Source organism: Cibotium barometz, chromosome 38, assembly GCF_041138505.1.
Source record: "Cibotium barometz isolate CiBa-2024 chromosome 38, ASM4113850v1, whole genome shotgun sequence".
NCBI classification, from domain to species: Eukaryota; Viridiplantae; Streptophyta; class Polypodiopsida; order Cyatheales; family Cibotiaceae; genus Cibotium; species Cibotium barometz.
In genome coordinates this window covers 49,583,055-49,727,233 of record NC_141083.1, presented here as the reverse complement: position 1 = coordinate 49,727,233, position 144,179 = coordinate 49,583,055, and the positions used below count along the sequence as shown (strand labels likewise).

Genomic DNA, 144,179 nt, shown 5'->3' with positions numbered 1-144,179 from the left:
GCCTTAAAAGAGGCCTTCAAAGTTGGATACTCCCGTCAAGGAACACGATGGAGTCCCATTGAGTAATTACACAATGTCAAACAAAAGGATGGCAAAACCATCCGGGACTACATTAATAGAGTGAGGTATCTCCACTCCCGTTGTAGTGCCAGAGACAATTTCTCTGACGAAAGGCTGATTCGGGGAGATTTCTTGAAGGCCTATATAATATACCCTTATATAATTCTTGAAGGCCTATATAATATACCCTTATATAATATATAATATACCCTTATATAATTCTTTGTATGCCCTAGCCCATATGTCTTTTGAGAAATGTTGTAGAACTACTATGGAATTTGAGGACAACTTCAAGGGAACATGTTCCTGAGAACTTCACAAGGGAACATCAAAGGCCTCCTTCAAAACAACCAGCACCATATCTGACAAAAAAGGCAAGGATTCCACCTCGGGACAACAAGTCTGGCAGCTGCATTAATGCAGCAAATGACCCAACACTAGAGAACTAGCCAAGGTCGAGATCGAGTTGGTCAACCCCATCTCTAACCCAAGAGGGTGCTATTGTGGTGCCCAATTTGTTGAGCTAACCATACTAGCACATAGAGTGTCAACATCTGCAACCTCGTCCAACCCTCTACTACACACACTGCCAAAGATGGGGCAGTCATGAAATTAAAAATTTCTATCACAACAAAGAACTACTCAAGCCCGAGCCCTACCTCAAGCCCTGCTAGCAAACCCCAAGAAACTGCTAGCAAGCCCTGCTAGCAAACCCCAAGAAACTGCTAGCCCTGCCAACACCTACGCTTCATATTGCACCAAAACCAGGCCAAGAAGTACCCCAAAGAGGAATCCTTAGGGTATCAAATATGCCTTTACCACCCCCTATACTTCCACCTCAACCCCCATTACCTCAGGTCAACCCTGTTTGTTGGCTAACCTTGACAAAAATTTTCAAAGAAGGGGATGAGGGGGAAGTTGTTGAAATACACACTTTCAAGCCTCTTGAACCAAACAGTCCACCCTCCCAGATTTTAAGCCACTATATGTGATGGAGGGCAACCAGATGTACCATGTATACTTAGCCACCCCAACTCCATGAGGACACAAGACATAAACACTGTGGCTAAATTACTACCCATGCAATGTTACCATTGCGTAGGACCTCATCAGGTAGTTGAGTGTCCGATCAAAAAAGGGATGGCAAGTACCTCCGTAAGTGCTTTCACACTAGCCCCTCTATGCATTGGGTGCGAAATTGATCACATGTATAAGGACTGTCTGCTTCTGCTGCTGAGAGTAGGCATAGCAAGAAAATCTCATAAAGCTAATCCCAAAACCAACATTAACTTGTTGAGTGTAAGAGACAGCTTCATCCACATGGTCCTCTCAATGCAGTGACTACAGAACAAACAAAAGGCCGCATATCATGCTACAATGGAGGCATTGACCTTGCAAAACCAAGGACACGCAAAAGTTTTATCTCAAAATAATGTCCCAAAACAAACGCATGTGACTAGGTGCTTTGTGAAAGAACGCATGTGACTAGGTGCCTGCAAAAGAAGACCACAAAAATTACAAAAGGGGATAGCCGGGTAGTCATTAAAAGTGGTTCGGAAGATGGCACAACCACCCATGGTCAACCTCTTCATCTGAAGAGGAACAACTACTACCTTAATCCACACATGCCAAGGAGCCAATTGACCCTAACCAACTTCCCATAAAATTAGCCATATACCCTAATCCCATTGAGGAAAAGGAGAGGCTAATGGCAGCCCAAGAGTTGGTCTGGGACTACCAAGCCTAGCTAGAGGATGAGCCTCTAATGTCTTACCTCAATCCATGCCCCTTAGTTTCCAACATGTAGCCTATCGAGGAGGCTCAGGTGTATAATAGAGAGTTCCAAGAACAAGCGTGTCCTAAAAGGCTAACACAACCACCTTAAAAGAACAGACACAGAAGTCTAGATCCCAATAATGTTGAGATTCAAGCTCGATGTCAGTGTGTGCCAGCTGTGCTATGTGCTGGCATGTTAGGTAGCAGCATGTGTGAGACATAAATGACTGCGTCCAGCTGGTCATAGTGTGTAGACATTAGCTAGGGTTAGATGTGTGTGGACACAACTAATAGTGTGTCTTGTGTATTATGGATTGGGGCTTTATGCATTGTGTGAGAAGGGAGATAGTTTCCCTCTATGGTTAGGGTTTGCTCCTATGTGTGTGTCTCCTCTCCTTCTACCTGTTTTTCAACATGGTATCAGAGCCTGGTGCTCTCTATTAGGGTTTATGAGTGAGTGAGAGAAGAGGGAGAAGAAGCTCTGAAGCTTGCCCCATTGATGCTGTGAAGCTTGGAGCACACCGATTTCTATCAGATCTGAGAGCTTGGCCTACCAGATAAGGTATTCTAAACATCCTTGAGTGGATTGCAGGTGATTCAAGCAGAAACAAAGCAAATTAGGGTTGCCCAAAGCAAAGGAAAATTCTTCTTTTTTAGAAGCTTTCCATTGGAGCTTGGAAGCGGTGATGTATGGTGAAATAGATGCAAATCTGGCAAAGAAACATGTATGTGATAAGGATTAATGTATTGGCAACTCATGTACAAGCCCCACAACTGATTTTGGAGCAAATATTGATTGAAAATCACTGGTTTTGAAGCTCTCACAAAACAGAGAAATAGAGGTCAACTTTTGATGAAATTAGAGCAAGTTTTTGGCAAAAATCATACCATTGATGGGTTGTACACTTGCATAGGAGTGTTGGGCATCTAAATACAACATCAATTATCATTTTAATCAACTCAAATTCCCTCTACAGTAGGCGGCGCAGCCTGGTATGCAGAAACAGAGCATTTTTTTATAGTTTTACTGAGTGGAGGCCACAAATCAACTCTTGTGCTTGGTAAATTCCAAAATTGGCTTAGCAAATTTGTGATTCATACTACTGAGGAGGTGGCTACATGATTTGTTGGAGCAATTATGCCTTATGGAGCTTGAAATGAGCTGATTAAACAGAGGTGAGTACAATGAAACAGAGGTGAGTACAATGAAACAGAGTGTGATCGACTAATTACTCTCTGGTCTTAAACAATTGGTCTAATTTCTTTTACATGCAGTTAGTGGACATCATTGCTAAGCTAATGAATTCTTGGTCTCTCAATTTGGACAAATATTGAAGAAATTAGAGCCATTTTACTACTAGTTTTTCTCAAAACAGAGAAAGGGGTTTGATAAAATTGGTATGTACACACCTTAGTTGGTGTTGATATTCAACATTGAGCTTGTTTAGGTGTCAATGCAAGTTACCCACACTTGATTGAACCACTACATTGCAATTTGGAGCCTTGGAAAGTGCATCAAAGCAGGGTATCTTGGATTGTATAAACCAGTTCATTTTGGATGCATACAGTTTGATTTTCTACATCAAAATTGAAGTTTGTTGACTACTTTGGAGTATCTGGAACACTCATTAGAGTGTGATTGAGCTGAGGAAGGCTCGTTTACAGATTTGGAAGTGTGCAAAAGGTGCATTTGCATTGAGCAAATATGTCAGATAATCCAGTACAAATTGTGGGTGAAAAGCTGGATAGGAAGAACTTCCACGCATGGAAGTACATGATAAAAAGTTTTCTGAAGGGAAAAGGTTTTTGGAATCTCATTACAGGTGCGGAGCTAGAGTTGGAACTACCCCGACAACCTACACAGCAACAACAGGTTATAGCTCATAAGCAATGGTCAGAAAGAGCATACAAAGTGTTGCATTATCTGTCTATATGTATTTCGGATGCTATACTCATACACATACATGATGCTGAGAATCCCAAGGATGCATGGAATACATTGGTAAAGTTGTTTGATACAGACACTAGTGCGCAACTCTCAATTGCGACAACAGATTCATAATGTGAAATGGAATAGAAGGAGCATCCATGATTATGTACAAGAGATAAAGAATTATGCAGATGCATTGGCAACAATCAATGCCCTGATGATGATTTGGTAGACATTACCTTGCGTGGTCTTGGCAAGGAGTATAAGTCTTTTGATACATCCATCTCAGTTCGGGGTATAGGTTTACCAGACTTTGATGAGTTGGTTTCACTCTTGCTTGTTGAGGAAATCAAACTCAGTGATTCTTTTCATGATGCATCTACTAGCCATGATGATAATGGCAGAAATCAGGCTTTCTACTCACAAGGAGGATTTAGAGGCAAGGGGAGATTTGCATCATGTGGCCGTGGTAATGGTCGTGGATGGCAGGATAGGTCACCACAACAGAATTTTCAACCTACATATGGTGCTAGAGGTGGTCATGGATATACACCTCAGAGAGACAGAGGTAATCCTCGTGGTAGAGGACGTTGGCAAGGCCAACAAACATCTATGCGAGATGTGGAATGCCATTACTATGGGAAATTCGGTCATATGGCACGTGATTGTTTTCGCAAACAAAATGATTTGAGAGGGGGTAGAGCACAACATGGTGGACATTATGCACAACATGGTGGTGGAAATTATGCATCAAGCAGTAATGATGGCAGTGCAAATCACTTGTTTGCCATGAAACATGTTGTGGGATCTATGATGACAAATGCTGAAAATGGACACTTGGTATATGGACTTTGGAGCATCAAACCATATGACTTGTCATGGTGAATGGTTTGAGTATATGAAGCCTATGGATGTGAAAGGCTATGTGAAAACAGGAGATGATACCCAACATGATATTACACATGTTGGAAGTGTACCATTGGTCATGCACAATGGTGAAACAAAATCTATGGCAGATGTATTGTATGTGCCTTCTATTACAAAAAGTTCTCAGTTGGTCAAATGGTGGAATAGGGATTACAGGTTCGTTTCAACAACGAGCATGGTTGCTTCATTGAGGATTTCAAAAATGGATGTAGAGTCATTGCCAAAGGAAAGAAAGAAGGCAGGTTGTTTAAGCTGGATGCTGGAATTCCTCAGTTGAAATCAGCCATGTTCTCTAAAAGCCAAAATGTGGTACAGGACATTAACATGTGGCATAAAAGGATTGGGCATGTGAATATACAAAGGTTAAAGAACATGCAGGCAAGAGGCATTGTTAGTGGGCTGCCTAGATTCAAGTATGATGGGAATATGCATGTTTGTGAAGCCTGTCAGTTTGGAAAGCAGGCGAGGTTGCGGTTTACTAGAGAAGGCAACATGAGTAGCAGGCCACTTGAGATAGTACATAGCGATGTATGGGGTCCTACACAAAACCCATCTATTAAAGGCAGTTTATATTATGTGACATTCATTGATGATTTCAGCAGAATGACATGGATTTACTTTCTCAGAGAGAAAAGTGAAGTGTTGGAAAAGTTTATGGATTTCAAAGCTTTTGCAGAGAAGCAAGATGTCTCTTGGATTAAATGTTTGAGGACAGATGGAGGTGGTGAATACACCTCACATGCTTTTGAGCATTTCTTGAGAAAGCATGGCATAAGAAGGTAGTTAACTTGCAGGTATACACCTCAACAAAATGGTGTTGCTGAGAGAAAGAATAGAGTCATTTGTGAAGTGGCCAGGGCGATGCTCAATGAAAAGAGCATGCCAGATTATTATTGGGCAGAAGCATGTGCCACTGCAATGTATATACTGAATAAGACACCCACTGCAATGTATATACTGAATAAGACACCCACAATAGCCATACATGGTGGAAGTACACTTGAGTTGCAGCTTACAGGTTTTAGGCCAGACATTGGACACCTCAAAATGTTTGGTTGCATAGCTTATGTACATGTGCTTAATGAGAGAAGGAGGAAGTGGGATCCTAAGGTAGAAAAGTGTGTGTTTATTGGTTATGCACAGGATCGCAAGGCTTACAAATGTTACAATCCACAAACTAGGCAAGTGGTTATCTCACGAGATGTGGTATTTGATGAACTTGCTAGTTGGTACAAAGCAAAGGATGAGGGTGTCATTGATTCTCTTGATGCTGATGTGCATGTGAACTTGCCACAAGCAAGTTCTAGTTCTCTCTGGGCCAGCAGAGGATGAGAGTAGCACTGTACGTCCATGGCAGGACGCTTGAGACATGAGAGTGTGAGCAGCACTGGGAGTAGTGCTGTGGATAAAGGAAAGAAGAAGGTTGAAGGAATTGGAATTACAGGTTATGAGTCATCAAGTTCAGAGAGTTTGGATGAGGAACTTGGCATACCCGTTTTACGCACACCTGGTGCAAGGGTAGATATGTGCCACCACATGCTAGAGTGACAGGTGTTCAGAGCGATCCGCATGCATTGCGGAGATCCCAAAGGGTCAGGTATCCAGTTGACAGGTTGACATATCGTGATCTCCGCATGCATTGCGGAGATCCCAAAGGGTCAGGTATCCAGTTGACAGGTTGACATATCGTGATTTTGCTATGCATTATGCATATATGACCTCTTTGGTGAAGCATGTGGAACCTACATGAAGCTATGGAAAGCATGTATGGGAGAAGGCAATGGATGTTGAGATGGACGCATTGGTTCATAATGACACATGGGATTTGGTTGAATTACCACAAGACAAAAATGTTATTGGTTGCAAATGGGTTTACAAAGTGAAATGCAAGTCAGATGGTTCCATTGAGCGACATAAAGCGAGATTGGTAGCTAAGGGTTATGCACAAACCCAAGGCTTGGACTATGACGAAACATTTAGTCTAGTGGCAAAGATGGGAACTGTGAGAGCAGTCATTGCTATGGCTGCAGCAAATGGTTGGAAAATGCATCAAATGGATGTGAAAAATGCATTTCTAAATGGTGATCTACAAGAAAAAGTTTATATGGCACAGCCAGAAGGTTATGTACACCCAAAGTATCCCACTCATGTATGCAGATTGAAGAAGGCATTATATGGCACAGCCAGAAGGTTATGTACACCCAAAGTATCCCACTCATGTATGCAGATTGAAGAAGGCATTATATGGTTTGAAGCAAGAACCTCATGCTTGGAGTGATAAGATGAGCCGATATCTTATCTCTCTTGGATTTCAAGTTTCTACAGCAGATTCTTCACTCTATGTGAAGAAAACAGATCATGGGATTGTCTTACTTGTCATCTATGTGGATGACTTGATTATCACAAGAGATCATGGTACAGATGTGATGCATGTCAAGAAAGCATTGAGTGGGCAGTTTGACATGAAAGACTTGGGTGAGTTGAGATACTTTCTTGGAATTGAAGTGATCAAAGACCATGTAGGTACATGGTTAGTGATCACTAACCATGTAGGTACATGGTTAGTGCAACGCCAATATGCATTGGATATGTTGACAAAATATGGGATGATAGGGTGTAAGCCTTGGGTACACCGTTGGAGCAGAATGTGAAGTTGCGGGCTGATTTTGGTGAGGAGTTGGATGATCCATCTATGTACAGAAAGAATCATGGTTGGTAGTCTCATTTACATGACTATCACACGCCCAGATTTGAGTTATGTTGTGGGACTAGTAAGCCAATTTATGCAGAGCCCCAGAAAACCTCATTTGGATGCAGTGAGACGCATTATGCGATATGTAAAGACCACTGCACATTATGGACTTCTTTATGAGCATGGTAAAGGCTTGGATATACATGGCTACACAGATGCTGATTGGGCAGGTAGCTCATATGATAGGAGGTCTACTAGTGGTTATGCCTTTACACTTGGAAGTGCCGTGGTGAGTTGGAGTAGCAAGAAGCAACCTACTATTGCTTTATCTAGTACAGAGGCTAAATACAGGGGTGCAGACCATTGCTACTTGTGAAGGAATATGGTTAAAGAATCTCTTGGCTGATTTGGGTGAGCCTATTGATGGCAAGGTTGTCATTCATTGTGACAACATGAGCAGTATACAGTTGGCCAAGAATCCAGTGTTTCATGCACGGACCAAACACATAGAGGTCCACTATCACTTTGTCAGAGAGAAGGTGCTGGATGGTCCAGTGGATCTACAGTATGTGAAGACTGAAGAGCAGGTGGTTGACATCTTTACCAAGCCACTTAGCAGGGAGAAGTTTGAGTACTTCCGTACTATGTTGGGAGTACGTGGGATGAGCTTGAGGGGGAGTGTTGAGAGCTTTGATATCCCAAGCTCATCTACATCTTCATCTATGGCAATACATCATGAGCTTGAGAGGGGCTATTGAGATTCAAGCTCGATATCAGTGTGTGCCAGCTGTGCTATGTGTTGGCATGTTAGGTAATAGCATGTGTGAGACATAAATGACCGCGTCCAGCTAGTCAGAGTGTGTAGACATTAGCTAGGGTTAGATGTGTGTGGACACAACTAATAGTGTGTCTTGTGTATTATGGATTGGGGCTTTATGCATTGTGTGAGAAGGGAGATGGCTTCCCTCTATGGTTAGGGTTTGCAACGCGGTCATTTATGTCTCACACATGCTATTACCTAACATGCCAACACATAGCACAGCTGGCACACACTGATAGTGTGTCTTGTGTATTATGGATTGGGGCTTTATGCATTGTGTGAGAAGGGAGATGGCTTCCCTCTATGGTTAGGGTTTGCAATATACATTAGGGTTTACTCCTTTGTGTGTGTCTCCTCTCCTTCTACCTATTTTTCAACAAATAACTTATATGGTCAAGAGCTTGAGGACAAGCAAAGGTGAACTTCCTCAAGGAACCGCACCTCCTCCTAGAGACATTGCAGGTCTCTCTTCCTTTCTCTCTTCTCAAATCCAAAGCCCCATTGGCACCTTACTTCAAGGTAGCCCAAGCTTATGGAAGGATCTAAAATATTGGAAGGAGGAATTCCTCGGAGCAAGGATGTAGGAATCCACAAAGCTAGATAGCTCTAATGAGACTAAGGATGATAAACCCATTGAACCCCACGGGATCACTGGCACCCCTACAGTTCAAGTCAACAAAATCAGACAATATTTTGAAGGTGATAAACTCAATGTTGCATTAACCATAACCTTCAATTTCCTTTAGGTCACTACCATCTTGGATGGAGGGGTAGGAGTAAGCATTGTCACCAAACAATGCTAGGAGAAATGGGGGGAACCATGGATGACATGACCTTGTTGGTGAAACGCGCTGATGGAACCACCGCTAGGACCATAGGTCTCTTGAAGGATTTAAATACCAAGATCCTTGGAACCACCTTCCACACCACACCTTCATGGTTATGAACTTTGGCTTAGCCAGTTTCATATGATTGCATCCTTGGATGACCCTTTATGAGAGGGAGACAAAAATGATCCATGACTAGGATACCAACACATCTATATTTGGAGAAAGGACCAAATAGTCAAGATCAACCTATGCACTTGGAAGTTCCATCCCATGAGCGGCCGACCCTTCACAGAGGACTTGGTAACAAGAACCCGGTCCACTATAGTCCAACTGTGCCAAACCTGCCCCATAAAACAATTGATGAGGAAAAGGATAGCGAGGAATGTGCACCCCTCCTAGAGCCGGAAGACTATGAGAATTGGATTCATATCCTTGCTACCTTGGACATACTTTCAAGGCACACAAGAACCCGGTTTGACAGTCGATGGGTAAGATATTACGTCTCTCTACATGTGCTTAGCACCTCATACTTGTTGGAAGTTGCCACTCATGAGCCCGAAAAGGCCAATAATGTAGAACCATTACGGGGAAAACACTCACATAGAACTCACAAACCCGATTGATTCCCCGGACAAGAATGCTATTTTTTTCCTACTGACTCAGACACCCATTGGCTTAAATACATAGGGGCAGTTGAATGCTATGTTTTTCCTACTGCTATGTTTTTCCTACTGACTCAGACACCCATTGGCTTAAATACATAGGGGCAGTTGAAGCACGTGAATACTTAAACCAAGTCTAGCAAAATGAGCTCACCAATAACTCCCTCCTCATCCACATGACCACCCCCAAACCAACAGAACCCATTGACCCCCAAACCCAAACCCCAAAATCTTTGCCACTCTACGTGCAAAGTACGTAATAAAAGAAGTTATGTAGAGAAAGAGGCCAAAAATTTGATAGAAGAGGAAAGCGCTAAAGTGGAGGAGACTAAACAAGCCCCCAAACACTTCAGAACCTTTAAGATGGCCGATCAATGTGTACAATATGTCTCGGCCCAAAGGACTCATAATGTAGAGTGGAGAGACGGAAAACTCTCTCTCTTGTAGTAAGAGGAGTACGATCCACACTAAGCTCACTCCAATGGGATTTGCATCCCTTTCGGAGCTAGGGATTCGACCCGTACCGGTGCACAAGAGCTTATCCACAAATGGAGAGAATGCTCATGGCTACCATCACTTGACACTAGACTAAGCATACACACAAGCTCAACTTGTCCTCATTCCTACACACCCATTCATTCACAAATACAAGCAAGAGGAATACAATCACTATGCACTCAAGCAAAGAGAAAGACCTCACTCCACTCCTATCTTCCTACAAGCATGCATACATTCAAGCATCAAGCTTCCATGAAAGCTTCAAATCAATCCATGTACTCAAAAATGAAATACTAAAAGCATGCATAAGAGTAAAATGATTAGAGAAGAGGATGAGAAAGACTCATGACATTGCTAATGATTCAATGAAGAGATTTACCTCATACAATGATGTAGATGGGGTGAGAGAAGAGTCTTCACCTCTATGGAGAAGAGGGAGAGTAGGTCTCTCAAAGGAGCTCTTGCATGAACTAAGCCCAAAGTGTGTCTAAGCTCTCAAATGAGCCACCTTTTATACAAAAATTCTAGGACTCCCATAAGTCCCCATGTGGGATTATTATCAAACCCTCTCCCACATTCATCTACAAAGTGGAACTCTTTACAAGAGCCCTAAGTATCGTTTTTGTTGCATCCTGGTATTGATCTTCATTTGCAAGCAACACTCCCCCCTTCCTATTTTGCGCACGTCCTCGAGCGCGGTAGTAGCAAGAGCTGCAACAAAAAACAATTGATACGAGTAAAGTCCTTTATTGATAAAAAGAAAAGAAAAGCAAAATCAGCAATAATAATTACACACGTGAGCATACAAGTGCAAGGCTGATTAAAGTTTTAATGAGTACTAAAAGAGGTGAGTAAAGACTGGTCAAAGTGAGACTTAAGTAGTAGATAGTGCTACGTAAAGGCAAGTGTGCTTTGTACACCGCCGGTTATGACCGTAGTCTCAATGTCCTACCAGTATGTAAGTTACTCCTAAGTGGCAACCCTACTCCTAAGTATGAGCAAAGGTGATTGGAGCTCTCTCTTGTTGTTTTTTTTTTTTTTTTTTTGATATGTGTGTAGAAGGTGATAAAGATTAAGGTTCTATCCCCATGAGACCCGAGCAATGGCCAAGAGACCTCCGCCAAGAGAATCTAAAGACCGCTAAGTATCTCAAGGGCGACAGACCCTTTTTCTTTCTTTTATGACCTAAGGAGTACCCCTTGAAGATGAGGGCATCGGTTTCGAGGGCCCATAGTGTACCCCCGAGTCCTACCAACATCTATCAAGGCGATAGATTCCTCAAAGGTCCTCTATTGAAGCTTCTAGACATCAGTGTTCACCCCATGGAAACCAAGGCATCGGCCCCAAGGTGCTGAGACATCCCCAGGTCCTACCAAGCACTTCGCATGGCGGTAGACACTTCATGTCGCAATTCACCTTGTATATATATTTTTGTAGGGTATATTTTCATAAATTTTTATTACTCGTAGCACCTAGCTCATATCTAAGAGATAACTACCACTAGGGATAACTAATATACCTTGAAGACATAAGTACTTGGCATACTCCCTTGGTATATATCCTACACTGTCCTTGGATAGACATATCTTTTACTAAGTCTTGTAAGACTCTAGAATTCACTCACCACATTTTAACTACTAATCAAAACTCAAACCAGCCAATATTGTGTACATGCAAACCATATATTCGAAAGATAAGAGCACATAAAGAAATAAAGATTAAGATTTGCATACACCTGTTGTAGTGCCCTGTTGATGTTGTTCGTTTGCCTTGAATAATTGCTGATTTTGTGCAGATTACTCCTCCTTGATCTTTGTAAGCGTAGCCTATCTCCCCCCTTCCTAGTTTGTGTGCACGATAGGTGGACTGTAGGGGCGTATCTGATGCTCTTCTTAAGCTGAGATCTCTGCACAAAGTTTTATTAACAAACAAAGAAAAAACAAAAGAATAAAATTTGTTAGTGGTGCCAATCACCGAATATAGCCGAGGGGAAAAAACCCAATGGGAGAAAAGTGCCCTGGCTTGTCGATCTTATTGTGGAGTCGATGTGCTTACCCTTGCGCTGGTAGTGGAGATCATCTCAAAAAGAACATAATCATTTAAAGGCGTAAGGCACCACACTATTCAAACATTGATCTACCAAAGAGCTTCATTTGTAGTGCTAATGCCTTATCTTTGGTTTTAGGTATGTCCTTCTTGGGTGCGAATTTTATCAATTGTTTTGGAATTTGAGCAAGATAAGAGGATTTAGGCATTGAAATGCTAGAATCTATGCTCAAATGAGACTCCTTTGGACTTAACTTATGTACACCAGTTGATGGTTGAATCATGTAACAAGGAGAAATAGGGGCAACAGTTGTTTCAATACATGTTTTAGGAAGATCAACACAAGTAGATTTGTAGGTGCTATCACAGCCACCTTTCCTTTCTTGGGGAATTTGTGTTGATTTCTTTTGCACCCACTGATATGGGCAATCAGGGGTGACTCTTGGAACCTTTCTGAAACACTCTTTTACCTTTTGCTCAGCATGGCATTTTGGAAGCCAAATTGCGGTTGCACCCTCATAATAACCTTGTGCTTTAAGAACCCGTTTTGGGATCCATCGAGTAACATTGCGAGATTTAGGTTTGGAAATGATGTGCTTCTTAAGAGGCTTAGCAACTGGAATAGATGGTACAAGTTTGTACGCATCTTTGGGTAGCCACATTGATGAATCCTTCTTGCCTGGCCTTCTTTGAGCAGCAACTAGAGTAGTTGGAACATGCCAGCCATGGCCCTCACTTGAGTACTCATCAATTATCCACATCATTTGTTTTGGAGCTTCAAGAGCAGATTTTGAATGTGTGTTGTGTAAGGTAGAAACACCACTCTTTTTACATGATAAAGGTCGTGTATTAGCAGAGACTTCCTCTACTTGCAGTGCTGTTGTGGATGCATTCCTATAGTACAAATCATCCAGAAGGGCACGTGGTTGTACCATTCTTATAGGAATAATATCATATCCATCTGAGTCACAAAATTGAATTGGCTTCGGTAAAGCACATGTCGATAATGTTGCAAGGACATGACTCCATTCTAATGGATCAATTAAATGCTCAGGGAAGGGTTGTGGAATGTATGCCTCGTCTGATACACTTCGATTACCCTTAAGTCTCTCAGTGTTGAAATCCCTACATGAGGCTCCACACATCCATAGATCTTCCCGCCCATCTGACAATGTAATTTTTGAGCCCTCAGATGAAGCAGAATCAAACTCATCTATTGGAGACCTTGTTACATCACGATATGAGTGATTCCTTAGGTTGACCCTTGTGATGACAGAATCATGTCTGAGGTACAAGTAGTTGTATCCCCAATCTTGAATCATTTGAAATTGTCGCATGAATGGTCTACCCAATATCACTTCATAGTTTGGATGCTTTCCAAAATCCACCACTGCAAAGGTATGCTCATATTCAATCCCACATGTGGTGACCAATATGTTCTCAAGCAGCCCAAGGGGATGTTCTAAGCTTCCATCTGCTAGCTGCAAGCGCATCCTTGTACTCCTAATAGCTGGTTTGCCCCATTTTTCCCAAATGGACCTTGTCACAATGCCCACTCCTGCGCCACTATCAAGTATTGTAGTTGAAGATACTTTTCGCACTTCTAATGGGAGGGTAGCATTTCCCTGATCGTCCTCACAAAATTTTCCAACTTTGTTGATAGGAACTGGCATTACATGCTTTGTTTCAGGGTGTATAGTACACTCATGGTGACCCTTTTGTAGCAATACCTGCTCTGACAAACATGTGGCAATATCATTCCACAACTCAGGTCGACTTTTTATCAAATCAAGCAAAGGTAAGGTACAAGCCACTGGTGCTGACAAAATAGCCTGCACCATACTCATATCCTTCTCCTTTGTCAACCTTTTATGCATGGAGGGTATCCTCAAGGTTTGAGAACAGTTCTCATATTCTCCCAGATAGGATGGTAAGGTTTTCATTGTATGCTTACTTCTAGGAGAAACAATTGTTTGACCTCCCTCCTGGATGCTTGGGCGTCCAAAGTTGTTTTCCGTGTCTCTGGTAAAATCCACCTCAGAGAATGGAGGCGAACTAACAGAAGACATGTTCTCATTTATTTTCTCATTTACAGCAGCCCATATGTCATTTGCCATGTCCTCATTAGCATCAATAATTTCATCATTGCATGGGAAGACAAGGCTAGGTGATGGTAGACTTTCTTCTTTCAATGGAGTGTCAATTGGTGCCGATCTTTCGCTTTGAGCTTGTGAAATGAACTCACTTTTCATTTCCCTACTTGATGACACTTCCGGTATAGTTTCTAATGTTGGCTTAAGAGAGGTTGGGCCCCGAGGAATAGGTGGTGGTGGTCCCTCAAGTATCGACTGAGCTTCCCTAATGAGTTGCTGGTGTACAGCTAGATTGATCTTCTCCTCACGAGGGTTTGGGTATTCTTGAAGCTTTTTGGGTAGCTCAGATAAGGCTGCAATGCGACTTCTATGAGCATCAATGATGGCCTCTAGAGTCTCATTCACTTTATCCACAAAAACAGAACCCCCAGAACTATCCTCAGTCGTACTAGCCTCATCTTGTTTAGCACTAGGCTCAGGTTGAGGTTGATGTTCCTCACGCACTTCCTGGGATGTAAAAGTTTTATCCCATATGTTTTGTTTAGAGGTCTCCTGAGAACTAGAAGTGGATGCACTTTTAGTTTGTTTGTTTCGGTTCTTCTTTCTCCTAGTGGTTTTTTTTCTATTGGACTGTAGGGTCTTGTCCACTAGATTTGTCTTTGCGTCCCTAGTTCGAGGTGTCTCATCAGTCTGTATTTCAGCGTTTCGTGTCTGTGATCGAGTCATGACTCTAAGTGGCACGACATCCTCATTCTCAGATGAAGGTGGTGATGGAATTGTGCCTACAAGGTTAAGTGAAACCTTCGGTTGAGAGGTGCCTTCCTCATGTGGTTTCAACAGACAATCCTTCGGGAAGTGTTCGACACAACACCCTAGACAATATCTTTCTATTGGTGGAAACTGTTGCACTGTTGTATTGGATCTAGATGCTTGCCTTGAGCGATGTGGACAATCACGAGCCCAATGGGGTTCTCCACACTCATAACAGGGGCCCATTGGTTTGGTCTCTACTTTCCTTGGCTGCCATTGACCTTAGGGGCCTGGAGTCCTAGATTGGTAGCCGCCTAGCAACATTAAAGAGTTTTGTTCCCCTGGTTGAGTCTCCACCAGTGCTTGGTTTGGGTATATGGGACTTTCAAAGATATTATCCTTGGATGAATATGATACATATTCTTCCTCCACATAGCCTGGGTTTACCAATTCTCTACACATATTTGAATTGTCATAGTCCACAACCCTTACAGGAGCAGTCCCTGGAGCAGGAGGTTGAGCACCAAGAACAGGTCGTGCTTGTTCTTGTGTCATCGGTGGCTTACGTTCAAAACTAGTATACTGTTGATACATTTGTGGAGCCACTCCACCCCTCGGCTGCTCACGTTCCTGTCTCATTCTCGCAATGCGAGTACAATCCTGGGTGGTATGAGTAAAGTTCCAAGCACAGGCTTGGCACCACTTCTTCGTGGGTTGGTTTGTGACTAGAGGAGAAAAGGTATTACAGTCCTCTGTTTTATGGTCACCGCCACATGCTCCACAAAGATGAGGACCTGTAGGAAGTACACTCCTCATTCTCTGCTGCTGTTGTTGTGGCTGCATGGGTGGACGATAGGTTTGTCCTAATCTCCTTAGCACTAGGTTGGCTATTTGGTCTGGATTTACTAGTGCGCTAGACCCTGAACTTTGGTCATCACCCCATTGATTTCTAGGTTTAACCTCAGGGCCAGAACCATCCTGGAATTTGAAGTTATCGGTGAAATCCATAGCATCATGGCAACACTCATTGAAACTTGTATGTTTCTTCGCATAGAGATGTGTATGCAGTGTTGAATTTTTGAGGCCTTTTAAGAAGAGAGAAATTAATCGACTTTGGGCGGGCTTCTCATCTTCTGGGCAACGATTAATGTACTGCTTCATTCTATTTACACAGTCTCTAACACTCTCATTCTCTCCTTGCTTGAAAGAGTAGATGTGTGCTACCGTGTCATGTTGAATTCCCATCAAAGAAAAAGCAGCAATGAATCTCTCTTCCAAAACTCGTAAAGAAGTTTTGTCAGAAGCTTCTAATGCCTGAAACCAAGCAAGGGCTTTTACTTCAAGAGTGAGTCCAAACCCTTCTATTTGAGTATGCTTATCAGCAACTTGCTCAGCTCGAACTGCTTGCCTAAAAGCTGCTACATGGTCGTATGGATCTCCCGACCCTTCATATTTCTTTACCAGTTTCTGAAGAGTTGATGGTCTTACTTGTCGTGAATACTCATCATAGGGCCTACGGCCTCTCACTCTCAGTGGAAATTGTTCCTCTCTTTGGAAAGATGGTCCACATGTTTCCAAAATTGGTGTGGGTACCCTATTACCAGCCTCACCAAACCCCTCTAAAGATCTTGTCACCCTCATTTCAGGAGGTGCACTTATAGGAAGCCGAGTTGGCTCTCTTCTCATCCGATTGTCATAGTGGGAAAGATGTTGTTGTGGTGGTGTGACCTGTGGTCGCACATTTGGTGTAGGACGATATCGTGGTGCTAGAGTTGGGCTACTAGCAGTGGTCCACCTAGATGTTGAGGGTCCCTCTCTAGTGAACTCTCGTAGGGGAGGAGCAACAGTTTCTCCAAGAAAGGCTGTCTCTCCTGGTTTGGCTGTATTTGTTGATAACACTTCCATAAATAATGGTTGTCCTTTCCACGTGAGTTCCCTAATCTCTTTCCAATCTAACGTTCGATATTCATTGGCCCATTTATCAACTATTCTGTTCATGTGTCCTGCACACTTCTCAACTACCACTACATAAGCTAGAGGAAGATCCAGCTCTGGCGATTTAGTTGTGGCATAGTATCCCTCTAACGAATCCTTATAGACCTCTTGAAGTTGGTCATCCTGTAAAACCTTTGTCACAGGAATTTGTCGTACAAACTCCCATTGGCTTTCAGCCCCCTGATCCATTTTACACTTGCCTTTCCTATCTTTGTCCAAATTTAGATCTACAAGAAGTAAATCATTTATGGATGGCTTTGAGGATTGGGCATTGGATGGTCCAGGCCTGTCCGGCTCGATGAGCCAGTCATCTCTAGACTCCTTTGCTCTGGAAAATTGTGAATAGTCTAACAACTCAGTTTTAGAGAGCTCCCCTAATTTGTCTACCTTTTCCGGATGGTAGGTGACTTCATAGCGTACACCATCTCCACCCATGTACATGTTACCCTGGTCATTGACTAGAGGTGCTCTATCAAGTTCTGAGAATATGTCGGCTATCTTAACAAGATACCGTTGTTGTGGATCCCTAAAGATCTCAGCTCCTTGAGCATTTGTGTAGACATATTGGAGTCTCACATTGAATGTTAACCCCATGGTATCAGCTTCAAATGGATTAAAGGATCGTGTGGGTGTCCTATTTTGGGCTACGGGATAACTATTTGTCGGCTCTAGATTGTCCATGGACAATGAACTAGTTGTTCTAGAGGAAAGGGTATCGGATTGGGATTCAGAAAGGGTTTCAGCAATATCTGCCAAATTGCCTACCGATTGGGTCCCACTTTCTTGCGTAGGTACTCGGGAAGGTGCCCTAGACTCTACAAGACGTCCCGACCGCAAGTGCATAAGGTCAAAATTTGTTTTGGTTTTTTTTTTTTTTTTTAATGTGTTTGGTTTTGTTTTAGTTTTGGTTTTTTGTGTTTTGTTTTTTTTTATAAAGCTCCTAAAAAAAATCAAAAATTTTCTTTTGTTTGTTTTTTCCTTCTTTTGTTGGTTTTTATTGTTTGTTTGTTTGTTTGTTTGTTTGTTTTTTTTTTTTTAAACTTAATAAATGTCGTGCCTAATTGTAAAAAATATAAATCTACTAATGATGCATGTAATTACAAAAATTCTAAAAAAATGCAAACTACTTAAATTATGCAAAATTTTAAATGATAAACAATGATTTCAAAATAAAAATTGTTTTTTTCTTCTTCTTTTTTTTTTCTTTTTCTTTTTTCTTTTTATTGGTTTTTGTTTTGTTTTTATTTTTGTCCCTTTTTTTTTAATATATATATATTACAAAAATTTAAAACAATGCAAATTACCCTAAATATGCTAAAAATTACAAAAATGAAAAAAAATAAAAAAATAAAAAATATGCACACACTATGGACTCCTAAAAACAAATAAAAAGAATTTTTTTATTTTAAATTTTTTTTTTAAATTTTCCACTATTCTTTTTTTTTTCTTTTTTTTTAAATTCTTTTTTTTTTTCTTTCTCTTTTCTTTTCTTTTTTAATCTCTTTTCTTTTTTTGTTTTTTTAATGCCTTTTTCTTTTTTTCTTTTTTTTTTAATTTAAAAATATAAAATAAACATAAAAAATTAATGAAAAATTTAAAAAAAAAAAAAGAAAAATTCACCTACCTTATCCGCACCGATCTGCTTGCCCGGATTCGTCTCGCCGGCGCCAGCTGCGTCGCTTGCCTTCACAGCTGCCAGCTACCGCCCTCAACTGCTGCAGGCGACATTACTCCACACAGCTCTCTCCACGCTTCACTCCGTCGCCTCGATTCGCAGCCACCATAGCCGCCCGTAGCCACCTTTGCCCGTGCCCAGCTACTGCCACGTGAATATATATATATATATATATATGTGTGTTATTGCCGCCTTCGCCTGCGCTCAGTGACGACTGCCCACGCTTCCTCAGCTCCAGCCGCCTTCTTGCCTCCACACGCGCTTCAGTTCGCTGCTGCTCCCGCCTACTCCACAGCGCCTCTCGCTAGCCACGCCCGCCTCTCAACTGTGCACACTCCTTGCAGCCCCGTCAGCTTCTTCCACCGGCGGTTCGATGCAGCCCACGCGAGATGCCGCCACTGCGAGCCCCAGCCTTCTACGCTTGTAGCTTTTCGATGCCACCTTCTTTCTTTCTTTTTTCCGTCCGGGCTCTAGTTTTCTTTCTTTGCGCCTCTTGCAACACAGCCCTGCCACCAGTATATAAAAATATATATTTATATATATATTTATATATATTTTTTTACAAAGCCGCCTCCCTGTGTCTTGCTTCCGTCAACGTCTGTTGCTTCCGTCAACGTCTTCTTACGCCTTCCAAAGCCTTAGCATATATATAAAACTATATATATATATATATATATATATATATATATATATATATAGTTTTCTTTGCTGCGCTTTTAACTCGCTTAGGCCAAAGTATAAAACGATTAAAACAATTAAAATCCGTCTCCTCCTCACTGCTTTCAGCCCGTTTACACACGATGCAATGTTTGAGCGGGCTTAATGCTTAGGAGTCTATGGGGCTTGCATAAACTATGGAAGAGCTTAGCAACGCCCCTCTTTTCTTTTTATTTTTTTTACTAATCACGTGTTAACGAAGAGCATGAAAGAATGAAATGACAAAAAACAATGAAGGTAAGCATAATGAACGGTACTTGAAAAAACATAAAAGCAATGAAACATATAAAAAAAACAATGCGGGAGAAACCTCAACCGCTCAATGGTTAACCTTATCCACTCACACCGGGATCACACACCCGCACTTAACCTAATCACTCAATGGTTTTGCAACCAAAAGAGGAAATAGTGGTGGTTTCCACACACTCTCAACCGGATTTGAGTCTTCTCCCCGGCAGCGGCGCCAATGGAGAGACGGAAAACTCTCTCTCTTGTAGCAAGAGGAGTACGATCCACACTAAGCTCAATCCAATGGGATTTGCATCCCTTTCGGAGCTAGGGATTCGACCCGTACCGGTGCACAAGAGCTTATCCACAAATGGAGAGAATGCTCATGGCTACCATCACTTGACACTAGACTAAGCATACACACAAGCTCAACTTGTCCTCATTCCTACACACCCCTTCATTCACAAATACAAGCAAGAGGAATACAATCACTATGCACTCAAGCAAAGAGAAAGACCTCACTCCACTCCTATCTTCCTACAAGCATGCATACATTCAAGCATCAAGCTTCCATGAAAGCTTCAAATCAATCCATGTACTCAAAAATGAAATACTAAAAGCATGCATAAGAGTAAAATGATTAGAGAAGAGGATGAGAAAGACTCATGACATTGCTAATGATTCAATGAAGAGATTTACCTCATACAATGATGTAGATGGGGTGAGAGAAGAGTCTTCACCTCTATGGAGAAGAGGGAGAGTAGGTCTCTCAAAGGAGCTCTTGCATGAACTAAGCCCAAAGTGTGTCTAAGCTCTCAAATGAGCCACCTTTTATACAAAAATTCTAGGACTCCCATAAGTCCCCATGTGGGATTATTATCAAACCCTCTCCCACATTCATCTACAAAGTGGAACTCTTTACAAGAGCCCTAAGTATCGTTTTTGTTGCATCCTGGTATTGATCTTCATTTGCAAGCAACATAGAGCCAAGGGACTCATATGATGGTCTAACCAAAGGGAAGGAAGTTAACTTGGTGGGCCCGAGCAAAGACCCGAGGCCAATTTATATTAGGGATGACCTCTCAGTCAAGGAAGAACAAAACTTGTCACTCTAAATTGTAGGATTACTTCACCTGGAAGTACACAGATATGAAGGGCATACCTCCGAAGCGGTCAAACATACCATTCCTATAGTTGATGGAGCAAGATTGGTCAAGCAAAGAGCTTACCCCATGAATCCAAGATGGTCCATGAAGAAATTTATCGACTCATAGACGCTAGATTCATCTATGAAATTGAGCACACGGAATGGGTCTCGCCCTAGTAATAGTGCCCAACAATAATGGAAGGTGTGAGTGTGCATGGACCTCAAAAAGGTTAATGCCACCACTATATGGGATCGCTATCCCTTATCCTTCATAGAGCATGTGCTCGAAAGAGTTGCAAGAAAGGAACTCTACAGCTTCTTGGATGGATTCTTTGGATGATACAATCAAGTATTGATCGATCCAAAATATCAACATAAAACAGCTTTTGCAACCAAGTGGGGAACTTATGCATACCATGTCTTGCCTTTTGGGCTCACCAATGCCCGCAGCACCTTCCAGCATCTGATGTGCACATCCTAAAAGGAGTATCTCTAGAAATTCCTTGAAGTCTTCATGGATGACCTTTGTGTCAATTCCACTTGAAGGTGCTAGAAAGATGTAGACTCTACCGTATTTCCTTGAACCCTCTCAAATGCCAATTCTGGGTTTGGCATGGAGTCATCCTGGGACACATTGTCTCCAAACAAGGAATCTCCACTGCTGATGACAGCAAGGTGCGGCTCATCCTTGAGCTTCCACCACCGACCAACTTTAAGGAAGTCCAGCACTTCATGGGACACGTTAGGTACTATCAGTGCTTCATTTTCATGTATGCTGATATAGCTCACTCCCTTTATGGACTCCTAATCCTCTTTGAGTGGACAAAGGAATGCTAACAAGCGTATAACACCCTAAAGAGAGCCTTGGTAAGTGCTCCCATTTTGAGGTCCCTCCCAACTAGGACATCATATTTCATGTCCACATTGATGCCTCTGCCTTTGCAATTGGGTGTGTGGGTCAACCCGCCGGTGAACATAAGATGGGTTTCCCTATCAGCTTTGCTAGTCGCCAAACTCAATGAGGTAGAACGAAATTATACCACCACTAAGAGGGAAGGATTAGCAATGGTCTACACAATCAAGAAGTTTCACCATTATCTTCTCTGGCAATTAAATTTATCTTCTTTGTAGACTATCAAGCTCTTCTCTATCTAGTAAACAAACCTTGCAGCATAGCTAGAAGGATCACTCGATGGTTGCTAATCTTACTTGAGTTCGACTTCACTATATCACATTGCGGAAGGACTCACAGCATGTCTTGGTAGACCATATGTCATGCATTCCCAATAATGGCAAGCCACCGATGACGATTTACCGGACGCTGCCTTGTTCCAACTTTTCTTAATTCCGAAATGGGGTGGTGAGGAGGTTGCACACTTCCCCGCCAATGGCCCACTAGTTGACCCACTCCTCAACAATGACAAGCACGGTGCCTCATCAAAAAGGCGGCCCCCTACCAATTGATTTTCAAGTAGGGAAAGGATAAAATTATAAGACATGTCTAAGAAGACAAATATGTCTTCCTTTTACAACAGGCTCACTTTTCCTGTGCTAGCAGATATCACTTCATGCAAAGTGCTCATAGTAGGGCTATGGTTTCCCACCTTGATGGCTAACAACGCAGCTGAATATGTCAAAGTGGTGCAACGAATACAAACAAGTGGCAATTCCATGCTTTCAAGGCAATATGCCCCTAAACCCTGTTGTGTCCTTGTTGCAACCATTTGAAAAATGCCCCATTTGAAAAATGGGGCATTGATTTCATAGGACCCATTAGTCCCATGGCTCAATACACTCAAGCAGCTCGAGGCCTCAAGCAAGTCAGGGATCCCATACAATTGTGGTACTTCCATCTGAAGACCCAATTACCAATTTATGAATTTTTATTTTGGATATCAATTTGTATGAATTTCATCATAGAATTACAATCTTTTACTGGTATTTCATAAATTTTTGACATTTCTTGCTTCTCGGTAGATCCACTTTAGCCAATTTGCTCTGATACCCCCAGCTGAAAGATCCCTGCCCCCTCTGCGCAATGAATTCGAGGGTACTAGTAGCAGAAGTAGTACTTCTTGGGTAGAGCCTCTCACTCGGGGCCTCGCCCACGGATATCCAAACAAGAGACTAATCCCTCGATTCTTCCAAAACCGAACCTGAAAAAAACTTCCCTCACCCAAAAAGCACGGACGATTCCTCCAGGATATTTTTATTCTAACGTAGTCAAGAGCCTTAACTAACCAAACTGATCCGACCGAACTAGTAAGTCACATGGTCAGATCAAGGAAGAGACTTGCACTTGGATCATAGAGACCAACGCTTTTTTCCTAACAGCTATATTTTCCATAGAACAAGACTATCCGGGATTTACTTCATCTCTATCGTACCATAACAAAATTGAGTCTCATTTTAGGGATCCATCAGTCAGCCTAACCCCATCCCCAATCCCATGGGTTAGCCAACTACCCAACCACTCTGTAGTGATAGGATCCATTTAGGAATTTGGTTATGTTTTGTCCCCGGTAGTACCAGGCAAAAGAGTTCCCAGGCCCCCTAGCCGACGCTTCATGCAAACTTCAAGATAGTCATACCACTTACACACCCAATATGAAATTGCCTATTTCGCAGATTCAGCTGTCTTTAAAACAATCTTTTAATGACACCATAGTATCACTGATCATAATCCTCCAAAATATCCGGTTGAATTCTAATTTCCAATCATAATCCTCCAAAATATCCGGTTGAATTCTAATTTCCAATCATAATCCTCCAAAATATCCGGTTGAATTCTAATTTCCAATCATAATCCTCCAAAATATCCGGTTGAAATTTTTGATCATTCTTTTATCGGTGTACCTATGGCATCATTGGCAACAACCAGACCGCTCACCACCTGTCCACTTAGGGGCCTTTTCAATAGTTCCTAGCTCATAGAACCCAAAAATATATTCACTTATAAAATCCAAATGGACTCTCCATTGAAGAGATCAGCAAGATCAACCGCCGATAGATCCATATAAAAGAGCTATAGACTCATCCGTTGAGGACCAGCAAAGTCAATCAACCAGATCCATGCCCAAGTTTAGAAAACAACTCTAACACCTTGTTCCATTTTCTTCCTCGACGCACGCATGGGTATCTTTGGCGACCCCGATCCCGAGCACCGTATGGTCAGCACCCTCTAGGATCCTACGCAGGTCACCTAGCGGTTCACTCATAGGCCGCTTCCTTGGTCCCTCATCCTCTGTACACCTGAAGCTCACCATTTAAATCGAATCGAGGCTGGTCATCAAGACCTCGGCCGACCTTGCTACGCGAGACGTTTTCCGTTGACTCTCCGTGAGCTGTTTGCAACTTTATCACTTTGGTCTCTGTGGCCTCATTTTCACAAGATGGTCAAAATTCTTTCCCAGTATTCTTGACATAAAACAGTCATTTAAAAATAGGTCATAAATACAATTTCTAATGAACTCTCATCTTTCCACATTGTTCCACATCATTTCTCGTTATTCCACATTCTTCTACATCAATTCACATTGCTTAATCCACATTCAATCATATGTATTCCCATCGTCCTTCATCCATTCTCATCCAATCACATTATATTACATCCCATCACATCTATCCTCATTACATCTCATCCATTCTCATCTACCCATATCCACATCACATCCATTCACATCACATCTCATCCATTCACAACTACCTTGATCCACATCACATCACATCCATTCACATCACATCCATTCACATCCACATCACATCCATTCACATCACATCTCATCCATTCACATCTATTTACATTACATCCATTCACATCACATTTCATCCATCCACATCACATCTCATCCATTCACATCTATTTACATTACATCCATTCACATCACATTTCATCCATCCACATCACATCTCATTCATTCACATCTATCTCGATTCACATTACATCACATCACATCCATTCTCATCACATCTCATCCATTCACATCTATCCCGATTCACATCACATTCATATTTCATCCATTCACATCTCATCCATTCACATCTATCCCGATTCACATCACATTCATATCTCATTCATTCACATCACATCACATCGCATTCATATCTCATTCATTCGCATCTATCCCGATTCACATCACATCACATCGCATTCACATCTCATTCATTCACATCTATCCTGATTCACATTACATCACATCACATCACATCTACATCACATTACATCACATCTATTTCACATCCATATCCACATCCATTTACATCACATCCACATCCACATCCACATTCATTTACATCACACCACATCTTATCACATCGTACTGAATTCCAAATATCATGGGAATTCCTCTTTTATCATTTAAATTTTCTCATGCATAAATTAAATTTATCTAAAATTCCTCTTCAAATTTAAATAAAAAATATCAATTAATTCAAATATGCCAAGAATTCCACTTTTACTATTTAAATGATTGAATTCCAAATGTCATGGAAATTCCTCTTTTATCATTTAAATTTTCTCATACATAAAATAAATTTATCTAAAATTTCTCTTTAAATAAAATATTCATTATTTTAATATACCAAAGTTTCTCTTTTTCTATTTAATTACATGGATCTCCATTATCATGGGAATTCCTCTTTTCTACATAAAAATAAAATTACCAAAATTACCTCTTGTCTCAATTATTTATTTAAGCATAAATACTAAAAATTAGTTTTTCACGAATGTGATGAAAATAATTCTTTTAGCATAGGATGACCAATCCTAGAATATGGTAGGACGTCCTCTTTTCACATTATGCATAAAAATGAGCTATGTATTAATTTCAAAAAGTTTTGCCATAGCTCCGCCTGCTATTACTGATAATTTTTAATATTTTTGGAAAGAATAAGACTTTGTAGTACAATTATGATAGAAGAACTATCATTAGACCTAAATTCAATTTATGGAATTAAATCATAAGTTTACTATAATTTTATTAGCATAAAAGCATAAGAAAGCCATTTTCTAACCTCTAGCTTAACTAGCATAGAGTTTGATTTTTGAATTGAGAATTTATCAAACAATGAGAAGCATCCATTTGAATAATAATTAGTCATAGGAATGACCATTCTTTTGGGAAGAGAGAGATATACATAAAAAGCATCCTAATTAACCATAACTATAAACTTTTTGTGATTAATCATTGGAATTCTTAGAGAAAGCTTAATTTGCATTGAAAAATAATTCATTTGAAACTTCTCAAGCTTGAGAAGTGAAATCGTTGAGAGTATTAAAGAAAACCATGAAATTACACCTTACCTCCTCTTGATTTTGCTTGCTTCTTTATCTTAGCAGGAAGCCCCCAACCAATTAATTGGTTTAGTGTGAGGAAAGCTCCAAGGATTTTCGAAGAGAGAGAGAAGCTCCAATCTCTCTAAAAGTAGAGGATTTTTAAGGGATAATAGAAAATATGCTTATTTTAATGTAATACTGGCATGGTCTTGCTCACAAATGAGAATATAATAGAATGAGGGTCTATTTACAGGTGAGGGAGGCCACTAACTGAGTCCAACTAAGTTCTAGAATTTTCTAGCTTCAGTTTGGCTGAATTTGGACAAGATTTGGACCAGTTTAGCTCCCATTTTGATCTAGTTTGATTCAGGAGAGAGGAGAGATAAAAATATCTTAATATTTTTGAATTAAAAACCCTCCCACACATGTAAAGAAGGTGCCTACCTCAAAGGTCTCCCCTTTCTTACCAAGGTGTCAAAATTTCATCATTCCTCTAAAATATCTCTTTTTCTAGTAATATCTCATAATTTTTAACTAATAAACCTTGTACTCAATCAACTCTTCATCTTATGTAAGCATTTACTCATTTTTGGGTATTTTCTTTTATTCATTGGATTTATCTCATCCCAACACTTGGATTAATCTTATTGGCCCATAGGAACCTTAATTGGACCATAATCCAAAATTTTTAAAAAATCTTGACCCTTAGACTAAGGTCTTTTAAATCATTTTTAATTTATTCCTAATGCACTTTGGAGAATTTATTTTGAACTTTTGTTTCAGGGGAAACCATTTTAGACACTAGGAGGATTTTTATATCCAAAGATATCTCAATTTTGGATTATCTCACTCTAGATATTTTCTCTCTCTAGGCCAAAACAGGGTAAAACAAGATCTTTCTTTTATTTCAGAGAGGGGAATAATTACAAGAAGAGAAGAGGAGGTTCTTACACCTTTACACCTCAAAAGCTAGAAGGAGGAATCTTACATCTAACGCCACTTAAAAAATGTGAGATATCCTCATCTCGCAGGTAGAGTATAATCTCTTTCATCTTCTTCTTCTTCAATCACTTTGAGCGTTATTGCCTTGGAAGTGGACGGCCAATTCGGGAACATCTCTCTTTGACTTTCCTTATTTTGAGGCGGAGGTCTTGCATTACTTTGGATTGAAATTGAGGGTTGGTTAGAGGGTCTACCTCTCTGGGATTTCCCTGATTTTGACGGAAAGGAACCTGATTACTCTAGAAGGAAGGAGCTGGAGTCTGGAATCTTGGTCCCTAATTTCCCCGCCCTGAAAACCTTGATCCAAAAGGAGTTGGGCAATCCATACTGCGATGTCCAAATCCTTGACAGTTATAGCATTTCACTTCCTTGTTCAAGGGTGGAACTACAAAGTTGAACTCCAGGAGGGGATTGAGTTCCGACAAAAGGACCTTTCTTCCGTTCTGGAACTTTCCATATCCTGAGCTTGACTTTGTTGTCTCTTAGGCAGTGGAAGGTTGGAATCACCTTCTAGAGCTAGAAATCTTTTGAAAGATGATGGTGCTCTGGCTTCGGCGAGACCTTGACATCCTTGGCGAAATCCTTCCCCATCCACACTGCTTCCGCCATGGAAACTAGCTTGGCATTCTTCACTAGGATATTCAAAGGTTCGTTCAGTCCCCGAATGAACCTGGCCACATCAGTTGTTCTTTGTCCACCAGCGGTGTGAGTATTTGAGGAGGAGAGCGAACGCTTGGTGATACACTTCAATAGTTCTGCTCCCCTGGGTTAACTCTAAGAATTCATTCATCTTGGTTTCCAAAACGTCGGGAGGACAAAATCTCTTCCTTAGGTAAATTTTGAGATCATTCCATGTCTGGGTGTTCCGATCCTCTAGATGGTTTGTCTCGTAGTGGTTTCTCCATGCCACTCTGGCTGTTTCTACTATCTTCAGCCTTGCAAGAGCCATTTTACTTTTCTCATTGTACCCGGTGATCGAAGTATTCTTTCATTGCTTTGATCCACTTCTCCACAGCTTCGTCCAAGTTTTCCCTTTCACCCTTGAAAGGGCCACGCTGCGATCTATGAAGAGTTTTACAAACATCCAAGTTGAGCTTCATGTGCATCATTAAGGACATAGCCCTGCAAGATTTTTTTGTAGCCTCATCACACGGAGGATGTTTTCATACTCAGCCCATTTGAGTTGTAAGAACTTTTCTTGAGCATTGCGTCCAGAGGCATTTTGTCAATGGCATGGGTGTGGACCTTGACTGTGGGCGGTTGACTGCTCTGCGGGCGGTTGACTGCGGGCGAGAGTTGCAAAGAATCCCATATGAGCTCTCGTGTAATGAGGAGTTGCTCTGTAGTGCCATCAACCTTGGTGATAGTTCCCCTTTTTGGTTCCCTTGTCGTCGTAGGTCAGAGTTATATGTCAATACTTCTTGAAAGTATTTGTGCCATTTTCCCCAAGCCGCCTTGTCTAGCTTTGCTTTGACTTCGGCCTCTTCCAGAATTTGGAGGCATTCTAGGCTGTGGTGATGTAGGGCTACCTTTCCGTGGGCCATGAGGGCTTCTTGGCTGATGATGGCCCCATGGAAGGCCTGGGCATCAGGGCCCAAAAAGTTCAACTTCAAGACCCGCACACTGGCCTCTTTTTCTAACTTGCTGGGGATCCAGTGGTGCTAGCTTCAGTTGCAGCTAGGGTCTCGAGAGCTTCTGACTCTCTGAGGCTGACATCTCTACATGAACAACACATCAGTCTTCTGACTGGTGGGGTTGATACCATCTTTTCTTCTCTTTTTCTTTTTTTCTTTTTTTTTGTTAATGGGTAATCAGTTAGTTGAATTGTGGAGTGTGTTAGTGTAGGAACAATCAGAGGGTGTGGTAATAGACAGGTGAAGACTGTGGGGCGTGAAAGTGCAGGGTTAGAGTGGTTTCGTGAACCTACAGGCCGTGAAGTTAGGTTCCGTGAAACAGTGAGGTTCTGTGAAGAACTGGTTAGGTTTCGTGAAACACTGATGTTTTGTGAAATAGTGAGGTTCCGTGAATCGTTGAGGTTTCATGAAATGGTTAGGTTTTGTGAAACACTAAGGTTCTGTGAAACAGTGAGGTTCCGTGAACTATTGAGGTTCTGTGAGCTCGTTAGGTTTTGTGAAACACTCATGTTCCATGAAACAGTGAGGCTCCATGAACCGTTGAGGTTTCATGAACCGGTTAGGTTTTGTGAAATGGTTAGGTTTCGTGAAACACTAAGGCTCCGTGAAACAGTGAGGTTTCGTGAACCAGTTAGGTTTTGTGAAACTCCAAGTTCCATGAAACTACAAGTTCACGAACCTAAGGTTCTGTGAAACCACAGGGTGATAATATCGTGAATCTTTAGGTGAAGGTGCCGTTTGTTATGAGGGTTTTCATTTCTGCTTTCGTTGTTAAGATGCATGTGAGGATACCATGAAGAAATGTTTTAGAATAATTATGATGTATTTACAATAAGCATTGCCGAGATAAGATTTGATCAATCATGAAGATCAAAAAATACAAGAAGAAAAAGAAAACAAAAAGAAAAAGGATCAAGCTCCCACCTCAAAAGGAGACAGTCGATTAAGCCCAAAATCCGAGATGGAAGATGCACAACGATCAGGAGCGAAAGCGACGCACAATCGAAAGTAAAGGTCACACGATGCAAAATGATGGAAGAGAAAAGAAATTTGATTTTATAATGCAACCCCGTTGGACAGGGCGGCTGCCTTAATGAAGAAAACCACGTGGTGTTGCTTGATTGGCCCTTGAGAAATGATCGTTTCATGGCGTGAATGTTTTTTAATTGGTTCACGGTGTGAATCTTTGTGAATCAATTCATGACATGAACCTTTTTGAATTGGTTCACGGTGTGAACCTTTTTGAATCATGAATGCATAAGATCGAGACCTTCTCATTTTTTTCTTCATGCTCAAGCAGTCAAACATGCACAAAATGAGTGAATGATACCCTGCTTACCTTGTACCCATTGTGCAACCATTGGACACCCTTATGTTTTACTACCATGAGAACCAAGGGGTCACTTGAGCACTTTTGGGCATTTGTTACAATAGTTTTAGCTCTATGTGGGAGTTTTTAATTGTTCCTTCCACCCAACTGAACAATGTTGTTACTGTGCCTTGTGGTGGAGGTCTTCTATCTGTGTCCCTTTTGTGAGCTTCTTTGTTTCTACCTTTAGGTTCCTTGTTCAGTTCTATAACAAGAGTGGCTACTATCATTGCTTTGGCAATTCCCAACCCATTTTGCTGAGTTATCTTTTTCCTCCACACAAAGGTTGGCGAGGTTCCTACTTGGGTTGGGAGTTGATGTTATATGATGCTTTTACTACTCTCTTTTTTATGACTTGAAATGCTTGTGGTGTTGGCCACTGAGAGGGGTTTGGGTACCCATGTTACCGTATTGCCTTGGTAGTATCCTTGTGCTCGCAATAAGTCTTTTCGGACCCTTTGCTTATGGAACCCTTACGGTCTATTGGGATGCTTGAAGTCCTGCCAACAATCTGTTTGTGTCAGCAAGGTCTGACTTTTAAATTTTTTGCAAATTCTTCTTGTGGTCCCCATATTATTCATGGTTTCCTTCTTGTGAGGTTGGTTTTTAAGTTGAATCTTGGGCACCCACTTCTATGTACCCTTAGATTTTGGGTATTCTTTGTGCGAGCTTTGTGGGACTAATGCTTGTTCTATTTTAAGAGGTGTTTCCAATGTATTCGGTGTTGTTTGTTCATCATTTGTGATCTGTTTGTCAAGCTCCATAAGGGTATGGACACGACCTTATCGCTCACACCTTAACAACTTTGTCCTCTTTTGCCATTGGATATTGCATTTACTGGCATAGATCCAAGATCGTCCTAGAATCATTTCCTCTTCCATGGAACCTGCAGGCATGACAAACACCTTCCCAACCAAGGAATTATTTCTGATAGAAATGTTAACATTTAAAAATCCCTCAACTTTCGTGGTTATCAAGTGAAGACTACGTACTTGCACATCAGTCTGGTCTATCTAATTTTACCCAGGTCTCATACGAGATCAAGTTATGACTTGACCCTGTATCTATTATTGCAATGCTCATTGCATGGCTTTTAGCTAGTAAGTCCCACCTTGAGTCGTGCTGGCTTAATGTTTAGTTCCTCTTCATCCAAAAGAGAGTCACGGAAGCCATGTTAACATGTATCAATCTCTTCTGTAAAGTAATTTTTTAGCTTTGGCCTCCCTGGCCTGGCCTTAGTGTCTTCTTGAGCTTGTTGGATTTTTTCCTTTGTAAGCTATTTCTGTTATTTTAAGAGATGTTCTTGCAAGAGAATATCTTGGGTCAATGGTCCAAAATATTTTTTTAATTTACTTCCATTAATGTAACCCTCTATCTATATGCCATCAATTGTCTCAATTCGTATACACCCCTAAGGCATGATCTCCGATACTCAGAATCGTCCCAGGCCTCGATATTTGAGTTTCTTTTTCCTGGTGCTTCCTACACCATACATGAAAACAAGGTCCCCCGTTTCCAATTCTTTTTATTTTATATTTTTGTCGAACCAATGTTTCCTGCGTAGTTTTCTGACCATGAGTCCATGTGATGCTATCAGCCTAGTCTTATCAAGCTTCTCTCTAATTCAATTAGCCTTTCAACTAATGCATTCTCTGTCAGACATTCTTGTACTGCAATCCTTAAGCTTGGGACTAGGTATTCCATGGGCATAACTGCTTCAACACCATGAGCGAGACAGAAAGGAGTGTTCCCCGCTACCTTATATGATGTTTGCCCATAGGGCTGCTGTCAGCTTATGTTCCCAATCTGTTTAACTTACTTCAAAGGTTTTTGTCAAGATAGTACACAAAATTTTGTTTGTACTCTTTGCTTGACCATTGGCTTGTGGATAATAAGGTGATGATTTCTGATGGACCACTAAGAATCCCGCAAGTAAATGATTAATCACCTCATTAATAAAATATGAGCCACAATCACTAACTAATTCTAATGGGCAGTCGAACCTTAAGATAATTTGCTCATATAAGAATTTTGTTGTTGTTCGTGCATCAGCTCCTTGAGGCTCTGGCTTCTGCCCATTTTGTGAAACAGTTTATGGCGGCCACGATCACATATCAAGCTTGGGGATGGATGTGTCGCTGGACTAATAGGTCCAATAAAATCTACTCCCCATTTCTCGACGAATAGTTGTCTTACAATAATAGGGGTGACTAGCATCTTGTCCTTTTGTTGTGGGATAGCAAAACGTTGACATTCTTCCCACCTTTTGACAAATTCTATGGTCTCTCCGAATAACGTAAGCCACCATAGTCCTGCTTGAAGCACTTTTTAAGTTGTGATCTCTCCAGCAAAATGCCCACCTGCTATCCTTGAATGAGCTTCGTCCAATATTGTGAGATGAACTCATCTTCTCTAACGCATCTTCTTATTAGCACATTATCTTTTCCTAGCTTGTATAGTTATCCCGCAATCAGTTTTGATAAGGTGCAACAAGCTTAATAAGCCACCACATTTTATCTTTGTTCAAAGGGAAACCTGAGTTAGATGTCCAACTTGAACAAACAAGTATCAGGGAGATCATCATCTCAACACCAGCTCTGGCTCCCCATTTGGAATTCTTGACATATGATCGGCTAACACATGCTGTGTTCCTTTTCTTACCGTGACTATAAAGTCGAATTCCAACAATAATAGCAACCATCGTGTGATTCTCCCTCTGGTGCAAGGTTTATTCATTAGGTATAATAAGACTTGCTGGTCCACGAAGAATACTAATTTGTTGGCCAAGATGTAATGTCAATATTTCTTGATGGCGTAAACCATGGCCAATCCTTCCCTCTCTGTGGTGGTGGTGTAGTTTACCTCTGCATCATTTAACTAACGACTACCGAAGCAGACTAGATAGTCCAATTTGAACTCACCAGGCTAGGCTAGTATGCAACCAATAGCAAAATTTGATGCATTAATATGTACGTGAAATATGAGATCCCAATTGGGAGGTTGTAGAATTGGCGTGCTAGCCAATGCTTGCTTCAATCGATCATATGCTTCCTGCTGGCATTCCTCAATCCATTCAAAAACAATGAGGAGCTTGTACAATGATCTAGCTATTTTAGCATAGAAAATTATGAAGCAGCGATAATAGCCCACATGGCCCATAAATCTTTGCACACCTTTGTAATTGGTGGGCGGTGGCAGCTCCAATATCATCTTGACCTTGCTATCATCCATGGATATACCATTCTTTGAGACAATGTGTCCCAATATCACACCATGTTTGACACAAAACTAACACTTTAAAGGGTTCAGGGATATACGATATGATCGACATCGCTCGAACACTTTCCTCAAGCAGGTCAGATGGTCTGCCCACCATCGAGAGTGTACACACAGATTGTCAATGAATACCTCCAACCACTTCTGTAAGTAGTCCTTGAAGGCTATGCACATCAACCCCGTTAAAATGTTGCTGGGACATTGGTGAGGCTGAAGGGCATAACCTTATATACAAATGTCCCCCACATTGTATTGAAAGCTATCTTATTCTGGTCCTCTGGTGCTATGGACACCTGATTATAACCGGAGAATCCATCCACTCTTTCCAAAACATGTTCCGTATAGGGTAGCGGATAATGGTCTTTCCTAGTAGCTGCGTTGACCTTTTTAAGATCGGCGCATACCCTAAGTTTTCCTTTCTTTTGCACTATTACGATTGGTGACAACTAATCCATATGTTCGATATCATAGATGAAATCTGCAGCACAATGAGCTTGTGTATTTCCTCCTTTACAATTGCCGCACACTTAGGATTCATATGGTATGGTTTCTACCTGGTTGGCCTCGACCCTTCCATGATTGGAATTATATGTTGTACCACCTTAGGTGGTTGTCCCTTCATCTCCTTGTAATTCCAGGCAAAACATTCCTTAAATTTCTTAAGGAGAGCGACGAGCTCATCTTCTTCAGCCGAAGTCAAGTCCTTAGCAATGTATACGGGTTGAGCTTCCTCCCCTGGTCCCGCATATCCACTTCCTTGACTTCTATCAGGCCATCACACGATGTGGACAGCCCATCCTCCTTAACCCTTGTTGCCGTCAGTCAGACCACTTTCCATTCATCAACAATACAGGTTTTTCAGTGGTCAAGTATTGAGAGCAGTGGTTTGTCCTCATTTTCACTTTTGGTTTTAGTCATGATCTTTCTAGCCTCACATTCTGCTTCTGCCAAGGCTTTATTGCGTTTTTGGCAACCCGCTTTTGTAAGCTTGGGTGTTTCTTGAAGGGTGACTTTTTCCTTGTGTCTTCCCTCCAGCGATATCTTACTCAACTCCTCACCCCAATCCTTAGAGAACTCATCATTTACCTTAGTGGCCTCTAACTTGGTTAGTGGCCTCCCTCACCTATAAATAGATCCTTAGTCTTTTAGAAAAAAATCTGTGAGCTATATATACCATGCCAGTATTACATTAAAATAATGATATTTTCTATTATCCCTTAAAAATCCTCTACTTTTGGAGAGATTGGAGCTTCTCTCTCTCCAACAATCCTTGGAGATTTCTTCTCAACATACTAAACCAATTGATTGGTTGGGGGCTTCCTTCTAAGATAAAGAAGCAAGCCAAATCAAGAGGTAAGAAATAATTTCATGGTTTTCATTAATATTCTCAAAAGATTTCACTTCTCAACCCCTCTCAAGCTTGAGAAGTTTCAAATTAATTGTTTTCAATGCAAATCAAGCTTTCTATAAAAATTCTAATGATTAATCACAAAAAAGTTAGTTTTTATACTTAATTAGGATGATTTTTATGTATATCGCTCTCTCCCCAAAAGAATAGTCATTCCTATGACTAATTCTTTAGCAAATGAATGCTTCTCATTGATAAATTCTTAATTCAAAATCAATCTCTAAGCTTGTTAAGCTAGAGGTTGAGAAAATGACTTTTTATGCTTTTATGCTAATAAAATTATGGTAAATTTATGATTTAATTCCATAAATTGTACTTAAGTCTAATGATAGTTATTCTATCATAATTGTGTTACACAGTCTTATTCTTTCTAGAGATATTGAAAATTATCAGTAATAGCAGCGAAGCTATGGCAAAATTTTTAGAAATTAATACATAGCTCATTTTTATGCATAATGTGAAAAGAGGACTTCCTACCATATTCTAGGATTAGACATCCCATGCTAAAAGAATAATTTTCATCAAATTCATGGGAAACTAATTTTTAGTATTTATGCATAAATAATTAATTAAAGAAAAGAGAAATTTTTGGTATTTTTATTTTTATGCAAAAAGAGAAATTCCCATGATAATGGAGATCCATGTAATTAAATGGAAAAAGAGAAATTATGGTGTATTAAAATAATAAATATTTAATTTAAAGAGAAATTTTAGATTTAAAAAAATTTATGCATGAGAAAATTTAAATGATAAAAGATGAATTCCCATGACAATTGGAATTCAATCATTTAAATGGCAAAAGTGGAATTCTTAGCATATTTGAAATAATGGATATTTTTACTAAAGAAAAGAGAAATTTTAGATAAATTTATTTTATGATAAAAGAGGAATTCCCATGACATTTGGAATTCAATCATTTAAATGCAAAATGAGGAATTTCCATGATATTTAAGATCCAAGAAATTAAATGGAAAAAGAGAAATTTTTAACATAATTCAAATTATGAGTATTTATCAAAAGTGAAATTTTGGGCATTTGGGTAGAATTGATTTTTGTAAATCCCATGAATCTTTTACTCAAAAGAAGAATATTGAATATATTTCACTTGAGAAATTTAAGAAAGAATATGAAAATATCCATCAAGAAAAAGTACCTTTAATTAGGCCAAGTAATTGGCAGAAATTTAGAAAAAGTCCCATGTGTATCGAAAGTAAAAAATATTACTAAATGTGAATAGATGTGAATACGATGTGAATACGATGAGAATACGATGTGATAAGATGTAAATGCAATGTGATAGAATGTGAGTGGATGTGATAAGATGTGAATGCAATGTGATAGGATGTGAATGCAATGTGATAGGATGTGAGTGGATGTGATAAGATGTGAATGTGATGTAAATGGATGTGGATGTGAAGAGATGTGGATGGGATGTGATGTAATGTAAATGGATGTGGATGTGGATGTGAAGAGATATGGATGGGATGTGAAGAGATATGGATGTGAAGAGATGTGGATGTGAAGAGATGTGGATGGGATGTGATGTGATGTAAATGGATGTGGATGTGAATGTAATGAGATGAGATTGAGATGTGATGATATGTGAAAGGAAGTGATGTGATGTAAATAGATGTGAATGGATGAGATGTGATGTGAATGGATGTGATATCATGTGAAATGGATGTGATGTGATGTGATGTGAATCGGGATATATGTGAATGGATGAGATGCAATATGAATGGATGTGATGTGATGTGATATGGATATAGATAGATGTGAATAGATGAGATGTGATGTGAATGGATGTGATGTGATGTGAAATGGATGTGATGTGATGTGATATGGATATGGATGAGATGTGATGTGATGTGAAATGGATGTTATGTGATGTGATGCGAATCGAGATAGATGTAAATGGATGAGATGCAATGTGAATGGATGTGATGTGATGTAATATGGATATAGATAGATGCGAATGGATGAGATGTGATGTGAATGGATGTGCTGTGATGTGATGTGATGTGAATCAGGATAGATGTGAATGGATGAGATGTGATGTGAAATGGATGTGATGTGATGTGATATGATGTGATGTGAATCGAGATAGATGTGAATGGATGAGATGCAATGTGAATGGATGTGATGTGATGTGATATGGATATGGGTAGATGTGAATGGATAAGATGCAATGTTAATGGATGTGATGTGATGTGATATGGATATGGGTAGATGTGAATGGCTGAGATGTGATGAGGATAGATGTGATGAGTTGTAATATGATGTGACTAGATGAGAATGGATGAAGAACAATGGGAATACATATGATTAGATGTGGATTAAGCAATGTGAATTGATATAGAAGAATGTGGAATAACGAGAAATGATGTGGAACAATGTGGAAAGATGAGAGTTCGTTAAAAACTGTATTTATGACTTGTTTTTAAATGACTATTTTATGTCAAGAATGCTGGGGAAGCATTTTGACCATCTTGTGAATGAGGTCGTGGAGACCTAAGTGATAGAGTTGCAACAGCTGACGGAGAGTCAACGGAGGATGTCTCGCATAGCAAGGTCGACCGAGGTCTTGACCAACCTCGGTTCAATTTAAATGGTGAGCTTCCGGTACGATGGATGAGGGACCAAGGAAGCGGTCTATGAGTAAAGTGCTAGGTGACCTGTGAAGGAGCCTAGAGGGTGCTGACCATATGGTGCTCGGGCTTTGGGGGGTCGCTGAAGATACCCACACGTGCGTCGAGGAAGAAAATGGAACAAGAAGTTAGAGTTGTTTTCTGAACTCGGACATGGATCTAGTTGATTGTCCTTGGTGGTTCTTTAACGGATGAGTCCATGGCTCTTTTATATGGATATGTTGGTTGATCTTGCTGATCTTCAACGAAGAGTCCATCTGGATTTTTATAAGTGAATATATTTTCGGGTACTATGAGCTAGGAACTATTGAAAATGTCCCCCCTGACTGAACAGGTGGTGAGCGTTCTGGTTGCCAATGATGCCATAGGTACACCGATGAAAGAATGATTGGAAATTAGAATTGAACCTGGAAATTTTGGAGAATTATGGTCAATGATACTATGGTTTCATTAAAAGATTGTTTTAAAGACAATTGAATCTGTGAAATAGGCAATTTCATATTAGGTGTGTAAGTGGTGTGACTATCTTGAAGTTTGCTTGAAGTTTGCTTGAAGTGCCAGCTAGGGGGCCTGGGAACTCTTTTCCCTGGTACCCGAGACAAAACATAACCAAATTCCTTAATAGATCCTATCACTATAGTGGTTGGGCGGTTGGCTGGTTGGGCGGTTGGCTAACCCATGGGACTGGATGGGGTTAGGCTGGACTGATGGATCCCTAAAATGAGACTCAACTCTGTTATGTTACGATAGATGAAATAAATCCTAGATAGTCCTTGTTCTATGGAAAAGAATCAACGACTGTGCCTCTTGATGACGAGGAAAAAACGTTGGTTTCTATGATCCAAGTGCAAGTCTCTTCCTTGATCTAACCATGTGACTTACTGGTTCGATCGGATCAGTTTGGTTAGTTAAGGCTCTTGACTACGTTAGAATAAAAATATCCTGGAGGAATCGCCTGTGCTTTCTAGACGAGGGAAGTTTTTTCGGGTTCAGTTTTGAAATAAACCAAGGGATTAGTCTCTTGTCCAGATATCCGTGGGCGAGGCCCCGAGTGAGAGGCTCTGCCCTGCGTAAGAAGTGTTACTTTCGCTGCTAACACCCCCGATTTTGTTACACGGAGGGGGCAAGGATCTTTCACTCTCTCTCTCTCAATCTCTCTCAAGACACAAGGAAGAGCTCTCTATAGCACAAAGGGGATTGTGTCTTTTTATTATGAGAAAATGCCTTACATACATTTGGCCCTTATTCACACTTGGGCACCCAAAACTTACTTAACTAGGCCTTATAATGTACAACTTTTATAGTGTCATTTCATGACACTTATTAATGTCCTCTATTGGAGGATCATGTTTGTTAATCCAAAATTTGATTAACAGCGTACCAACCATCCACCACAGTCGTAACACACGACCGTACCAACCATCCACCATGGTCGTCCCCTAGTAAAGACATGTATGTACCCTTCTCACCACCTGATGCCACGCCCATTCCATCTTGTTTGCCACAGTTGTACCACCCTAAAGCCATGCATGTACCTTTCTAGTTGCCACGTGTTGCTGGCTAGATAGCCGCAGCCGGTCAGTGCCATCGAATGTCAGAGCCAATGAGCTGGAGCTTTTTATTATAAGGCCGAGCGTGCCAAGGTTAGGTGGTGTTCACCCACCATGTGCCTTGTGTATGAGCATTGGGACATTCACGACTATGGATTTATGAACGCTGCAATGGATACCACTCCTTTTTGTTTTCTCTGTGTTTTCCTTTCTTTTGTTATTTCTCTATTAGGGTAAGAGGCCGCTAACACATTGGCGACCACGATGCTAGAAACCCCAACTGCAACACTTTGTTGGTGATGAACCTGGTGTGGAAGAACACACATAGCTGCAAGAAGAGAAGCCATCATTCTCATTTCCTCAATCGCAAAAAGGCTCATGATGCTGTGGGTATTAGCTGCCTAGCTTCCTTAGTGTGCGAGGAGGTCGTGCAAAGGCCACTACCCATTCAATGGGATAGTTTCTGTTGTATGTGGGAGACCTTCGCAAAGCAACAGGTGCAAATAGGCCCTCTATTCAGCTAGTGGGCGCATAAGGCAGATAGAGCGGAGGAGGATGTGAAAGCCTTTGAACCTATCAAAAAGACGTCGAGATGCTAGAAGGCGAAGCCCTCGATCTCTTCTCTTGAGCCATAATTCATACAAATTTTGACTCTCGTAGAGAACTTGTTCTGGGTTTCAGCAGTGCTTCCCTGCAAATATAGATGCGTTCAAGGCGGCCGTAGAGGTGACAGCAGCGGTGTCTTCGCAACCATGGTTCTTAGCTTAACTCTTTGATTGTGCTGCGGAAATGGATGTTGTGGGTGCGACGACCTCTACTCCCTGATCTCACACTCCATAGATGTGTGGCTGGCTATTCCACTACCGGGCGCACAAGGCCAGTGCGAGGCCAAATCAAAGATGATGTGAAAGCCCTTCACCTTCGGAGCTCGCAGCCAAACAAAACCAGCCAAACTTACTTTTGACTTCTGTATCTACCAACCCACGTCCGCATCCTGCTTCCGCCGTCGTGGGTGCGACGACCTCTACTCCCTAATCTTACACTCCATAGATGTGCGGCTGGCTATTCCGCTACTACTAGGCACACAAAGCCAGTGCGAGGCCGAATCAGAGATGATGTGAAAGCACTTCACCTCTAGAGCTCGCAGCCAAAACCAGCCAAACTTTCGACTTTCGCCCACATCCGCATTCCACTTCTGCCGCCCATTTAATAAATAGCGCACCCGCCACACCCGGATCGCGTTCTGCACTCAACCCAATTCCCCCTACATCTGCCACCCTGACCCTGGATTGCCGACTCTTCCTCCACCCTGGAACGCTGACTCCGCCAGCCACCCGCCACCTGGACTGCCATCTCCACACACATCACCCAAAATCAGATTCCGCAGGCCGTCCACCACCTGGAATCCAATACCGCCAACTCTGTCCCCCAGCTTGCCAACCTCGTTTCCACCCAGACCCACTGTCCGGCTTTCGCGCCCCACTCGGTTTGTTAGTTCCGCACGTCACTCGCCACCCTGCCTCCGCATCCACCAAGCTTATTCCACATCGAATTGCTCTGACTGCGACACCTCCGCTCGCTAATCCCAGAAGGTGGATAATACCTCACGTGCTGAACCCGAAAGCAGACCAGTCATCCGCGCATGATGACCCGGACGGCGCATAGGTCTTCCACCTGGAGACTCCGGAAGGCAACCCGGCATTTCGCTTCATTGACCCGAAGGTGGATCAGGCCGGAGCTTTGTAGGCATGATGTTTAGGGTGTTTTGGCCTGGACTGAACCTACACAAAGCATGGCAAAACCTAGCTGCGTGGCAAACACAAGGTAGGATTATAAGCGGAGATAGGTGTTGTCTATTGCATGGGTTGTGCCGTCCATGCAAGCGGCTATGATGCCCAACTTACTGCATATCAAGTGAGATGCGTTTGGTGCAGCTACTGACACTTTTTTGGGTTTTCTGTAAGACCTTCTTTTTCCTTATTTCTGTGATCCGACCAGTCTGCGAAAAGTGGCCATCCGACCTACTGATCTGAAGGAGGAGCAAAACTGGCTGCTCCTGATATCGGGCGCTCATCGTAATCCGCTCTCCGCATGGATTTGTCTGGGAGCCATCATGTCCGGTATTCAGAATGCAGCACCCACCCAGATGAGACTGACTAGAGGAGTCCATATGGGCTAAACTAGAAGCGAAGGTGGATAACCCAATTCAATCCGGATGCAAAGTATGTGTTGTTTCTGAACTGTAAAGTGGAATAGACTTGGAGATGAGCTATGCTGTTCCGCATGGATTGTCTAGGAGCCATCATGTCCGGTATTCAGAATGCAGCACCCATCGAGATGAGAGTGACTAGAGGAGTCCATATGGGCTAACCTAGAAGCCAAGGTGGACAAACCATTTCAATCCAATCTGGATGCAAAGTATGTGTTGTTTCCGAACTGTAAAGAGGAATAGACTTGGAGATGGGCTATGCCCTTACACATACTCCTCCCCCCAAATAGTCGGTGCCCTCTGATACCTCCACCGCACCAGATGGGATATTGTATATGCGGCATACAAATCCCTCCGCTACTACCAGCTCCTGTACCATATACAGCTGAGGGTCTCCCCATTCTTTACCAACAGTGTCATCTTCAAATGGAGGTAATACAGGCCACGGGGATCATGTAGTTTGGTGACTCCCACGTTGTCGTGACGTGGGCGGTGTCGCTGGGAAAGTGCGAGACTTCTGGCTGTAAGAGTAAGTGGTTGAACTTCAAGGGGCATCACCAGCAAAAGCTAGAACCATCATAGATTTAAGACTCAGCCATACATGGGTAGTCAAAGCAAACGGAAGCCTCATGATCCAAGCCAAAAACTGGCATTAACATAGCTTGATTCATAAAACTCAACACATCAAACCCCAGAAAAACATCTCAAAGGTATATACATCCAAGATTCACGGCCAGCATTAGCACCATAGTTCATATCAAAGACAAGGCTGACATCATCATAACATGTCATAAACATAGGACCTCAACTTTATGAACCATCACATCATATTCACAATACTGAGCCTTCAAGGCTTATGCATTCACTTTGCATTCCCTTAGCACTTCCACATCAACCTGGGACAACCCTGTATGCCTTAATTCACCTTTGTAAAAAAAATGTATGAAGAAGTTGACCAGCCTGTATGGAGTATCTTTCAAAAATCATGTATTTGATTCGACTTGCGTAGCTGAGTAGATTGAACCCCAAGATGCTTATTTTCTATCAACAAAAAGTTATTCTATATGTTCCAAAATAAAACCCTGCACACTTCATGGCACAGAAATTAAGTCCTCCATCTTCTCTGCAGCAGCAGCAGCAGGTCCCGAGACAGTCCTTCTCTTATCTGCAGCGCCTACGCCTTGCGCTATCAGCCCTTCAGCATCATTCTCTGTTGGCCCTTTGTACCCTTGGCGACTATCTGTAGCTGACTCTCAGAATCACCCGCCGCCAGCTTTGCCTTCACGCCTCTGAGCCGCCCCAGCTGCACCTCCTCTTACCAAGCGGCTCCATGCCTCTGCTCCCCAAGAATCACCAAGCGGCCGCCTTCCTCTTTTCTGCAGCTGCTGCGCCCCAGGCTTCCAACTCTGTCTCCTTCCTGAAGCTTGTTCATCATTTCCAAGTTCTCTCTTAGCTGCTGCGTAGAAGACTCTGACTGGCGTTTCAGCTCCTCTGAGGTTTTAGAGCAAACTCTCTCTCTTCTCTGCTAGCAGCCGCGCCCTCACCTCCAGACTCTGTCCTCGCTACCTGCAGCTCTCACAAACCCACACGTCGGCGCCAGCCCTCGCTTCCATGTCAAAGGCCTGCCCGTTGTTACACCAGCCCATCCTCTCACAACTGGCGCCCTCAGCTGCCTGTGTACAGCCTTTCTTTGGCACTGTTCTGCTGCTCTGCAGTGTTCCCTCCCACACACAAGGCGGCCTACAAGCTGACGGCTCAGAGCCCCCGCTGAATTCCCAGCCCAGCCAGACGATCCTCTTCCCAAGGCAGTCCCTTCCCAGTATCCTGGTTCAGCTCGCCAGCAGCACGAGCTTCTCTCCTGCAAACTGTCAGATCCAGTGCTGCAACTTTGAGAGCAAGTGCAACCAATACCTCTACGCCACCAGCGACTGCTATTGCCTCATGATTTCTGTCGTCGTCTCACGACTGACAGAATACACAGATCACCAAGCCTCTTGTCTAACACCGTCACTATGTGACAAGGTTAACTATACTAGTGGCTCAAGTGCGCCAGCCCAACGACACCATTGATATCCATGTGCTGCCAAGTTGGCACGAGCTCGTGCAGCCTTCACAACTGGTCGCGTCTCCCGCTGTCGAGGCGACCTTCTTCCACCAGGCAGCAACCCTCTACAATATAAACACAGTCACACTGGCCTCAGGAGCGGCATCCTCCACCAAAGAAAACTCCCCCCCATCACTCCCTCTGGTATCACCCACCTCTGTACATATTGCCTTCGACGCCATCCCACTGGCTTCTCTCCTCTGCGCCTCAGGCTGCCCACGCCTCCGAAACGGCCACACCTTCAACGTATCCGCCAGCTTTTCTAGAACATGCGTGGGCAGCCCATGAGAATTTCCACGTTTGCTATTACTATATTTGGCCATTGTGACTAAAATTCATAATTATTTAAAGGCTCCAAAAATATGCCACCATACTATGCCCCTCCTCATTTCAATTTCAAATTCACACGCCACGCCATGACCTTGTCATCAGGAACATCATCAGCTTTCCAAACAATGCTGCCAACTGTCATCATCCACATCATTAACATTATGAATTTCCAAATACGACCACAGTCGGTGCCATACTTGCATCCTGAATAAGCTCCAGATCTCCCATATTTACTCCGAAAAAAAAAACACACACCTCACATGCTTCCTAAAAAAAATCATCAAACCTGTACATCTGCCAGGGGCTTTCATGACAAAGCTTTATTTATCACACCATACATCCATATGTACACAAGCACTTAATCCCATGCATCTGAATTTGTATTTAATGGCCTCACATGCATGGTTTCACACCATAGACGTGCCGTGGCACGACATCCACCCCCTCTAAACCTGCACATCCTCTGGTATGTGCCACACAAGTCCTGGAATTCAGTGTCCATGCATTATTTGCACACCAACATTGGTATATGTACAAGCATCCAACTAGGCGTCTTAAACCCTGTCAAACCTGACCCAGTTGGTATCACCCTAGTAAACATGAAACAGTAGAAGAATATACATAGTGCCACTCACAAGGGGTTATCCTTTGTTGAAACATAGCATGACATCTTAACCTACCCCCCCTAGCCTCCTGCAAGATATTTATGTCTTAGCAATCACATCTGAATGGTTATGCTTTCCCACCTGGATCAAATACCAACCGCTTTTGGCATATGTGCCATATCCTTTGCTCATATGAAGCCCTATCTTCACTTAGATTCTTTGCATATGCATAATTATCCTCATCATTCAAAGTGGGGTGCTCTTCAAAATGATTTGCTTCAAAATTTTCCTCAGGCCATGTTTGAAGCCTTTGCACCACATATTGTATGGCCACACCAAATAACAACTGCATTAACAGCATGGAACACACACTTGGTAACATCCCATCCAAATCTACCTTGCCCGGATCCAGCTCACCCACTGACAAACATTCATTCTTCTCATCCAAAGACGGAAAAGCATGGTCTTCATTGGCTTCCTCTATGCTATTATATACCTCTTCTTTAGGCCGTTGCAAAGTATGCAAAGCATCCACACCATCAACACATACAAAGTCCAACAAGGCATCATCGAGAGTAGCCTTCAGATCTGAATCAATCTCATCACAATCATTTGGCTTACATAACACCTGCATATCCTCACTTGCAACTGACAGTTGACTAGCATCAAGCATAGAAGAACCCAAAGCTGATGGGAATCTATTATATATCATGAAATCATCCAATGCATCATCTAGGATAGCATCCAATTCAAGATCAATCGCATTGAAGCCATTATCATCTTGCAATCCCACATGTTGATTATCATGAACATTCATACCCCCATAGCTATATCCATTTGGTTGCTCATATGCAGCCTCATGAGGCTCTGTGACCACACTTTGCGTATCCTGCATGTTATCTCCCAGTATTTCTTGATACCTGTCTGCAGATGGGCTTAGAATTATGGGTCCCTCACCCGAGTACCCTTGAATCTGTATGTCATTGAACCCTGTATGATCCAAAAAGACAGATTCAATTTCCCTCTCCAAATCATCATCATAAACAGGCTTCCAAGCTCGAGATTGTTGCTCACAAATGTGGTGCAAGGTAACCCTGACACTGATGACATAGCATCACCCTGTTTATTATTGGAACACCCAGTTAGCATTCCAGGATAACCCAAATCCAAAGAACCTTGGCAACCAACTTCAGAAGCAACATGACTGTTGGAATCACCCATATCACTCACCCCCTCTAAATCAATCACACATACTTGTGGCCCATCTTGTAATATTTTATTTTCCTCGCATGCATATTCATGTACATCATCCTGCTTATAAGCATCATAACCAGATAAGAATGCAGTAATGATAGCATCTTCTTCTTGTCTTAGATCTTCAAACTCTGCAATCATGCTTTTAGCAAGAAGCATTGGTTCCTGCTGTTCTTCACACATATGATATGACACCTGAGGAATACCCTTCAAATGAGCACTTTCGTCATGAGAATCCTCAAAGTTTACACAGCTTACATGCTTCACAGCCCAAGAGGAAACTATTAGCGATGTCCTCTTCCTCGTGTACTGGCTCTTGAGCACCTGTCCTGAAGCTCTCTGAATCAAGTGTCTCCTCAAGCATAGGCATACACACATCATGTGGTATGATTATAGGACCCTGTATGTCTGCACCCTCAAACAAGGAAGACAGATTATACTTGCACAGTTCACCCATTGCATCTTTATGAGGCTGTAGCAAAGCATCGCTTTTGGCACTGTGAAGGCCTTGTTGCTCACTAATGGCTTTTTGTAGTCCCAATTTAGCATAAACAGCCTCCACAATCTCTGTATCAGCCTTGAATAGCAATTGATTATCCTCCATAAGACATGCATCTACAACCGCTTCTAAATTGATTATCCTCCATAAGACATGCATCTACAACCGCTTCTAAATTGGCTCGGATCGTTGCTGGAATACTATCACAGCTCACATTATACCTCATTTTATCACCCTTTTGCTTTTTCTTTTCCCAAGTAAGTTGCTCCTGCTTTAGGTTCATGGAACTCACATAAATAAGTGCATCTGCAAAATCACTCCATCGTTTGGAGTGATACTCTGCTAGTTCCAGCACTTCATCTTTTAAATCAGGACTTATAAGGTGTGCGAAAGATGCAATCATCATGTTTTCTGGAACCCCTTGATTCTTCATCTCTGTCTCGTAACACCTTAAATAGCTTTCTGGATCGTAACCATCAAATATATTGACCCTGTCATATACCAATTGCACCGCAATTTCCACCGCTTCCTGATTTCGCTTTTCTTCTTCAATCTTCCTGAACCGCTCTTCAAGCTCTTTCATCTCTGCATATAAATGCTCCATTTTGCTAGCCATCTCTATGTACTCTCACCCCAGCGGTTTCACGTCGGGTTCACCAAAAGCGTCGTGACGTGGGCGGTGTCGCTGGGAAAGTACGAGACTTCTGGCTGTAAGAGTAAGTGGTTGAACTTCAAGGGGCATCACCAGCAAAAGCTAGAACCATCATAGATTTAAGACTCAGCCATACATGGGTAGTCAAAGCAAACGGAAGCCTCATGATCCAAGCCAAAAACTGGCATTAACATAGCTTGATTCATAAAACTCAACACATCAAACCCCAGAAAAACATCTCAGAGGTATATACATCCAAGATTCAAGGCCAGCATTAGCACCATAGTTCATATCAAAGACAAGGCTGACATCATCATAACATGTCATAAACATAGGACCTCAACTTTATGAACCATCACATCATATTCACAATACTGAGCCTTCAAGGCTTATGCATTCACTTTGCATTCCCTCAGCACTTCCACATCAACCTGGGACAGCCCTGTATGCCTTAATTCACCTTTGTAAAAAAAATGTATGAAGAAGTTGACCAGCCTGTATGGAGTATCTTTCAAAAATCATGTATTTGATTCGACTTGCGCAGCTGAGTAGATTGAACCCCAAGATGCTTATTTTCTATCAACAAAAAGTTATTCTATATGTTCCAAAATAAAACCCTGCACACTTCATGGCACAGAAATTAAGTCCTCCGTCTTCTCTGCAGAAGCAGCAGCAGGTCCCGAGACAGTCCTTCTCTTATCTGCAGTGCCTACGCCTTGCGCTATCAGCCCTTCAGCATCATTCTCTGTCGGCCCTTTGTACCCTTGGCGACTATCTGTAGCTGACTCTCAGAATCACCCGCCGCCAGCTTTGCCTTCACGCCTCTGAGCCGCCCCAGCTGCACCTCCTCTTACCAAGCGGCTCCACGCCTCTGCTCCCTGAGAATCACCAAGCGGCCGCCTTCCTCTTTTCTGCAGCAGCTGCTGCGCCCCAGGCTTCCAACTCTGTCTCCTTCCTGAAGCTTGTTCATCATTTCCAAGTTCTCTCTTAGCTGCTACGTAGAAGACTCTGACTGGCGTTTCAGCTCCTCTGAGGTTTTAGAGCAAACTCTCTCTCTTCTCTGCTAGCAGCCAGCGCCCTCACCTCCAGAATCTGTCCTCGCTACCTGCAGCTCTCACAAACCCACACGTCGGCGCCAGCCCTCGCTTCCATGTCAAAGGCCTGCCCGTCTCGTTACACCAGCCCATCCTCTCACAACTGGCGCCCTCAGCTGCCTGTGTACAGCCTTTCTTTGGCATTGTTCTGCTGCTCTGCAGTGTTCCCTCCCACACACAAGGCGGCCTACAAGCTGACGGCTCAGAGCCCCCGCTGAATTCCCAGCCCAGCCAGACGATCCTCTTCCCAAGGCAGTCCCTTCCCAGTATCCTGGTTCAGCTCGCCAGCAGCACGAGCTTCTCTCCTGCAAACTGTTAGATCCAGTGCTGCAACTTTGAGAGCAAGTGCAACCAATACCTCTACGCCACCAGCGACTGCTATTGCCTCATGATTTCTGTCATCGTCTCACGACTGACATAATACATAGATCACCAAGCCTCTTGTCTAACACCGTCACTATGTGACAAGGTTAACTATACTAGTGGCTCAAGTGCGCCAGCCCAACGACACCATTGATATCCATGTGCTGCCAAGTTGGCACGAGCTCGTGCAGCCTTCACAACTGGTCGCATCTCCCACTGTCGAGGCGACCTTCTTCCACCAGGCAGCAACCCTCTACAATATAAACACAGTCACACTGGCCTCAGGAGCGGCATCCTCCACCAAAGAAAACTCCCCCCCATCACTCCCTCTGGTATCACCCACCTCTGTACATATTGCCTTCGACACCATCCCACTGGCTTCTCTCCTCTGCGCTCAGGCTGCCCACGCCTCCGAAACGGCCACACCTTCAACGTATCCGCCAGCTTTTCTAGAACATGCGTTGGCAGCCCATGAGAATTTCCACGTTTGCTATTACTATATTTGGCCATTGTGACTAAAATTCATAATTATTTAAAGGCTCCAAAAATATGCCACCATACTATGCCCCTCCTCATTTCAATTTCAAATTCACACGCCACGCCATGACCTTGTCATCAGGAACATCATCAGCTTTCCAAACAATGCTGCCAACTGTCATCATCCACATCATTAACATTATGAATTTCCAAATACGACCATAGTCGGTGCCATACTTGCATCCCGAATAAGCTCCAGATCTCCCATATTTACTCTGGAAAAAAAAACACACACCTCACATGCTTCCTTTAAAAAAATCATCAAACCTGTACATCTGCCACCAGGGGCTTTCATGACAAAGCTTTATTTATCACACCATACATCCATATGTACACAAGCACAATCCCATGCATCTGAATTTGTATTTAATGGCCTCACATGCATGGTTTCACACCATAGACGTGCCGTGGCACGACAACGTGGCCTTCCCCATGGAGTTCACCCCCCAAGAAGTCGTTGAAGCCAAGACCTTCTTCCACTCCAAAATCCCCAACACCTCCTGTGACAAAGACGATGACGACAATAATGACAATGGTAGAGGAACCCCAACCACCCACCCCCATCAACCCCCTCCTCCCATCCCATCTCACCCCAACACAAGCACCCAACCCCCCTTACCCCCACCCAACACCCCACACTTCCTCTCTTACCCTCACAATCCTCTACACCCCCTCACCTCCCCACTCCACCTCCATCACCAACTCCTCCCTCACCAACCACTCTCAATGTCCACTTAATCCTTCCCATACCTCTCAAAGACTTACCCTCAACATCTAAAAGGCATCCCCCTTTATTTACCGCAACCCTCACCACCCTTGCCCCATTATCTCTGCCACCCCTCCACCTTCATTCACAACCGCCCCTTGACATCCCTTCCCCCACTCCCTTGGAGGAAGGGGAAATCCCCCCACCCCCACCGCAAGAGCAAGAAGAGGTAGATCCACTGTTGAACCCCCTCAACTAGCCTGATCCATTAGATCGCACGGAGCTCAAGCTGGTAATAAACATCCTGCTCTCGATCGAGAACTCCAAGAAGGCCCTATTGCTAGGGTGACCAACCGCATGGACATCCATATCCTGCAGCCATACCTCGATGTCAAACATTGCAACTAGAAGCACGAGCACCCCCCTCATCAATGAGGAGGCTACCATAGGCCCCTCGCCTGTCCCGCTGCTCTCCCTATCATGTTTGAACTCATGGGCGAGCAGCCGGCCTAGCAACGTCCTTTCCTCCTCAAGCCATTCATCTGGGAACAAAACTGTAAAGTGCCGCACCAACTCCGCATTGATCAAGAATATATGCCCACGTTGGGCCTGGAACCTTTTTCATCACGAGCAAGCAAAGAACCCAAAGCTTCTCTACAACTTCCCTTCATTTGCTCCTCCGATGCTCGAGAACCCTGGCACTGAGGACACCATGCTCAAACACCTTCATCGATAAATACGAGCAGTTGCCGGATCCCACAGTGGTGGCCACCATCTCGTTTTTTAACCTCATCATCACTCTCTTGGAAACCTTCTCAGATTGGTGCCACTACCACAAGGGAAGTCAAGGCCTAGCCTTCAACCTCAACAAATGCCCCACTCTAAAGCAAATTTTCAACTATTACGAGCGCATCCCAGTGGATGCCTTCCTAGTGCCTACATAAGTTTGAAGATATGATGGAGACTGCCTTCTGGACAAGTTACAAAGTCTTCCATCAAGCTCCTCGACCCCATGATGGAGACTTTCGCAAAGTGAGACTTCATCCACACTTAATTGATCTACTACCGCTAGATTCCTTGCCAGCTCCGAGGACAGACCTGAATTAGGGAGGGGGGTATGTCTCGGGTATGTAAACGACACTCGTTTTAACATCATTTTTCAAGTATGGTGTGAGATCCCTGTTTCCACCGCGCAACGGAAGTAGCCTTTCTTGGGCGGCGGGCCACGGTCCCATACTCGGGGCCTCGTCCACGGATATCCGAACAAAAGACTAATCCGTCGGTTTTTCCTAAACCGCGAACCCAGAAAAACTTCCTTTATCCGGAAAGCATGGGCGATTCCACCAGGATAACTTTTTACTCTAACATAGTCAAGACCATTACTGATCAAACTGATCCGACTGCACCTTTAAAGGTACTTGGTCAATCAAGGACGAAACTTGCACTTGGATCATTGGGATCAACGCTTTTTTTCCCATAAAGAGGCACAGCCGTTGATTCCTATCCATAGAACAATTACTATCCGGGATTTACTTCATCTATCGTAATAACAGAAATTGAGTCTTGATTTACGGATCCATCAATCCAGCCTAACCCCATCCACAGTCCCATGAGTTAGCCAACCTCCCAACCACTTTAGAGATGGGATCCAATTAGGAATTTGGTTAGGTTTTGTCCCGGGTACCAGGGAAAAGAGTTCTCAGGTCCCCTAGCCGGAAGTTCATGCAAACATAAAACTAGTCACACCACTTACACACCCAATATGAAATTGCCTTTTTCTCAGCATCAACTAACTTTCAAACAATCCTTTAATGAAACCATTATGTCGCTCTGATGACAATCCTCAAAGTCTCTGGCTGAATCCTTATTTCCCATCATTCATTCATCAGTGTACTTATGGCATCATTGGCAACCAGAACGCTCACCACCTGTTCACTCAGGGGCCTTTTCCATAGTTCCTAGCTCATAGTAATCGGCAATATATTCATATAACAGAATGGAATCTCCGTGAAAGATCAGCAAGATCAACCCACAGATCCATATAAAAGAGCCATGGACTCATCCGTTGAGGATCAGCAAGGTCAATCAACCAGATCCATGACCGGTTTCAGAAAACAACTCTTACTCCTTGTTCCAATATCTTCCTCGACGCACGTGTGGGTATCTTCGGCGACCCAGAGCCCGAGCACCGTATGGTCAGCACCCTCTAGGATCCTTTGCAGGTGACCTAGCGCTTCACTCATAGGCCGCTTCCTTGGTCCCTAATCCACCGTACCGGAAGCTCACCATTTAAATCAAACCGAGGCTGGACCGAGGCTGGTCAAGACCTCGGCTGACCTTGCTACGCAAGACGTCCTCCATTGACTCTCCGTCAGCAGTTGCAACTTTATCAGTTCGGTCTTCATGACCTTAATCCTAAAGACGGTCAAAATGCTTCCCCACCATTCTTGACATAAAACAGTCATTTACAAACAGTCACAAAATACAGTTTCTATAACAAACTCTCGTCTTTCCACATTATCCACTCTCGGACCACATTACTTATTCCCTATTCCATTCAATGTGTATCCATTCTCATCCATTCACTCATATAGACTACACATTATTTCACATACACATTCACATTCGGTTTTTTACTAATAAACCTTGTACATTTTCAACTCTTCATCTTATGTGAGCATTTACTCATTTTTGGATACCCAAAATATCTCATATTTTTGATATTACTCATAGTTTCTTACTAATAAACCTTGTACATAGTCAACTCTTCATCTTATGTGAGCATTTACTCATTTTTGGGTATCTTCTTTTACAAATTGGATTTATCTCCTCCCTACACATGGATTGATGCTATTGGCCCAAAGGAACCTTAATTGGACCATAATCTAAAATTTCTGAAAATCTAGACCCTTAGGCTAAGGTTCTTTATCCCCATTTCCAATTAATTCCAATTGCACATTGGAAAATTCTTTCTGAATTTCTGTTTCAGGGGAATTCATTTTAATAAGATGAGATATTTTTCTATCCAAAAATATTCAAAATCTGAATATTCTCTCTCTAGGATATTTTCTCTCTCTCTATGCCAAAACAGGCAGAGACAAGATCTCTTATATTTCTGAAGAGGGAATACAGGGGAATATGCTGGACATTTTGAGAGGCTGGGGAGGAATCTTACATTCTCTCCCACTTGAAAAACGCGAGATGTCCTCATCTCGCAAACTTGGGATAATTTCGCAAGATGCACGAATATGAGACTTAGAGAAAAATTTAATAAGTCTCAAGGAGAGTAAGATTCAAGACAAGAACAAGATTTAAACTTTATTCATTCTTGGAACATATACAGTAAAGATAGAAGAACTCTTTACACTTCCATAAGCCCGTCCATCATATGATCATAAAAGCAGCACTCACAAGCTGCGCACGTATAAGGTAACTCATCTATGAGAATAATTCTGTTGGTTATTGTTGCCGCACCTATCTCAGTGGTATGAGGTGATCTAACAAAAGGACCTCTGAGAGGCAAGCCAAAAACGGGGTAAAGTCATATCTTCTGATGAGGAAGAAAACACGCCAGTAAGAAGACCCGCTCAGAAAACCCAAGATGTCTTGATCTCATGACGCAGTAGTATCGGGGACCCAAACCCAAGGCTTCAATAACCATGGCCAAGCGGACATTGTTACGAAAGTGCTGCTGACCCCAGGGTGTTACCCTAGTTATATCTTGATAGGTCCGCCATTTGGTCTGAGCTACAGAAGTTCCCAAGTGAGGAAAAAGTGAGCGCTCATACTGTTCTATAAAATCCTTCTTCACAGACTCGCTTGCGTCTGTGAAGGTGAGAAATCATCATGGATCAAACTAATTCTTGTTGCCAAGCCATGAAGGAGATTAAGAAAGAAAGGAGATCGATGGAAGTAAGATTACTGTGAGCGACAAGTAAAAGTTACGACTTATATAAAGGAAGGAGCTAGCGTAACCTAGAAGCCAACGGTATCTTGCCACTGAAGTTTTACCGTCTTTCCATGATTTGGGTTTGGCACATTTTTCTATAGAAGGCATTAAGAACTTTGAGATGAAGAGATAAAAGAAGTTCGTAGGCTAAGTCACCTACTTTCTTTGGTCCACAATATCTGGGGGATAACTACTTATACTCCCCTAGAGATAAAGAAATTCTTTTGGTCCGTATTCAAATGAAGACTATAACTACTTCTTTGAATTCTCTGATTGTCCTCTTCTTATCTGTATATTGTCTCTGTCGATTCTGGGCAGCGTTTATATCTTTATGAATTGCCTGCATCTGTTGCTCTAAGTCGCCAAGCATTTGACTGGTCATCTCGACCCTAATCAATGGGTCGGACCTAGTTAATGGAGTTAAGCAATCTTGTCCGAGACGGACCCTGATTAGATTGGTATGAAGGAATTGGTCTCTGAATTTGGGTTCTAGACTTCCCTGTGCCCTTTTCATGGTAGGAGTCGGGCAGTCTTTTTAAAACTGATGACCAAAACCTTGGTATCCAAAACATCGGTTCTCACTTCTGAACTCATCGTTCTGAATCCTTAAAACAGGTGGGCTCCTGAGAAGGTATTATGGGGATAGTGTCTTACCTTTTTAAATAGAATCTTTCTTTTATTTTAGAGAGAGAATAATTATAAGATTAGAAAGGGAGATTCTTACTCCTATATACCTCTAAGGCTGGGGGAGGAATCTTACATTCTACCCCACTTAAAAGGTGCAAGATGTCCTCATCTCGCAAGTAGAGGACAACTCTTTTGCTTAAGATCCAATTTATTCTGGGGTTCCTTATATGCCGGTCAACCCAACAGAATATGGGGATAAATATCCCTTATATAAAACTCATCATTAAATAACAATTCATTCAGATCATATCATTCATATCTTTAACACGATAATGGTCCATTAGACCAAAAAATTTCCTTCTGAACATTCATCCACGGGAATTTTAGTTAAGCAAGTTCTCAATTTGTCATCCCTTAACTTGATCTACCTTTCAAGTATTAACAGTAGCAATTTGACAGCACAATCCACTAATCTCATAGTGATTTGCTGAATCATTTTCATCATTTATCATTACAGGGACTCGTCCCAATCATCCACATTGTGGTTTCGCTCAGCTTATTACATTTCAACCCATTTTCAGGGATCATCATTTTTCAATCAGAATCCAAATCAATTCATTAGTTCCCAAACAGAATTAAAAATCATATCAACCACATTCGAATTCATCAACTAGATAGCATTAATGATTATAATTTCAAGTCTTAGATTTACTCGTATATACTGCCGGTAAAGAGCTGCAGTTATACCCTCAGTATATACGGTTAGTCATGATACTTGGAATTATAAGGTAAATACTATCATGTCTAAGCCTCAAGCAAGTCAGGGTTCCATATAATTGCGGTACTTCCATTTGAAGACCCAATTACTAATTTACAAAATTAGTTTGAATATCAATTTGTATCAATTATATCACACAATTATAACCTTTTTGTGCTACTTGATAAATTTTTGACATATTTGGCTTTTTAGTTGATCTTTATTAGCCAATTCGCTCTGATACCAACTGTGAGATCCCTGATTCCACCGCGCAACGGAAGTAGCCTTTCTTGCACGGGCCAGGGTCCCACACTCGGGGCCTCGTCCACGGATATCCGGACAAAAGACTAATCCGTCGGTTTTTCCTAAACCGAACCCGGAAAAACTTCCTTTATCCGAAAAGCACAGGGATTTCACCAGGATAACTTTTTACTCTAACGTAGTCAAGACCATTACTGATCAAGCTGATCCGACTGCACCTTTAAAGGTACTTGGTCAATCAAGGACGAAACTTGCACTTGGATCATTGGGATCAACGCTTTTTTCCCCATCAAGAGGCACAGCCGTTGATTCCTATCCATAGAACAATTACTATCCGGGATTTACTTCATCTATCGTAATAACAGAAATTGAGTCTTGATTTACGGATCCATCAATCCAGCCTAACCCCATCCAGTCCCATGGGTTAGCCAACCTCCCAACCACTGTAGAGATGGGATCCAATTAGGAATTTGGTTAGGTTTTGTCCCGGGTACCAGGGAAAAGAGTTCCCAGGTCCCCTAGCCGGAAGTTCATGCAAACATAAAACTAGTCACACCACTTACACACCCAATATGAAATTGCGTTTTTCTCAGCAATCAACTAACTTTCAAACAATCCTTTAATGAAACCATTATGTCGCTCTATTGACAATCCTCAAAGTCTCTGGTTGAATCCTTATTTCCCATCATTCATTCATCAGTGTACTTATGGCATCAGGGGCCTTTTCCATAGTTCCTAGCTCATAGTAACCGGCAATATATTCATATAACAAAATGGAATCTCCGTGGAAGATCAGCAAGATCAACCCACAGATCCATATAAAAGAGCCATGGACTCATCCGTTGAGGACCAGCAAGGTCAATCAACCAGATCCATGCCCGGTTTCAGAAAACAACTCTTACTCCTTGTTCCAATATCTTCCTCGACACACGTGTGGGTATCTTCGACGACCCAGAGCCCGAGCACCGTATGGTCAGCACCCTCTAGGATCCTTTCGCAGGTGACCTAGCGCTTCACTCATAGGCCGCTTCCTTGGTCCCTAATCCACCGTACTGGAAGCTCACCATTTAAATCGAACCGAGGCTGGTCAAGACCTCGGCCGACCCTGCTACGCGAGACGTCCTCCATTGACTCTCCGTCAGCAGTTGCAACTTTATCAGTTCGGTCTTCATGACCTTAATCCTAAAGACGGTCAAAATGCTTCCCCAGCATTCTTGACATAAAACAGTCATTTACAAATAGTCACAAAATACAGTTTCTATAACGAACTCTCGTCTTTCCACATTATCCACTCTCGGACCACATTACTTATTCCCTATTCCATTCAATGTGTACTCATTCTCATCCATTCACTCATATATAGACTACACATTATTTCACATACACATTCACATTCATTATTCCACATACATATCCATGTTCGTACGTCCACATCATACATCCAATTTCACATTCATACATACGCATCTACATGCATACATCTATTTTCACATCCTCATTCATACATCCACATTATACATACATCCAATTTCACATTCATACATACGTATCTACATGCATACATCTATTTTCACATCCTCGTTCATACATCCACATTCACATACATACATCTATATTTGAATCTACATCCATACATCCACATCCACATCTTCATTCACATTCACATCCATACATCCACATCTACATACATACATCCATTTTCACATCCTCATTCATACATCCACATCCACATACATACATACATACATCCGTATCTACATCCATACATCCATACTACATCCATTCTCGCCCTAACACATCCCATATACATCTTATCCCATCAGATACACTCTCTACCTCGTCCCATACACATCTTAACACATCTTAACACATCCTAACTCATCCTAACTCATCTTAATACATTCTATCACATCTCATACACCTCTTATCATATCCTATCACATCTCATACACATTTTATCACATCTCATACACCTCTTATCACATCCCATCACTTCCCATACGCATCTTATCACATCTTATCACATCTCATACACCTCTTATCACATCCTATCACTTCCCATACGCATCTTATCACATATTATCACATCTCATTTAAAAATCAATCTTTTATGCATCTTCTTATGCATAAATTCATTTTAAATGAAAATGACACTTTTGAATTAAAATTCCATCTCTTATGCATCTTCCTATGCATAAACTCAATTTAGATGAGAATTGACACTTTTGAATTAAAAATCCATCTGTTATGCATCTTCCTATGCATAAATTCAATTTGGATGAGAATAACACTTTTGAATTGAAATTCCATTCTTTTATGCATCTTCCTATGCATAAATTCAATTTAGATGAGAATGACACTTTGAATTTAAAAATCAATCTTTTATGCATCTTCTTATGCATTAGAATAAAAGAATTTCTCTTATGCATCTAAGTTATGCATAAAATCCATTTATGATGAAAATCACACTTTTAGTATAAAAAAAATATCTTTTATGCATACCTCTATACATGAAATCCAATATGATAAAAGTAACACTTTTACAATAAAATAATCAACTTTTATGCATACCTCTATGCATGAAATCCAAATATGATAAAAGTCACACTTTTATAATAAAATAATGAACTTTTATGCATACCTCTATGCATGATATCCAAATATGATAAAAGTCACACTTTTATAATAAAATAATCAACTTTTATGCATACCTCTATGCATGAAATCCAAATATGATAAAAGTCACACTTTTATAATAAAATAATCAACTTTTATGCATACCTCTATGCATGAAATCCAAATATGATAAAAGTAACACTTTTATAATAAAATAATCAATTTTTATGCATACCTCTATGCATGAAATCCAAATATGATAAAAGTCACACTTTTATAATAAAATAATCAACTTTTATGCATACCTCTATGCATGAAATCCAAATATGATAAAAGAAACACTTTTATAATAAAATAATCAACTTTTATGCATACCTCTATGTATGAAATTCAAATATGATAAAAGAAACACTTTTATATTAAAATAATAATTCTTTTATGCATACCTCTATGCATGAAATCTAAATATGATAAAAGAAACACTTTTATATTAAAATAATAATTCTTTTATGCATACCTCTATGCATGAAATCCAAATATGATAAAAGAAACACTTTTATATTAAAATAATAATTCTTTTATGCATACCTCTATGCATGAAATCCAAATATGATAAAAGTAACACTTTTACAATAAAATAATCATCAATTATGCATAACATAAAATCAATTTCTCCATGATTACAATAAAATTTTTTCAATTAATCTAGGATGATAATTCCTAGAATATGGTAGGAAGTTCTCTTTTCATGCTTTGAATAAAATTATTTTATGTGTAATTTTTATAAAAATTTTGCCATAGCTCCGCTACTATGACTGATAAATCTCAATTTATTTTGAAGGATAAAGCTTATCGTTAAGGAAATGATTAGAATGATCCCTAATTGGATCATTAACCCAATAATGGGTTGAATCATCAATATTCATGAAATACATAAACTAAAAGCATAGAAAAAAGGCATTAATTTGACCTCAAGCATAGATTAATCTTGGATTAAGAAAAAGCTTTATGAAAAGCTTCATTTGGATTGAGAATGGATCATGAGTATGACCATTTCTTGAGTGAGAGAGAGAAATTACATAAAAACCATTAGAATTACATAAATGAAAATTTATGTAATTCTTAACTATCATTAATCAATTAACTTCAATAGTATTCATCAAATTATGTAACTCTTCACTACCATTCATCAATTAACTTCAATAGCATTCAAAAACCATTAGAATTAAGCATAAATGGAAATTTATGTAATTCTTAACTATCATTAATCAATTAACTTCAATAGCATTCATCAAATTATGTAACTCTTCACTACCATTCATCAATTAACTTCAATAGCATTCAAAAACCATTCCAATTAAGCTTCTCAAGCTTGAGAGGGATTGAGAAGAGAGAAACATTGAGAAATTATAGAAAATGATCAAAATTCACTAATTACCTTACAAATTGCTTGATTCTTTGTTCACGGTAGAGGCCCCCAACCAATCAATTGGTTAAGTATGTTGATGGAGCCACCAATGGGGATTGAAGAAAGAGGGAAGCTCCAATTTCTTCAATTTGGAGAGAATTTTAGAGAATAGTAGAAATTAGCATTATTTCAGCATAACTCTAGTATAGTAAAATTCTTCTGTTTTTTTCAAAGGACTCATGTTCTATTTATAGGAGAGAGAAGCTCTAACCAAAGCTAACTGAATTCTAGAATTTTCCAAATTCAGTTTGGCTGAATTTGGACTAGATTTGGATCTAGTTTGGTTCCTTTTTTATTCGGTTTGGTTCTATTTTGATTTGGTTTGATTCAAGAGAGAGGAGAGATAAAAATATCATATTAATTTTGAGTTTAAAACTCATTCAAGCATGTGAAATATGCACCTTCTTTAATGGACTCCCCTTCCTTACACATGTATCAAAATGAAATTATTATACCCAAAATATCTCATATTTTTAATATTGCTCATAGTTTTTTACTAATAAACCTTGTACATTTTCAACTCTTCATCTTATGTGAGCATTTACTCATTTTTGGATACCCAAAATATCTCATATTTTTGATATTACTCATAGTTTCTTACTAATAAACCTTGTACATAGTCAACTCTTCATCTTATGTGAGCATTTACTCATTTTTGGGTATCTTCTTTTACAAATTGGATTTATCTCCTCTCTACACATGGATTGATGCTATTGGCCCAAAGAAACCTTAATTGGACCATAATCTAAAATTTCTGAAAATCTAGACCCTTAGGCTAAGGTCCTTTATCCCCATTTCCAATTAATTCCAATTGCACATTGGAAAATTCTTTCTGAATTTCTGTTTCAGGGGAATTCATTTTAATAAGATGAGATATTTTTCTATCCAAAAATATTCAAAATCTGAATATTCTCTCTCTAGAATATTTTCTCTCTCTCTATGCCAGGCAGAGACAAGATCTCTTATATTTCTGAAGAGGGAATTGATTACAGGGGAATATACTGGACATTTTGAGAGGCTGGGGAGGAATCTTACATATGGTTATGCTTCTTGTAATCCATCATTATGTAACCACGCTAAGCGCTTATTGAGAGAAGATATATGGGATGACCAAGCTTAGTACTTATGTAATGTTGATCGTAGAAATGAGTTAGATATACATAGAGCTAGAAAGCCAATTTTGGGCCCCCAAATTGTAAATGGGCGGCTGGCTATTGTAAAAAGTGAGCGCATATATATAAATGATTTATGGAATATTAAAAGACACAATCCCATTTGTCACAATTGAGTCTTGTCTCTCTCTCTCTCTCTCTCTCTCTCTCTCTCTCTCTCTCTCTCTCTCTCTCTCTCTCTCTCTCGTTTATGGTTGTAAGCTTGTGTTTGTGAGTGCTTGCTTACTTGATTGTGGTGTATGCATGGAGTGGATGGTGTTAGTCTAAGCTTCTCTTCTCTTCTCCCTTTTCTTGTCTCCCTCTCAAGATCCCTCTTGCATGTACATTGGCATTGAGTGGAGGTAGAGCTTTCCATAGCTCCCTTCGTCCTTGCTCACTACCTAGCTTGTGGATCTCCATTTAAGTAACACAAGTGGAGGTGGAGTGAGCTCCTAGCGGCCTCACGTAGGGGAGTTACCCTCATTAGGGTTGGCTAAATGCGAGTCTCTGAATTGACCCTTTCATGGCATCATTCTCTTCTTCTCTCCCTCTCTTGTGCAAGGTAGTATGTTTTAGTTAGACAACACATAATATTCAAAGCCAAATGTTCTAAAATGAGACACTGAAGGTTTCTTACCACCACAGTAGTAGGTCTCTTGCAATGTGATACCCTTGAGTTAGACAACACATAATATTCAAAGCCAAATGTTCTAAAATGAGACACTGAAGGTTTCTTACCACCACAGTAGTAGGTCTCTTGCAATGTGATACCCTTGAGCGCCTATGTGTAGATTTTATTGAGGATGTAAACTATTGTGCTAACTACTTCAGCCCAAAAAGTGTCTTGTAACATGTTCCCTTTTAGCATGCATCGAGCCATCTCCACAATGGTCTAATTATTATGGCCTTCTACAACACCATTTTGTTGAAGTGTGTGACCAATGGGCGCTTGATGCCATTCTCCTTTTGCAGTAGCTATCAAATTTCATTGAAATAAATTCTTCTCCTCGATCTATAATATAAAAAAATTTCACCTTTCCTGTCTCACTCTCCCACAAGCTTATTTCATTGTTTAAACTTGCCAAAATCTTCAGCGTTATCCCAAAGGAAATAAACCCACATCTTTCTACTGTAATCGTTGACGAATAGCATAAAGTGAGAAGATTCTCCTAATGTAGTTGTAGACATCTTACCACAAAGATTAGCATGTACTAGCTCTCAAGGAGTCTTTTTTCTATTGTTTCTCTCCTAGGGAAATGCCTTGTGTTGTTGCTTGCCCATCATGCAAGCCTCACATGGTTCCTGAAATTCTAAAGATACAGGCAAATTATCTACCATTCATAATGGTTTCTTAGAAAATGGGTAGTACCCGAATGGATGTAAGCAGCAAAGGAAAATTTTTTAGGATGTGTGGATTAGAGAATAAGGAATAGAGGAGATAGTTGAGTACCAATTGCATGAGTTAACCTTTTGGCCATTGTACTACACTGGATTGTTCACGCTTTTGGCCATTGTAAATGAAGAATGTTGTTGGGGTTGGTCTCGAACTTATGTCTGCTTTGCTTTGCATGGTTCTATCTATTTTACGCCATTCCATATTAAGTGTATTCTTATCTAGACGTAAACTCCTATCAAAAATCATGATAGGCCTGGGAAATAACCTACATGTAAACACGATTAACTCCCCTAGGTTAAGGAGACGAGTAGATTAATGTGCCAATGTTGGCGTATCACATTGGGGCATAGTTGCATTAATCATTGCTCTTCAGGAGCCGAGTGGGTGGTCTAAAACCATGCAAGTGCCAAGTCTTGTTCGAATACCGACACTTATGGCGATCCTACTGGGAAGTGGTATGCCAAGTCTTGACCAGATACCAACACTTGGCGATCCTATTGGGGAAATGGTATGCCAGGTAGGGGAGTAGGAAGGTAGAGGCTAGTTCTAAGGTCAGTCCTACATAGTAAGTTTGTATAGAAAAGCTAGTTGGGGTAGACCTTGAAAAAAAGTGCACACATACTGATGTCGGGAATGTTCATGATATGAGGGATTCATAGGAGTGCAATGTATAGTACATGGAGAATGAAGGAAGCTCAAATAGAGAAATGTGGTACTGCTCTGCAGACATTCCAAAGCTGCAGGAAGTGAAGGGTAACTGCATCGTCTAAGAAGACTTCCAGAAGGGATTCCACGCCAGTAAGAATGGCAGAATCAAGAACCACTAAGGAACTAAGAAGGAGAGCACCAAGAGCTTCAAAACAAGAGGGAGAGGAAGCTCAAGAAGAAGAATAACTGGTAGTTGTAGGAAGAATGTATCTCAAGTACCCAAAGCTCAAGGGCAAGAGCAAGGAGGATCCAGATGCTCACATCTTCGCTCGCCTTCGAGACCACATTCTTGGCCACCTGAGCTCCATTTCCTACAAAAGACAGAGTACTTTGCCACAAAAAAGATGGAGTACTTTGCACTAACTTGGGTGGCAAGGGGTTTGTGAGGGCTGAGGGAAAAGCTCTAGACTACGGTGTACTGGTATGATTTGGATATCCTCACCTTTGAACAAATGGTGGTGGGAGAAACCAAATTTGAGGGGATCTTGAAGCAAACAAGGAAAGACCCCAAGAAGAAAAATTAAGATAAATGGAAGGAGGAGGAGGAAGAAACTTCTGAGTTGGATTCTGGAGAAGACACCTCAGAATCATATTCCAGTCAGGAGTCGGATTCTAAAGAGCAAAATCCCAAGAAGAAGAAAGGTAGGAACATCAAAGAAAATATTGTGGTCACTATGATAACCCATGAAAGGCCAACTTACACTTCCCCCACACTAAGTCCTCCTTCATTGCGTCATCTAGCAATGTGGAATCTTGTCTGATTGATTCAAGAGGCAAAGGCTTCGAAACTGGATCTTTTTGCGACCTCTTAAGAATGGTTACACGTTTGGTCTCATAGCCCCTTTCACAAGTAGTGAGGTACACTCATTGGTGCCATATTGTTGATATCTCTAGCTCTTTATCACGTCATGGCTTCAAACAAGGAGGTTGGAGATTTCTCTGGATATCCAGATGAATCATACTGCTCATATGACTTATAGCTCTCCTGTTTTGGACTCTCTAGCTCTTTGTCACACATGGCTTCAAATAGAGAGGTATAGTCTATGGCTGGAGGCTCCTCTAGATATTCATATGAATCGTACTACTCATATGACTCATAGCTCTCCTGTTCTAGACTCTCTGAGTATGCTGGCAATGTCACTGAGTACTATTGTAGTGGTGCGGTTCCAAGAGGAACCGGTTGGGGTGGTAATACGAAAGGTGGGTATCACATTGGTGGCGGTCTATACATACCTCTCACTATAGGGTTCTGATAAATTAGCACTGGATTATGTAGTAGTTGAGAAGAATTAGGTATGGCGGTTAGGCTACGAGTTGCTTTGGCAGCACAAAATGCGAAATGGAGCACCATATCTCACCCAAACAATGTCCGAATGTGATGATTGATCTTTGCAAGTACGTGGGGAGAGGTACCGGGAGTATTTTATGGTTCTGGGTTTCCCTAGTAGTAAAAAATGAGCTATGTCTTGTTCCCATGGTGCTAGCAATAAGAAAAAAATTATTTTTAATGCACCAAACCATATCACTCTGTGGAAATAAATGTGGGTTTCCTACTTGAGGAACTTTGCTTGAGGAACTAGCAGGAGCTAGCCTTGGGGTACCCTTGGGGTTACCCTCCTTGAGGGTGGCTTGAGAAAATTTTCTTCCAATTCTTCCATGGTCTCATCCTTAATAACTAGGACTCTAGATGGTGCTGGTTGGGCACCCTTGGCGAAAAATGAGGCTTTGGATGATGCATCCCCTATCTCTCGGATCGAGTGGACGATTCTACATCTTTTTCTTGTAGATTATCTACCAGGTCTATTTCCTCATAGCCAGTCAAAGATGTAGTGCCTAGACATATAGAGATGGTCTTGAAGCCTCTTGCTCCTAAGATTAATCATAAATTGATCGATGAGAAATAGATCATCCACTCTTTCATAGGTATTTCATCTCATGTGGAGATACTTGGTTCTAGCAATGTAGTGTTGCATCATTTCTCCCTCCTCCTGGTTGAGGTTATAGATCCACGTGATGGGACTCCATCTTGCCCACCACTAGGAAACCCACTATGAAAGTGTATCTCAAGACCTCGTAAAAATGGCCTTTTCAAGTGGGTGACCTAAACCACTGGCCTTCTTCGCCTTCAAGGAAAAGTCCAAATGAGCAGATCTCGATGGGGTCATCAATTCATCTCATTACCTTACAAATTTAATCAAACTTTTATAGGTGTTGGATATGATCTCCAACTCCATATCAAATTTAGTCATCATGTTTGAGATGTGAATTGCCTTGGTGTTGGCTAGCTCTCAACCTCTAGGTGTTATATTGGTTTGCAACCCCCCTTCCCATTTCAAATGCCATCCTCAACATGTTCTCTGTGTACCCAGGTGGTGGTGGGATGTAAGGAGGTGGTTGTGAAAAACCCTCTATTTCAAGGTACGGGATCTCTTGCCCTATGATATTGGGGTGTGCAATTTCCAATGGCACTTGTCATCCATCAGCCTGCTCGCCTTAAGGCTACAGGTTCACTCTATGGTAGACATGTTATCTAAATGCACGTGTGGATCCCTTTGTGATGAAGCAATCCCTTACACTTGCTCCTTACCCCTCCTTCTGTTGAGGCTACATGCTTACTCTATGGTGGCAGACATGTTATGTGAATGCTCGAATGGATCCCTTTGTCATGAAGTAGTCCCTGACACTTTCCTTATGCCTCCCCGTGTTCCATGTTTCTTGTGTCCAAAAACAAATATCTAAATGGATAAGAATTGAAACTCGGTTCTATGTAAAGGCACTTCTATAGTGGGCTCTTGTGGAGAGTGTAACTTGTGCTTGCACTATGTGCGCTTGTTATTGGGTGTATTAAGGAACACTTGCCCCTATTGGTGGTACAATAAAAGAGACATATCTCATTTGTCGTAACTATGTTTATTAGGCTACTTGTCAATCATGGTTTGCTTAGGATAAACCCATCTCAAGATCAGCAATAAACTTTGAAATATTTTGGTGTCTCAAATGGTTTGACTACTACCCATGGGAGCGAACCTTGAGGTTCTTAGTCCTGCTCCCACTCCTCACTGAAGATAGGGTGGTGGAATTCCTTCCTCATAAAATTTAAGGCGCTATTAACAGATCCAGTTGTTGGTGAATCTGAGATTCAGAGGCCCATGGCAACTTCTATTTCCAAGGGTTTCATTGTTCCTCCACTCATGTATATGTTTCGTTGGCTTATTTCCTCCTAAATCTCCTCGCTTGAATTGAGGAACACTCTCCTAAGTATTGGTTGTTTGTTGGGATCGAACTATTGGTGGGTTTGTAGAGGTGCAATTTGATGTGCTATAGTTGATTGTATTATCATTTCTAATAATTAGTTCAAACTATGTTTGCAAAGGTCCGTAGTGCTTCTGGATTTGGTCCTGAGAATGGTTTCAGATAAGTTTTCCTTTGAAAAAACAAATTCTACTATATGAAAGGATAATAAATGAGACCAGAGAAGAGACACACAAACCCTAATTTCTCTCATTAATCTATCTCACATAATGTAGAGAAGCTCCATAGCTAGCTTCATTCTTCTTCACCAAATTAGCACATTCTACAAGTGATAAGTTCACACATAACATAGCCTAGTACTAATGTCCACATGCACTCGCCCAGTTAGGCATGGGTGTTATTGTCCACGCGCACTGCTAGACTACTATGTTGAGAACTATGGTGCCATAGAGCACATGTAAAGGCAAGGAGTGAGTAGGTGAGGATGAAGGAGGCAAAAGTGGATTATCTCGCATGCATGGACCAACCAAAGACGTACTCTACCCATATGAAAAGGGTCATTTTTAAGCATTGGAAGTATGCAACACTTGCACACATCGCAAACCAGTACAAGTTTGGTACCAAAACAGGACACTTGAGTGTCCTTTTTTGGGGGTTGCAAAAAAAAAATCAAACTCCTAATGTAGGCTTTAAAAACCAAAATGCTTCATTGGGCATGTAGAACATAACCCTATGCTTATGTAAAAAATGCTAAACATATAAAATGCCTTTTTATTTGGAAGTACATAAGCAACAAAGTAGCATATGTCTTGAAAATGAACATTTTTCAGGATTTTTCAGGATTTTTCCAAATATGCAAGCATCATTCTCTCAAAAAAAAAATCCAATGATATCAATAGCATTTTTCCCAAGATATTTTGATAGCATACATCAGTCCAAGGAGGTAGAAGTTCACCAAAAAAATCATTTTCCTTTCCTAGAATTTTTTCCAAAAAAGTTGTATAAAATCAGCAAAAGTAACGTGTATTATCAAAACTCAATCACGCCACTAAAAAAAATTGTAGCCCTATCAATGAGAATGTTGATTATTGGTTTTCATGCTTGAGATGAGATAAATAATCCATAATTTGATGTGTATGACACTAACTTAGCCTCCACTTAAGTAGGTTCTTATCGCCTAGTTCTAAAAAAACTGTAAAAAATAAAAATACAAAATTTGATCATCTTTTTTCAAAAACTAATCATAACTATGCTTGCACAAGTAGTCTACACCTATAGTTACAACAAATAATGCACTTACACAGCTTTCCCCTTTGATGAAAATCAAAATTAGGCTCATAATTAGACATTTTACGTATTAAAAACAGGTTGCGCAAAAGGCCATGTATGAGAAGAGGCCCAAAAAGTGGCTCTAAAGTTTTGGAAAATTCAAAACAAAGTAGTATTTACCCTATATAACATGGGTGCACCTCAAGTTTTACATTATTAGCTTGCATATGGAAGGAGAAAAATTCATGCTCCACCTGTATAAAAAACATCATTTTAATATTAGCGAGTCAAAAATTTATCCAATAATTATCGTTTGATGATTCCAAGATTTAGTTTACATCATGGGCTTTCCATCAAGCCAAGTTTCATGATCAAACTATGTCCCTTCTAAAAGTTATGTACAAATTACTACTATTTTGAAAACAGCAAAAATCATGCGTTTTATCAGCATGTGTCTAAGAAAATTAAAATATTGCCTTGCAAAAGCTAAGAAAAGTGTAATTTAAAAAATCTCAATTTTTTTTGGGTCTTGAGGAACATCTGTGGATGTTAAGCATTTCAAAACTCTTAATAGATTGCCCACAAAAATTCAAGAAAAATGCTAACTTTCAGGACACTTTAGTGTCCTCAGGACACTTTAGTGTCCAATTACAGAACTAGTGTTAACCTTGTAGCCTAATTTAGCTTGATTCTAATGCACACACTCATCATTATGAGTGACCTTAGGCACCATCCACCGTAGGTTTAAGTTAATCATGTGTCATTAGTGTGTACTTAGACTAATTAGCTTCTTGTAGCCTAATTTAGCTTGATTCTAATGCACACACTCATCATTATGAGTGACCTTAGGCACCATCCACCGTAGGTTTAAGTTAATCATGTGTCATTAGTGTGTACTTAGTGTGTCATTAGACTAATTAGCTTCTTGTAGGAGGTACCATAAATCTTAACATGGTATCATAGCCAACTTGTTCCGAGCTTCTCTAACCCTCCATTGCATTAATCTCCACTTAAATTAGCACTAATATCTCATTAGCCTCATTAATCCTTCCTTATCTCCTTCTCATCTCTTGTGGCTAGACTTTGGAGAGAGTGGATTTCTCACTACCCTCTTCACCATTACCCAAGACAATTTAGGTGCTTCATTATTGCACCGTTGCTAACCCTCACCTCAAGGGAATTGAGAGATTTCGCTGCCACAGCAAGCTGTTTTTCACGAAACTGTGCTGCATACGTTTTTGCTCCATTCACATATTGTACTTTGAATTTGGGCAAGCCCCTTTAGGATCTTGTTATTTTAGCAATACCAAAAGGAGTCTACAGCTTGAATTTGGTAGCATATCATCCACTGAGTTGGTCACAGCAAGAAGAAAACTAGTCGACATTTTTAGGGTTGATGAGCTTCTTTCTTGGAGTTTGAGCTGTGTTTTTCTACATAGGCCTTTTCTACCTTCAAGCACAACATCCTCATACAAAATCCCCCTTCAATGTTTTCTATCACAAGCTCAATTTGAGCCTCCATCTTCTTGACCACTTATTAAGACTAATCAAAGTAATTAACATGCAATTAGAGAAAATTAGGTGAAATTGAGGATACAATTGAGTAATTAGGATTGCATTTAGTGTGTTTTCATATCAAAATCACTAATTTTTCATTGGGGCTATCCTCAGGAAGCTCTAAAAGTAAAAAATTAAAATTTGGAAGCACACGCACTACTTGCATTTCATCCTATTTAAAGCATCCACATTTTCCAAGTTGTACAAGAATAGACACTTCCAATTGAAGCATCATAAGCTCATTGGTAAGACCTTCTCATTATGACAACATCAACAAGCATTACCTCGCATGTAGAGAAGTTCAATGGGGGAAGGGTTCCACACATGAGATACAGAGATGAAGTACCTTCTAATGCATAAGAAATTGTGGAAAGTCACTAAGGAAAATGTGCCAGATGAACCAAGTGACGGGTGGGTTGAAAACGATAAGCAAGCATTGTCACTCATTGGTTTACACACCTGCACGAAAGACCTATTTATCACATTGACTCTATGAAACACGCAAAAGATACATGGATACATTGAATCTCGTGTTTGGAGCTATTAAGACAAAGACCCAAAAACTTCACTTAAAGATTGAGTTCTATGGTCTAGAAATGAACTTTAATGAATCTTTGGCTCAATTTGTCAGTAAAATGGAAAGCATCATGACCCAGTTAGATAGCCTAGATGCTAGGATTGGAGATAAAGATGTAGTTGCAATAATCTTAAAAAGCATTCCAAAGGAATACAATGCACTTGTCACAACCTTGAAGAATCTACCAGAGAACATTTCATGGATGTGTCTCCTCTCTTTTGGAGAAGAAGAGAGAATTAAAAAGAAGCAATCCCAGCACTGTTGAGCATACATTGTTTAATAAAAGCAATTTTAAGTGTCACAATTGTGGTAGAAAAGGGCACTTTCAAAATGAATGCAGTTTCAAAAAAGACAAGCCATTTAAGTGTAACTACTGCAAAAAGTTTGGGCACAAAGAAGAAGATTGCAGATTGAAGAAAAGCGAAGGCAACTTTATGGGAACTAGTTCGACCACCACGTACAAAGAGACCCCTAGAGATCAGCTCTTCTAAAGAGCAAGGAGACAAACACCATCACTACCCTAGCCATTGTTGTAAAAGAGGGGTCACCATATGAGTAGACACCCATCTTTTCATTTCATCTTGTTTGTTGTGTATATATCATACTACCCAACCACCTGAGAGTAGCTAGTTAAGCACCCATGGGTGGTAATGATCATTGTAACTCATACCCGACCACCTGAGAGAAGCCAATTGAGCAGCCAGGGGAGGTAAGCATTGTTGTAACTCACATCTGACCACCTTGAGTAGCCCAAAGATATGGCACACCAAGGGGAGGTGTTGAGAAGTGTGGTTCCATAGAGAGCACATGTAGAGGCAAGGAGTGAGTAGAGGAGAATGAAGACCGATGGCAAAATTGGATTAACCCACATGCATGGACCAAGAAAAGCTTACCCATATAAAAGGGGCCATTTTCAAGCAATGGAAGTATGAAGCACTTGCACACATCTCAAGCCTCTTTATGAGTACAAGTCTTAACCTTGTAACCTAATTGTGTTTGAGTCTAATGCATACACTCATCATTATGAGTGCACTTTGGAATTTTCCATCATAGGTTTAAGCTAATCATGTGTCATTAGTGTGTGCTTAGTGTGTCATTAGACTAATTAGCTTCTTGTAGGAGGTACCATAAATCTTAACATACTATCTACATATCTAATGCTATCGATGAGCATGCATTCTCAACACTCTTCCTCATGTACTCCAAGTCTATCTCTAAAGTACTCATACTTCTCTTTACCAAGTAATTTGGTATAGATACCTACAATTTATTCTTCTGTCTTCATATATGTCAAGTCAACCTGAAGTTATCCAATACCTTCTCCTAATGAAATGATAGTGGACCTCTATGTATTTGGCCCCATACTTTGCCAACATATCCAAGCAGTATTGCCTTGCGCTAACCATATACCATGTGATGCCTTGATAACCTCAATATGCCAAGAAAGAATTTCATCTCTCCCAAATCTTTCATGTCAAATTAGCTACTCAATGATGCCTTCACATCGACAATGTCATTCCTACAATCACCTATGACTATCAAGTCATCCACATAAATCACGATCATCACCAAACCATTTTGTGTCTTCTTCACATATAGTGAAAAATCTAAACTTCTCACATGAAATCCAATGCTAATGAGATACCTACTAATCCTATCACTCCATGCACATGGTTCTTGCTTTAGCCCATATAATGCCTTCTTCAATCTACATAGATGTGTGGAAAAATCTAGGTGTACATAATCCTGTGGTGGTTGTTCCATAAACCTCTTCTTGCAACAACTCTCCATTTAAGAAAGCATTCTTGATATCCATTTGGTTCAATTTCAACCTTTAGATACAGCCAATGAAGTCACTAATCTTAGGTTAGGCCATCTTAGCCCTGCACTAAAACGTCTCGTCATAATTAAGTCCATGAGTTTGTGCATAACCTTTGGCGGACCAGCCTTGCCTTATATCTTTTTCCACAAATCCATCCAACTAACATTTGACCTTATAAGCCCATTTATAGCCAATCACATTCTTGCCATTTGGTAACTCAACCAAATCGCATGTGTTATTATGTACCAATGCATCCATCTCTTCATCCATAGCTTTGTCTCAAGCTTCTTTGCCAATAGCCTCATCAAAACAAGTAAGTTCCACATGCTTCACCATAGATGTCATATATGCATAATGCATCATATCCTCTATATGTCAATCTTTATAGTAGATATCCCACCCTTTCTGACCTCCTTAATGGTTGTGGATCACTATAAGCTTCATAAGCTCTAGCATGTGACGATACATACCTATCATGCTTTACACCTAGATTCATAATCACAAGCATTCCCTACTCGTCATCAAGACTCTCCAAACTAGATGATTCATAACCTGCATTTCCAATGCTAATGCCTTCAACCTTCTTACCTTTGTCCATTTCACTACACTTAGTGCTTACATCATGTCTCAATGTCCTTGACCATGGACTTAGTGATCGAGGCTCGTTTTCTTTCATATGGAGGAATACCCTTCTACATAGATGTTGACTCGAAATTATATACGGCAGGCCAAATTTTACCTGAGATTTTACCTATCGATATCGGTAACGAAAAGATGCCACTTAAGGATTTAGAGAGATTTAGCCTCAAATTATGGATAATTCAGTTGTGGTTAGTTTGATATGTGGTCGTGTATCGAAGCAATTCCCCCCATCTTGGGGGTCTAGGATAGATTTCTCGTAAGTGTAAGCATTTCAACTCAATTTTTTCGTTGGTCATGGCCTCCTATGCACTATCTTTCAGTTCCAGAGAGGGTTGTGTACTAGGTATCTTTGATGGCTGTGTGCTAGGTAGCTTTAATTTCATAAGAATTCCTGATCAGAAGGATCATGCAAGAAGGCAGTAGCTCCCAGCCCATAATATGTGAATCCAGCTTTGCACTTTTCTTCTCACCCGCAATCTTGTCACATGGCACTTTACTTAGTTGCAAATAAGAATCCGACATGAAAGGTGCTATGAAAAACATGTAACCGACCTAATTATGTGAAATGGATAAATCGATCTGGTTAGGGCATTCTTTAGAACTTACTTTAGGAAGAATCATCTCCAGGACTGCGGTTGTGGTTTCTTCTTTCTTATATCCATAACCTTTTTCCTTGGTAAAGCTAGCACCCGTTTCTAGATAGGATGTTTGAGTCCAAGTCCGATGTGTAATTTCAGTTTGTATTTGAAGCGAAATATATATATATATGTATTTGGCTTCTCTTGTAAAAGGATCAATAATAATCTCTTTTTTTGTAATGCGAGATTTTTATTTGTACCAAGCAGTGTCCTTACGGATGAGAGCGATGAGAGCTGGAAGTAAGACTCGATCACGAGACCTCACCAGCAGTGCAGTAGAGCAATCAATAATAATCTTGCAATTCTCAAGATAGAGACCCGTGTGGTTTTGTGTGTAGAGTAGGAGCACATTAGCTTGCATATTTTCCTAAGTAAGCTGGGTTAAAGCAGGATCCGATGAATTTGAGCCTATTTGAGTTAACCTTATCAAGGTCTAGCACAAAACAAAGAAAGAACCATGCATTCGTGTCGTGCATGCAACAACAAGGCGCCCATCGGCAAGGTCCAGGCGGGTCTAGAACGTGGTTTTTTTGTTTTTTGTTTTTTAGGTTTTGATATGATAAACCTTGTTATAAGGTTAATAAAAGTCTTAATTAACCCCTTAATCATCATTGTAGTCATGATTCTCCAGTCGGTGACCTCTGAAGGCTAGTCGTGGAATCACTCTTCTTACTTCTCGCCCTATATTCAAGAAGGGAGAATTATGTTTATGGCATCATGTTTCTGCTCCAAATAATTTGAGGATGACATCAACTCCTCCTCATAAATTTCTTTGTGGTTAGCATTCTAAAGCATCCAAAGCAACTGTAACTTCTTAACATTATTTGTTATACTTAATGGTGGTGGCCTAGATATATGTAGGCTTAAGTCGTTTTGTATGCCCCTAGCTAACCAGGTGGCAATGCAACGAATAGACAATTTGTAATTCTTAAGTCATAAAACCTCTTGGCTCGGCGGGTGGGTTTGTTAGATATTGCTAAAGTATAGTGCAAACCTTAGAGATAAATGGTAGATATCCAAATAAATTCTATTTTTTGGTTTAGAGCAAATAATATTGACTTCTCTTGTTATTGTTAAAGGGTCTATATATTGCACATGCCTTGCTTCAATATTAATATAAGTTTCTCATGCTTGATTTTCTTGCAACTCCCAACATGTAGACCCCTTCGGATTTTTTGTGTTGAGGAGGAGTAGATTAGCTTCCGTATTTCCCTAACAAGTCCAAACTCCACACCACCAGAGTGGAAGAAAGCTTAAGCAAGTAGACTAAAAGTGCTGGGAAGATGACACCTCATGAAGGACAGCCAACTTAAAAAGGAACCACTTATAATGTTGTTTCGTGGAATTCAAGTAGACATTCGACACAATGGCCAAGGATATATAGTTTGTGGGCGAGGAGGAAATATGTTGATGTTCCCATAGAATACAAGGCAACAATAGCAAGATCATATCCATCTTCACATATGTTAGTCATGTCCAACATCCCCCAGACCTTGGAGCAAAATTTGCATTTAACCATCATGTGCACTCTCTCGAGTGTGACATGGACATGCTTCCACCCATTGGCCAACTCAGATGTTAAGTACACGGCCGGAATTATGTGTTTCGAAGGGCTACTTTGCCATGTCCTTGTAAAATCTCAACACCCAATGAGCAACCCAATGTGGACACAATTATTGGATTATTATGTGAACACACCTAGTTGGACATTATCATTAGCGTTGGCAGAGTTGATAACCAACATTAGCACTATAAATAGGAGTCTAGGCTTTGGCCATATTTATTCATTGATCATTATTGAGTCATTGAGAGCTCGAGAGCAATACTACCATTGAGTATCTCTATTCAACATTGTTAGTAATACATGGTCGATTAGGTCATCTCTATGTATTGTGTATTGAACATTAAGAAGCAGCAGTGTGAACATGGGCTTAAATCTTTGATTAGGTGCATATTGCAATCAATCAATCAATCCATAAATGCGCTTTTGCAAGCACCCATGTTACATTGCTATCAAACGTCAAGTTTTTTACGACAAAAATGTTGTAATTTTTTTCTCATAAGCGCATGGAGATCCATCATGAAGAACCCCATCATCATCTACGTTTTCACTCACGGTTGCATTTTTTTCATCAAGGTTGTAAATGCAAATTTTGTACCAAATATCTCATGTGTGCAAGGGGCGATCAACCAAAGGGCAAGGAGGAGAACCAAACACACCAAGTAATGGGCGGATAGAGACTTACAGCAGCCCTCATCCCTTCTCCCCTTTTGCGAAACGTTTTTGTGTTAAGGACATCTCACAATCCCCCCCCTCCCCCATTTGCGTGGACTATATTAAGAGGTTTTAGCCTTAAGAGAGGGTTCGTGCGCTGTGGTCTTTTGCTCATACAGTCAGCAAACGATCTCAGAATTGAGATCCGACTGAATTGCCCTACAAGATGACATCCAAGATGGCCCCTTCTCAAAAACGTCAGAATATTACCTTGGGAGGAGCGCGCAACAACGAGATTAGGGAAGATGCTCTCGATGCGGCTCCAACCCTCCCTTTACAAGCTTCTCAAGGAAATGGTGGCCAGATTAGCATGGTTATCTTTTAAAGAAGAGTTTTATATATATATATATATATATATTAGTGTTAATAAATGTGTATCTTTTTCTTTTAAAATAATGACATAAATTTGTATGAAGTTACGAATTGTGTGATGTTGTGTTCAATAAATTGCATTGAAATTGTTATCGTTAAAGCGTGCAAGTTTTTCCTGGCTTCGACGCTAACTATGTTCCGTGCTTGTGTAGCCGGGCAGCGTCATTAGAGCAAAGCCCAAGAATGGCCCAAGGTATCCCTCATACCATTGGGAGAATAAGGTTCGCCGATTGAGGCCAGAGATTATAATGCTGCCTAGTTGTGAGGGCCCAAGCTAGTGCGGTGAATAAGCCCACCCTAGTATGCAGACATCCCAGACGGGAGGATCGAGCGATGAAGCCTGAGAGGACGACAGGCCGCCTTGAGTCCTTGCCAGTGGGACGGACGATGAGGTGTATGGTCCCGTAGGGTTTTGCCCAGCATGTAGAGGCTGGAAGACCGAATTCTAGATCATCGACACCATAAAGGAAAAGAATAAGAGAGCCGATTTAGCTTGTATGAAATTGATTCTCATGTATAAACTTTTTTATAAATCTTGTCTTTTGCATTATTGTAATGTGGAAAAAGGTTGTTTTAACAAACCTTATGAAAAGGACCTTAATTAAGAAATATGTTTATTTATGTCAAACAATGTGGTAGGATTAATTAGAAAACAAATTAACGCGTGATTAGGGTGGAAAGTGGAAGGATGGAATGTCCCGACGGCACCATCCTACGGATGGGTGGACCCGATTAGTCGGGTAGCTTTCCAATAGAATAAGTGAAAGCCCTGTGCTAGATAAATAGGTTCTTGGGCAACTCTATTCTAGAAGACTAGGCCAGCAGACTATGCCTTGCATGGATGAGGAAAAAAGCGTTGCCTCTGAAAATCAAGTCTAGTAGTTGCCCAATTTATGATCAATTACCCTATGGATGATTTGATGTTTAGAAGACCACGCTCCCCCTGCGGGATAGAACTAGGTCTTACTTATAAATCGTATCCTTGAATCTCTGCATGGTCAAGGTGTCGATGAGTAGGAAATTTTCTCCAAGATAAGACTTAGTGGACTATCTTAAGTGTTTCCCCTATTTTTGGAAGGGGGGGAACCTTACACTTGTATACTTTCCTATCTTGTGCACACCCAATGAATACACACTTTTCTGCCTTTGGATTCAAATGCCTTTTCTTAGTAGGCATATGTACATAAGCCACACAACCAAAAACTTTCAAGTGCCTAATGTTAGGTCTATAGCTAATTACCCTTATCTTTCATGTACTCTCATGAATAGCTATTGTAAGTGTCTTGTTCACAATAAGAACACTACTGTTGCACATGTTTTTGCCCAATAATAATTTGGCATACTCTTCTCATTAAGCATGTCTCATACTGTCACTAATTAATCTGTTTTTTCTCTTAGCAACTCCATTTTGTTGAGGTGTGTACCTACATGTAGGTTGCCCTTGTATCCCATGATCTCTCAAGAAATCATCAAATGCAAATGGGATGAAATCACCTCTATCCTCAAACATCTGATTCATTGTCCATATTTCTTCTCAACACATGAACTCTTTGGACTTTCCAAATGCTTCACCTTTTTCCTTCTCTAGAAGTACATCCATGCCATTCTACTATAGTTATCAATAAATGTGACATAATACATGCAATAATTTATAGATGGGGTGTGTGTTGGACCCCAAATATCACTATGAATGATTTCCAAAGGCCTCTTGCTCATTTGATCATCCTTGCTCATTTGAGCTCTTCAAATTTTCGTTGAATGCCAATGTAACATGGGTGCTTGCAGAAGTGTCTTTATGGATTGATTGATTGCGACAAGTGTCTAATCAAAGGCTTAAACCCATGTTCAAACTTCTGCTTCTTCATGCTCATTACACAGTCGAGATAATCATGTATTACTAACATGAAATGTATAAATGCTGAATAGAGATGCTCAATGGTAGCACTGTTCTTGAGCTCTCAATGGCTCAATGATGATCGATGGATAAATATGGCAAAATCCTAGACTCCTATTTATATTGTCCAATGTCGGTGAGTTGGTTACTAACTCTACCAACCCTAATAATGTCCAACTAGGTGTGTGCACACAATAACCCAACAGCTGTATCCAGAGTGGGCTGGTCATTGGGCGTTGGGATGATATTACAAAGATCTGGCACAATAGCCTTACAAAAACACAAATCCGGCCATGTACTCGACCTCTGAGTCGACCAATGGGTAGAAACATGTCCGCGTCACACTCGGGAGAGTGCACTTGACATCCCCTTCTGCCTAACTTGGAACACGGTTGCAACTGATTCTCCACCAGCCCACCTTGGTATATAGACCTTTTGGTGAACTCGCCCTCTAATCCACATATGAGTCCGAACTCGGAGACTGCACTTGACATCCCCTTGTGCCTAACTTGGAACACGGTTGCAACTGATTCTCCACAACCTCACCTTGGTACAGATCTTTTGGTGAACTCGTGCTCTAATCCAGACATTGGTCCGAACTCCAATAGCATGGCTATTGGACCTGTTGTCTCCAAAGATGTCTCTGCCACTACCTCTTCCAGAATTGCGGGCATTGGAACTCACTTATATGCCTTTGGATGCTTAGCTACCATGGTAGACATCATTGGGGAATTGCTCATCTCATCGTCAATGGATTTTGACAAAGATTTGAAGTTCAGTTATTATTGACTCCTCTTTCTACTCCGAAACGGAAAAGGACTTTGGGATGGGTTGTTCTCCATTTGTTTGGATTACCTCAAGCTTGGAAGTGTCTGCTCCTTGGGCTCACCGTCCAATACTTGGGGACGTTGCCATCGATACCACTTCCTCTCTTGAAAGCTTTCCGGCATCCTCGGACACTCTCACCTCTTGAGCTTCATCTATGGATGGTCTCTTGTCGGCAAGTTGCCAACTGGCTCTCCAATTGTTGGCTAAACTCCTCATTTCTCTCTATCTTATATGTTGTCAGGTTCTTGTATAGATTGAGGTTGATGGACCATCCTTTCTCCCAAGAAACCAAAGAGAGCTCTCTGACATTTGCTGAAATTCCATGTTGTGTTTGTGCAACAAATGCACTTGAAAAAAACAAACCAAGCTTTATGGTCAAGGCTTGAGTAAAGGTTTCATCTTTGTGCGATGGATGAAGGGTGGGTGTAGCCAATTGGCTTTGGCATTGAAGCAAGTTACATATACCGAGGTTTGTAAAATGTTGCCTTGTAGGCCCCTTATGTTATGTTTTGTTGTGTTGTATATGGTTGTTGATTGTGTGTTGTTTGCAGCTTGCATAGGCCTGGGTTTTTTTTTCGTAACTTTGCCTTTATGCTCTCCCCGATTTGGTCTTTGAGTGCCGACCACTAGAACCTCCCCCCCCCCCCCCCCCCCCCCCGCGCGCGCGCGCGGCTATGCCATCTTCCACTCTTGTTTGGCAGCATTTGAAGCACCAACAAGCTGCCTAGCTTGCTTGCTCTATCCACCCATTACTTGGTGTGTTTGGTCCTCCTTGTCCTTTGGTTGATCTCCCCTTGCACACGAGATATATGGTACAAAACTTGCAAAATACAACCTTGATGAAAAAAATGCAACCGTGAGTGAAAACGTAGATGATGATGGGATTCTTCGTGATGGATCTCCATGCCCTTATGAGAAAAAAATTACAACCTTTTTGTCGTAAAAAGATTGACGTTCCGATAGCAATGTAACAAGGGTGCTTGCAAAAGTGCATTTATGGATTGATTGATTGATTGATTGCGATATGCACTTAATCAAAGATTTAAACCCATGTTCACACTGTTGCTGCTTCATGTGCAATACACAATACAAAGAGATGACCTAATCTACCATGTATTACTAACAATGTTGAATAGAGATACTCAATGGTAGTATTCCTCTCAAGCTCTCAATGACTCAATAATGATCAATGAATAAATATGGCCAAAGCCTAGACTCCTATTTATAGTGCTAATGTTGGTTATTAACTCTACCGATGTAGGTCATGGAAATGAAGATTATTTGTTTGCAAATGAAGCATGTGATGTGAACTATGGCTTCATGTAGTGCAGGAGATGATACTTGGTACATGGATTGTGGTACATAAAACGATATGACATATCATGGTGAATGGTTTGATAGGAAGTTGTCCACATAAACACAGGCATATGTTTTATTAGAAATAATACACATCATCTCTTTACTCATGTTGGTAGTGTGCCATTGAAGATGCATGATGGAAGAGTGAAGAAAATGTTGGATGTATTTTATGTGCCATCAATCATAAAGAATCTTGCATCTATGAGTCAAATGGTTGAGTAGGGATTGCATGTAAGGTTCAATAAGTATGGTTATGTTGAGGAATTCAAGAATGGATGTAAGCTCATTGTAAAGGGATAATAGGAAGGAATACTATTCATTTTGGATGCAGGTATTTCGGAGTTAAAACTAGCCATGTTATCACATATTCATGGTATTGTGTTGAACATTGATTTGTGGCATAAGAGAATTCAATACATGAATATTCAAAAGCTAAAGTCTATACAAACCAAAGGGATTGTTGTTGTTTGTTTTCCAAGGTTCAAGTATGATGGAAGAAATCATGTATGTGTGATGTATGCCAGTTTGGGAAGTAGGAAGGAAGTAGGTAAGACTTCCATTTCCAAAGGTCTTCATAAGAAATCAGACTTTCACTGACACTCCAGAATAAATTCATGTTATGCCCAAGGTTTGCTTATAACATGCTAAACAAAAATAAACATCTACTGACATCTACACAATTCAATGCCATGCTTCGCCTCCTTTGGTGAATCCTCTGTTGTCCTCTCTCCCCGACAACAAACGAAGCTTAAGCACAAAAGGCCACACCTAGACGTTTGAGACCATACAAGACTCATTAAAGCTTGCAATCCCTAAGATCCTGCACATTTCACATAGATACGACACGGCACAAAAATGAAATGCTAGAGAATTACATCACTTTAGAAGCAATTAAAAAATGCCTGCCACTAGAGTACATGGAGTAATCAAACCACAAAAGTAGATTCTAATGTACAGCAGGACAGCAAATGCAATGACTCCAGATGGATCTTGCCTTGGGCTTTGTGCCATTACGAGATCCCCATGAGCCTTCCAATTTCTTCACATCTCCAGGACCAGCATGGATGACCTGATTTGTTTTCTCAGGCACATCCTCAGCCAGGAGACTTCGCAAAGGTTTATGTGATTTCCTGGATTTGCCGTCTTCCTTAACCTCAGAACTACTGCTCTTCCCATTTTTGGCTTGGATTAGTTCTTCTGTTTGAACTTCATTACTTTCACTCCCTACATCGGAAGTTCCCAGCTCTTGCCAAGCCTCTGGAGAGGGTGCTTTCAAATCCTGTGTTTCACTTGTTCCTGCATATGTCTCCCCTGGCAAATGAGTAGTTTTCTCTTCAGACACTACTACTTGAGCACTAGAGAGATCCAAAACATTCAGTTTCTCTTCCGGATCCATACTAACGTCTGGCATCCTCTTATCCAAAGGTGTAGCTCCCAAGAAGTTTGGTTCTGCGATCAACACCAGGATCACCTTCATGAGATGAAACGACAGGGCACCTTCCGATGAGATGCAGCTACTAAAAGCATACTGGAAGCCCATTGCAAAGCTAGAACATACATAACAGACATGCAATATCAACACTACACAAAAGCTTTTGGATGGAAGTGTACCTTCCTGCCTTCCATCCGAAGTTTGATGCAGCTCATCAGAGATCTCATTCTCACCCACAGAGCACGTTTCTAGACTGTCTGCAGCATCTTCAAATATCTCTATCTCGAGTGAATCAGACTGCCTATGAGCTGAAGCCCTCAACTCGTTCTGCTGTACAAATCCAGTATCTGATCCTCTGATTCCATTCTTATCAACAAAGCTTATCTCTAGAGATTCTCCATCTCTGGTTTCACACGAGTTTTTCACTTGTATATCCTCTTTGGAGTCTGATCCTTTTAATACTTCAAAAGAACCAGTAGCTTCTGCAGTGTTATCTTGCTGAGCATCTTTAATGGATGCTATCCCTCCAGCATCATTCTCTTTTTCCATCTCAAACAAACCAGTATCTTGTAGAGTGCTACCTTGCTGGGTATCTTCCATGCATGTAGTCTCTCGACTTAGTACTTTTGATGTTCGAACTGCTCCTTGAAGTACATCCTCAGATTTTGAGGGAACGTTCTCCATCATGACATTGCAAGGCTTGTGAAGGCTTTGCTCAATTGATTCTCCACTTACATCAGCAGGAGCAATTGCCTCTTTTGAGGTGTCCACTTCATCCACCGAATCAGATAATCCTTCCAACCCGGCAGAACTGACTGCTTGAGGAGAGTCGTCTTCCAAAGTCCCTTGGCAATCTATTGGGTGGCTTGGCTTCCCTTGAATCGTCTCCATAGGTTTTTCATCTGGCTTGTCTTCTCTATTAAATGCATCATCCTTGCTATTTACAACTCCTTCAGACAGCAAAGCATCTTCAGATATAAGTTCAGTTGAACACTCACCACTAACAAGCGTTTCCTCTTCCTCCCCATACTTTGTCAAGCCAGCATCCTCTGAAGCTGATGAGACAGTACTCGGCAGAAAAATCTTTTTCATTGACTTGTTCTCTGCAGAAATATCATCACTCAAGAATGTATGAGGGCTACAACTTGAGGTATCCACTTCATCCACCAAATCAAATTTCCTTTCCGTCCCAACAGAAGTGGCTGCTTGAGGAGAGTCCTCTTCCAGACTCCCTTGGCAATCTATTGGATGGCTTGGCTTCCCTTGTATAAGGGTCTCAATGGGTGTTTCATCTGGCCTGTCTACTCTATCAAATGCATCATTCTTACTACTGGCAACTACTTCAGACAGCAAAGCATCTTTTGATATAAGTTCAGTTGGATTCTCACAAACCTGCGCACCAAAAAGCCTTTTCTCTTCCTCTCTAAATTTTGTCAAACCAGCATCCTCTGAAGCCGATGAGACACTACATAGCACAAGAATCTTTTCCATTGACTCGTTCTCTGCAGAAGTATCGTCACTCAAGCCTGTATGAGGAGGAGGGCTACCACTTGAAACCTCATGGAGTGCCAACCCTCTATCTCCCCTTCCTAATCCTCCTTCCAAAGTATCCGCATTTGCCTTTCTGTTAGGATCATCCACCGTCCCATCATGCAAAGCCTCGCGATTTTCCAATTCAGAAGAAGTGTCCAGCTTGAAGACTCCTGCTGCTACATCTGAAAAGTGAAAAGAAGTATTATCTTAAGACCTTTTTGAAACAACTAAAATGCATTTTCTCATTTAACCAAAGGTGCACCTGTCTCTTCCTTGGGCATGACACTTTCTTTGGGTCCCATCCCTGTGGCTGCATCCAAAGTTTCGTCACCCGCACCAATTTTCTCTAGATCCATGGCAGGGTGGACTATACTTGGCTCATCTAACTTGTTGGTACTGGCACCGTTCTCCTCGACAGAAGCAGGTGGAAAAGCAACCAATGTAACAGAAGCCGGTGGAGAAGTATCAGATGACAACAAGGTTGAAACACATGAAATGCTAGCTATTTCTGGTGTATGACCTGAGAGTCCATCTTGACCTTCCTTAACAGCAGTGGCTGGAAAAGCATATGACGCCGAAACAGAAGCCTGTGGAGAAGCATCAGATGACAGCAAGGCGGAAACAGAGATGCTTGTTTCTTCTGATGTGTGACCTGAGAGTCCATCTTGACCTTCACCAAGTCTGGTCTCGGTTCCAGATTCAATGTGACTCTCACTCACCTGACCATGATTGTCATCACTTTCATGGACTGAAGCAAGAACATCTTTTGGCATAGGAGTGCCTATGTTCAACTGTGCAGCAGAACTTCCTAGATTTCTCTGAGCATGAGCTGCACATAATCCAATAAAATATCGACCCACTTGCTAAAACTTCAATTTTAAAGGGGGAAAAAAAGAATAAACACACTAAGAAAGAAAATAGCATAATGGAATAAACAGCATGAATAATCTAGAGTGTATTCAAAGCACGTGTAAAGTCTCAAGACCTCAAACAGCATGACAGGACCTATTTTAAATGTTGCTAGCTGCAAAAACTTGCTAAAAGCTTCAAGTCAACCTGTAACACACTACTGGAAGAAGTCTTACTGGGTAATACCTTGATCCTAAACACCAAATGGTATGTATACTGCTGCAAATAACTACGTTATGGAAACTTGAAAGCAAGTACACTGGAGTACTTCACCCCCTATAATAGTGTGAAAGGGGGATTATGTCAAAAACCTCATATGGAGGCAAAAAAAGGAATCATAGTTTCAACATAGTGCCATCCCAATAGAGTGATTATAAAGCCTGTAGCAAAAAAGCAAGATAATCATGGTAAATTTATAAGGTGTGAGGGATGGTCTCCATGGCTGTGATGAAAAAAGGAGAGAGAAATGAAATGAAATGAAATGAAATGATATATTAACGTCTTTAGAAGGCCAAAATGACCTATGAGACCAAAAAGGTTACAAAAAGAGAGAGAGAGAGAGAGAGAAGCCAAAGTGGCCTATGAGACTAAAGTACCAATACATCCAAAACTAAAGGAAATTAAATGTCGCGAGTAGAAAATGAAAAGCATAAACTGAAAAACAACTAGCTATAACATGTGGCCAAAGAGGAGCTAGTGGCCTGATACAAATGCTAGAAAAAGGCATATCTGATAAAAGTGTGGAACTGGAAAAATGGTAGGCTATGGAAAGCAACTGAGATAGACTCATCCCATAGTGTCTCACATAGGTCGATCCAGCATAGACAAGCTGAAGCGCCGAGGTCGTGCCAATATCGCTTGTATCCTCTGATAATGTCTCAGCTGGGGCCACAGCCCAGCGAGTCGTGGACGCCGTGCTCTACATAGCTCTCCAGCTCGTCCTCGAGGTGACTGTGTGGGCCCAGTCGACTCGCGGCAGTCAACGGTACGTGGGCTGCTGTTCTGAAGAAGTCAATAAGGGTGCGCTTGCCTATATCTCGAACATGTCCCCCTGTCTGGAACGTAGGATGTGGTCTCGGTGTCTGCGCAACTCGAGGAGAAAAAGGCCAAGGCAACGCTGGTCTGAGTAGTCCATCACTCTAGACAATGGCACAAATCCATCTCGGAAGAGGCAATGAAAGCGCCCTCGGATCTCGTAGTACACTGGGCACCGACATATGTAGTGCTCCTCAGTCCTTGGCTCCAGCTGATAGAGCTGGCAAATCCGATCCTCACGGCAGGGAAGGGAGACGGCTCCATATCGACTGGTCTCCATCCTCACCTGATGTGAAGACGTGCGGATCTGGCCAATAGCACATCTGACACCATGAGAGAGGTGAATGTCCATGTATCTCTGGCGGACAACAAAACCATCAGGGGATAAGTGGAGAAGATGCTCTCAGTGGAAAGCCATCTTCGTCCCTAGTGGCACGGCCGGTGTGATCCATATGCGTGCTATGTGTCGCTGAATGATATCCATCCTGATGATCTTGTTGAGCTCACTCCAGCAAAACTTCAGGAAGGGGGAATCCAAGCTGTACTGTAAAGGTGGAAGGCGGTCCATATGCATACCATGTAGCTGTAACCATGTGCTAGTCTGGGCATACCAACACTCCGTGTCGCCCTGTGAGATGTGAGCTGTCTGGACGACTCTAGTGCGAGTCTAGAGTATCTGTGCCTGGAGAGGCTCCATAGCCTATGTATGAAAGTGACCGTCTAGAAGAGGGCCTCGGCTACAATCGGTGGGGATCCCATCTCTGCCCGGACTATCTCATGTGGTACTGATGATTTACTCCCGATCACGCAGGAGATCATCATCACTAGTGGTCTCTCCATCTGCTCCCACCCATCATAAAACTCCCCTCCACTCAAGGCTCGCAGCTCTGTTATAGATCCACTCCTCCGCCTGTGATAGAGACTCAGAGACTCAGCCACCGGATGGGAGTGTCATACAAAAGCACTTGTGTAACCAACGTGTCAAATAACTAGAGCTTCGTCCCAGGCTCATGAAGCTGGATGTGTGCACACTGGCTCTCCAGGGCTCCGAGTGTAGCATATCCTCTAGTCAATCTGTCCTCCACCACCCTCCTCATGGTAAAGCGCAGTCTAGCAAAAGTGACCCCCAAGTAGACATATCTCCTAACTCTCTGTATTGTCTCCCCACCATAGGTGAACTAAGAAAACCGGTTGGCCCACTGTTGAGAGGTGTTAAACACCATTACCTTGGTCTTCCCAAGGTTCACTGTAAGGTCCCTATCCTGGCAGAAGGTCCGTAATGCATCTAGGTGTCTCTGCAACCCCTCTGGTGTATTTGAGATAAGCACAATGTCGTCGGCATAGAGCAACAGAGGGATCAACATTCCTCCGAAGCCAGCTCTAGGGCTCCTAATCTATCAATGTAGTCGGAGATCTCATCGGGCAACCATGCTTCACCCCAATAGTGCTGGTGATCTCCTCTGACATCCCTCACGCAGCCTGGGCCTTGCCTCTGACTGACTCATACAATGCTAAGACTCCCCATCTCATCTCAACGAGCACCCCCATGTCCTGTAGCCTCTGCATCGGCCTCCCTTGTGGTACTGTGTCAAATGCCTTGTGGAAATCCACAAAGCAACAATATACTCTCCTCCCATGAGCTTTTCCCTCCTCGATGATGGCCCGAAGCGTGAAGATGTGATCCTGGGTAGAGTATCCCCTACTGAACCCCGCATGTCCATGTGCCCGATGCTGATGTGTCTCTGCCCATTTGCTCAACTCATGCTCTAGTACCGATCCATAGAGCTTGGCTAGCACATGGCCAACCATGATGGTCCTATAGTTACTTGGAACCGTAGGATCACACGCTTTCAAGATCGGTACTATAGTATTCGCTGACCAACTGGCAGGGAAACCTTCGCAAAGGGACCAATTGAATAGGTGGGCTAAGAGTGGCACGAGCACATCCCTCGCATGCGAAAGGTGCTCTACCACTAATCCATCATGATCCTGGGCTCGGCCATTCTGCAACCTATCAATGGCATCGCGGATCATGCCAATGGAGAAGAAGGTGGAGGAGGTGAGTCGGCTCTTTGGTGGTCGGGGGAGACTGTCAAGGTATTTGGTAGAGCAAGGTATGTCTGGGTATTTGGTAGAGCGAGGTAGCATAAGCATGCCATGTCTCCGGTGATGTAATAGGTGTCTCGAAAACTCGCCATGTCTCCTTGCTGTCCTGTCCCAAGAAAAGATGGTACAACTCATGTTCCAACTTCGCCAGGTAGGCTCGCTTCTTCCTCCGCACGAGGCGGCAAAAGATCACGCACGCCTGGGATGTGTACAGATCCCCTGTGCTTCCTCTCGGATGAGGCAAGCACAGGTTTCCTAGCATTCATCATCATACCAGCCTTTCTGTGAGATTGTAAAAGACCTAATGTCCAATATGAGAGATAATGGTCCCAGCAAGTAGTCCACTATACTCGCACCGGGTCTATCTGTCGTGGAGCGCACTCTCAGCTCCTGAACTTGGCCATCAAACGAACCTGTAATCAACGGATTGGCCATACTCAATGAAACCGAGCGATCCGATACAATCTACTAGAGCTATACACATGTAACACATGGATCATGTTGGTCATGTCCACTCCCGGCTAGTTTAGGTGTGAACCCAACTTACTCACGGGCACTTTTTCCCTGTGACTGGACACAAGTTTTTTCCCGTGTGAACACACTTATGTGTGTTGGGCACTTAGTCCTAGGCCTTTTAGTACCCACTTGTACTTTTATTTTATGTCATTATTGAGTACATCTTTTCCAGCACTCTCACGTTTCTCTGTGCTTGCCCGCCGCCGGTCAAATCTGTGCTGCGCGACGCCGTCGCCGACAGATCTGCCTTCGCCGCACTGTGCGCCGCCGCCTGCCTTAGAGCAGTCGCCAGTCAAATCCGCGTCCGCCCTGTACCATCGCCGACTATCAAATCTGCGCCGCCCTCGTTGCCCAGCGCCGCCCGTCACCTTGTACTGTGCCACCTGCGCCAGATGTGATAGATCTGCACCGCGCCGCCGCCTGCGCCGCCTTGCGCCTCAGATCAGTGCGCCCTGCGCCGCCGCTGCTTGCATCTCATACGCCTCAAATCTGCGCCGCCCTGCCTAGCTACCCTCCGTACAGATCTGCACCACTCCTGCAAATGTACCTGCACACTAGAAAATTTGAGGTATTTGAAAATTTTCAAAAAAACAAATTTTTGACCTAAAATTGCACAAATTGCCTGTTGAAATTTGGGGCTTTTCACAATTAAGCCTGCAATTGCGACATTGGCACACATTGGCATTGATTTCAGCAGATTTGGTGCATAATTGTTGGACAGATGGTTGAGCACGATCTGCAAGTGAGGTTTAATCCTCAAGGATGTTTTATGGAAGACTTCAAAAATAAGTGTCGCTTGGTTGCAAAGGGTAACAGAAATGGCAGGATGTTTACTTTGGATGTGAACATGCCTGAGATAAAGACAGCCATGTTTGCACATGGAATAGGTGTCATTGCAGATATTGACATATTCCACAAGCGCATTGGTCATGTGAATGTACGACGACTGAAGTTTATGCAAGCCCAAAATATTGTTGTAGGTTTGCCAAAGTTTAAGGTTGACGGTATGCATAAATTGTATAGATAAAGCTACAAGTTGCTCCCCTTGGGATAGAGCAAACCAAGATCCAAGGTACCCTGAAGATAACGAAAAATGTGTTTGACTACTTGCCAATGCTTTGTGCCTGGGCTATGCATAAATTTGCTCAACAAAGACACCCCAAAAGATATGCCAGGCCTCGTGTTACACAAATAAAGAGGCATCCCACTGCCTGGCTGTAAATGCCGGCCTCAAAAGGCTCAACAATATCGTGTATAATAAGCCATACACTTCTACTGGAGTAGAAATTGCCTTACATTCTCCCATGTGAAATTTTTTTAGCAAACTTTTTAAGTACTTATTTGCTTCATAACAATGCCATCATCTCTATGCATAAACTATATGCCCAGATAGTAGTGTTACGTCCCCAAATCTGACATATCAAATTCAGCTTTCAAATCAGCCTTGAAATCTGAAATTTGTTCTTTGCTAGTCCGCATGTCATCTACATACAAGATGACTATGAGAATATCAGCACCAATTTTCTTCACATACAATGTGCTTTCAATTGGACTATTCACATAACCCTGGCTGGTTAGATGAGCATGTATTTTTTCATACCAAGCTCTAGGAGCTTGCTTTAACCCATACAATGCTTTGTGTAACCTACATACTTTATGTTCCTCGCCAGGAACTACAAAACCAATGGGCTGATTTACATATACTTCCTCCTATAAATCCCCATTCAAGAATGTAGTTTTGATGTCCAACTGATGCACTTTCCATCTTTTATGTGCACCCAATGCAATCATTTATCGGATTGTAGTCATCCTCGAAGTAGGAGCAAAAGTCTCCTCATAATCTATTCCCTTTTTCTGAGAATAGCCTTTAGCCCCACAAGTATTGCTTTGTACTTGTCAACGGTACCATCAGACTTCCTTTTGACTTTGTACACCCATAGTAACCTGGACCGGCAGAAACGGTCGGTTCGGACCGGGTTGGAAACGGAGTTTCCGAGTTTCCGCGAGGTCGGAAACGGCAAGAAACGGAGTTTCTTTTGAATTTATTTTAGACATGTAAAAAACATGCATAGAGACATCCTATTAAATAAACTTATGTCAAGAGATGCAAAAAACATGCATAGAGACCTCAAACAAGACACATCAAAGACTCAAGTGGACATTAGAATCATAACACTTAACAAAATGTAGATAATGGACATGTATGATGTCGCGGCAAATTCATGTGAACCATAAAAAACTAAAGGCTGAAGGCCGAAGCATACATAGCAAGCTGCAAATTGTGATCATAATACATCATACATATCAGCAATGATCATCAAACTTGGGAGTCAGAGGTTCAAAAACTACAAAATAACCGACATGCCGGCTGTCCATAATCCCTAAGGATAAGAAAAACTAAACAAAAAACATGGAACATCAGTGAATCAGTGATCACTGCTGAGGCTCATCTGAAGCACCCGAGGAGTCTGAATCCTCCTGAGAGTCCTCATGGCTCTCGCGTGTGTCCTCACTGCAAGAAGATGAGTCCTCTCCAGTAGCCTCCTCTCTAGCAGCACTAGTACTAGCTGCAGCCGGCCTCCCTCTCCTACGACGACCACCACGTGTGTCGTGAACTGGTGTTGTGGCCTCCTCGTAAAGCAAAGTGTAAAGATCTCAGTCCTCTTGTAGAATTGTGGGAATATCCCGCACCTTCTCAATGTCAATCTTGTCGACATTCACTTGCATTGGCTCAGGACCCATAGCTGCCCGCTCAAGAAGCTTCAAGTTACAATTGCAGAAAACAAGACGCTCAAGTTGGGCTGTAGTCAACTTGTTCCTCCTCTTCGTATGGTAGAGCGCCCATGTGCTCCAATTCCTCTCACAAGTTCCAGAGCTGCAATCTTGTGAGAGGACTCGAATGGCAAGACATCTCTGTTCAAAGAGCAGATTTAGGATTAGTACATTATACAAATAAGGTGTCGCCGTTAAAGCTTAAGCAGAGGGGCTTCTTACTCACCAACGTAGGCACACCATGTCCATATTTCTCCCACCATGAGACCGGCTGAAGCTGCGTTTCTCGAAGTTTTGCAGTAGGTCTTGTGAAGTAGCCAGTGTTGTTGCGGAAAGCAAGGAGATCATCCTCTAAGCATCGCAACATCTGCAAATTACCACCACACCATTTCTCCACATAGGTTTGGAAGTCATCGTTTAGCTCCTCACACTCAAGCTGATCCTCGCTACGCCATAGAGGATGCAACACATGAGCCACAGCATGGATTGGTCTATGAAACCAAACCCAACGGTTTTGCCAAATCTGCTTGATCTCCGCGATTCTACAAGTTACAAGTAACAAACAAAACCAAAGAGACTGAGTCATGAGCGAAGAAGTACGTACCTCTCTACAGATAGGTAGGCATTGTTGTCTAGTGCCTTCCCGATCCTATCCATGTACTCATAAATGAGGCCTAGTGTACTCCCCTCCATGTCCGTGATGCACAAGACCGTGTAGATGAGATTTAAGGTCTTCACTAATGCCTCTGCCTCTTCCCACCATGCTTCATTGAGGATCTTGCGTCTAAAATCCACAAACTTTGGGGTCATACTCTTACCCGACTGGATCCATGCATCACAACTAATAGTGCGAATCAGATTTGGCCGCACACGAAGAAGCCGCTCAAGCACTATGAACATGTATGCAAACCTCGTAGTGGATGGCTTGAGAAGCTCCAAGGTACTATTAGCCCTGTACATGCTCAAAACCTTTGGTCTTTGTGTCACAAATTTGACAATGCTCCTCGCGGTGGCAAAGATTTCGTTGACCCAAAAAAATTCTCCCCAAATCCTCAATCAATAAATCAAGACTATGGGAGGCACAAGGGGTCCACACAATTGTTGGGAATGCATCCTCCAACATACTCCCCATGGAGACACAATTGCTTCCATTATCCGTAATAACCTGCACAACATTTTGTGGGCCAATCTCCTCAATCACCTTCTTGATGTGTGTCCAAATAAAGAGACCTGTAACGGTGAGACCCGCAGTCGATGCATCAATGGCCTTGTAAAACATGGTGCCTTTGCAAGAGGAGATAAGCACATTATACACATTCCTCTTGCGTACATCTGACCATCCATCACATAAGATAGTGCAGCCATATTTCTTCCATGTTTCTTTCAAAAACTCAAGCTGGCCTTCTACGTTGAGTTTCTCCTTCTTTAATTCTCGTGTGCGGATTGTCTCAGCCGAGGGACCCTCCCACTCACAGCCAATGCGGCTAACGGCCCGCATGGTCTTCTTCCATTGTATGATGCGAGCCACATTGAAAGAGATAGCACACCGTATAAACAAGCGCGTGACCTCCCTTGTTGCCTCCTTCATGGCTTGCTTTTGCAAGCCTGCTGTAATGCTTGCTCTTTGCAATGAACCCTTTGCAGGCACTTCCACACTAGGTAAAGGTGTCCTCTTTGCACTAGGGCCCTCACCCACACTCGAAGATACATCTGTCTGGCTCTCAACTCTAGTCCTCTTTGAAGAGGCCACTTGGCTCGAGGATGCTTCACCTGTTGCATGTGCTGCCATATGTTGCTCACCAACATCCAAACCAAGGCGTTGCTTTCTCCAACCCTCAAGTGATGCCAATACATCGGGCGGCACATTTTGACATAAAGCGACATCTCTGCCTGGGACATGCCCCAAATGGTCTTTTACCCGGGTCACTGAACCTGTTTTTTCATATCCACAAAAATTACATTTCCACTTGCGGGAACCCCCACCTCCAACATATCCATCCCCTTTTGTTGCATACTGCCAATAGGGATCTGTAGGCATAGTGAGACTTGAAGTTGAAAGCACTTACCCTCGAGAACACTTGCCCTTGGAGGCTTGGAAGTTGGGCTTGAGCCTTGGCCCTTGAAGCCTTGAAGAATGGGCTGCCCGGCAGCCACCTGTGAGATTGGAGAGCAGGCTGCCTGCAGAGTACAGGCCTTGGGGCCTTGTGGGGGGCACTGGGGGCAAAGGCTTGAGCCTTAGGGCCTTGGCCTTGAGCCTTGGCCCTTTGTGGTGAATAGCCGCAAGGTTCGAAGAAGCGCAGCGCCGCAGGAAAGGAGAGCGAAATGGAAAAAACGCACGCGCCCCCCCCCCCCCCCCCCCGTTAAACCTGAAAAAAAAAATGCACGGAAACGGCGTTTCCGCCGGCCTGCCGTTTCCAGAAACGCCCGAACCGTTTCCAAAGGGCGGAAACGCCGTTTCGTGCTACTATGTGTACACCCACTTTGTTCCAATGACATTCTTGCCTTTCCGCAAGTCCACAAGATCCCAAGTATTGTTCTTCATGATAGAAGAGATTTCATCCTGCATGGCTTACATCGAGTGCTTATTCTCTTGTGTTTCTTCATAAGAAGAAGGCTCTTCTGAATCAAAGAGACCACCCATGGCGAATGCAGACTCCCCATGATGCATATTCAATGCATGGCTGGAACTAGCCCTTGTTCTACATGTCAATGGAGTTGTAAGTTTGCTATCTTGCAAAGTTTTTAGCAACCATCTTGGCACCGACTTGGCTGTGACTATGGCTGTTTACTCTTCCCTGACAAGATCTAAAACTTCTTCCATAGAAGGGGGCTGAATTGCCGGCTGTTCTACATGAGGGTTTTCCTGTGTAGGGGCTGGCTGATCTGAATCCCCCCCTAATTGCAATGGGTAATAGCCCATCAAACATGTCTTGTATGCCTATATGATGACTTTTATACAAGCTGTGGTTGGGCTAAACCTAATTTTCAACGAATACCACATCTCTACTAACAAAAATCCAGCATGTTGCTGGATTATAAAGACAGTATCCTTTGCTCTCATTGCTATAGTCCACAAAAATGCCTTTATCATCTAGCTTTGTTCTAAGTTGTTCTAGCACATGTGCATATGCCAAACACCCAAATGTACACATATAATCCACTTTTGGCTTTCTGTTGTCAAATGGTGTTACGGTCTTCAAAGCTTTCGTTGGACACCTGTTCAACACATGAGTTGCACACATTATAGCTTCCATCCAAAATTGTGAGGCAACTTCTATGCTTCACCATGCATCTTACCATCTCCACGAGAGATCTATTTTTCCTCTCAGCTACACCATTCTGCTGTGGTGTATAAGGCACAGCACATTGGTGTTTGATGCCCTTTTGAAGCATATAATCCTTGAATGCATTTGATATGCTCCACCTCTATCTGAGCGGAGTGTTTGGACTTTACATCCACACATATTTTCAGCCATTACTACAAACTGTCGAAAGCATGTAAACACCTCTGCTTTCGCTTTCAAGGGGTAAACCCTATAAAACCTTGAGTAGTCATCAATGAATGTGACAAAATAAAGATGCCTCCCTATGGATGGTGTACGCATTGGACCACATACATCACTGTGTATGAGCTGTAATTTATTTTCAGCTCTAACAGCTCCATCCCTAGGGAATGGTTTACGATGCATCTTTCCCAAAATACACCCCTCACATACATGTCTTGTTGGAGACTCAAGAGGCAGCATATTATCAACCATATGATGCTTCTGCAAAAGCATCAAACTCTGAAAATTTACATGCCCAAAACCAGCATGCCAAAGCTTTGCATCATGCTAGCAGGAGTGTGGGCAGCCACTCTATGTGCATCATAAGTACGCTTGTCATAGCTATCCAACTTATACAAGCCATTGTATCGTGTTCCGAAAGTGACTATCGCATAACCCTTTGATGGGTCTTTCACCAAACACTTTGCATCTTTAAATTCAACCTTTAAACCTTGGTCGTTTATGGCTGAGACGAAGAGCAGATTTTTCTTTATCCCTAGAACATACAACACTATTGTCGTCATACATATATCTGCACCATTGGCTGCAACAAGTATGACATCGCCAATTCCCTTTACTGGATAAGTGGTATGATCTGCACATGATACAGTGCATTCATTAGAAGCATAAACCAAGTGCTAAAATATATCTTTACATGAAGTGATGTGGCTCAATCACCACTATCAAAATACCATGATACATGCTATCTGCCAGATGCAATGCAAGACATATCATTCCTTGAAGCACTTGGTGTGTCTCTAGTGCATGTGACCAAAAAAGTATACTCTTCCTGAATTACGTTTAGCTGCTTGCTCTGCTTTGTCATCAAAAGAGTCTGCTATTGCATTGCCTACATCTTTCTTCTTCTCTTTTGCAATCCGCTTTCTACATTCATTGATGTAGTGGCCAGGCTTATGGCAATAGTGACATTTGCCCTTCTTTTTAGGCTTGTTTGCATCCCCTTTGTCAGACTTTTCACCACCAGAAGAGGGCTGTCCATGACCAGCCTTACTGGACTGGTGTCCCCCATGCTTAAAGCTCTTGGCTATAAAAATGCCTTGTCTCCACCACGGTTTCTAGATAGGTTTGCTCTTCCTGCAAAAGTAAACCCACCAGCTCTTCAAAAGTGACGGGATTAGCATCTCCTCTCATAGAGAGGTTGAGAGAGGTGTGAAAGCCCAAATAGGAGGATGCTTAAAAATTTGGAGTGTTGGTGACCAGCTATCTGTCTGGGATAACCTCATCAATGTTGAGCAATTGTTCTTGCAAATCTTTCACTTTGATGAGGTGATCTGACATGGAGTTACCCTCATCCATAGAATATCCAATTGCCTCTTCAAGTAGGCAACTCTTGCCTTGTTGCGTACCTGATACATTGCTTCCAAAATGTCCCATGCAAGCGTCGATGTCTTGCAGGACCAAATGTGTGGAATAATAGACCTTTTCACAAAAAGAGCTATCAAGGAGATGGCATGTGCATCCCTAGATTCCCATCGCTTCTGCTCTTGTGTGTGGGAGCAAGTTCTACTTCAGGAGCTCTTTGAGCACCTCCCCTTCGAGGCGTTGCTGGTTGTATGGTAAGTGGGCATGTGTCGTCACCACACACAATGCCCCAATCAAATGAAATGAATATATTACCTTAGAAGTTGGAATACTCGTAATAGGGATATTCTTCTTCATCATCATCGATCATGTTTATGCCAAGTGGAATATACTTTGACTTCCATGAACAATTCGATGCGATATGAGAAAAGACCCAAATTTCTGTACCTGCAAATTAAGCAAACTGTAACTTGTATATTTTAGTGATTTATACCTGCAATTCGGAGTCATTGGAGTACGCATTTAATACAAAGTGGTACACATGGGAGCTGTCGAGTGCAAGGAGTATACAAAATAGGTGAGGGAGCCAGCTTCACGTTCGGGAGTGCTGCAAGTGAAATTGAATTAGGGTATTGCCGAGGGCCACAAACGGGACTGCAAACGGATTGGTCACGGGCTGCTGGCCAGACCACATATGGATAGGCAGAGAGCTAGCGGCTCGCGAGCGGGAGTCTCCACAGAAGAGGGTTGACGGGAGGAGCAGCCGCCAAATTGGGCATAGAGTAAGCAACGGGGAGGAGCCGGGTTGAACGGTGACTCTCCGACAAAACCTTGCTTGGTAAGATCCAGCGACGGTGGCGGACGGCAACCAACGGACGAAGACGGCCGGCAACCAACAGATGGAAGGGTGTTCGAGTTTTCTCATAATTCCATCGCCTGCCACATAATCCACAAGTGTGGCTGAGCTCCGCCGTGTGGTGCCAGTTGTGGAGACAGCGCCGCCATTTGGATGGCCGGAAGCGGACCTCGTGGCACTAGTGCTGCCGGTCGTGAAGGCGGAATGCGGGCGGAGCTTGGCCGAGCGGGCGGCGCACACACACGGGGAGAGATAGAGCGCCAGAACATGCAATCACAGACGGAGCCAGGGCACCAAAGGTGAGGCACTCAATGGAAGGAGTAGCAGCCGGACGAGAGCTACGTGTGTGGAAGGAGGGCAACAAGGCTCTAATACCAACCATTGGACTCAGACACTCACACACAAAATAGGGTTTCCTCCAAATTAGGATTAGGTGCAAAAATAGAAGGCTCACAGGGAGAGAGAAAGAAAGAAAGAAAGAAAGATATATTAAGCGTCTACTAAAGACCCAATGGGCCTATGAGACCCAAGTGATACAACAATGTCAATGGCATATCTCATCATGGAATGGAAAATAAAACAGAAAGAAAACATATATATAGCTCTCTCACTGGGGTGATACAAAACTGTCCATGGAAACTCATCATGGAGAAAGAAAGAAAGAAAGCTGTATTAATGTCTACTAGAGGCCGAACTTGACCTATGAGACAAACCAATGTACAACTGTCAATGTCTTCTGGATTTCCAGAAAAAAAAAGGACAAAATGAACATGTGAGTGAGAGAGAGAGAGAGAGAGAGAGAGCAAGACACAAAGTGTGTGGTTGATCACAAATGCAAGTCAACTCTTGCATGTGAGTCACATCCATATAATATCCAAGTACAAAAGTTGAATGGATAGTGTCCTGTCACACTTGATATCCAAGGGAAAAAACCACATGGAAAAAAGTACCCTTGGTTAAGCCATGTTCACATGTAGCCTTGTTATAAGTGAGCATATGCCTGCAGTTTTCATCTTGTACTAGAAGAATTAGATGCTAGCCATTGGAGAATCCCTGGGCACCCATAAAGTTGTATTTGAAACAGACTCCTTTTCGGTAATCTAACCATAAGGGGAGGGAGGGGAGGGGGAGGGTTGTCAACCCATCTTCTGGCCCCTAGTGTGGTGTACTGTGCAAAGTCATTTATTTTTGTAACTATTTGGTCCTCCAAGCTCTTTTCGCATGATGAAATTCATGCCCAAACACTTGGTCAGGTTGATGGACACATGGAAACAGGGATCCTTAGGTTTGCACAGGAAAAAGCACCATCATAGGTCAAAAAGTAAGAAAAAGCAAAAAATCAAACTATGTTGACCAAAAGCTAAAGGCACCATTGGAAGAGGACATCGAACTGGATCAAAAAGCTAAAAGCCACTTTTTCAAAAAGCAACTCCAGGGCCAAAAAGCAAGGCCCTAAAGATTGTACAAGCACAAATCAAGAACTTTGACTATTAGTAATATTTAATAAAACAAAAGCAAAAGCAAGAAAATAAAACAAAAGCAAGAGGCAAAGCAAAAGCAAGGCAAGGCAAAAGCATGGACCCCCGTCAAGTATATAAGAAGCTTGTACCTCCGTGGTGAAGCATAGAGAAATTTTTGGAGCTAATACCTTGGTGGAGATAAACCTTGAGAAAAGCAAGAGAACCTTCTCTCTCTACTTCCTCGTGCCACCCATCTCCTCCACCACCGCCAACAACAGCCACCCTTGCAGCGCCAACCCCCGCCCTTGCTCCACCTCCCTGCACCGCCCTGAAACCACCGCAAACAGCTACCAGAAGCACCTCTCTGTACATCACTGCCCTGTTTCTACAACGCCTTGTGTCTGCTACTCCGCCTGCCTCAGCCACTAGTGCGCCACCTTGCTTTGCACCTCCCTGTGCGACTGGGCCGCTGTCGTGAGCCGCCTCTCAGCTGCCACTCACAGCCGCCTCAACTGTTGTCGCCACCAAACGCTGCCTGCACTACTTCAACCAGCAACGCCAGCAAATGCTTACGCCACCCTATGCAGCACCGTGCGCCACCCAGCCAGTGTCATCTCAGTAAGGCCGCTGCCTCCACCAAAGCAACGACGCCGCTGAACTTGTGCCTCCTTTGTGAAGAAAAGTTTCAAATTGTTATTGGTGCAACTTTTTCGCCTTGCCAATACCTTGGGTACTTGATTTTGAGAGCATCAGACTTGGTTCCGACATTTGATATTGGAACTAACCTGGTGTAAGACTCTTGTGGGTCATCCTCGTGGTGAGCTCAGCATGATGGCGTCCTTGTGATCGCGTTGAAGACCTTTGTGTGGGGAGAATGGACGCTCAATGATCTTTGTCCCTCCGGAAGGAATAAAAAAAGCTAGTTAGTGAATGAAAAGATTATTGGTTTATTGGGAATTCTATTTATCACATTATTACAAGTTTGTACTTCACTCCTTATCATTATAAATGCACATCTATCCAGCAAACATCGAGCTCCTCTCATGCTTCTCTCTGTGTGTGCTTCAATGTGTGTTCATGTGCTCGTCTCTTGCAGAGCTCCATCTCCTATACACGTCGCCTCCTTGGACACTCATGTGGAGTGTGACCGACAACTTGACAGATGCCACACCAAACTGTTCTCTTGGCGTCCTGTTGAGTCTTGAGCTCTTCTCTCCTTCTAGAGCTGAGCCAAACTACCCTCTTCTTGCTGAGCCTTTTGGAGCATGAGAGCCTCTAGCTAACATTTGAGATGGTCTTCCTCCTTGTGGGCCTTATGGAGCTTGAGAGCTTCCAAGTCCATTTGGGAGCTTGGTCACCGTGTCGTTGGCAGTGGCCGTGGACCTCAGAGTGTCAGTCCTTCTGTTGATGTGAGAGGTGGGATTTTTTACGAATGATTGCATTTTTATATTTGTATGAGCATGTTTTTTTTTCTCTCACTTTGTTTTTGACAATCATAAGCAATGTTACATGTGATTTGTGTTAGTGGGGACGCTAAGAGATGTTAATAATGGATAAGAAGAGAGGGAAGGATCCAGAAGAACGTAGACATAATCATCAGAACAAGATGGTGATTCTCAGTTCCTAATTTGATTCATTTGAAGCGACATTCATCATTTGAAGAAATTGGCCTTCGATAATGTCTCTTTTGTGTGGCACGATTCTTCTCAAATGTTGTTGAGCAGCACATGTTCCTGCATGCTTCTTCCCATGTACTTTTTATGTTTTTTTGTATATTTAAGTGCTCTTATGAAGTAGATATACATGAAGTACAAGAAGTGAGTCATATAGACTCTTATTAAGCTGATGCTTTTTGTTGAAGTAACCACTCATTGGTGAGGATTGAAAGAATTACGTCGACTTACGAGACTAATATAGATATCTTCAATAAGGATTGAAGATCATTGATTTGTGAAGATGGTAGCGTCGTTTGGAGAGGTTTGTAATTTGAAGGAAAATTCCAAGCGATGGGTTGTACCATTGACCAGGCTTTCGTTCAACATCGCTCCCCCATCCAGAGATGTACCTGGAAGTTGTCGATTGTGAGGCTTTGGATATGTACTCATGGAGCAGCTGCTACGTTATCATAGCCAAAAGAATAGAAAACTATAAGCTTAACAAAAATGAAATGTTTATTTAAGATCCTTGAGAATTGTTTAATAGGCCATATGTAAGACTCCCTTATGCGTATGTGTGTGTGTGTGTGTGTGTGTGTGTGTGTGTGTGTGTTTATTACCACCTTGCGAGCAACAGATTCTTGTGGCTACTCTCCTTTTTGAGAGAATAGGTTCTTATGTCTGTCGCGTAGCTTCTGCACTTACACTTCACATCCAGAGAGGTGAAAAGAGCATTGTGAGTTTGTCTCTGATGCGCTCATAAGTCTCCATTGCGGACGTGGGAATTGATTCTTGAATTTTTGGCTCAAACGTTGTCGAGACAATAAGTAAGATGCTGGTTGGTTACCATTGGGGTTGGTCTAACACACAAGCTCTTGTGTAGGTATTGAATGCACGAGAGTGGTAGAGTAACTTGCTTAGTGTTGCTTAGGCCTCCATTCTTGTAGAGCTTTGCTTGAAGCTGTTGGGGTTGAAGTCGATGGTGAGGCTTTCTTCACGTTGTTCGATTTTCGCAACCATATGATGGGATTACCATCATAGTATCCTTGTTCAAGCACATGCACAATTGGTGGTGGCTGATGTGCTTGGTGCTGAGGTTTCCTACTTTGTGCAAGCTTAGAGGGCTTTGTAATGCACTTGGAAATCCAAGCGTTGGTATTTCCTTGGTAGTAACCTTGTGCTTGCAGTAATCTTTTTGGTACTCACACTTGTGGAGTTCTTTGAGGAACTCGCATAGGCTTTTGTGGACAGTGTTGTAGAGTACCTTTCTTTTTTCTTGGCCTCTAAGTGCTGTGTTGAGGAAGAGGCATTGACTGTCGAGACACCCAAATTTGATTGGCGCCTTCGTAGTAGCCTTGTGCTACCAGTAACTGCTCTCCACCCACATCTTGATACCATTAAGATACCTTGATCTTGACTGTCTTGGTGGAGTTTTCTTTTTGGTGGAAGTGGAAGGTTTTGGGACCACCTTCACGTTAGTTGGCGCTGAGGCTATAGGTTTGAGACTCATGGGCTTTGTTGATGATAATCACGCTAGAGTCTCTTGTGGAGTGGCTGTCGATGATGAGGCTTTCAAGCATGTGGTTGTCTCCTTTGGTGAGGTTTGTCGATGAAGAGGCATAGGCTCCGGGGCTTTTCCTTTAAGTTCCTTGTTAGAGATAGATGGTTACGCACGGGGGGGGGGGGGGGGGGGGGGGGGGGGTAGGGGACTTCTTCAGGAATAGCTGTTGATTATGAGGTTTTGGCAGCAAACTTCGTTGGTGAGGATGGGATTGAAGGAATAGATGTTTTATCGGAGTCGGTCGTTAATGCAGATGGTAGGTCATTGTGTAGAGGGGCTTTTGTGGAAGAGGCTTGTAACCTTTTGTGTTCAACATTATAGGAATCCAAAGTTGGATCCTCTTCCGTGCAATTGGGGGGGGGGGGGGGAGGGGACTTCTTCAAGAATAGCTGTTGATTATGAGGTTTTGGCAGCGAACTTTGTTGGTGAGGATGGGATTGAAGGAATAGATGTTTTATCGGAGTCGGTCGTTAATGCAGATGGTAGGTCATTGTGTAGAGGGGCTTTTGTGGAAGAGACTTGTAACCTTTTGTGTTCAACATTATAGGAATCCATTAAAGTTGGATCCTCTTCCGTGCAATATGGTATTGTCAACCTTTTGTCGTTGACCATCATGATAACTCTATCGCTAGCAAAGCACAGTGGTGCTTAGGCAACAATAGTCCATTTATACCGCAAGATCAAATCTGCTTCCAACACATACTCAACCACAAAAAACTTAAAGTAAGGAAGTTAGTTTCAATATACATTGTATGTTCAAAGTACCCTAAACATGACATGTTCCAGTCTTGTGTAAAGGGAATTCTTTTAGGATCAACCGTGAGTGTTGGTTGACCTAATAAATCCAATAACTTGAGGGTCATAAGATTGTGTTCTCGTGTTGGTGGATAAAGCTGTGCTTGAGCTGTGGTTATTTTATTGGAAAGTTTCAATCCAACCAGAATCCTAGGAATTTTTTCAATAAGATATGTTGAAAGTTCCAGCTCCTCCAAGGTCTAGCCAACCACCCACCCTTGCTCAGGCCCCCAAGGCAGCAACATAACTCTCTCTCTCCTCAATCTCGAGGAATGGCCCCGAGTCTCCAAGAGAAACTCGAGGCCCTCGAGACGGCAATGAAGGCACTAATCAAGGAGAATAAGAAGACATCCGATTCCAACCTCAATGAGGTGGAGAACAAACTACATCAGCACATCATGGCCCTCGAAGCACGGGTCACGGGCCTTGAACAAGAGAACACAGCACTCAAGGAGGAGGTGAGTGCATTGAAAGTGGAACTGGTAGCCGTCAAGAACACCGAGAAGGAAGAAGGGGAGATCAATGAGAACATTCTCACGGCCATCAAAGAAGAGATCACAAAGGACATGGAGGGAAAACTCGAAGCCAAGCAGTCAAGATGGGTTGAGGTGGTGAAGAAGAACATCCGCAAAGAAGTGAGGGAGGAGTCTCAAAGGAAAGAACATCAAATCATTCACACCACCATTGAGGAGGAGAAGATGAGGTATGCCCGCCGCCTCAACATTCGAGTCACAGGTATAGCCGAGACACCCAACTCCACTCCCGAGAAAGATGGACAGCTTCTATGCATGAAGCTAGGCTACAGGGAAGAGGACCCTCTCCCCTTCACCAAAGCATGGAGAGCCGGGAAAGACTCAACACGCAAGCGAGCCCTCATCCTACAGATTGCAGGAGAGACGGAGAGGGTCACCTTCATGAGGAAGAGGGTCATACTACGAGGCTTAGAGGGAGCTCCTATTTTCTTGGATGATGATCTCACGAGGATGCAGCTAGAGCATAGGAGAGCTTGCATGCCACGAGTCTTACACGCGAGGAGAGAAGGCAAGAAGGCCTTCTATCGAGATGGTCGGGTCATCATTGATGGCCGGCCCATTGATTAGCGGTTTGGGGCCTATGGGACACAGACCAGGCCACTGACAGAGATACACATGGCAGTATGGAACTGTAATGATTCACTATGGGTGCAGCCTGGACGACTGGAGCATGTTATGGTGGGGAGAGACATCATACTTCTGACAGAGACACATCAGAGCCCAGAGAGAGGGCTACCTCAAGTAGAGGGATTCCAGTGGGAGTCAGCATATAGGAGGACCACACGCCAGGGTACCTCGAAAGGGTCAGGGGGAGTAGCAGTTCTATTCAGACGGGAGCTACAGGGGAGACTGAGCGTGGTAGCACAAGATCCAGAGGCCAGATACATGTGGATCAGCTTACAGCTCTCACAGGACAGGGTTATATACATAGCCCTATGTTACTTTCCTCCATCAGGATCCTCCTATGTCATTACAGAGGACATGCCACAGGAGGAGGAGACAGGAGCCTCGCCATACACTTGTCTGTCAGAGGAGATTATGCATTATTCTACACTAGGGGAAGTATTTCTTACGGGTGACTTCAATGCCCACACACAAAGCAGACAATGTGAGGTGTATGACTATGATGACATGGAGATCCTCCACCCTGTGGATCCAGAGGAGATAGGGGCTAGTCGGGCATCAGAGGACACTGGACCAGACAGAGGACATTATGGGGACCAGTTACTAGAGTTGGGAGCCAGGCATCGTCTCGTTATTTATAACGGGATGCTACAGTGGCCGGGATCAGGAGGGCTGACATGCTTCCCACATGGGAGTCATACACGGACCGAAGGCACGGTGGTGGACTACATTATGGGATCTTTGGAGGCATCACAGCTTGTCACCTCATTCTCCATCCCACCTCGTCCTATTGGGGCAGATCATACATACTTGGCATTTTCACTAGACGGATCACCAGTATCACCAACCCCCCACATACCCACGCCACACACTACCATCTACTTCACACATGACATGGCAGACATATACACTGGCAGAGTAGAGGATGGGCTCCTACTCATGGATCCCCTGGCACCTATGGATACTATTACAGCCCAGCTGGCATCACTCCTACACACGGCTGCATTACAGAGCTTCCCACATCGTGTCCACTCAGGAGAGCCTGCAAGATCTAGGACTGTCCCAGAACAGATGGTATGATGACGAGTGCAGAGCCCTATACTCACGGCTCCACATACAGCGAGCCTTGGGAGCCATCACGGAGTCGAGGAGAGAGATGAGGAGACTTACTCGCCGCAAAAGGTGGACCTTCGCAGAGATACAGGAGCTAGAGATCTTTCATTTCTTCATGAGTAGAGATAGCCCTATCTCATGGCGGCACTTCAGAGAGCCCCAGACACCGACACCCATTGCAGACCCACGGACATGGCACACATATGCAGAGGGCCTATACCACGCCCCACAGCAGCCACCTATATCTCGGCCACAGGAGCCTCGACCTACCACAGCTAGCTTCTTTACCCACACGATGGTAAAGGAAGCTATCCGCCGCCTACAGCATGGACGAGACGTCGACCATATGGACCTACAGGGTGAGCCTCTCATATATGCACTAGATTCTTTGGCTCCTTTTCTTGCACACCTGTTTAACAGGGCACTAGCAGCGGGTTTGCCTGCGGAGTGAACGATGCACACCATTGTGCCGATCCACAAAACGGGGGATATGCTCGATCCGAGCAACTACAGGACGGTTATGATTGGCCACGTGTTGGCCAAACTCTATGGTGCAGTGTTGGAGCAAGAGCTTAGCTTATACGCTGAGCGAGCAAGTTTACGCTCATCAGGACAGGCAGGCTTCAGGAGAGCTTTCTCTACCACGGACCATGTATTCACTTTGAGATGTATGATTGATCAGGCAAGAGTGAGGATGAGAAAGCTCTATTGCTGCTTTGTGGATTTCCGCAAGGCATTTGACACAGTACCACGAGAGAGGCTCTTTCAGCGCCTGCAGTCTCTTGGCATACCAGCAGATATGACATGGGGCATCTATGCATTATATGAGCAGGTTTTTGGGCGAGTCAGATGCCCAAGAGGTATGTCCGAGACTATTGCTAGCACCATTGGTGTGAAGCAAGGATGCCCACTTTCCCCCATGCTATTTGGGTTATACATTGATGAGGTGGCTGACTTCATTACACGGGGAGGCGGAGATGGAGTTGATCTAGCGGGTACCTCAGTACATATTATGCTTTATGCTGATGATATTGTATTAGTGTCTGAGTCTCCAGGAGGTCTACAGCAACATCTACATGCACTCCATGATTTCTGCACACAGAGGGGTCTTACTGTGAACCTTGGGAAAACCAAGGTTATGGTCTTTCATACATCGAGACAGGGCAGGAGTCAGCTGACATTCACTCTCGCAAGACGCCAGGTGGAGGTGGTGACATCATACATGTACCTAGGGGTTACCTTCTCTATAGCAGCCACGCGCTTCACCATGGGTTCAGCAGCCAAAGCCAGATTGACACAGGGATATGCAGCATTGGCTATGCTAGAGAGACAGTGCCACCAGGCGCATTTTCAGGAACCCCGGACGAAAGGGTCGCTATTTGACACATTAGTCACACCGGCACTGATGTATGGAGCAGCGGTATGGACGCCAGGACTTGCTACCCATTGGTAGACACAGATAGAGAGACCACAGGCCCTCATGATGGCACGCATGATACGCAGCAAACCGTCAGTACCTCATGACATTATCCGAGCAGAGTTTGCTGCGCCTCCTATGATGGTAGAGCCCATATTCCAAACTATATGCCTGCTAGACAGATTCAGAGAGATGCCACAGGATAGATTGTCATACAGAGCTTTTGAGGCATCTAGACAGCTGGCTGAGGCAGGAGACAGAGGATCATGGTATGCACAGGTCACACATTGGTTCTCACAGCATGGCCTAGACATGGATCATCTACCACCATTCCAGTATGACAAGGATGCACCACATATCCGTCTCTCTCATAGTGAGAGGAACAGAGTATTGAGACAGGACCTATGGCAGCTCTATACACGAGAGACATGGATATCACCTACACAGCCTCTTCCACCGAAGATGCTATACTACAGAGATCACTTCATGAGTATCACTGATGATGGATTTATAGAGAGGCCTAGATACATGGAGGGCTTTTTACCACACGGCTCCTGAGTAGCTATTGGTCAGCTTAGAGTCTCCTCACATCGATTGGAGATCGAGACTGGCAGAGCAGCACGGATCCCCCGAGAGGAGAGGGTATGCAGATTGTGCAGAGAGGAGGTGGAGAGTGAGGAGCATTATGTATGAAGATGCAGAGCATATACAGCCATCAAAGAGAGATATCCCATTTTATTCAGAGAGCCACATTCCCTACGCCAGATCTTTGAGACAGTAGACCAGCACATACTAGGGAGATTCATTCTAGACATACAGCGTCACAGAGAGACATCATTACAGGCTCACACAGCTCCACAGGGGGGACGACAAATACAGATTATTACATTTTTTCAGAGATCCACCCCACTCCCAGCCCCTACACAGCACGGAATTACTCTCCAGAGAGCAGAGACACTTAGAGCCCGCAGGAGACAGAGGACACCTGGCTTTCGGACACCACCCCTATACTAGAGAGAGATGACAGAGATCGGAGCTCAGTTTCACAGAGAGGGTGCGGAGCGACTGGCTCGCTTCAGAGCACACCCAGGCATGTTCTTCAGGGAGCTGTGGACACCCCCTTCATTGATGTATACCATTCTATACCCCCAGTATGGTACAGGATGGAGCTAGCTAGGTTGCATATCATGATTTTATACTCCATGCATATAGCTTTGCATTCTCCTAGTAGTAGAGCTCCATCACCTCCCCCACTCATTGTACTTATTGCACACCCAAATTCAGCTTTTTTAGTTCAGTACTTTTTCATTTTGTTGGGATGACAGAGGATACCCCACACAGGTACACTGATTTGTCTCATAGGCCGAGTTCGGTCTTTTGGAAGACGTTAATAAAATCTTTCTTTCTCTCAGACTATACGCTCTATGCTCCAAAGTTGAAGCTAGAGACCCGAATTGCTAAGCATCGTTTCTTTTATCAATGCAACCTTGCCTTTCACATAGCTCGTTGCCCAGCATACCACAAGTTTTATGATGCACTTCTGGCGGCCGCCGTCGCAGGAGCTACATCCAATGAATGTTGAGTCTTTGAGAACTACTCACTTGATAGATCAAGTGAGGCAGATTGAGGATGAGCTCATCGGATTGAGAGCTTGTTGGTAGCGTTATGGTTGCAGCATAGTGTCAAATGGATGGAGTGACACGGTGAGTCACAAACTATCAAGTCTAAACACTCCACAACTATGCTTCATGTTAATGTTTTATGAAAATCTTTCATAAAGGTTTGAACTTTGTAAATTTTTATCTCTTCTCTTTCTCTAATGCATGGTTTTTCTATGGTCAGCGGCACCGTCACGTAATAAATGTTTTCGTATCATCTTGTGTTGGCACCACATTGTTGCATGTCGTTGATGCATCTCATCCATAGTTGATGTGTGCGTACTGTACGTAATGTACGGTACGTATTTGTACGTTGTTCCGTACAGATAAAATTTTTATGTACGTAAAAATACGTACCATTGTAAAAAATATCAATCTATACGGCATTTCATATCAAAATAAACATAAAAAGATCCAAATACATTTTAAATTGTGAGAGAGACCTACAAGACAATCTAATAAGGTCTTTGCTAATACGCATTTGATTAGTAATCACAAAACCCTTGTCGCACGTTGTAAAACTTGTTACTTCAGAAATCAAACATCAGATACCAAAACCAGTTTTCAATCAGAGATCAATCTTCAATCACCAATCACCACTCTTAGCTCTATATAAACTGATGAATCAGTGTTTACACAACAAAAGTCTCAACTCTCATCCATGTTAAAAGGCTGCAAATGCATCAAAACAAACTGAATACAATGCACATACTACATAGCAAGCTGCAACACTACATCATAGAAATGTCCTCAAAAGGCCCATAAGGGCTAGTCCAGAGTCTAGACTCCACAATGAAACGTGATCTAAGAGTCAAAACTCCTCATCAAATGATGATGATGACGATGCACCAGAAGAGAGCAAGTCCCCATCTGTCAGGACATTGCCCTCGTCGTCATACTCAGGCTCTGCCATCACGGGCACATGTGATGATGTGAAAGATGTATCATGAGATCCATGTGATTAATAACAGGGATGACATTGGTGTGCTCCTGCCAGTAGGGGTTGCATGGCTTCGGCATATTGGATCCTGGAAGCTGTGTGACACAAAGAAAGAGAGAGAGAGAGAGAGAGAGAGAGGGAGAGCTTAGAGCATACTCCAAAGAAGGAAAGAGAGAGAGAGAGAGAGAGGGAGAGGGACTCGGGAGGGAGCGAGAGAGAGACGAGATTAATCATGTAGTACATTGGCCGCTCGCGGTTGAGAGAGAGAGAGAGAGAGAGAGAGAGTAAAGTACGAGACAGAGATGCATCATGAGGGACCAAGGCCATGAGCGAGAGAGAGCGTGAGAATTACCTGGTTGCAATGTGCACAGTGTGCAGAGACAGAGCGAAACAGACATGCTCCAAAGGAAGAAAGAGAGAGAGAGAGAGAGAGAGAGAGGGAGAGCTTAGAGCATACTCCAAAGAAGGAAAGAGAGAGAGAGAGAGAGAGGGAGAGGGACTCGGGAGGGAGCGAGAGAGAGACGAGATTAATCATGTAGTACATTGGCCGCTCGCGGTTGAGAGAGAGAGAGAGAGAGAGAGTAAAGTACGAGACAGAGATGCATCATGAGGGACCAAGGCCATAAGCGAGAGAGAGCGTGAGAATTACCTGGTTGCAATGTGCACAGTGTGCAGAGACAGAGCGAAACAGAGCACTGCAGGCGAAATTCCGAAATAAGCCCAAATTCGTACGTTGAAGATCAAAAAGGGGGGTTTTTTAAAAAAATAAACGTACGGATCGATCCGTACGCGTACGGATCCGTACGGTACAGATCGATCCGTACGTACGTACGGCTGCAACCTTGATCTCATCCTGGCTTGAGTATTACTAGGGAGTGGATTTATGGCCACATTAGGCGTCTCATCTTGGCTTGAGTATTACTAGGGAGTGGATTTATGTCGTCAATGCATCTCATCCTGGCTTGAGTATTACTGGGGAGTGGATTTATGGCCACATTAGGCAGACCATTGAGGAGATTGAGCCACAAAATGTGGTCCAAGTTATCACAGACAATGGCTCCAATTCTGCCAAGATGGGTGAATTTGTGGAGAGGCATTATCCTTCCATTGTCTGGACTCCACGTGCATCCCATTCTTTGAATTTGATGATAGAGGACATTGCAAAGCTAGAGTGGGTGCACTCTACACTTAATAAGGCCGCACACACATTAGATTGATTACAAGAAAGACTCAAGCACTAGCTCTCTTTAGAGCTATATGCAAGTACAATCTCGTGAAGCCTTCAAAGACACGATTTGGCTATCTTTTCCTCGTTCTTCAAAGGTAAGCTATAAGTAGCTAGCTTTTTTGGAAAGTTCGTTCCTATTGCAATTCTCATTTTGTAATCTTAATACTTACTTGAGATTTAATTTCTTAATGATATAATTAGGATGACGCAAATAAAGGATGCACTTAGGTGGCTTTTTTGTAGTGAAGTGTGGGAGGCTTGGAGAGGAAGCCGCAAAGTGGAGACCCGCACTATTACTTCCTACACCTTGGATAGTAATTTTTGGGAGAAAGCGGTGTCTATAAAGACAACCATTGCACCATTTACTTCATTTTGAAATTATTTGACCATGAAAGAAGTACAATGAGCTTACTCTACCACTACATGCATAGGCTCAAGGAAAGTATGGTAAATTGTAGATGTCTTTCAAATGAGAGGTATGCAATTTTTTTAACTATTAGTATTACTTGCAAGTAGCTGCCGCATTATCACATCGTATTCACATTTTCAAATAGATGAAATCTATATTCAGCAAGAATTTACAGGTGGATGATCTACGTCGGATTTGGACCAAGAGATGGAATTGGTTTCATAAACCAATTCACATGGTTTCTTACATGTTGCATCCTTTATACAAGGATCAACAACATTGGTCCAACCGCTTTCTTGTGAGTGGTTGGACATCCTATGTGGATAGGATCTTTCTCTCGAGGGAGCAAGCAAAGTAAGCATATCATATTCTTGCAATAACTCATGCTTTACTTATCTTTAAGACATGTCGCATTCTTGCAATAACTAACTAGCAATGCCATCTTGTAGAATTGAAGAGAAGTCTATCCTCTACATCCATGATCGAGATCAGTTCATGCGAGATGTGGCCATAAGACCGGAGCAACGGAGGTTCGTTGTATCGTAGTGGGAAATAAATAAACGTCTCACTCTCACTTTGCAAGCATCAGCTCTTCGAGTTCTCTCTCATGAGTGTACTAGTAAAGCGGTTAAGCGCATATGGAGTATATATGCCGATATTCATACCAAGAAAAGAAATAAATAAAAATATAATTTAATCATAATTTTGGACTTCATATGTGGTTATATCACATCAACTAGTTAACGATTTGAATTTGTTATAGGTTGAGCACATCTCAGCTTAATAGGTTGGTGTATGTAAATGCCAACCTTTGCCTACTTAAAGGCTCAAACACCACTCCCGTGATGATGAAGGGATATGTTACAGTGGAAGGTGAAAGAAGTCGATCCTAAAGTTCTTAGGAAGCTAGAGCTTGGCCTTAAGCGAGTGGAGCAGATTGACATATCATTTATCCAGAGGCGTATGGATGAGGACATGCCCTATCATTTTCTTCGGGAGGATGAGAGACGCTTTCAACGCGTCACTCGTGCACAATTGAGGACAGTTGTACGAGTATCCACTAGTGCACCCTTGATTGCAGCAGATGATACACCCATGAGTGCAGCAGATGACACTTCCTCTACTCCACGCACATACATATGACGAGGAGGCCGTGACCGAGCTATGGAGACTCTTGCCACCAATGGTCATACTAGTGTTTCTTCCAAGGAGATGGTGGCAAGGCAGGGGGATATAGAGGACTCCTCCCATGATAGTGATTTAGATGCAGATAGTGATGACGAGAGCTCATAGTAGCGACTCGCGAGTGGTTTAGGATTTCTGATTTTCCATGCATGATGCTAGCACCTACCACCTGCCAGCTACTCATTTTGAAATCTTGGGTTTTGTATTTGACTATTGACATTGAGATTTTAGTCAGTGAACTTTGAGATTATCATGTGATTTGGCATCATAGATGCAGCCTTTGTCTTGAGTCTTGACTCTTACTTAAATGATGAATCTAGGCTCTTTGATTTCATGCTGCTTCTTTTTTTTTTCGAGAAAAGATCCTTTCATTAGTTATATAAAAACGCCCGTAGGGCTACAAAAGATCCTCTCTTGCTCATAAGAAAACAAAGCAGAGATCCAAGCAAGGCAACAAGGGAGACTCTCCCTAGGTGCAGAAAAATACAAATATCAGTACAAAGACTGAGGGGCTATATCATACAATAGGAGGGGGGAAAAGCCAAACAGGTGGCCTGTAGTGCCAGCGGCGGAAACCCGCGTGTAGAGTATAGAAGGGGCCGCTGCGCCAAGTGGTGTGTCACGTGCACACCATTCAGGTGTACAATGACATGGCATCATTTTAGCATCATAAGTATCATCAAGATTTATCAGGCATTTTACAGGCATTAAAAGCATTTAATTCAACTTGTACATCATTGTATGGGGCTGGAATGGCACCTGCAACAGTGTACACATCATCTGCATCACATAGTTTAATTTATGATATTTTTAGGCTCATTTATGGGGCAGCCGACAGCAGTTGTGGACATTGCATCTGGCCGACAGCACTTATGCTGGCCGACCAGCAGCATTCCTGCATATATATACAGGCGCCTCTCCATTCAGCACTTCAAGCTCATCATAGCAGCATTCAGCAGGGTGTTCTCCAGCGTTTCTCCTCCGGGAAGCTTTGGGAGCAGCATATCCAGCCAACGCATCAGCATATTCAGCAACGCATCATCGTCAGCATTCAGTACTTCATCTTCAGTAAACGCATCTATTCTCCTCAGCGTTTCCTTCCCAGGTAACAGGAGTACATCTGCGTTTCATCATCAGGTCAGCATAGCATCTGTTCCAAAGCATCCCTTCAGTGTTTCCTTCCCAGGAGACAAGGGAAAGATAGTGGACAGCAATATATTCAGCATATCAGAATATTCAGCATATAGGCAGCATATTCAGCAGTATAGATCCATTTGGATCTCATTGTAACCACATTCATCATCTAATATAGCTGCATTGCATTGACACATATTTGTCTATCTCTTAAACATCATTAAGTGCAATTTAGTTAGACTAAGGTTGTGATTACTACGGTCGAAGACTCTCTACATGTCACATGGTGTGGAAGGCCTGGCACCGCAAGATCGCATTGTAACCGCATTCATCATCTAATATAGCTGCATTGCATTGACACATATTTGTCTATCTCTTAAACATCATTAAGTGCAATTTAGTTAGACTAAGGTTGTGATTACTACGGTCGAAGACTCTCTACATGTCACATGGTGTGGAAGGCCTGGCACCGCAAGATCGCCTCATCCGAGTCACCCCGGATGCGGTCATACTGTCCTCGCAGAGTGTGGATCAACTCCTGCCAAATCCCCCGAACAGTCTCTACTGGTGGCTCCAGTCTCCCCTCAAAGGCCCTGAAACACCGGGCTCTCCAGGTGAACCATATGGTGAGGCTGCTGAGGAGCTCCAATCGTAGATCCCTCTCCTGTGTCCAGCCGACGGACGAGAAATCCGATGAAGGAACCAGGCGAGGCTGGCCCCTAATGAATCTGATGGCCTGGCTGTCCTGCTCCGTCTCATAGCCCATAGCAGGCCCTGACGAAGTCGACCAAGCAGCGGCACCCCACGTATACATACCCTCTGGAGAGAGGGGGGCCAGAATGCGCAGCATCCGCAGCCAAATCTGCTGCGCCTGAGGACAGTCCCATAGGCAATGTCTCTGTGTCTCCATAGGGTGGCCGCATCGGCCGCCGCAGGCCGCCGGAAGACCGCTGTAGACAAGCCAGGTGCCAACTGCAGAGCCCCTGTGGGCGACCAGCCACCACTGGAAGGTCGAGATCCTGCGTGCCTGTCGACTAGACCAGAGCCTGGTCCAAAAATCCTCCAGAAACTCCTGTGAGAGTCCCTGTAGCCGCCAATGCTCCGATGCAGCTTGAGAGACCAATCTCCTCGCCGTCAAAATATGTCGCCCCCAACCGAACAGTATACTGGAAAAAGGTGATCTCTGTGGCCTTGGTGGATGCATAAGGATCATGCCACTCGTACTCGCCAGGGTCCCACTGGAGCCGGGCCAAGGGGCGCGCTGCATAAGCCCATATGCGCCAATCAGAGTCCACCTCTACAGGGTCTGGGTCAATATGCCACTTTCGAGAAGCGGCGGCCACTACCCGTATCCTCTGAAAAAACCAAAGGCGACTCCACCTCCACTCTCTGAAGTCTGCCCTCATCCTGGATCTCATAGTAGAGGCATCTACCATCCTCAGTGCAAGCTCTGACAGCAATCAAGATCTCCAACTGTATAAAGGCTCCCATCCACCGCTAGGGCCACTGGCTCGAGAGGCATGAACCACTCCTCTCTGAGTGCCTCCTGAATGTCATCCCTCATAATCAGCCCCCCTCTGAAGTGACTCAGCCTCTCCACCTGGATCTTCTCTGGGAGACTGCAGAAGGCCTGCCAGTCTCCAAAACTACGTGCTGGGCTTGCCGCCAATGGTCCCCAGGCTAGACGTGTCAAAATATGCAGCGGAGATGATGACCAAATCTGGGAACACAAGAGCAAAAGCAAAAACGCAGGCAGAAAAACAGCACAAGAGAGAGATAGATGTAGGCGTGTAACTCTGCTCTATATACACAAGAAGATCCTGAGATATGATACAAATAAGGCATGGGGGCTGAGGTCCTATATATACCCCCCTAGAGGGCAGTCGGCCAGCATCAGGAATGCCCACGACTGATGAAAAGACCCACGACTGCATAAATGCAGTCGGCCAGCAAAACAGGTGCCCACGACTGATCAAATCCAGTCGGCCAGCAGCCCTGAAGCCCACGACTGATGTAGATCCAGTCGGCCAGCAATAGGGTGCTCCTGGCATCACCTGGCAGCCCTCCCAAGCCTCAGAAAAATGGGAAAAAATAGGGGAAAAATACGGAGAGTGGGGAAAAATGGGAAAACACCTCATAAGGGCGGGCACACCCACAACAAAGGCCCTGGTGTATAAAACTGGACAGGAGATGACTTCTAACACCCCCTCTCAGCTCCTGGCTGTGTAACCAACCACTGGGAGCTGGGGTGCCGCCTGAGCAAATCCTGAGAGCGACTTCGTGAAGAGGTCCACCGTACTGTCCTCCGTCGAACAGAACTCCAGCAAGATGTCATCAGCAACAATCTGTTCACGAACAAAGTGCCTCTGGATGACCATGGGTTCCTCCAGTGGAAGCCCAAACCTGCAATGTAACCTCCTCCTGCTCCGTAAAACTGCTCCTGGGGCATAAGTAGATCACCTCGTGTCCGGATCTCCTCCCCAAACCGAGTCACTCCAACCGTGGAGTCGAACTCCATCCAACAATCCCCCTCCTGTGTACAAGAGTCCATGATCCTTCGCATGCCGCAGAAACCACAGGAAACGCAATCCTGCCTCACAAAGAGACATCTGCAACCAAGAGCTCAACTGCCTCATCAGGAAGCTCCCGTCCAATCCGACAGATGTAGGCGTGTAACTCTGCTCTATATACACAAGAAGATCCCGAGATATGATACAAATAAGGCATGGGGGCTGAGGTCCTATATATACCCCCCTAGAGGGCAGTCGGCCAGCATTAGGAATGCCCACGACTGATGAAAAGACCCACGACTGCATAAATGCAGTCGGCCAGCAAAACAAGTGCCCACGACTGATCAAATCTAGTCGGCCAGCAGCCCTGAAGCCCACGACTGATGTAGATCCAGTCGGCCAGCAATAGGGTGCTCCTGGCATCACCTGGCAGCCCTCCCAAGCCTCAGAAAAATGGGAAAAAATAGGGGAAAAATACGGAGAGTGGGGAAAAATGGAAAAACACCTCATAAGGGCGGGCACACCCACAACAAAGGCCCTGGTGTATAAAACTGGACAGGAGATGACTTCTAACAAGACGAGGCCGAGAACCCAGCATATGACCTTGCTCTGTGCGAACCGCTGGGCTCCAGATGAGCGGCTATCTGGCCCACTCCTCATCACAAGAAGGAGGTCTCTGAGAGAGTCCCGGTCTCAGCAACTCCCAAGCTCGCAGGATGCTCAAGGCAAATCTGTCCTCCCATCCTCTACTGAGGCCTGTCCTCCTCATCTCTATGAAGATCCATCGTATCTCCGGTGCCCAAGTGCCCCTTGCTGGAGGAGCCCGAGCCTGCAGCCGCTGCAAAAGAAGCTCTTTCCAAGGCTCAGCGCCTGGAAGCAGCCCCCGAACAATAAGCTTCCCCAATAAGGCTCTACTCTGATCAACTGGATCTATAATGCCCAAGCCCCCCTGGGCCAGCGGAAGTGTAATAACTGCCCAAGCGACCTTAGCCCGGGCTGACTCACCGTCCCGCCTAGACCAAAGCAAGCTCCTGATCAGCCTCTGTACCTGGCTGATGCAAGAGCTCGACTCTCCATTCCCTCTGTTCTTCCCTTGATCTTTGAGTATCAAGCTCTTGTTTTCTTAAGCTCAATAGCCGCAATTATTGCTCTGCCTTAAAATCGAGAAGCATCACGACCAGGTCCTCACCGAGAAATCTAGCTCGGGCCGTCGCCTCCCAGAAGGTGAAAATGTTCTCAAGGATACTACGCTCCTTGACGAATCCTGTCTAGGTAGCATGAATCAACTCCCCCAGGAAGGGCTGGATCCTCAAACTCAAGGCCTTTGCTAAGACCTTGTAGACAATATTGAGGATCGTAATAGGTCTCCAATGCCGAATATAATCTGATACTCCCTCCCCCTTGGGGATAAGAAAGATCAAGCCCTCTGAAAAGCTCTGTGGCATCACCCCAGTGTCCAACACATACTGAAAGCCCCTGCGGAGGCCTGTCCCAATATCGCATAAAAAAGGCAGGCGTCAATCCGTCCTCCCCAAGGCAACTGTGGCGCGGAAGGACTCTCAAGGCCTCAGCAAGCTCAACCTCTGAAAGAGGCTCACCCAGAACTGTACGCATACGATCTGTGACCCTCCTTTGCACATGGGCCCACACAGTCTGTCTGCAAGCATCCCGAGCCCCAGGTACTTTATGCATATTATTGATGATTACTCACGCAAAGTTTGGATTTATCTCTTGGCATACAAATCTCAAGCTTTCTCCTGCTTCCAAGAGTGGGTGACTTTGGTCGAGACTGCAAACACAGAGAAGGTTCGACAAGTCTTCTCTGACAATGGAGGAAAATTCATCTCCAAAGCCTTGCATAATTTTTTGATCACAAAAAGTTATAAGCCATCAATTTTGCACACCTCACACTCCTCAGCAAAATGGTGTGGTTGAACGCAAGAAGGAGACTGTTCAGGAGATGACCCGTACCATCCTTTTTTCTTCTGATCTTCCTCCCTTTTCCTAGGGATAAGCTATGAGCACTCTTGTTTACATCATCAACCATTCTCCTACAAAGACGGTTTCTCATATGACTCAGAGGAGGCTTTTACTAGACAGAAACCTTCGGTCTCTCATTTCAAGATTTTTGACTCCGATGCCTACGTTCATATCCCTAATTCTGAGAGATCCAAATTTGATCCCGAGTCCAAGAAGTGCAAATTCCTCGGATATAGCTCTCATTCCAAAGCTTCCAGATTATGGGATCTGGTGTCGCGATCCTTGGTGATTTCTTGCCATGTTCACTTCGTTGAACCCTCATCAGATGATTCTCGCTCTCATCCCGAGCTTACCATCAAGGTCCCTCCTTTCTCAGCCACCCCAACTCCACCACCAGCTTCTCCACCATCAACTTCTTTACCCCCTGCCTCTCCACCCCCTCCTTCCTCGGCTTCTCCTCCTCGGTGCCAAAGCGTAGCACTAGGAGAGTTCCACAAAATGGATAGGCCGAGGGTCCTCCATCACATTAACGTTTTGGGGTCTGGATGGCTAGACCAACTTGTGGGAACCTCCAGTTAAGCGTGCATTGGCATGATGAACACAACTAGGATGGGTGACCTCCCAAGACTTGGGCTCCAACATGGTATCCGAGCCATACTAGACAAGACAAGTTGAGCCTTTGAGCCAAGAAAACATGGACACGTTCAACCTCTAAGCTAAGAAAAAGTGGACAAGCTGGCACCAAGGGGGGTGTTGAGAAAAGTGCCTAAAGTTAGTTCGTGAAAAAAAAAAATGGATGAACTCATGGTCTCACAATCATGAAGTTTGTTTCTTGAGATTACAGGTCTATGTAGAAGGGATAGCACCTCCATACCACAGCCCTTAGCATCAAGAAGGTGACATTTACACCTTGCATTCAAACAAATGCACAACTAGAGGACCTCACCGATAAAAAATGCTAATGGTGATTAAGAAATATATCCTATACAAGCTTTTGTAGGTATGCGTATCATCTTTTATAGACAAAAAAAACACTTGAGACCAGCATAATGTAACTACTCACATTCAAGGTAACTATTTTCTTCATCAGAGGACACTTCCTCTGAAGAACCACCACCAACTGAAGGCGCTTGTACTGAGCCTAGGCTTGAACCTCTTACTTTGTTGCAGTGCTTCTTATGGTTCCTTCTATGCTTGGCACTTGGATGTGCATTCGGGTATGTCCATCCACAATCCTGACATGTCCAAAGATCATGCTGGTCAATCTTCATACCACCTGCATTCACTGTTATGAACTAGTCAGTGCTCTCATCAAAATTGTTTCCTTTAGCTAAGAGCATGGGTCTGCAATTATATCATAATCACATCAACCCCATTGAGGCACACATAGAAAGATTAAAAAGGCAACTTATGTCCCACTATACATCAAATCATCATGCCAAATTGTTGAGCACTACCTTGATTGGTAAGCACGCTTTCTTTCAGATTTGAAACATTTTCCTGCTTATGCGACTCCTTTGTCTGGTCAGTGTCCAATTGGGGTGAGTCATGTGAAACCACCTTAACTTCATCCACACTCACTGCATGGCCCACTTTTTCTTCTCCTCCTGGAAAAGTCTTCAAAGGTTCATTCAGAAAAGCCATACTTGGTGTAAGTTCTTGTGCAGGATCTCCAGATTTGACATCAGAAGAACCTTGCAAGTTTGGCAAATCAGCCTTTGCTCCATCAGGGGCATTGTCTTTGAACATAGAACAATCTCTGGAATCGACATCAGAAAAACCTTGCAAGTTTGGCAAATCAGCTTTTACTCCATCGGGGGCATTGTCTTCCATCATAGAAAAATCTCTGGATTGTTGATCATTGGCTGCACTATCTGTGCAAATCTCTTTTTCTATGAATGCCACAGGATGGTCTACAGATGGAAATGGGCTACCTGTTGCAGCTGGACTGGTGGCCAGATAATGGGCTTGCAATGGTTGTGGTGATTGAGGTGGCAAATGCTCTGTACAGATCCTAATAGTAAGCTCTACATTTAAAGAATTAATACTAAAAAGTTCCATCAACGGGGGAAAAAATATGTTACCTTTTTTGGCATGACACTCATCATCAGAAGAGACTTCATCCGAAGAGCCTCCCTTGTGTAACTCAGGTTGCAACTCAAACCCTTCTATTTTACCACACTGGTTTTTGTGCTTTCTTCGATGCTTTGCACTTGGGTGTGGATTTGGATAGGCCCAACCACAACGATGGCATGTCCATGAGTCCTCATGATGTGAAGATCCTGTAAACCATGTTTTGACACGAAAATACTTATGCTATTATGACATTAATTTAGGCCACAAACCCTTCATTATTTGTGGGTCTTTATCAAAGCGAGGTTAGGGCCTATTACGTTAATACGTTGATATAAAAAGACCAGTGAACTTATGTACATCTGCCATGAGCAAAACAAGATTTAGACAGGTTTGAGTAGTTAGTTTTTCCTTTCAAGACCAGCAGGGTATACACTTGCACCATCGACCACTTTGTGCCTGCTTTGTGGTGGTAGTATCCCCCTCCCATTTCCTCTCAGATCACAACTCAAAAGGTGGAGACCCTTTTTGTTTACAGTCCCCCCCTTCTGCCCTGAGAAACCAATCCTGGAAGCTTACAGAGAAATCGAAGGGTAACCAATGAGACTAAGAAGGTTTTCTATCAGCAAATTTAACCAGCTCTTTTGTCATACAGATCTCACACTCCCTACAAACAGTCATGCATAGAGGCTTGGAAAAAAGGCACACCTGGGCAACAAATATCAATTGTAAGCAAAGAAGACCACCCCGCACCCCCCCCGCCCACCCCCCCCCCCCACCACACACACACAAAACATTGTCATATTTCCAGAATCCATAAGCATCAATATGAATGAATAGGAGACGGGGGCTGAATGGCTGGGCAATTGAGTCAAAAGGAGAATTTACCAAAACGTTGTTGCACAATAGTCAGGGTTTAATCCAAAATTTTCATCTTACAAAAGCAATGGAAATTGTTTAACTGCCCACCTGAAGATGCAGAATGGCTTGTTTCCATAGCTTTGCTAAAACAAGAGCATTATAGAGAATCTGTGGTCTCCTCCTCACAAATAGAAACCTTATATTGTTGCACCATACTCAAGGTTTGATCCAAAAATATCAACTTACAAAAGCAATGGAAATTGAAAACTACCCACCTGAAGATACAGAATGGCTTGCTTCCATAGCTCTGTTAAAACAAGAGCATTATAAAGAATTCAAAGTCTCCTCCACAAAATAGAAACCTTCTTTGCAACCCCCAACCTATAAAATTTTTCAAAACAAGAATTCAAAATCATATCAGTACAGCTTATTTCTGCACAGCACAAATATTCAACAACTTACTAAAAAATACTCACAACAAGTCACAGTATCGATCTTTACAACCTATATGCTACTGGCAAATCTGCTGGAATTCTTCCAGACAGATCTCATGAGTGTTTGTGGTCAATAAAAAGATGCAAGTCCACATCACACAAGTCTTACAAAATAAATAAGTGCAGAATGAGATGACATGTCAACTTTTAGAGCGTTTGGAACGTGATATATGATTGAGTCATGTGATAAATGGAAGTCCCGGGTTGGGATGGTCTCACTGTAGAGTTCTTCCTTGCGTATTGGGATGCCCTTTCGCCTGCATTATTACATATGATTAATTATGCTTGGGAAACTCAGCAAATGCCGGTAACTTGGAAAAAAGGGTTGGTCAAAAAATTTTTTTTTTCCCGAGAAAAGATCCTTTCATTAGTTATATAAAAAACGCCCGTAGGGCTACAAAAAATCTCTCCTGCTCTCATAAGAGAAAAAGAGCAGTGAATACAGCAAGGCAGCCGGGAGACTCTCCCTAGGTGCTGCAAAATACAAACATCCGCACAAAGGACTGAGAGGCTAAATCATACAATAGGGGGGGGGGGGGGGGGGAAGAGCCAAACAGGTGGCCTGTAGTGCCAACGGGGGAATCCCGTGTGTAAGGTGTAGAAGGGGCCACAGCGCCAAGTGGTGTGAAAGGCCTGGCGCCGCAAGATCGCCTCATCCGAGTCTCCCCGGATGCGGTCGTACTGTCCTCGCAGGGTGTGGATCAACTCCTGCCAAATCCCTCGTACAGTCTCTGCTGGTGGCTCCAATCTCCCCTCAAAGGCCGTGAAGCACCGGGCCCTCCAGGTGAACCAGATGGTGAGGCTGCTGAGGAGCTCCCATCGTAAATCCCTCTCCTGTGTCCAACTGGCGGACGAGAAATCCGGTGCCGGAACCAGGCGAGGCTGGCCCCTAATAAATCTGATGGCCTGACTGCCCTGCTCCATCTCATAGCCCATCGCAGGCCCTAACGAGGTCGACCAAGCAGCGGCACCCCACGTAAACATACCCTCTGGAGAGAGGGGAGCCAGAATACGCAGCATCCGCAGCCAAATCTGCTGCGCCTGAGGGCAATCCCAAAGGCAATGTCTCTGTGTCTCCATAGGGTGGCCGCATCGGACGCAGGCCGCCTGAAGATTGCTGTAAACAAGCCAAGTGCCAACTGCTGAGCCCCTGTGGGCGACCAGCCACTGAAAAGTCGAGATCCTGCGGGCATGTCGACTAGCCCAGAGCCGAGCCCAAAAATCCTCCAGGAACTCCTGTGAGAGTCCCTGTAGCCGCCAATGCCCCGCTGCCGCTGGAGAGACCGTCCTCCTCGCCGTCAAAATATGCCGCCCCAGCCGAACAGTATACTGGAAAAAGGTAATCTCTGTGGCCTCAAGGGATGCATAAGGATCATGCCACTCGTACTCCCCGGGGTCCCACTGTAGCCGGGCCAAGGGGCGCGCTGCATATGCCCATATGCGCCAATCCGGGAGCACATCAACAGGGTCGGGGTCAATATGCCACTTCCGAGAAGCGGCGGCCACTACCCGAATCCTCTGAAAGGTGCACTCTGCAACCAAAGGCGACTCCACCTCCACTCTTTGGAGTCTGCCCTCATCCTGAATCTCATAGTAGAGGCAACTGCCATCCTCAGTGCAAGCTCTGACTGCAATCAGGATCTCCAACTGTGTAAAGGCTCCCATCCACCGTGGGGCCACTGGCTCGAGGCGTGAACCACTCCTCTGTGAGTGCCTCCTGAATATCATCCCTCATAATCAACCCCCCTCTGAAGTGACTCAGCCTCTCCACCTGGATCTCCTCTGGGAGACTGCAGAAGGCCTGCCAGTCTCCAAAACTACGAGCTGGGCCTACCGCTAAAGGTCCCCAGGCTAGACGAGGCCGAGAACCCAACATATGACCCTGCTCCGTGCGAACCGCTGGGCTCCAGATGAGCGGCTGTCTGGCCCGCTCCTCAACACAAGAAGGAGGTCGCTGAGAGAGCCCCGGTCTCAGCAGCTCCCAAGCTCTCAGGATACTCAAAGCAAATCTGTCCTCCCATCCTCTACTGAGGCCTGTCCTCCTCATCTCTATGAAGATCCAGCGAATCTCTGGTGCCCAAGTGCCCCCTGCTGGGGACGCCCGAGCCTGCAGCCGCTGCAAGAGGAGCTCTTTCCAAGGCTCAGCGCCTGGAAGCAACCCCCGAACAATAAGCTTCCCCAATAAGGCTCTACTCTGATCGACTGGATCTATAATGCCCAAACCTCCCTGAGCCAGCGGAAGTGTAATAACTGCCCATGCAACCTTTGCCCGAGCTGGCTGACCGTCCCGCCCAGACCACAGAAAGTTCCTGATCAGCCTCTGTACCTGGCTGATGCAAGAACTCGAGAAAATCCAGCAGGACGTAATGTACCACATGGTCGCTAACAGCACCTGATTTGCCACCACCACCCTCCCAGCCAAGGATAGTCGAGCTGTACTCCAATACAAAAGCTTCTTCCGAATGCTCAGAAGAAGCGGGGCAATCTGCTGCTCAGGTGACAAATCTAGGCCAATCTGGCATCCCAAATACCGCACTGCTGTGCCTGGAGGAATCCATCTAAAACCGGGGTCCGGGCTCCATGCCGGAGTGGGAGCACTACTGATCCAAAAGGCCACTGTCTTGCGCCAATTGATCAATGCGGGTTGGCCAAATTGTTCCCTAAGAAGAACTTGTGTAAATCATTTGCTGACTGGAGACCCATTACGCTGATGCCTGTTATCTATAAGCTGGTTTCTAAGATGGTGGTTAATCGCATTAAAGGTGTTCTGCATGATGGCCTGCATCCTGCTCAGTATGGGTTCATTCCTCGTAGATATATTATGGATAATATTGCCAATGCATGGGATAGAATCTGCTAAGTATACTCAGCAGGATGTACTCTTACTCCAAGTGAACATTGCCAAAGCATTTGACACGGTACAATGGGATTTCATCTCACAAACTATGAAATTGCTGGGATTCGGCAAAAAAATGCAACACCATATATTGGATGTACCGTGATAGTAAAGCAGCATGCATTCTATCTGGAGATCTCTCTAATGAATGGACTCTCTGTCGATCAGTACGTCAAAGTTGTCCTCTCAATGCGTTATATTTGCTACACATTCGATGCTTCAATACATGGATCACCCTATTGCTATAGGTAGCTTACATGGCTTAGAGATGCATGGAAGAAAGACTATGATTACACAAGCGTATGCTAACTCATGAATGCTTTATCGTTGTATGGTCTGGCAGCTGGCCTACAAGTGAATTTTCAAAAATCTAGGCTTCTGCCATTGCATGCGAAAGACTGGCATAACATTCTGGCGATTGTTCCACCTACGGAACTTGTGCAACATCTTGGTTACCCTTTGGGGTGGACAGTCACTAGACGTCAACAAACGGAATGGGTGCTTACTAAGCTGAAACAGAAATTGAAATATTCGAAGTTAGCCACTTGGCCATTGCATGTCCTATTGCGCTTAGTCTAATCGATCTTGGTTGCATATATACATTTCTTTTTGCCTCTGATGATGTTTGGCAAGCAAGACGTAGCCCGCTTCATGTCTACTATTACAAAGACTTTCTGGCGGTCGCAGCATGGCCGTAAGGGCCTTAGGTTACTTTCCATAGAGCATCTCTGTTCGCCGAAGATGCATGGGGAACTTAATATTCTCAATATCCACATTCACATTATGGCACACAAGGGGAAAATTATGCTTGAGTTCATGCAAGGTGATCAGCCCTGGGCTGTCATGATGCACCATTTGCTCTCACATTTGCCTAGTGATGCCTTTCGCCACTGGCGGCCAACTTAGTGGGATTTCCTTCTTGGACACATTGATTGCAAAGTTAAGATGCCCTTTTGTGGCCCATATGCTTTCTGACTAGAAACACATTCTCTCTCATCTTAAATGGACTGGACGGGACACTCTTCATGGGAACTCTCTGCATGCTGAGAGCTTGCATTGGTCGAAGGTGTTTGCACTTCCACTGGCTTTGTAGTAGCCCAAACGTTCATATTTTATTTAGTCAAAAGGGATCCATACTATGGGTGATGTGCTTGATGATGCAAGAAATGCATTGTCTTTTACAACAACAATCAGACAGTTTGGATTGGGCCTGCACTATTGCTCCCTTTGGCATGCACTTTCCAAGATACTCCAGGACTTCCAACCGATACCCCGTCTTGAGGTTACGCATCGCCTCAAGGACTGGGCCCTCTACTATGATGATTCTGTTGGAAGGTTGGCGATTTCGAGCTTGTGATCTATGGCTAGAAGGTGCCTTGGATTATCCCATTAAGTGGAAGCATGGGAAGTTGAAGAGCCATATATAGGCTAGACTGGCACCTTGACATAATCATCTCCTCCAGCCGGTGTTTTGGAAGGCAGCTCACCCGGAGATGGGAGCCCGGTGGAGGGATGCTGCAGTGCCCGTTGGGGGTGTTCGTGGAGCTCGATGGTGATGCTTCTCCTACGTGCGTTAGTCTTCCACTGCGCATTCTAACATGGTATCAAAGCCCGAGCGTGTGTGGTCCTAGGCGGCTCAGGCGTGTGGTGTCCTGGGCAACCCCCTCACGCCTCGATGGCTTGCGGAGCTCGAATCGAAGGAGGGTGTTGGAAGGTTGGCGATTTCGAGCTTGTGATCTATGGCTAGAAGGTGCCTTGGATTATCCAATAAGTGGAAGCATGGGAAGTAGAAGAGCCATATATAGGCTAGAGTGGCACCTTGTCATAATCATCTCCTCCGGCCAGTGTTTTGGAAGGCAGCTCACCGAGAGATGAGAGCTCGGTGGAGGGATGCTGCAGTGCCCGTTGGGGGTGTTCGTGGAGCTTGATGGTGATGCGTCTCCTACGTGCGTTAGTCTTCTACTGCGCATTCTAACAGAAACAGACTGTCGTCCGTTTGCTGTTGGCAAATGTTACGGTAGTCAAGTTGTAAAAGGTTTTGCTCCCACCCCCTTGGATTTCAAATCATGTAAATCGCATTTGGTCTATGACTCGTGATGCATGTTGGTGGCGAAGAAGATTGCGGCATGTTTGGGCTTGCAAACTGCTGCTTCGTCAACGAGCTTTCTTATGGCGGGGTTTTCCCAGTTGGACAGGATTTGGCACGCAGACACGTTGGTCCATCAACTTGTCACAGATGTATGGCCCCGTGGGAGTCCATGGCCCATCTCTTCTGGCATTGCCCTAAGACTGTGTGATTTCTTGCAATTTCTTCAATAGCTTCTGCAAGCTGCCAGGCACACTTCCCTAGTGCTTCCTTTGGCAAGCTTTACTGGCTATTTGGAGTTCTCCCTGCTAGGTAGGGGTATGATCTTTTTTTCACTTGGGTTCGCTACTGGGCACTTTGGACTCTATGGAAAGACGAAAACCATAGATTATTTGGTGATCCACCTCCAACTAAATACCACTTCTTCCGGGCGTCTCTGCAACAATCATTCTTCAATTGTCTACGTGCCCTTGATCTAGATTACCCAACATACTTGTCATACATTGCTATCTTTTGATGTTGTAGTTGCATGTCCTCTTTCTACAGACTGCTTATTGTAACATAAATATAAATAGACTTCAACCAAAACAAAAAGTGTGTTTGGGTCTTGAGAAAGGCTTAAGGGAGGGAGAGAGAGCGTATGTGTGAGAGGGGCTGCCTTGGGTCTTTAAAGTCCCCGTCACGGGCCCCAAGAAATTTTGCTGACCGTGGATGCCTTTAACGCCTCAAAAACCTCGTACGTCACTAACCATTAAAGGCATGCCTCATAACAACTATGGTCCTATCAGAATATGCAGCGGAGATGATGACCAAATCTGGGAACACAAGAGCAAAAGCAAAAAACGCAGGCAGAAAAACAGCACAAGAGAGAGACAGATGTAGGCGTGTAACTCTGCTCTATATACACAAGAAGATCCCAAGATATGATACAATCAGTGGTATGGGGGTGGGGGCCTATTTATATGCCCCCACAAGTGCAGTCGGCCTGCTGAAAAAGGGCTCCACGACTGCATATGCAGTCGGCCAGCAGCATGCACCCAGTCGGCCAGCTCTGAGGAGTCCACGACTGATCAAATATAGTCGGCCAGCTCCAATACACATACCAGATGTAGTCGGCCAGCATATAAATCCTCCTGCCAACTCAGGGATGCATCCCAAGCCACAGAAAAATGGGAAAAAATGGGGGAAAAATACGGAGAGTGGGGAAAAATGGGAAAACACCTCATAAGGGCGGGCACACCCACAACAAAGGCCCTGGTGTATAAAACTGGACAGGAGATGACTTCTAACACCCCCTCTCAGCTCCTGGCTGTGTAACCAACCACTGGGAGCTGGGGTGCCGCCTGAGCAAATCCTGAGAGCGACTTCGTGAAGAGGTCCACCGTACTGTCCTCCGTCGAACAGAACTCCAGCAAGATGTCATCAGCAACAATCTGTTCACGAACAAAGTGCCTCTGGATGACCAAGGGTTCCTCCAGTGGAAGCCCAAACCTGCCATGCAACCTCCTCCTGCTCCGTAAAACTGCTCCTGGGCCATAAGTAGATCTCCTCGTGTCCGGATCTCCTCCCCAAACCGAGTCACTCCAACCGTGGAGTCGAACTCCATCCAACAATCCCCCTCCTGTGTACAAGAGTCTCTGATCCTTCGCATGTCGCAGAAACCACAGGAAACGCAATCCTGCCTCCCAAAGAGACATCTGCAACCAAGAGCTCAACTGCCTCATCAGGAAGCTCCCGTCCAATCCGGTGTCCATCAACCAGATCCATGAACCATACAGCTTCTGAATCACTGAGACATCACACTGCTCACAAGGATCAACACCTGTTACGGTGCACAAGCAAGTCCTGGAAACCTGATGAAACCTGTCAACAACCCCCTCTGAATCCGGAACCACAAAGCCTGGAGAAACCACCTCCTTCTGCAAGTAAGCACCTGTCACCTACCTCGCTTTCCGAAAGGTCCCCGTGGAAAGAACATCCTCAACTACTGGAAGTTCTATGTCCCGAACACTACGAGACATCAGAGCATAAGTGACCTGTTCAGCTTCCTCTGACTCACGAACACAAGAACTACCAACCTCAGTACTGGAAAGTTCCTGCCAACTGCTGCCATCTATTGGTACGCTATCCACCATCTGGTCCCGCAAAGCCCGCACCTGCAGCGTATCCACACCTGAGTAGCTATTACCACACTGCCACTCATCACAATCTTGAGGACCTGGGAGAGAGAGTGCTGAAAGCCTGTAGACTCCATTCTCCACTCCGCCTTCCCAAACCACTTGGCCTGTTGCTTTGTCCCGGAGAGCAACAAAATGCTCATCAAACTCCACCCGTACGCCAGTCTTGCAAACCTGATGCACTGACAACAGATGAAAACCAAGTGCCGGAACATACAACACCTGGGAGGAATGCTTCCCCTCTCTGCCATCGGGAACTATCTCCAACCTGCCCTCACTGTGAACTGGGATAGTGGACGTATCCCTAGTAAGAATATGACCAGAAAGCCTGCAGAGATCCTGTAAACCGGAACGGGAAGGAGTCATGTGCCTGGAAGCACCACTATCGAGAATCCACTCCCGAGTATCCGTTGCGGAGAGTCCTCCAATCTCCTCCCTGCCTGAAGAAAATGAAGCATCGGTGTCCATCACCTCCAGGTGCACAAAAGCCGGAGTCTTCATGATTGCTGAGGAATCTTCACCCTTCTCGTTCTTCCGCTTGGGACACTGCCTCCAGTAGTGGCCTTTCTCGCCACAATCATTACAGGTCCTCTCTGCCTTTAGCTTCTCGCGGTCAGCGTCGGACATCTTCTCAGAAGACTTCTCCGATGAAGCCTTCCCTTTGCCCGAGTTACGGCCTTTCGACCGTTGGCCAGTAAAGGCCTCCGAACCTCCACCCTGAGGAGGGTTCGTAAATCGTTCCTCCTGGTCCAGGATCATGGGCACAATCTCCTCCCATGTGATGGTGCTGAGCCTACCACTGGTAATCAAAGACGAGTAAAATGCTGAGTACGAAGAGGGCAAATGTGACAGCAACGTTATAGCCATGTCCTCTGACGATATCTCCTTCCCAGCCTGGAGAACTTCCTGCTGAAGAGCCTGCAGCTTGTTAATATGCTCCCGCATCGTCGACGACTTTGCAGGGCTCATAACCCGCATCTGTACTTCCAAGGAAATCCTCTTCATTGGCGATACCCTGTTGTAAAGTGAGGCCAAATGCTGCCATACACCTCTGGCCAGCGTCATGTGCTTTACATGATTAATTACCTGTGGTGTGCAATTAAGGAAAATAAACGAACGGACCCTGGCGTTGACGCGATCCCACATCTGCGTCTGGGCCTCTCGGTCCTTTCGGGTTGACGGTAACTCCCCTTCCTCCACTTCCGGCCGTGGAACTCCAACAACGACAAAATCGGCGAGATCGTAGGACTCCAGAACGGATTCCATCATCACCTTCCATATGCCGTAGTTGCTCCCGTCCAACTGACGGTCCACCGGGAACGTGGGGAGTGTCGGGATCTTCACATGTCTCTCGGCCATCTCATACAGATCTGCCATCGCGGGGATGTACTCTGAAAAGGGTGGGTGGGTGGGAACAAAGAAGAACTGATACCTGCAAGCGGCTGTCCAGCAAATCAACCCGCCTTCCTCTTGCTTCTCCTCTTCCCGATCAGCCCAAAACAGTCCACCAATCAGCCACAAAACAGCCCCCTCTTGCTCACACAAATCCCAAGACCTATCTAGAGCCTAGGGCTCTGATACCATGTCAGAATATGCAGCGGAGATGATGACCAAATCTGGGAACACGAGCAAAAGCAAAAAACGCAGGCAGAAAAACAACACAAGAGAGAGACAGATGTAGGCGTGTAACTCTGCTCTATATACACAAGAAGATCCCGAGATATGATACAATCAGTGGTATGGGGGTGGGGGCCTATTTATATGCCCCCACAAGTGCAGTCGGCCTGCTGAAAAATGGCTCCACGACTGCATATGCAGTCGGCCAGCAGCATGCACCCAGTCGGCCAACTCTGAGGAGTCCACGACTGATCAAATACAGTCGGCCAGCTCCAATACACATATCAGATGTAGTCGGCCAGCATATAGATCCTCCTGCCAACTCAGAGATGCATCCCAAGCCACAGAAAAATGGGAAAAAATGGGGGAAAAATACGGAGAGTGGGGAAAAATGGGAAAACACCTCATAAGGGCGGGCACACCCACAACAAAGGCCCTGGTGTATAAAACTGGACAGGAGATGACTTCTAACAGGTCCCTATCATGAAAGTGCAAAAGCACATAACGCAACAAATGTAAACCCGTGCAACTAAAATATCAAGGCAAGTAGGTCTTCTTTCTTAGTTTGAGAAGTTTTTTAACGCAACCAACCAAGGGGTAAAAGATTGAACATATATATATATGTGTGTGTGTGTGTGTGTGTGTGTGTGTGTAGACACACACACACCTTCATTAGATTGAAATACATCTTTAAATCAAGAAAAATAGTCAATAAAAAAGAAGAGAGAGAGGGAGTAGGGGGGCGGAGGAAATAAAGAAAGTCTACGAAAGAACCCAAGGTCTATGAAACCAAAAGTGATACAATGGTACCATAGATATATCGAGCCATAGAGAACTAGAAAAAAAAAAAGGTAAAAAGTTAACATCTAACACTAGTGTATGTACATGTAATTTGCAGATGATCCTATGTAGAGTGAGATATTGTGATCAACCAATGCCAATATGCACCTCGGCTAGAACCGATTTGATGGCAGAGGGAATGTCAAGTCTCTATGATGGGAGCATGTCATATCGACGAAGAGTCTCTTGGGTTTGCCTCTGTCGGATGGAGGGCCGCAGTACTCTAGTTCAAGAGCGTATGGCTTGTAGGCTAGATCAAGCTCGCTCTTTGAGAGGTCCTACAGGACGCTGAGTCAAAGCGCGGATATGGGTGGTGAGCTCTAATGTTGGAGCAAAGGCACATGTATCGGTGGTGGACCGTGGACCCTAATGTGGATCTCACCACCGCGAAGAAATCAATGATGGCTCTTTGAGAGGTGTCCTGTCGAGGCTGGGTCTATATCTCAACATGCTATCTCAGTACATCCCCGTGTCGTCTGAGCTCCATCAAGTACAAGCCAAGGCATCTCTGATCCTGATACTGTATCTCTGTGCAAGTGGGCCAAAATCCCTCTCGCACAAGGCAAGGGAATCTCATAGTAGGCCAGGTAGCTAAACATATAGCACCCCTCATCATCTACCTCTCCCTGTATGTCTCTCGCAATCTCAAAGTATCCATCCTCAGAGAGTCTCAAGAAGAAGTCTCTGTAAAACTTACATTTCTTACTATTCTTGTTAGGGTCACAACAACATGGCTTGATTCCTCTCCTAAACCCTATCCTTAACTAGTAACCCTAGCATGACAAGTGCATTAGAGTGTTGAAGCTGATGTCATTAACATAGGCCAAGTCACCACCATGGGTGAGCTCTAACTTGCCCTCAATTGCAACAACGAAAAGGCAATATTCAACCTGCCATCTCTGTAATGCACAAAATAAACTGTGCGCTGTAAAATGATGCAAAAACTGATCCACTAGCATGTGCCAAAGATTCAATGGGCATCCATTTATAAAGAACCTCGCACCATCTAGTGCTAGAGTGATCTACAAAGGGAACGATGTCACCATTGCAACACAAGACTAATAGATAGGTGAATGAGTGACCTGACTTTCATGAGCCGCAGTAAACCTGAAGCATCAGAAGGTCACCCACTGTGATGGCAATCCGGTAAACCTATAGGCATGCCTTTCCAACAGGAAATCTTATGCATCCAAACAGAGGCTCCGGGGTGCCACAGATTTGATGACAAACTTGAATGAAGATAATCCTTCCAAACCAGTAGACCTGCCGATTTAGATCTGAATTTGCCAGGGTGGCTGTTGCTTTTGCTATGTCAAAGCCATGATTAGATGAGTCCCGCAATCAATTAGTACAACCAGAATGCAGTAGACACTAAAAACTGTACACTGTAGATCCAACACAACGTTCAAAGAAAGATACTCATACAAATTTGAATCAGGAGACAGCAACTTGAAGGCACCGCTGGACGAGACTGGCAAAGCTGGCCGAAGGCCGTCCTCTCTTTGGCTTTGCCCTGCGACAGGGCAAAGTCCAAGAGTGAGACTTGACGGAACTCTAGCTGCAGTTCCGTCGCATTTAAAAGTAAATATTTTGTCTCAAAAGACTGTGTGCCAGCCCTAGACTGCAAGCAAAGCCAGAAATGTGAACCAGGAGGAGGAGGACAGGCAGTGATTTGGTGGGTCGTGTGTAATGTCCCTGTGTCTGTGTTTTGTTTGGGGGGGGGGGGGGAACCCCTGACTATCTGACCTCCTCCACATTCGAAACATTCAGCCATACCTCTGGCAGCTCCCGCAAACGATAGCTTAAACAGCGCGATATTCTTGACGTCCGTCCAGAGGGAAATAAGAGAGGTTGCAGAGCGCTATGGCGGAAGGGGAAGCAAAGGGGCAAGGGTAGGCAGAGCAACATCAGGCAGAATTAGGTTTTTGCAATACTGCAGTTTTTCTCGCATCGAAGCGGAAAATTGATGAAATGGCGTCGATGCAAAGCTGGACGCGGGACCCGCTTTCATCATGAGCCTGGGCCCTGGGGGGGCTGCAGTATCTTAGCTAACCCTTTAAGACAAAATTTCAACTTCCTAAGCGACAGTTTTTTTCCTCAAACATTGTTTCACTGTTCTTTTTTTTTTTGTGAGGGAGATCGATATATGAACACACACATACTCAAGTCTCGTAGCCCTGATGGCATCAAACTTGGGTCCTCTCGCCGAACCCAACCGTTCTACCAACTCAACTATGCGCCCGTGACATTCACTGTTCTTTTTTAAATGGCCTGACAATATTACATGTAATGCATCATGCCAAGGTAAGGCAATCCAATTTCCAAGCGGGGAGAAAAAAGCACCTATGGACGGTGAAATGTGCTTATGGGTAGTGAAAAACGATAATTATGGGAGGATCTTGGGCCTTAAACCAGTTGGGAAAAAATTTTAAAAAAATAAACGTCACAAGTAGATGACCCACACATTGCTGCGGTCAAGCCAAACAACAAAAGTACTTTCCCAAGCATGAACCCAAGCATGACCCAAGCTTTAAAAATTATACCTTCAATGTAGGGGTTTGAGAAGTAGAGTAGGGAGGAGTAGTGCAAGTAGGGGTTTGTGAAGGCTAGTCGCAAAAAAAAAAACCAAAAAAAATTGTCACAAGTAGGTGACCCACGCATGTTGCGGTCGAGCCATACAACAAAAAGTATTTTCCCAAGCGTGAACCCAAGCATGACCAAAACTTGAAAAAATATACCTTCAATGTAGGGGTTTGGGAAGGAGCACCTAACGGGTAATGAAAAAATGGTAACTATGGGAGGATCTTGGGCCTAAGTCCAGTTGAAAAAAAAAACGTCACAAAGTAAATGACCCACGCATTGCTACGCTCGGGCCAAACAACAAAAAGTACTTTCCCAAGCATGACCCAAGCTTGAAAAATTATACCTTCAATGGAGGGGTTTGAGAAGGAGTAGAGTAGGGAGGGGTTACTAAAGGAGGAGGGGTTTGAGAAAGAGTAGAGCAGGGAGGGGTTACTAAAGGAGTAGTGCATGCATGGGTTTGTGAAGGCCAGTCGGGAAAAAAATAAATGTCACAAGTAGGTGACCCATGAATTGTTACGATCGAGCCATATAACAAAAAGTACTTTCCCAAGCGTGAACACGAGCATGACCCAAGCTTGAAAAATTATGCCTTCAATGTAGGGGTTTAAAAAAGGAGTAGAGCAGGGAGGGGTTACTAAAGGAGTAATGCACGCAAGGGTTTGTGAAAGCTAGTCGAAAAAAAATGTCACTTGTAGGTGACCCACGCATTGTTGCGGTTAGGCCATACAACAAAAATACTTTCCCAAGTGTGAACCCAAGCATGACCCAAAGCTTGAAAAATTATACCTTCAATGTAGGGGTTTGAGAAGGAGTAGAGCAGGGAGGGGTTACTAAAGGAGTAGTGCAGGTAGGGGTTTGTGAAGGAGTTTCAAAAATCCTCCTTTCTCCCTAGCCCCTTTTCTCACTCTCGTTTGGCTACAGTGAGAGGGGAGTAAGTTGTGCTTAATACAAAGTAGACCAGAAAGGTAGTTTTTTGCACATGGAAATAAATAATTCATCGTTCCTATTTGTTTAGTGGTGCAAAGGCTTTCACTGCTTATGATTTGAATGTGGCTGTCATCAATGTGGCTGTACTTGGTAATTCCTCAACTTTCACACGCTCCACAAATCGGCTAGCCACGTCACATTAACGTGGACGTGGGCCTTGAAACTCCCCCATGTGCAAAGGCTTTCAACGCGCTTGCTTTTATATGGTTATCATGCCTGTTTTGGCATTTCAAGCATTAAAAACTTTTAAAAAATCGAAAGCCCATTAATAATTAATTGCGAAAAGAAAAAACATTCAAATTAAGCTCCTTGTTGTCACTTTTAAAGGCATGCAAAAAGAAAAGGCATTAAAATTAAACTCCTTGCTGTTAATTTTTTAAGGCATACTGCCCATCAAAAGGTAACCCTAAAAACATGCCGTCCTCCTCAAAGATCATTTTGTACCCCATGAGTAAATCCTCTAATTGTGGTAAGTGTTTTGGTACCTACTTCAAAGAAAAGCTTGGCCTTCCCACTCAAGGGTTTTACAACTTGTAGTTGCACAGCTGCCACAATCCTAATGGGGGCTTGTGGGCTGAACTCGAGACCTCCTCTCCCAAGGTCAACACAGCTCGTTTAGCATAAAATGCTTTTATGTTCATTCATACAATTCCAGAAAAAAGCATTCCCAACAACAAGGAGAGGTTTTCTATCACATCAATCTGTTTCATGACTAAAATTTTCAAAATATCAATCAAGGCATACAAAATTTCACCTAGTCTCTTTCAATTTGAGCCTTAAAAAATGCACTAAAGGACATTATTTTACTAGCATTACATCGATATATCCAAACCTTCTAAGAGCTAAATTAGAGTTATATAAGGCTTGTTTTGTCTCGCGTGCAAACTTTCCCACCAAATTTGATTGGGAAATTCAAGTAACGTAAACAAGACATTTTCGCTTGCAAAGTTCAACAAAAAACTATGTAAGTCAAGTTGAGAAAAGGGGGGCTCAGCTTGCTAAGTAAGGTTTAGAAGTCAATCTAATTATTGAAGGGTGCAACTGTGAGGTTAAAGAGCTTCCACGTGTGATGGCACATAGGGAACATGCAAGAGGCACATAGGGAACATGCAAGAGAGTCCATATTATTGAGTAGCTCCCACCTCTTCCAAAGCTTAGTTTCAAATGTAGGATTGTCCTAAAGAATTTCAATGAGGACAAAAATAGTAACTAGGAGCTGTGATAAATTCCTTCCCTTTCCCTTTTAATGGCATAGGGCTATTACCCACTCTCACCCTCACCCTCACCCTATCCCCCAAGCCCATGGTCAGCTAGTAGCGCAACGTGGGAAAAGTTATAGGGAGTTCCAAAGAGAGGTCCCACACCAGCAAAAACAAATATAGGCCAAACAAAAAACTAGGGGTCTGTTGTTGAAAATGGTGAGAAAATAAGTGAACTTTGCTACAAACACACCCTAATAATGGGTATATGGTGTAACAAAGTGTATTGAGGATGCACATGCACATGGGATCGGCTTAGGCACATGGGGTTAGGATCATTTACATGTGGGATTAAGGCACATGGGCCTTGGGGGGACTATAAAAGGCATGTCCTCTAGGACTATTGTACCTTGATATACCTTTTGACACCTTTTGATATCTTTGGACTATCATTACACTTTACTTTTTAGTGCTCCTAGTGCTAATCTCTCAAGCTTTCTTTAATCTTAGGCTAATTTTGCTCATCTCGAGCTTACCAAGATGTCACTTTCTTTCATTGGTATCAGAGCTCTTGTTTGATCCATTGTTCGTAGGAGCATGTTGTGTTAGTATATTGAGAGAGAGAGAGAGAGAGAGAGAGAGAGAGAGAGAGAGCACGTTCACACATATGCATGCATGTGCATGAATGAGTATGTAACTATGCATGCAAAGATGTGTATGGATGATATTTAGATGTATACATACACGCTTGCATACATACCTACATACACGTACATGCATGTGCTCTCTCTATGTTTGTGTGTGTGTGTGTGCGTGTGCCCATGTGCACACATGTTTGCCAATGTATGCACATGTAACACACAAGATAAACTTTGAAATATTACCTTGGATGATTAAATACATGAGAGGACATTAATGGATACATAAAAAACAATTCATTTGCTTAAGTAAAACTTAATGTATACTTCTCTAGTCTGTATGAATGTACAAAGACATCATTTTATCCATGATGTGGTAGAATATACCACATTGCCAATCTTACTTTTCACATGCTTTTGAGATAGAATTCTTTGTCTTTACCAACTTGTATTATCAAGTGTGCTAAAGCTTGTAATTGAGGTTTTTTGTTTTGTTTTTAGTGTGCCCATGAAAAAGGAAGGCCTAGTGTGGCATTTTGACCTTCCTTTAACCCAAAAAAAATTCAAATAAAAAATTAATCCATCGATTAATGGAATTCAATGCTAAAAGATACATAACAAAGACATATCCAAAGAATCAAGAAACCTACATAAAAAAAAGATGTGAATGTAATACATTAGAGGAGTGCAATATACATTAAGCCCTACCAATTTCAAGAAACTAACCTTAATTAGAAGCTGGAAAGGGGGATATGAGACTCTCTTGTGACTAAGATGATCCTGAAGTGTCTTTTTCTAGAGAAAAACATTTTTAAACTTTGATTTGAGCGTGTTCTATTGAACTAATACTTTCCTTGCACAAATTGTTGGCTTACAATGGAGTTGAACTCCCACATAATGAGAAGAACAAAAGGGTGTAGAGTGTGAGAGAGAAAGGGGAGAGAGATGAAGCTCTCTGCAAGTATAAAAGGAGAAAGTAAAAATGAGTAGCAACCTTAAACAATGGATGTGGTTGCTTATATACTAGCTAGCCTTAAGGTGTCCGTTCACACCTAATGGCAATGGGGAAAAACTTAGTGGGACAAAAGTGGCCATAGTATATCCACACATGGCCTCCCTGAAGTACTACCATAAATATTTAACAAACCCCCTATAGTACAAATGTGACATTTATAGAGATTATAGACTAGTCTCTGAAAGGTATAAGGCCCTAAGCTTTACGGAAGGCCTCAAACTTTTCATGTGATAAGGCTTTAGTGATAATATTTGCCACATCATCATGTGTACTGTAATAGATCAAATATCTCACCTACATAGAGTCTCTCTTTGTTGGTAGTGCACTTCAATGTGCTTGGTCTTAGCATAAAAGACATGATTCTTGGCTACTTCCATTACACACTTAACTATCATTGAGAATTAGAGTAGGAGTGTATGTTTGAGACACAAAGATTCTCATCAATCTTCTCAATCATACAGATTCAACTGCCATAATGAATGTTGCTTTGTACTCAACTTCACAAGATGTTGTTGCCACAGTTGGTTGCTTCTTGCTTAGCCAAGATATGCACGCAGCTTCACAAGATGATGTTGCCACAGTTGGTTGCTTCTTCCTTAGCCAAGATATGCATGAGTTGCCAGGAAAGAATCGTTTTTTAAATATGGACCATTGTGTATCGTAGTCACCTACCCAGTTGTAATCACCTACCCAGTTGTAATCAGAGAAGGCCGTCAGTTCTAAATCACCCCCCTTGGCATAAAACCATCCAAGGTCTTGAGTGCCATGAGTTGCACAAATATATAAGGCATCCAACATCTTGATCATAAGTGGTTATGTCGAATGGTTATCCAAGATCCTATAGACTTAGCTTTACATAAGGTTATATTGGTGTAGAGATTGGTTTGAAACTTTCCATATTGAACCTTTTGAGCAGTTGCTTAATGACTATAGCATCATCTTGTTATATAAACTTCACACCCGTAGTAGTGCAAAAGACTAAGATCTGACATCTCAAAATTTAAGGTGAGGTTAGCCTTTAAAGCTTTAATCAAATCCTCAGTGGTTCCTATCACACAACGGCATGTCATCAACATAGAGAATGACAAGAAGTAAATCTTGCTTGTCCTTTTTGACATATAAAGTGCTTTCTGTAGAACTATTTTCAAATCCTTGTCTAGTTGAATCTTATGGTACCAAGCCATGGGGACTTGTTTCAAACCATATAAATCTTTCTTAAGCTTGTATATCTTTTGTACTTGACCGGAAGGTCAAGATATTAATATTTGCTAAAGGTTTTAGCACCGGATCTAGTTATACTTTACAAAGGAGTTGACAATTTTCTATCCTACGAGGTGCTTTTAACCCATTTAGTCTCATAAGGTTACTCATTGATCACGCTGATCTTTTTGAGAATTTATTACATCTTCTATCTGATCAGAAGTTGGTGCATCAGTTTTCCCCTTGTAACAAACGAGGATCAGGAGGCATAGGCAGTAAACCATCAAACATGTCAGAGGAATTGACATAGGTATATTTATTAAATTCTATCATATTCCATCATAGGATAGATAGAATCCTCTACAAAAGGACATCTAAAAACAATGACTTTCTTGGTAAGATAATTATTGAGACGATAGCCTTTGGTTTCTCAACTATAGCCGATAAAAATGCATTTCAGTGCCTTATTATCAAGCTTAGTCTTGCTTTGTGCTGGCACATAGGCATATGCCAAACAACCAAAAACATGCATGTGCTCAACTTTAGGTTTTCTATTGAATCGAGATTCATAAAAAGTGATGGTTTTCAAATGTTTAGTGGGGCACCTATTCAACACATAGGTAGCACAAAAAGTTACTTCCATCCAAAACTAATGTGGAAGCTACTAACCTTTAACCATGCATCTAACCATCTCCATGAGAGTCTTGTTTCTTCTCTCAGCAACACCATTTTACTGTGGTGTATAAGGAGCTGTGCCATAAAGTGTTTGAAAGCATTAGACAAATATTATTCCCCCTATCTGTACAGAGGGTTTGGACTTTTAAACTTTTTTCATTCTCAACTAAAACAAGAAAGTGTTATAAATGAGAAAATATCTTTGATTTTGATTTCATGGGGTAAAACTAACCGCATGTACTTTAATTAATGAAGGTTACAAAAAGTAAGATTTCCTCCCAAAGATGGAGTCTACATTGGACCCCACACATCACTGTGTATGAACTGTAATTTGTGAGAAAGGTTGGTAGGAGAGTTTGCCAAGGATATATCCTTCAAAAACATAGCATGCCATAACTAGGCATCTTTTATTCCATGTGAAGTGTTTCCAGGCAACCACCATCAGACTTACCATACATGTCTAATTTGTACAAACCATGGCCGAGAGTTCTAGTAAGCAAATGTTATGTTCCCTATCATGGACAATGCATTTATCATCTACAAATTTCGAGCAAAAGTCCCTCCCCCCCTTACTAGAGTGGGCACTAAAATCATATTCTTCTTTATACCTACAACAAAAAGTATAGTTTGACGACAAAGATCCTCACTACTAGTAGTAGCAAGGAAAATCTCACCAATAACTTTGATTGGATAGGAGGCATTATTTGTACAACATAACAATGTGACCATCCTACATAGATTCCATATTATTGACCAAACTTCTTTAAGGAGTAATGTGCTTGAAAATTGAACTAATTGAAGTAATGTGCTTGACAATTGAACTGACTGAAGTAGTTGTATTAAGATACGAATCCTAGTTAGGATTAAAGCTACAAACAACTAAGTGAGAAGTCTTCAAGGACAACATTTGAAGAATCCTCTTTATTGGCACTCTAGTTGTTTGGGGCAGAATTGATAGAACATTTACTAGATTCCTTTTTTCTTCTTTTCTTTGGCTTGCAAGTCATAACACTATTCAAGTGTATGGCCAGGCTTCTTACAACCGGCAAGCAATCTTCTTTGGCTTATTGGAATCATCTGTAGCCTTAGAAGATTAGTTTGAATTATTCTTCCACCTTGGAACTTCTTGCCTTTGCCCTTGGTGGCAAGAGCCTGATTCCTACTTGAACTAATAGATGTATTCTTTATAAATTGTTCTTCCGTCATTGGAACTTCTTGCCTTTGTCCTTGGTGAACAAGAGCTTGAGCACGTTGCCTATTGAAACTAATAGATACATTCTTTTTGGATTGTAACAATAAGCTAACAAGATCCTTGTAGTAGGTAAGAGGGGTTGCATTACCTCTCAAAGAAAACTAGAGGGAAGTATTGAAACCCACATAAGATTCATGCAAAGAGTTAATGGTAATAACCATTTCCTTGTCATATAAGATTCATGCAAAGAGTTATAAGTGATGTTAACCATTTCCTTATCAGATAAGATTCATGCAAAGAGTTAAGGGTAATGTTAACCATTTACTTGTCAGGAATGATCTCATCAATGTTGAGAAGTTGTTCTCTTAGTCTTGCAGCTTGGTTAAATGTTCATTCATGGAACCCTTCTCATGAATTTTCTCATTATCAAGCTATCTTTTGAGAAAAGCAACTCGTGCATCATTTTTATCTTGATACATTTAATTAATGCCAAAGCTTGTGTATATTAGAATCTCATCTTCTTTGCTCAAGAGTATTTTAAGGGACTTTGTTAACCACTCTGGTTAATATGACCTTTCATGTGGCTACTATGCCACCTTTGTAACTCATCTTTTGTAACCGCGCTAGGTGCTAATTGTAAATGAGACATGGGATGACTGAGCTTATGGCTTGTGTAATGCCGGTCATAAGGAATTGATGTACATAGAGCTAGTTAAACTAAGAGGACTAGTTTTGGGTCCCCATTTGTAATTGGGCAGCCGAACATTTGTAAATATGAGCTCATGTATATAAGACATTTCATGAAATATGAAAAGGGACAATCCCATTTGTCTAAATTGAGTCTTGCCTTCTCTCTCTCTCTCTCTCTCTCTCTCTCTCTCTCTCTCTCTCTCTCTCTCGCTTATGGTGGCTTGCTTGCTTGTGATTGTTGGTGTATGTGAATAGGAATGGCGTTAGATCACCCGTAGCACCACTACGGGTGTTACCACAGGAGGGGATGGCCTTTGGCTCACCACCCATCCACAGAGGAAGAATGAGGATTGCCCCTCATCCCCTAGGCTATGTAGTGTGTGGCCTGCCATCCACACTAGCCTGGCCGCCCATGACTCCGCATGGGCGTCCTCTCCCACTGAACCCCGGATGGCCACGTCCTCGGCCATCCGATCTGCCGTCGGTCACACAGGCGTTATAGCCTACGTGCCATTACTCCCCCCTTAAGAAGAGTTTTCGTCCTCTTGGAAATTGCACTACGGCGTTCCCAACAAGTAGCTGCCTCCTCATCCCTGTCTGTCCATTTAACAAGTACCTCCTGGTACACTTTATGTTGGGTTTGTCTATCACGATACCCTAGAATCTTTTCAGGTTCATGTGGTATCTTTGGTGGCTCTATCAAGTCCACCAAAATCTCTGGAGAAACTGCGTTCTCTAACCCGTGAACTGATTTCTTCAGTTTACTGACATGGAAGACAGTATGGACTTGAGAACTCTCCAGTAACTCAAGTTTATATGCTACGTTCCCAATATTCTTAAGGATTTTAAAAGGACCACAATATCTTGGAGAAAGTTTATCACACTTTCCCGTTTTCATGGTTTCTGACCTCGCAAGAACCTTGAGGAATACAAAGTCACCTTCTGCAAAGGTCACCTTTTTACGTCCTTTATCCGCATAAGTTTTAGCGCGATCCTGAGTGCTACGAATGCTCTCACGTGCGGCTCTGAGCATATCATTCATATCTTCAAGGAAATCCTTGACAGATTGAATCTTCTCCTTTTCTAGGCCTACAGCCATCGGAGATCTCGGCTGGAATCCATACATTAACATGAATGGTGTAAATCCAGTCACCGCTGAGTGTTTGGAGCTGTTATAGGCAAACTCCAATAAGGGCAAGTACTCTTCCCAATTAGATTGCTTCTTACTAACATAAGAATGCAACATATCCTCTAGAATTTGGTTAACTCTTAGTTTGACCATCAGACTCCGGATGATCTGCCGTAATACTCAGAGTAGTATCCAACTTTTTGAAGACTTCCCTCCAAAAATGACTGTTGAATTTTCTATCTCTATCCGACACTATATCTGCGGCCGGCGGGCAGGCCATATAGCTTGTAGAGATGTTTAATAAAGAGTTTTGCCAACTTTGGCATTTTAACAGTTTTCTTCGTGGCGATAAACTTTGCCATTTTAGTTAACCTGTCCACTACCACCCACACCGAGTCATTCCCTCGGGTAAACCGGTAATGAAATCCATGGAAATGCTTTCCCATTTCCCCTAAGGAATTTCCAACGGATGGAGTTGTCCTCCAACCTTAAGACGTTCATGTTTATTGACCTGGCACTTATTGCATTTCAGCACATGTCTGGACGTCCTTAAACAAACTAGGCCAATAAAACTATCTTTTTACTAGTGCATAGGTCTTCTGAATCCCGGGATGACCCGCACTTGGACTATCAAAACTTTCTTTAAGAATTTAGGCCCGAAAGTCACCAATAGTTGGTACACATACTCTACCCTTGTAGAGTAAGTACCCGTCGTCAATGGAGTAATTAGCATATTTCTCCCCTCGACGAAGTTTATCACTCCCCTTTGAAGCCGTGGCAGTCAAAGGTGATGAAGGGCCTATGTCAGAGCTCTCTGGCTCCAAACTATACCCAGAAGACACACGGCTAGTCTCTCCGGACTAACTCTCGCTTCCCTTCCCGTTGCACCTTCGGTCAGTCTCTCCGGACTAGCAATCCGTGCCAACGAGGGAGGTGGTCGCGTCTGTGAAGAAGTGTGTACGCGTACAGCGCGCCAGACCTCTGTAAAAGATGAATCGTCGATGAGAGGCGCACCTTGAAAATCAGCAGGGAGGTGGTCGCGTCTGTGAAGAAGTGTGTACGCGTACAGCGCGCCAGACCTCTGTAAAAGATGAATCGCCGATGAGAGGCGCACCTTGAATATCAGCAGGGTAAGGGTTAGGATCGGCCAGCCATGTATGGGCGCCCATGTGTGAACGGCCAAGTCACCTATGAGAGACAAATGTAACCCTAAAACCCTCATTCTCATGTGTTGTGAATACAAGAGTGCTCTTGCCTTATCTCCTTGGTTTCCTTCTCCTGCGTGTGTGTGTGTGTGTGAGAGAGAGAGAGAGAGAGAGTGAGAGAGAGAGAGAGAGAGAGAGAGAGAGTGCTCTTGCCTTATCTCCTTGGTTTCCTTCTCCTCCTGTGTGTGTGTGTGTGTGTGAGAGAGAGAGAGAGAGAGAGAGAGAGTGAGAGCGATCGAGCGCACTGTGTAGCGGTGGCGGTAGAGCGGCGACGACGGCTCCTCCATCACGACTGCGACGTGGGAATCCTTCAAGGCGGCAGTTAAGCGGTGAGTGACACACCTTTTGCATTCTGTTTTGAGCTTGCCTTCCTAGTTGTATGCTCGCAGCCATTCGTGGCTCGCATACGGTGTTCGGCAAGTCCCCAGCTGCGACCTGTGCGGCAAAAGTGCACATTTTTGGCGCTGCTGCCGGGGAGTTGCCCTACACCAAGCTCTAGTTTGTGCAGCTCGGGCTGCTGCGTGAAGTTTAATTTACACTGTAGGAAAGGCGTCTGTGTGTTTGTTGTTGAGGCGTTTCTGTGTTTTGCAATCTGTTTCTGCAATTTGTCTTATGTATTTCTGTTTCTTTTGTTATTTTTCCGCTCCGCGTGTGGGAGTGCGTTCTGTTATTTGGTTTTCTGCGTGTGAGGGGGGATTTCTGAATCCCCAGACCTGTGTTCTGTGCGAACTGCGCCGCGGCCAAGGCTGAACCCTAGAAAGAAACCCTAGAAAACTTTTCTCAAAAAAAAAGAAAAAAAATAATTTCAAAAAATTAAAAAAATTAAAAAATTAAATTTTATTTTTAAAGAAAAAACCAAACGTGGAGAGAGGAAAGATTTTTTAATTGGAGAAAAAAAATTTTGAAAAGAAAAAAACCCCAATTGACCCACGACCCCCGACCTCGGTCTTTTGATATATATATATAGGAGAGTGAGCCTCCATAGCTTTCTTTCAAGTGAGAGTTTATGGGAAGTTGTGCCCTATATGTAGCCCACTCCCCAAGGAGTAAAGTGAGCATGTGGGATAAAGCCCTCACCCTTTCCTTCACAAGCATATAGGCTTTTGCCCCTTCCCCCATAGGGAAACAGACTGTTTTGAGGACCACAGGAGCTCTGGATAGGTGAACACGGTGCTATAAAGCACGCTAGGACCCTTTAAACGGTACGCTCGTTTTGAGCTATCACACGCCCTAGTCCAAGTTCGACCGTAAGTAAGGGGGTCAAAAACGAGTTAAAAACAATCTAAAAACAAGTAAAAATAGGGTGCGAAATACCCAAGAAACCACTTGTGTGAGTTTCAAGGGTAGTTACCAACGCACGTAGGGTACCCACGTCACATGCATCTACGTTCTGGTCAGGTGCTAGAGCCTGAGCCACTAGAAAGCGTTTCAGTTTACACAGGCTCACACCATCCCTCCACGTTAGCATCTTGGCCTTCGGATGGAACCCAAGGGAGTGCAACCCAAGATCCACGAATAGTGGATAGTGACTCGTCCTCTGACTCAGAAGCCATGGAAGGGCACCCTACCAAGAACCCTGAGGAGACAAGCCAAAACATGCTAGTGTGGGCCCCACAACCCGGATCTAGCATGTTTAGTCGTCTAATAGAGACCTTTAGTAGAGCTACACGCTCTGAACATGCGACAAGCGAAGTAAATGAAGAAGGAGGGGTAGTGGATTCGCCATTCACATCTCATGTAGACCCTACCCTCCCAAAGAGTGTCCATGTGGGTATTCTACCCACTTCGTTTAATGAGGGCCCTACTGAGCTACCACATTCCGATGCTCTTCCTAAAGTAGAGGTCCCTAGAAGCCAATCCATAAGAAGTGACATTGCGTCCACTTCAAGAGAACCGTTTAGCACACCAAGTCTAGATGGGATATTTCTCAATGAAAATTGGGAATATGATCTACACACAGAGACTCTAACTGACCTATACACTGGTTACACATACCATGTAGGTTGGTTAGAAGTCCTACGATCTACATCTAGCACCACTAATCTAGAGGAGCAACAACACATGATATGTGAGGTTATTCATAGAATTATCCAATTTTAGAGGCAAAATAGGGGAGTGAATCTAGTTTCCACTGGCCCTATGAGATTTTGGATACGGGCAAGGCCAAACAACCAACCCTATCACAATTGGAGACTCCCTCGGTGAGTCCCATAGACCCTTCGTATGTTGTTTCGCCTGGAGTCTCAATGCAGGTTGAGCCCACGAGCAGTAACTTTAGTTTTCCAACCTTGGCTCAACTTTCCATTAAGGAATCCACAATGCCTACCCCAATGATGAGCATGACGGAAGGTGCACCTGTTACCGCTGTAGTTAGTACGACGCCGCTACCTAGTGGAACAGTACCTACAACAGCGCGTGCCAGTGCCTATCGACCATATGTACCTATCGCTACTCATGCTCATGTAGCTCCTACGCCTCTTAGTATGCCAATGGCGTATGCTCCACGACTGCCTTATCACAACCCTTATCCAAGAGGAGCTAGGCCTAGTCACATATCATATCCTCTTAGTATGCCAATGGCGTATGCTCCACGACTGCCTTATCACAACCCTTATCCAAGAGGAGCTAGGCCTAGTCACATATCATATCCTACGTCATTTGCCAACATACTCAGACCAACGCCAACTCCTATCAGCCAAGCTATCCCAGAAGTGCCTCCACCAGCTATACTTGCTCACCTAGGTGATCTCGCAGCGTTTGCCCAGACAATCGGACGATCTATTGCGGAAAACATGCGGGGTATGCCTGAGAGAGAACCTAGAAGCAAGGCAGTACAAGTGGCTAAGCTCACTCAAAACTTCAGTGGGGTAACGAGGATGTTAGGAAGCACATTGAAGTCTTTGAACACGTGTGTGATTCCTTGGAAGAGCACAATGAGCTGCATAAGTGTAAAGCCTTCACCTTGAGTGGGAAGGCCGGAGATTGGTATCGAACCTTAAGGGTTGAAGAGCGCACTCACTACCCCACTCTCAAGAGATTGTTCTTGAAAGAATACATACGTGAGGGTGTGCTTTGGGGAGTAGCATCTCAACTCCAAAAAGCTGAACGTGAGGAAGGGGAGTCAGTGAGAGACTTTATAAGTCGATTGAAGCATCTAAATTCTCGCTGCACTCCCGATGAGCGCTTCAATAATAACCAACTGCTCGATAGATTCATCCGAGGATTGTGCCACGAGGACATATACAATGGCCTAGTCATTAGAGGTCTTACAACGTGGGAAGCAGTCACTGCCAATGCAATCCAGTTAGAAGACAACTTGATGATTTGCAGGTAAAAAGGTGTCTTCGAAGACAAAATCCGTTAGTTCGCAAGTATCTAGGCATGAGCCAATGAGACGGTGAAACCTATTGCCAAGGAGCCCAAGATATTTGAAATGTCTGTGATGACCGACCTTACTAAGGCTCTCCAAGAATACTTTAGGGGTAATCGAGCTCCTCAGAATAGCCATATGTACCCAAGGAGAGAGCAACAATGGTGTTCGATTTGCTTAGGACCACATAGCATGAGTGAATGTCCCACATTCAGAGTCAAATTCAATGGGAATTGCAATGCAT

The 144,179-nt window shown here is 43.2% G+C and overlaps 2 protein-coding genes across 7 annotated transcripts; both read right to left on the bottom strand.

Moving 5' to 3' along the window:
- Positions 1-79,630: 79,630 nt before the first annotated feature.
- Positions 79,631-130,078, bottom strand: LOC147616826 (uncharacterized). Of its 6 annotated transcripts, none has more exons than XM_086777882.1 (10): positions 129,829-130,072; positions 129,478-129,565; positions 129,135-129,359; positions 118,218-118,323; positions 117,093-117,290; positions 116,466-117,011; positions 116,072-116,293; positions 82,007-82,573; positions 80,391-81,926; positions 79,631-80,228 (listed from the first exon to the last, which is right to left on the bottom strand). In XM_086777882.1, the coding sequence occupies exons 4-10, from the start codon at positions 118,243-118,245 to the stop codon at positions 79,726-79,728; spliced, it is 3,600 nt and encodes a 1,199-aa protein (XP_086634008.1). In that variant the 5' UTR covers positions 118,246-118,323; positions 129,135-129,359; positions 129,478-129,565; positions 129,829-130,072; the 3' UTR covers positions 79,631-79,725. The 6 variants fall into 6 exon arrangements, with proteins under 6 accessions (XP_086634008.1, XP_086634011.1, XP_086634009.1 ...); XM_086777885.1 differs by having other exon boundaries at positions 116,072-116,284; XM_086777883.1 differs by lacking the exon at positions 129,135-129,359 and having other exon boundaries at positions 129,829-130,078.
- LOC147616827 (uncharacterized) lies at positions 89,144-90,172 on the bottom strand. The gene is made up of 2 exons (XM_086777887.1): positions 89,687-90,172; positions 89,144-89,624 (listed from the first exon to the last, which is right to left on the bottom strand). Exons 1-2 carry the CDS (start codon positions 90,040-90,042, stop codon positions 89,255-89,257), a joined length of 726 nt encoding a protein of 241 aa, XP_086634013.1. The 5' UTR covers positions 90,043-90,172; the 3' UTR covers positions 89,144-89,254.
- Positions 130,079-144,179: the final 14,101 nt, after the last annotated feature.

Excerpts from the sequence above, each read along its gene's own strand:
- LOC147616827 (XM_086777887.1), bottom strand. The coding sequence starts at position 90,042 with ATGTACAGGGCTAATAGTACCTTGGAGCTTCTCAAGCCATCCACTACG. Across the intron at positions 89,625-89,686 it reads GCCTACCTATCTGTAGAGAG|AATCGCGGAGATCAAGCAGA; the intron begins GTACGTACTTCT and ends TGTAACTTGTAG.
- LOC147616826 (XM_086777883.1), bottom strand. The coding sequence starts at position 118,245 with ATGGAAGCAAGCCATTCTGTATCTTCAG. Across the intron at positions 81,927-82,006 it reads CATGCCCAAGGAAGAGACAG|ATGTAGCAGCAGGAGTCTTC; the intron begins GTGCACCTTTGG and ends TTCACTTTTCAG. Across the intron at positions 80,229-80,390 it reads TTCGGATGGAAGGCAGGAAG|AACCAAACTTCTTGGGAGCT; the intron begins GTACACTTCCAT and ends TGTTGATCGCAG.